The following is a 144179-nucleotide window of genomic DNA, read 5'->3' as shown; positions in this document are numbered from 1 at the left end:
ACAGATGCATTTTATATGTTCCAGTCACCATTAAGTCACTTTTAGGGGCTTATTTATTATGCTGTGTAAAATAAAATCTGCCTAAAACACAGTGTAAAAAACTGTAAAATAACTGGTAAAGTTATCAAGGTGTGTTTTATTTTTCAATGACCGAATTGCAGATTTGATGCCATAATTTCTGGTGGAAATCTATTTAACAAAAAAAAACTTAGGTAATGATGTTAATGATGATGGTAAGGAATACACAAAACGTTGTCTATCTCTGAAATAAAAAATGGATTGATGGATTGATATTGTATGCCTTTTGACCTTACCTACATATTAAATCTAAATTGTTTGTGAAGTGCACAGTAAATGCAGTAGTAGCACTGTAATCTAGTATAACTATAATGATATAACACAAACCATATCATACAGCAGTGTACATGCATTTCATCTTCACAATATGTCACATACCCTGTAAATAAAAAGAAAAAAAGGTTCACAAATCTACTGGCAAGAACCACATTTGAGGTTGCCCTAAATAGTAAAAAACTATTGAAAATGTGTTAGAACCTCCCAATTCAATTTTGTTTATATTTCTGTTTTACTGTATTATGTTCCAACTAAGGCGTTTATTGCTATTATTCTTTATTTATTTAGCTCCCACATATTCTGCAGTTCTTTACATATAGATGCCTCTGCATAAGCCTAATCAACCACAAAAAATATTATTTGCATTATTTAGAACCACGGTATGTAAAAGTTTATCCAGAACCATATTATAAAGTAAGTGCAGTGAAGCAACTGTAAATACAATGTTTTATGTGTAAGGATATTGTAAACTGAGCAGATTATTAAAAGTCAAATGCAAAACCCAAGACATCTTTCCAAACTGTCTGAGGTGGACCCTGGAAGGATCATTTCAGTCTCTTGAGAAAGACGGAGGAATAGCCTGCTCCACCAGAATGGTAATGTGTCCCACTAAGTGTTGCCACATGAATAGTCAAGAAATAGCAACATATCCCCAAGGTCCTTTCAATCCTATTGCTTCAATCACTTCAGCAGCTTTTTAGCTTCCATATAGAATGCTAAGGTTAATAAGGATTTAAAAGCCTTGGATACCAACATATTTGAACAAATAAGAATAATAGCTTTCAAACTATCATGTATTCGGAAAATCTCACTATAAGGATTTGTCCAGTAGGTTAAACACTTCACTGAAAAAAAGACTAAACAATGTGGCAGACATGTAGGTCTAACATTCATATTAAAGCACTTTTTGTAAAGCCGATGAATGATTTTCACAATTTCAGTCTACTTATCCCATCTGACACCAAGTATGAGACCAAAACAGTTGCTAAACCAGCACCTACCAGAATTCTTTGGGGGGGTATATTTTAGCAACATTTGGAGAGCTATACACTGGACTGGATTACATCTGATTGGTTGCTGTTGGTTACTAGGCCTAAGCAAACATGCCACCTGTTGATTGCATTTCCCCATAAATCATAAACCAGTAATATCCATGTTCTTCCAAGTAGAGGGGAAATAATCTGATGGATGACATGACATGGCAATAAGAATGCCTTTGTGGGACATCTAGTTTGCCTGTATCTTTCATAGATTCTTAGGATTTAAACAGGTATATATTACACCCTCCCCCCATCCCAAGTTAATCTGAACAGAAATAATTGGAAAATTAAAATTACAAAACCTTCTTGGGAGAAGAATTGCTTAAAGCCTCTGTTTGGCTACAACTTACCCAGCAATGGGATAAATCATTTCCCAGTTATCAAAGCATGATGTCTTCTATCAAAGCAGTGAAATGGTCACTGAAGACCAATGATGTGCTAAGCGGTGTAATTTGCTATGTTCTAGTAAAAGACAGCTTTGTATGGTTGCTGTTGGATCAATGTACTTTAAAGTGCTGTCCTGTTTGAGATGCACCCAAGCCTACAAATGTACCAGTGGTTCAGATTTCAGGAGGTGTAAAATATTCATTACATTATTGATTTTTCACCACAAAACCTAACTGGTGCTTTTGACAGCAAACACAGAATTTCTTTTCTATGCTAATCGGACAGCATTACTCAGGCGGTATTCACAGGCAAGAATCTGGTTTGCACCGTGTTCCAGATCGATACACAACCCCTGCACAGAAATAAAATCAAAACAAAGTAATCTATCCTCAGCCTATTTATCAGTTTGTTTGTTATGTTGTGTGTCTTTTGACCGTCCATGATCACAGAGCAAAGAAAAACAGAATGCAAAATTTGCCTCTCATTTACCTAAACAAATCTCAGCATCAGCCCAAAGCAAAATTATAAGAGAGTAAAATATTTAGACAAGTGCTGCCAGTGGTGTGATGTGGGCACAATCTGCCTCACATATTTCCTTTAATTTTAAAGCAGAAATATCCATTGACTGAAAGAAGTGCCAGTTCCTACTGTTAAACAAAGCAGCACAAGCACCATTAAGCATTGTGCTAAGAATGTAGCTGGAGAGCTGTTATTGATAGGTGCTTCCATTTATATCAACAAAAATCAATAAGGGCTTACTTTGTTTGTGCAAGTACTATTCACAGATTGGTAACCCCAATCCTCTATATTATGGATATGCACAAAATGTCACTGGACTCTAAAACTATTTATGGCTAGGTCAAGCAAACCACTCATAAAATTTAAAAGAAATACAAAGATTTACATACAGAAATGTTGTCCACAAAGAGAGATGTTCTATTGGATTCTATCAGGAAATAACTACAGGATGCACACCACAATCATTCATAGTCTAATTTCCCATTATAAGATCCACCATTAATATATTAGTGTTATGTCATACAGTATATACTGCACTGGTAGTAATGTTCGTTCAGTAAAGAGATTTAATTAACACGTGTGAAGTTATTAAGGAAGCTTATAAGACTTTTCTGTCACCTTTAAACGCTGTACACCTAACTTTAGGTCAATATTCCAAATTACATATGTGCAATAAGTGACACCTTTGATTATCTGTCGGTGTTTAATTAACAGTTTTCATCTCAGATATTTTCATATTGATTACAGAGTGTCTAATGATTTGTTTTGTGCAATATGACAGTTCAGATTTGTTTACACACAATATATATATATATATCTCAATTATGGACTGTTGCCATTAAAGCTAACATTCCACAAGGATTCATTTGTACTTTCAATTGGAGGTTGCATTACATATCTGGGCTCATATATATCGGTGTCCTAGGTTTCACTACTGATACGTGGCTGCTCTATTATTTATGAGTAGGTGGGATTCTGTAATTTGTGCAGTGCATTAGAGGAGTTTTCATGGTATAGGTATAAGATCTTTTATCCAGAATGTTTGGGACCTAGGTTTTTCCACCATACCCTAAGGCTAAATAAGACCAATTGAACATTAAATAAATCCATTAGGATTGCTTTGCTGCAAATATGGGCTTATTCTCACTTACTTACTATTGAGTACAAGGTAGAGGTATGGGACCTGTTATCCACAATGTTTAGGACCTGGGGTTTTCCTGATGTAAATGAATCATTTCATAAATACCTTAAAAATCATTTAAATATTAACTAAACCAGAAAGAATTGTTTTGCCCCTAAAAATGAATAGTTATACCTTAGTTAGGATAAAGTACAAGGTACTGTTTTATTATTACAGAGAAAGGGGAAATCATTTTTAAAAAAAATTAATTATTTGTAGTGATGGGCGAAATTTTTCACCAGGCATTGATTTCCGGGTTTCGCCATTGGCAGATTTTTTTGATGCATGCTACAATTTTTTTGACATTAAACATTTTTGCTGTTTTGCTAATTTTTTGCCGTTTTGTTAATCTTTTGAAAGATTAGCACATTTTTCTGCGAATCGAAATGCGGCAGATTCACTCATCACTAATTATTTGATTAAAATGGACTCTGTTAGAGATGGACTAATTTGGTACTTTCTGAAAATGAGTTTCTGGATAATTTATCCCATAACTGTTCAGGTATGTGACCAGAATGCTTTGGACCTGGGGTTTTCCGCATAAGGGATCTTTCCGTAATTTGGATCTCCATACCTTACGTCTGCTAAAAATAATTTAAATATTGAATAAATGCAATAGGATTGTTTTGCCTCCAATAAGGATTAATCATATTTTAGTTGAGATCAAGTACAAGGTACTGTTTTATAATATGGAGAAAAAGGAAATTATAATGGAGTCTATGGGAGACGACCTTTCCATAATTCAGAAGTTTCTGGATAACAGGTTTCCGGATAAGGGATCCCATACCTGTACTACTTTATTATATATTGTAAAAGGAGATTTTAAAAATTTAAATATTTTCCTATAATGGACTCTATGGGAATTGGAACTTTCTGAATATTGGTTTTCAGATAAGAAATCCAGTACCTGTAGGATATTGCTTTAATGTACAAACACTGTTTAAAAATAAAAAACATCACTTTTATTTGATAAAAATAAAAAACATCACTTTTATTTGATAAAAAATCACTTACATGCAAAAATTGTTTTGCTATATCGTATTATGCTTCCGATATCATTATTTCCATGGTAAGAACTTCATTCAACCTATCTATACATTATGACTTTTTCAGTTCAATATTTCATTATATAATAAATATAATATAAGCAGCCTTTCCTTGCAGGTGAATAAGTGTTTAACATTTTAGCATTTTTACAACCCATCTAACATAATCACTAATATTTACAAAGTGAAATTGTTCACTCTTTCTGCTAACAACATTTATTCTGTTTATAAGACGTAAAGATGATTGTGGCGCTCAAACAACTGTGCAAAGATATCAATTTAGAAAAATTGAGTACAGGAAAATATAAAATGCTTGCTATGTTATTGACACAAAATAACTTGGATGTTGTAGTGCTTCTAGAACAGAGAGAGTCCAGCACACTCTTGTTCTGCAATTTCTACTCAAGTTTCTTAAATTGCTTAACTCCTGGGACTGTAATTCAACTTCGATCAAACCAGAGGAAGGATGGAAAGTCATTTGTACATGAAAGTATAGACGGGAGAAATGAGTGTGTTTGACATCTTGGATGTGTCTCCCTGAATTAATTTCAGTATAAAATATCAAACTGTTCATCTAGGATATCAACATCAGTATTCCAAATAAACACAGAGCAATGTTTTATCATCCAATTGTGGCCAGTCTAGGGGAAAAAGCACAAATGCTGCCATTATCAGAATCTTGTCAAGCTTTGAAATATGTTCCCAGAAATCCCAGAACTGAATTAACCTCTGGATATTCAAGCTTGAGATTAAACATCATCAATTATCCATTACTTAATGACTTTTAAACATTGGTATGTTCAAATGGCATATTTAATGCTTTAGCAGCTGAGGAAGATTTGCAAGTGGGGATATGTTCTGTAAATCATTCATAGAGTGCAAAGAGTGCATTCATATTTGATGGTGGTAAATTATTTGTATTTCATAGATGTTGCTTTATTTGGTGCTTCTGCTTTGAGATATTGATGTTTCCAATATTGTTATGGTATAATCAAGTCAAACTGATCAATGCACCTAGTTTAGCATCGTCATTATTTTGTTTTCAGAGTCATTGCATAAAAGATTCTAATCTGAGAAATATATTTGCCATCACTGCATGGGAAACTTTATATTGGTAAAAAAAATGCTTTTGAACAATTAGTACTGTTTAGCTTAGTTTTTTCACTTAAAGTGGAATGAATGTAGGAGGGCATATACATTTTCCTTATCTGTATATTTGTATATGGTACACATGAATGAATGGGAGCTACCATTCTTTCCGAGAACACAAGCCACTCATCAATGGAGGAAAACATAAGCATCAACATGTTTTTGTAAGATTGTCAAACCAAATGAAGCAGACACTTCATCATCTATGGCACATGCAGGTGCAGCTTTAGCATTCTCTGTTTTTAAAGGCACAGTAGTAAGATAGGTTTCTATCTGTGTGGAACTTTTCCAGAGTTGTTAAAGAATGCTAGTATTTGTTATTTGGGACATCAAGCCTTGAGGTTACGTAAAAACTTTTAAGTATTTAAAAATAGAATTGTTCTAGGATTTATTCCAAATAAGTAACGTACAGGGTACAGACTTGTTATTAAAGAGAAAATTAATTAAGTTTAAATTCACTTTAATTAAGTAAGACACTATGGGAACCCTCACTTTAAACTATCAATTATTTGTATTTCATAGCAGTTGTTATATTTGGTGCTACTGCTTTGAGATATTGATGTTTCCAATATTATTATGGTATAATCATGTCAAGAAGATCAATGCATCTAGCTTAGTTTCGTCATTATTTTGTTTCAGAGTCACTGCATCAATGATTCTAATCTGAGAAATATATTTGCCATCATTTCATTTCAGAAGCTAAAAAACCTTCCTAAATGGCATGCTTTATATTGGTAAAAAAATGCTTTAAACAAGAGGGCAATCTTAGAACAAATTAAGAGGGCAATGCAGTATTTCAGAACTTTCCTGATATGGATTTCCAAATAATGGATTCCATACCTGTTTAAGATATACACTCTATTAAACTAAAATACATTTTCTTGTCCACCACAGTGTAGAGTATAGAGGGGCGAGTATTCTATGTGAAGAAATATATAAATACACACATGTTGGGGAAATTGTTACAGTTTAAGTGACACCTGTGAAACCTGATCAGGTGGAGACACATTTACACCAGTCCAAAAATTCAGAACTCATTTACACTTCATAAAAACAACAAACAAATTAGCAGGTGTGATGTTTCACTGCTCACATGGCAAACGTCCCATGTAACCTGGCTCTGAAATCCTTAACCCCTTCCCCAATAAAGCAATGCAATTCTACATTAAAATGTTGTAGGTATGTAATGGATAGATATTTGGTACATATGATACATTGATACATATGATATTGATATTATAACCCCCCAAAAAACAAAATGGTTTTTAGCTTTCCTGTGTCTCTTGCTGCTTCTTGTCAAAAGTGATAATTGATAGAATTATTTATTTTCTAGGATAAAACTGATGCTGATTAAGGTTGAAATACTTATTTTGGCACCTTATTTTGTTTTACAACTTTAGAAAAAGATGTGCCATCCTTTTAGCAAATATGTGTAGAAAATAGAAAATTTGAAAGTTTAGTCAAAACCCAAACACATAATTAATTACAAGTTAACAAAGTATGAATATCAAGAGACCTTTAGCAATTCCTCTGTTTAAAACACAGGTTTCCTATGACAATTTAACCTTTATGTCTTTATTATTATGCCATTTTAACAGGCTTTTTGGGAAGTATGAGGATCCCACTCAATTTAGACAGCCCATCTCATTTATCAACAGTGGATAAATTTGCTCCTGGGCAGCAACCCATACCAACTTAGATAGTTATAAGAAGGTAGAACAATAAAAACAGAAATTTGATAGGTTGCCATGGGTTACTGCCCAGATTAAAATGTGCCCAGCCCCATTTATTGTTAAAAAAGTAAGGTTATTATAGCATTCTATTTGCAGAAACTGTCGTGTTTAATACTAATTTCAAATCCTTTTCTATCATGTTAGTTAAGTAAATTAAAATGTAGTTAAACTATATAAATGATATAAAGTTTGTTGAATTTAGTCTTGAAAATTCACAATCACAGCAAGCATTTTGTGAACACTGTTATTAAGACAAGTTTGTATCACCCCAAAATCTTGTTTATGCACCAGAATGTGGGACCTGATGTCCAAGTCCATTAACTGGATACAAAATTATATTTAGTAAGGAGGGAGGGGAAATGAGAAGAGTGTAGTGACATTTAGCAAGTGTCCCACCTCTAAGCCTGATGCATAGATTCCTGTTAGCCCATGTGCAGTAAAATAAACCACCCAATGACAGTAAAATAAACCACCCAAGGACATGTTTACCTTTACCTAAAATTTCCTATGTAGTGATTGTCCCCAGGGACATTTAAGCAATTAATTTCATTGGAGGAACGCTAACAATTGGGCACCACCACACTTTACATTTCCTTAAATTTCTTTACATTTCCTTCATAATAATTAGACAGTATCTTGTATTTGATTTAAACTAAGCTAGAATAAGTTTATGTTGGTTGCAAAACAATTATATTGGTGTTTTAATGTATAAGTAAACCTTTGTATGGTGATGCACATTACAGAAAGCCTTTTCATCTGGAAAACCAGAGGTCCCATGCTTTATGAATACCAGATACCACACAAAGTGGTTAGTATGGAGGTTTTATAATATGGATTTTCATAATCCATATCGTTATAAATATTATATGGTTGTCAGAGTACCTATTCCTTAGGTCAGTCCTGCTATTAGAGGAAGTGAATACATGTTCATCATTCTACAGTTGGTTTATTATGTGAGCATTGTGGATAAATAGAAAGAGAATAGGCTTCCTTAAAGGAACAGTAACACCAAACAATGAACGTTTTATAAAGTAATTAAAACATAATGTACTGTTTCCCTGCACTGGTACAACTGGTGTGTTGGCTACAGAATGCTACTATAAATAAGCTGCTGTGTAGCCTTGGGGGCAGCCATTCAAGCTGGAAAAAAAGGAGAAAAGGCACAGGTTACATAGCAGATTACAGATGAGCCCTGTAGAATAAAATGGTGTTTTATCTGTTATCTGCTAAGTAACCTGTGCCTTTTCTCATTTGAATGGCTGCCCCCATGGCTACACAGCAGCTTTCTTTATATAAATTATAGTAGAATTTCTGTAGCAAACACACCAGTTGTACCAGTGCAGGGCCGCAGTGCATTATACTGTAATTATTTAATACACTTTCAATTTTTGGTGTCACTGTTCCTTTAAGTATGTTGCTTTATCTTAATGGAGATAACTCTGTTTTTTATCTACAGGCAGCTTGTGTTTCAGTCAAAGTTTTTTTTAAGACACTGTTGACCTTTAATATTTCATTTATTTTTAGATTGTTCCACCCTGCTGGGTACATCTGAATGTTTTGTTTCTTGTATACATATCAGAATGTATGCACAATGTAAATACAAACTTTGTTATGCATGGCAGGCAGGAACACTGTGCAAATTGGGTGAGGGGGGGGGGGCAGTGATAGATATGTCTGCTTAAGAATTCATCTGGAATCAATTAATTATTTATAAGTTTCAAATTGATGTATCAAGATCAACAACTAGCAAGACAGAAATACATCTTAATATCAGCACAGCAGGCAAGTGTAATTAACAGGTTCAGTGGAAAAGATTTCTATCAAATATTGCTATTGTCTTCTCATCAACTAGACAGGAAAGAACGGTATAATAATTGCTCAGTAATTGTAAGAAATAACCTTTTCCCTAGGGCATTTTGCTTCAGAATTACTGTAAGTTTTATTTTCTCTAGCACAGTGTAAATGACATTATTCTTTGTATAGTGATTCGAGAAAATATACCATTTTAATGGCTATTATGGTGATGGCATATTAAATCTTATAAAACACATCACATGTTTCTTACACATGTTAATTGAATGAAAATCTACAAATGGGAAACAAATAATTCAATATTGTTTTTTACATGACACACGGTTTCTAAGATGGCAGTGTTGCAGGCTACTTAGTGATCCCAAAGCAACAGGATAGTGCAGTAAACCAGCCCAAATTGCAATCATGGTTAAAAGTTGACCCTGCCATTGTCTGCTATAAGCTTGACAAAAGTCACACACAACTGCATTCTACTATAAAATGCAATAGAATAAAACCTGCATATTTTTATGCATCTCCTACGGTGCAACAACCATTATTACACACCTACTACTTATTTTAAACATACCACAGACCAGAGAGAATCTATAAGGGAGCTCAAATAATGGTTTAAGTCTTAAAGTTAGCACTACTTTTTCGGCCAGATTGATCAGACACCATATATTATTCATTACTGCTTACATGATGAGGTAAAAGTAAAGTATATAATTCATATTTAAAAAGTGATTATTCAAGAGGAAAAATGACAGGGTAATTTAACCTGGAAGCCTGTAAGCAGGGTAGTTGATTCATTGACCCCATGTTATGGCATTGCTTGTTCCTGCGAGCATAGTAGGAAAGTTGGGGTATGGTTCCTTCAGGCTAATGACCAATGGAGCAATTTAATCGTCTGCGATAGATCTCTGCTACTGTGGGTGACTAATTACTCTGAAATGCTTTTTCAACAGCAACAATAGGAATCACCGGTGGAAAGGCCTATGCATCGCTTCAGCTTTCCAAAGTCATGCTAAATTACCTGCAGGAGGAAACTTTGTGCCACTTCGGAAAGCCAAAGTGATGCAAAAGCCTTTTGCTCCATCGGACATTAGCCTTAGGCTTATGAGTACCACACAGGTACTATTGTATTCTTCACCTGCCAATAATCCAACCTAAGTGTTTTGTATGAAGAATCACCAATCATGGAATCAAAGACGTAGTGCATGTTTAATAAAAATGATGCCAACCTCGCAGTGAACTGCTTTTAGATGAAGTCTTTTTGAATAATTCCAATCTGTTCTGCTGGTTTGTGCAAAGCTGATACTTTGCTGAAATGCAAGACAATTGTGGGACAGATAAAAAGTATAGAACAAACGTTTATGATCTGATGGATTACATGGCCTTTCGCCAAATATAATTTCCTAGGAGCCTCCATATATCTGTCAAAAAGAAGAAAATAGATCTCTGACATAACTGTTAAATTGCACACAATTTCACTGGCATTCCCAAAGTCACAAAGGTTAGGATGATAGAATCCTCTTTTTAACTGAGACAAAATGTACTTGACTGTTAAATAAATAAAAAGTATATCAACTTAATATCTTATTAAAAGTATCAACATGAACTATATTTATATAGCTTGTGCTAACCATATCTTTAACAGTCTATATCAGATTGCTATCTATTGCTAATCTATATCTGTCAGGTGATCCCTGTGGTGTCCAATAAATAGGCAATTGTCCAAGTTGAAATCTTGGAAAAGCAAGTTGCAGCTTAAACATAGAACTAAACTATACAGCAGATTTTGTAGGATGGTAATGAATCGACAGATCGTGTCTTACAAGTCAGTAAGTAACATGGGTCAAAATATAATAAGACTGATAGAAAAATCAGATGTGTAAACTACATGAAAGATTTGCCATCAAAGCCAACATGCCTGTCAGAAAGGGTCTTTATCCAACAAGGTAAACATAGTAACATAGTAAGTTGGGTTGAAAAAAGACATATGTCCATCACGTTCAACCATACCAGTAAAATCTGATGGTGTCTGACAGACTTTTATTTTCTAACTGAAATACATTGATTATCGGATGTAAATGTCGGAACAAAGTACACCATCCAACTGTATCTGATCTGATTTACTTAACAGCTGTGGGAATTAGAATTTGTAGGGTCCTACAAAATCCTGTGTGGATGCATCAGATAAAGTTTGACCCACAAAATCTGATGGTTAGCTAAGTCCCTATAGAAATGGTTAAATAAATATTAGAATTCTAAATGAATCAGATGAAAGTGGTCATGACCTCATTGTACCCCCATTAATAATTTAAAATTGTTTAGCGGGGAACACAACTTTCAATATTTTATCCCTGATTCTATTTTTTGGGGTTTTTTTGCCTTTAAACTCACAAATTCGATTTAGAGTTTCTCTCAGTGTAGAGAAGATTCCCATAATGCATCGCTCCTTCAAGACTTGGCGACTTGTTACTGCAGGCGGCGCATGCGCACACAGCGTCAGAGAACTCTGTGACAAGCAGGTGGGGGGGAGTGGGGGGGCAGGTGCGGCGAGCGGGGAAGGTTTTGTGGCAGGAGCGGGGAGCTTGCGGGGGTTTGTAGAGCTTGGGGGGGTTTGTGGCAGGAGCGGGGAGCGGAGGAGGGGCTGGCTTGTGCTTTTCAGCCCATACAGACACGCTGGACAAGATGGCGGCGTCGTTCACTGAAACAAGTATGTAGGTTCTAGTATGTGTATCTCTGTAAATCTCTCATTAGGCAAGCCAGAAAAATAGCGTTTTTACACAGCAATAGTAGTACTATTTAATAATGTGCTTAATAGATTTTGACTTTCCTTCTCCTTTAAAGCAATTTTTGTCAAGATTCTCGAATTCTTTTGAACACCGGTGGACTCATTTGAAATGATAAGTAGAATGTGGTTTTGCTGTGTTCAAGGTTTTGTCAGGTTTTTTAGAAAAAAATAAGCAGTTTTCAAGTTTTTTCAAATTAAAAAAAGAAACTCAAAAATTAGAATAAAGTGATAAAATGATAAATATGCTTCCAAGAGGAGAGGTATCTTTTTAAAAATATATAACTCATATAATTGCCTGATCTTATGTTGTTCATAATGCTAGATATACACGGTGGAATTATTTTGGGGGACTAATCATTTCTCTGTAGTTACACAACAAAATAATATATGGGCTTGAGTGCCAGAAAACAACAGTAGTATAATAAAATAAGGTATGGGCTAATATTGGAATAATATTAATGGAATATTGAAAAAAAAAAATTTTAAAGGCATAATTTTATAGAGCTTCTCCAGCAGAATCATGCACTGAAATCTGTTTTTAAAAATTTTGAAATTTCACATGGGGCTGGCCATATTCTTCATTTCCCAGGGTGCTGCAGCCATGTGACCTGTGCTCTGATAAACTTCAGTCACACTTTACTGCTGAGCTGCAAGTTGGAGTTAAATCACCCCCCTCCCAGCAGCCGATCAACAGAACAATGGGACGGGAGCAAGATAGCAGCTCCCAGTAGATATCAGAATAGCACTCAATAGTAAGAAATCCAAGTCCGGCTTGGGACTCCTACAGTTACATGGGAGTAGGAGAAACAATAGGTTACCTGAAAACAGTTCTAATGTGTAGCGCTGGCTCCTTCTGAAAGCTCAGACTCAGGCACAATGCACTGAGATGGCTCCTACACACCAATATTACAGCTAAAAAAATACATTTGTTGGTTCAAGAATAAAATTTTAAATGATAGAGTGAATTATTTGCTATATAAACAGCGTAATTTAGAAATAAAAAGTATACCATAAAAATCATGACAGTATTCCTTTAAGCCTGGTAGATGAGGGTATTTACTGGCAGGTAGCAATATTCTCTATATATGAATGAATATTCTGCAAAGAAAGAGAGGAATATTGAGTAAATACATGACTAAAACATGCACAAGTGTTTTGTAATAACACAATCACTATGGTAGAGCAGAAGCTGATATACTGCAGAATACTGATTTTTTTTATTAGTAGCCACTTAGGTTTTGAGTTAGATGTGTTAAGCACTTTATAAAAAACAAACAGAGGTTAAGAAATATCATTACCATCCTCTGGCAAAGGCAGCTTCAAGTCCAAGGGAAAGCAATTTTCGCCATTATGGGCTAGCACAGGACAATAAACACCTGTGCTAGGTAAGCATGCTTCACAAAGTCTTATATGAAGTAAAAATCCAGAAACCTTCTTTGATACATTTTATATCATAGTTAGCTGGTCTGCAGCTGTCCAGGCTTATGGCCTTGCAGCATTTAACATATGGGCGCTGCATTATGGGATAAAAAATGTTGATAGGAAAGAATGTTGACAGAAGGGTCTTTTCATGCTAAGAGCCCACATATGGGATTTGTACCTAATACGTTTTATTTCCCTTTTTTCTTATAAGAATTCAAAAGTACTCATTCTTTTAAATTTTTAGACATATTAATGATATCATAAAAGAAAGTCAGTTCCCTCCAAAGCATAGAGTTTAGCAGTGATGGCTAACAGGTGGCTCAGGGACCACATGCAGCCCTATTACACTTAGCTGTGATTCTCATGCTAGTTGCACAAAAACAATTTACTTTCTTATGATGAAACGTATTGGTACTGCACCAACATCAATGTGAAATCTAAAAAAGGGCCACATGTGAGACTCTTTAAATCTTAAATGCTTATCTCTGGCTTAGAAGGGCATTAGGGCTCATTTACTAGCCATTCATTAAAAGCACTTATGAATGATAAATTATGCACATTGGACCTAGTGGTAGAGGGGAACCGTGACAAAATTGCATCAGTTACATCACCACATCAAGGCTGCTATTATGCTGGATTTGTGGTGCCTTAGCTGCCATTTTGGAGTGCAGAGACATGTGGCTTTCTCCTTGGATTGAGTACTACTTGCATTAGGGGGCACTCAATCCAAGAGGGGAGGATGGGGAGTTAGATAGCCCTAAGGCAGGTGGTAAGGACAGGGTTAGCTTGAACTTGCAGAGCACATTTATTCAGTTATCAAATTTATCAGTTTAGCTTTGTGTCACACTATATTTCTTTTGATATGTAGCATGCACCTGTGTTCTGAAAAAATGACTAACCAGACCCCTACAAACTGTAATTATCAGTGGCCATTTTAAAAGAAGGGATACAACAACCCAATTTGTCTGACGGATGAGCGTCTGATATCTTTACTCACACCCTGTGGAAACTATGGAAACAAGCACAAGAATATTCTGCCAAACTGTCAGAGAATAAAAGATGTTTCTTTATCTTTATGGGAGATAGTATATGATTTATTAAACAATAGATGAGGTATTATTACTAATTATTGTTTATCTAATTAAATAAAGCCTGGTTTATGCTTAACTAGCATTTAGGAAAAACAACAAAGCACATGAATGGTGTATTACAAGTGAAATATTTACCAATTAACTGTGCTAATAAGAGGTAGTTCTGCTTATATTTCAGACAAGCACTAGTTAATGTGTGAATTGTCAGGTAGTAATACCACAAAAGTGTAACTCAATTTTTCTTTTCTGCATAGGAAGAGAGATTGATCTACTCAATTTAAAAAATATTGATTGTTCTGCACTCATACAGTTTGGTGGCAGACGTTTCCTCTATTATGGAAGATATACGTCACAAGCTTTCGGAACCATTAATAAAATCATTGGATGATTTAACAGAACAAAACAATACCCCTACAGTTTGGGAAAAGCAAACATTTTACAGTTTAGGCTTTGTTTTCTCAGTTAAAGGAATACTGTCATGGGAAAAGTTTTTTTTTCAGTTAATTGAGCTTCTCCAACAGAACTGAAATACATTTTTCAAAAACACAAACAGATTTTTTTATATTTAATTTTGAAATTTTACATGGGGCTAGCCATATTCTTCATTTCACAGGGTGCAACAGCCATGTGACTTGTGCTCTGATAAACTTCAGTCACACTTTACTGCTAAGCTGCAAGTTGGAGTGATATCTACCCCCTCCCAGCAGCCGATCAGCAGAACAATGGGAAGGGGGTAAGATAGCAGTTTCCAGTAGATGCCAGAATAGCACTCAATAGTAATAGTAGCTTGCGAAAACAAGCTCTATTAAAGGGTTTCCCAACCTTTCTTACACTGAGCCACAGTAAAATGTAAAAAGACTTGGAGAGCAACACAAGCATCATAAAAGTTCATGGAGGTGCCAAATAAGGGCTAAGATTGGCTATTAGGTAGCCTCTATGCATACTATCATCTACTACACTTGGTAGTAAATCTTGTTTTTATCCAACCAAAACTTGGCACCGAGTCAAGAATTCAATTATAACTACCTGGTTTGGGGGCACTGAGAGCAACATCCGAGGGGTTGGTAAGCAACATGTTGCCCCTGGCCACTGGTTGGGGATCACTGCTCTAATGTGTAGCGCTGGCTCTTTCTGAAAGCTCAGACTCAGGCACAATGCACTGACATGGCACCTACACACCAATATTACAACTATAAAAATACATTTGTTGGTTCAAGAATAAAATTTTAAATGGTAGAGTTAATTATTTGCTATGTAAACAGTGTCATTTAGAAATCAAAGGTATCCCATAAAAATCAGGACAGTATCCATTTATCATAATAACAGTTTCAAGGGTGATACATTCGGACCAAATATAGCAGGAACAAAAGGTTGCATTAATTACTGTTTAAAGAAATATAAAGGGTAATTTACAACCACAAGTGCATTATGTTAAGGGCTATTTTGAAGGCAATGGCGTCTGTGTTATTTTTTAGGCGCAAGTACAAACCTCTGAGGTGGCTGTAGTTCAGAGTTGTCCAGAGGCAGATGCAGCAGCATCAAGCACAACTATGTGAAAGTTTATCGAGTGGCTTTGGACACAATTACCTTTAATTAATGCTATTGAGTTACACGACTGCAGCAATTTTTGCGCAATCACATTGCATTTGTGATTTGTGATTTGTGCATAAATTATCCCTATAGATTGATAGTCTATATGTCATTAGATTGACAGCCAATCCCATGATTTGTTTGCAGAGTAAAACCTGGTAAACAAGCTGTGCGGTGTGGCTACTTCTGCCCTGCTTTGATTTATGTAGAGCAGGGTGTGATTGAGGGTCTATTAACATTAATCTTGCACTGGTTAATGCCTCCAATGTCTTCTTTTGTTTTAACAATCTTGTCTTCACTCCATGTACACATACAGTATGTAGACATAGTTTATTCTTCTTCTTCTTCTTTTGTAAAATATTACAAATCACTTTGCTAACAGCCATATATAATAAAAGGCACTGTTTGCCCAGGTGCAGTAAGCCATAGCAGCCAATAAGTTGTTTGCTATTTATACAAATTTATAAATTTGTATGAATTGTGTGGTCACACTTATATTATACCCCGCCCAATTATTTTTAAATTTTTTAGCAGTGAACACAACTTTCCCTTTTTTGCTATAGTACAGAAGCGGTTGCCATCTCCATATTGTAGCTCCCATCATCTCTAGCTACAGTCAGGTGATTCCTGTGTTGGCCAATAAAAAGGCAATCTATTGGGAATTTTAACCATGGAGGGTAGGTTACAGACAAAACATAGTATGTATAATTAAATTGTGGAATTCTTAATGAGTCAGATAAAAGTGATTGGCCAGACCGGGGATTAATTTTATGAAGGTGGCCATAATATATTGAAAATATTGGAATATAAAGAATGTGTAAAGGAGACCTGTCACTTACACATAAAAAGCTGCATAATAAAAGTTTAATCCAAAATAAACATGAAACCAAAATTCTTTTTTTTTCATTAAAACATCCATGCCCATTATAAATGTATTAAAAAAATCTGGGCTGTCACTGATATATTGTCTGCCCCACCTCTATGCCTCAGGTATAGATGTGCAACAATCAATTACTTTCAATTTCCATTTATCAATTTTTAAATGTCACTCACATTCCCCTTCCAACCTCACGCTCTATAAATTTGTAGCCTATGCAACTGCATGGATATGGGCATTGGGTCCCCCATTCTGGCACAGTCACAAGATTTTAGGATGATACAAATCTTGTCTTTATAACAGTGTCCACAAAATGGCACCTACCTGCTTGCTGGGATTGTCAATTCCAAGACTTAAGGAAACAAAATGTATATACTGCAAGTTTATTTTGCTTAACTAACATAATAGAAAAGGTTTTGCAATTATTTTTTTAACTTCCATTTAAGGGGAAGGTATTCTTTAATCCACATTATATTTATATGGGTGGGTGCACAAGATTTCTGGTCTTTGTCAGTATGAATTTTGTGGCCATACGCAAACTGCTCCCCCATTTAATAACTTTAAATTTTTAAATGGTGAGCACAACCTTTGCCAGTAACTAATAGCAACTTATTTTATGTTTGCATTTAAATAAGTGACAAGTAAATCCTACATGCTGGTTGCTCGCAATAAGTTATAAGAGCTGTAGCAAATTTTGTACCTTATAATACATAGTATTATAGAAGTGTTCTATTTTCCCAGGGGTTTGATTTAATCATTTTTCTACTGATAGGTAGCCAGATAAAAAAAAAAACAGAGGTTGGACTCACCCTGTCTCACTGCAGTGACAGATCGTGGTTGTAGTAAGAGATATCATTATCAATACAAAACAGGGATAAAAATAAAAAAAACAGCAACCATGGTTAGAGTAAATGCAACATACCCGTAGCAGCTTTGGCACAATCTAGATTGTAAGCTCTACGGGGCACGGACCTCTATCCTCTTGTGTCTTTGACTCTTAACTTATTGCAACTGTATCTTTTATTTATTTGTATTTATTGTTATACTTTGTAATTATCTATTATTATCTTTAACCCCCTGTTTGTATTAATGTATTCTACTGTACAGCGCTGCGTACATAAGTAGCGCTTTATAAATAAAGATATACATACATACAGAAGAGCTCAGGAAGAGCCTGAGCTATAAGGTGTAAATCTGAGGAAGAAGTGCCATCATTCTTACAAAAAATATGTTGTCAACTTGTGCTGACTAGTTGATAATTTTCAGGATGTAATTGTGTAAAGCTTGATAATTCAGACCTTCTTACCTTATTCCCTCACTGCTTTTCATGTCATCTTATTACAGTTTCTAAAAACCCTTCTTCTGTCCTTTTCACAAGCACCAAACTCTGCAATGAAGCCCACTGCCAGTTAGAAAATCAGGAATTGGGTTGCTATTAAGATTCTGTGCACTTGAGAGTTAACTCTCTAACCATTTTATGGTTACAGTTAGTCTACAATATAATGGCAAACTTACAATAAAGTCAAAAATGCAATTTCTTATTGACACAGGCAGGTATGCCAATATAAACTGTGTACATTTTCTAACTCATTCTTAGAAAAAGTATTCCATTAGTTCATATTTTTTCTAAGCCATTCTTAGTAATGATGTATGCATCCCCCCCACAAGTTATAAACTGAAAACAGAAGTTTGTACCACATTTAAATGAAAATGGAATTAAGCAGGGAAATAAAGAAACCATCCCCTTATCATTTTAGATGTTTCACATTACTCTATTTTTTATTTCTAGCTAAAACAGGAAACCATGTTTGGGTATAAAATGCCTTTTTCTCCTTCATAATAATTAATCAGAGCAGTTGCAGAACACAGAGGAATCCAAGTTACGGTTTATTTTACAATGTTCGGCTCCATGCTGATTGGAGATGCCAGTTTGTCAGAACAAATACCAAAAACAACAAAGGTTCAAGTGAGAGACCCGGGTCTCTTGATGCAGTCACTTGAGGACAAGCAGAACTTTGCATGCGCAGATTGATTGACTTTTGTGCCAAAAAAGTCGGCAACATATTGCAAAGCAATGTGCCTGAGACAGCCTGCCAGTAAATGTTACAAAGTACATATTCACTTACAGACAAACGGCACCAATGAGCAAACTCATTCTACAGTACTGCAATTTGAACCTGGTACAACTGTTTTCAAACAAAGGAATAGTTTAGTGATTGTGACTGCTCATTGGTGTTGAAGAAACAAATTTCCACTCTTGGCTTTTCATGGGGTCAGCTGCTTCTCAATGTGCTCAGCACACATACCTCAGATGGATATTGCGTCTGGATTTTATAAGCATAAAATAAATAATGGGAAATAAAGGCCTGGCCTACTGGCTGGCATTTGGCTGAGAACCATGATGTCACCTAAATTCCTTCCACCTGAAAGTGACTTCCTCCATTGAAAAGCTCTGAACCATTTCCACAGTGTGTGTTATTCCTGGGGCCAGATCAATGGGAATCCTGAGCAGAGGGTTTAATAAGGAATTTAGACTTGTGTCCAGTTTTATGAGCTGTAGTCATATATATGTCCCTTGGGCCCCTGAGCTGTCGCACTGTGCCATAGTCTATTATTATTTGGTTAATGTTACTTCAGCTGAGCAGTCTCTGTGATCTTATGTTTCACGCTCACTCTGGGTTCAAACAGCTGAACCTATCAGCAGCTGCTTTGATATGCGTGCGCTCATATTCCCTGGCCCTTGTATTCTTTGGAGGTACTATGTTGGGCAGTCCACAGGGACACGGTCAGTCTGAATTGAGCAGCAACAATTCTGGTTCTCAGTGTCTCTCCTTACTGTAGAAAATTAGGATTGCAACCAAGTGCTTAAATCCCTGTTACAGGCAGTGCTGCTTTCTTTTCTCTGTCCTTGTGCTGAAGTCTGTGGCCCTAACTAAGCATCATTATGTTAAATTATACCTTTCAGCCGTGAAAGCCTGTAATATTAAATACTAAGATAACTACATTTTATACTGGTTGGTGGCCCTGTTAAAGTTTTTGTTGCACCTTGGAAACTTATCCAATTAATATCAAATAGTTCACTGTGCTTTCTCCTGGATATTTTTCATATTTAATAGGCATACCAGTTCCCCAGGAGGTGATCTTTCTTTGCCTTTTTAAGATTTGGAGGCTTTTTATCCATCCAGGCAATGAGTGGGTTGACTAAGTGGTCAGAGTTAGGTAGAAAGATGCCACTGAGGATAAATAGACTCATGAAAACATGTAGTGTCTTTTGGAAAACAATGAATGTGGCCACTGGTTTTTATGTGTATGAATATAATTCTGCTGGCATTAAAATTGATGACACAGTTTACTTTAGAGGTATTATCATCATATTTCATGTAGATAGACATTTGTGAGTATGGGAAATTTATCTTCCAGTCAGACAGGGTCAGCAAAGATTACTGAAAGTCTATGGGGGGCAAGCAATGCATAAATCGGGTTGTCTTTATAAAGAATTAGGGAGGAAGCGTTTGCTGTGAATATCTGATGACCCTTTAGCTTGGAGTGATCTATGTATCAATATTCAAAGTGCTTCCAAAAGAGACTATTAAAGATTTATTCTCTCAGTTATGCCATTTTTACAAAATATTTTATGTGGCTGTTGAGATTCCAGTCATGCTTCTGAGCATACGACAGTGTAACTTTGTTAAATTTGCAGTGCTTTTATGGATAATATTTAAAAAAGAAATTTTTATACAAGGGTTTTATTAATGACTTTTAAGTCTCTAAGCATCACTGTATATAACACAAGGTAAAGCACAAGAATAGATAAGTGTAAGCTTTTCAACGGCAATTTTCTTTTATTGACTTTGCAGCAATTATAAAGAGCTGATTGTCAGCTGCATCAGACTTCTACACCACAGGGCATTTCTCTATTAAAAGGAGGGGGTCCTGCAACATGTTACTGAATATTGCAGATTCACAATAAGTCATTTTTTATCAAGACTTTTTCTGTCTTTCCCAGAAGGTTGAACAAATTAATCAAAAGCCTATCAATATGTAAAGCATAGAAGCAAAAGAGACTAATGGTATAGGTGACCTGGCAGATGATCCCAGGGCACAGTAGATGTCCCAGTAGCTAGGGTGGGTGGACACCTTTTCAACCCCAGGGAATTTTCTTTGGATTGTGTACTAAAGTGTAACAGGTTAAAAAATCTATTGAAAGTAAGTAGCTTCGCAATAAAAAAGAAATCGATGATAAACTACAAATCAATCTTAATGACAGCCATACATTTGTATGTGCTTGTAAGAAAATATTAATATTGCTATGTGTATATATGTGCATTTATGTTTTTTCATAATGCTGTGGGAAGCAAATAATGTGCACTTGTTTGCTTCCAGTTTCCTTGGGTGCTACACTATATTACAAATGCCTAGAAGAAGTGTATGGAGCCCTTGGGCAGTTTGGGGCAATACAAATGCCTTGGAAGGACACACCTGACCTGGGGATCTTTTGTTTCACAGCCCTCTTACAGAACATTAAAAGGATGGGACAGAGTAAGTCTTCCCTCTGTAGTTCTGTTGTTCAGCTAATTCCCATCATATCAGCCTAAAGTCACTTCCACTGAGGCATCAAAGAACCACACAAATTACAGTTTTAAAATCCAATGAATTTCAGAGGTTCTCTGCACCACAAGTAGCCATTTAATACTGTAGCAATAAGAGAAAAGGCCATCCAATATTGCATACTATACATATAATATTTACTATATGCATATGGTATATAGTGCCTATCAGCTCCTGGCACCAATGTTCTTGGGCCAAGACAAATAAAATGGATTTTGCAGAGAATGTAGGAGAGATGCAATGATATGACCAGAAACAATGATCACTAAGTGCAGCATGGCTATGTTCAGGCGCTGTATTGTAAAGCCTGTTACTCTTTTGCACAGTAAATAGAGGTGTGTAGTGATGAGCGAATCTGTCCCGTTTTGCTTCGCTGAAAAATTTCAAAAGATTCATGAAATGGGGAAAATGATGCGCATAAAAAAAATTTGTCGCCCGCAACTATTCTTTTGACGCCTGCGACTAATTTTTTGACGCAAGACTATTATTTTGACACTGCGACTATTTATTTTGCCGATGCGACTATTTATTTTGACGCGCGACAATTCTTTTGACAATTCTTTTTCCACGGCTAATTTTTTCATCCGTTTCGCGAAACAATGCGCAAATGGCAAAGCGTGAAAATTCACCGCGAATCCATACCTTCGCCCATCACTAGAGGTGTGTTCACTGACCAGTGAAGACTGGTTGCCACAGAGTACTGGTTAAACACAGTAACAACAGTAACACAAATATTTCCACATAGGGTGCTATTTTTCTTCTGAAAAAAAGGAAACAATAAAAAAAAAATCTTTCTTCCCCACCCTGCTGAAAAATACGGCAAGCAATTATGTTGCAATAGTAAACACAAAATCATGTTTGTGAATGCTGTAAAGAAAATGTGACTTTAACATGAGTTCCTCAAAGTTAGCAGCGTTTGTGCTAGTTTGTGCTAGTTGAAGATCTGTCACCCATGCTGTTATATACTACAGGTCATTTGTCACCCAAACTATTTATGGTGGCAGGCTGCCTAAACAGAACCTGATACTCTGTCTGATCCTTCAGCCTGTCTGGGCACATTCCAGATTTTCCCTAGAGGCTATGCTGTCACAAGAGATTCCCCTCCTTCCAGACTGGCAAAGTCCAAGCACCTCTCTGCCTATTTTTTCAGCTGATCTTTTATATGGAACTCAAACACATTTCACAATTTTCTCCCCTGTTTTGTGCAGAACTATGCTAGTACCAAAAAATTCTCAAGTTCTCCCCGTGCTTGTGTGGGTCTCATCTGGGCATACCATTATCTTCCTATTTTACTACATCCTATCTTCCTACATTCCAAAAACATAAGCAGGTTAATTGGTTCCTAATAAAATCGACCACAGAGTGATAAGAACCTTAGATATAAAATTTGCACCATCTGCTTATCTGACAGGTAGGTGTTATTAGCACTGATTTGGAAACCCATGAAGGGTACAGATCATTCCTACTAGTATCAGGTTAGCTCAGGAGGAGTGCAGGTTTAACTCTGGTATACAAATTGCAGGATGAACCATTACACATGTAATTTTGATATACCTCCTAACAACTTTCCCCCATGCTGATACATTGGGTACCTGGTGTCTGTCTGCTGGCATGTGATCAGTCAAGCAATTTCAATAAGAAATTGAATAGCTGGCACTTTATACACTGTCTACAAGCACTGAGATATTATGGGCATGTATGGTTGGTAAACCTGCAAAAACATATGGAATGCAACAGAGAATACATAGAATTAAATAGAATCTACCAATAAGCAAAATAAATACAGTAAACACTGGGCAGTGCACTATTCAGAATTTGGCACAGGTGGATTCTGATGCTTCTTCTCTGGCTGCAATAGGCCCAAAATGCTCAGTTTGCCATAGGTCTCACTTCTACTGTGAAAAACGTCAGCATTTTGTAGGAATTTCCCAAAAGGACTTAAGGACAAAGCTAATAAACCATTTTATTATGTTGTGCTGTTGGATAGTTAGTAAAAATGTCACCAGACTGTGCCATAAAGAACCAGAATTCCCTATGGGATTTGCCTCTCTTCAAATCTGCAATAGCATTACGCATTTCCACACAATGCTGTTTATTTGTCACTTTTACACTTTCTAATGACCTTCCTTAAATTGTTCAGGGAAATTGGCAGGAAGTATAAAGGGAGATGGCAGGAGCCCTCAACTCACAGCAAACCCATTTCCCAACTATCTTATCTTCCTCTGACATATAACTACAGGAAACACTAGCATCATATGCATTAACCTGAATGTTTTTTGTATATTCAGCATTTATTTTCTTGTGTTTTTTTTAATAATTAAAAAACTGCATTTAGATATTACACAGATAACTTTAGCATTAAATAACACACAGATATAAGCAACAATGCTGGTAGCTTCCAACTTTAGGTTTATATGTATGTCCCACAGAAAGATTAGTCGGGCCACAATGAATCTCTGCTAACGCAGGCAACTAATCTTCTCAAATGCCGTTCCACAAGCAATAAAGTGAATCGCTGGTGGAAAGGCATACATGTTGCTTCATTTGCTAAAGTCATGTGCAGTTGGCCACAGGAGGAAACTTTTCAAGGGTGACTAAGCTCCCTGTGGGACATTAGTCTTTACACAAGTATTTACATAATAACTGCCAAATTTTATCACATTTATTATTTTTATAAAACACAAGTAACATATTGAGCACCTTACACTTGAGTCATAATGTATTAATAACATTATTATTAACATTTATATATAAAGCGCCAACATATTCCGCAGCGCTGTACAATAAGTGGGTTTCATACATTGGACATACAGAGTATCATATAAAGCAACCAATAACCGATACAAGAGGTAAAGAGAGCCCTGCCCAAAACAAGTTGTATTTTTTTGCCAAATCATGGCTTTAGAGGAGAGATGAGCAATTTTTTTCACCAGGCGTGGATTCGCTGCGAAATTCTGCATTTTGGATCTGGCGCAATTGCATGATTATGTCAAAAAATGCATGGTCACGTAGAAAAAAGGTTGCATAAAAAAGGGTGCGGTCGTCTCAAAAATTAAAAAAAAGTTGCTAGGTAGCTGCATTTTTTTAGCAGTTTTGCAAATTTTTCACCAAGATGGAACAGATTCGCTCATCACTACTTTAGAGCAAGGACAACATTATATCTGAAACAAGGTACAATATAAGAGCATGGTTTTGATCATTTCACTGGCCAGGCAGTTGGAAGCTCCATGGAGGAAAGACAAATTGTATATAGACTATATTTAATTTGCCCAAAAAGTATACGTTCAACACACAGGCAGAAACAGGCAGAGAGCTGTATAGCTCCATGTGTCATGCAAATGATTGCTACTTAGCACATGAGATTAGCCTCTAAGGCTCTCACACACAGGCATTCTTCCTGCATTCCCCTGCTGTGGAATTCTCATGCGTACCTACACAGAGTGGGCAAAGTGCTAAAAAATGCTTGGGGTAGTGTGAATGAGTCCTTTAATGCATTTTCTTTGCATTGCTATATGCAAGTTTCTTGTGGTGACTTTTGTACTGTACTGTACCAAGTATCCCAAAGTTGTCTTACCTATTTATCCAACTCCTGGGTTGAATCACACTTAAAGCTTATTGTTACTGCTTATTGCCATCATCAGTAAAAGAATTCCCTGTAGGTCAATTAAACAAAATACCTGCTCCTGATATGTAATGTCATCCTTGTACATTTTCAGAAGCCCAAATAGACTGGTTCAGTTGGGTCAAGTTAACCTTGTGTTTACAAGTGTTTTGTGCAATATAACAGGTGACTTAGCTAACAAAGACCCCCTGGTGATTACGTGGATTTATTTATATTTGTTTCCTAGTTGAGCAAAGTAATGGTATAACTCAACAAGACTTTAATAGTCGCTCCATTACTAAAATTCTCTCCAATCCTCCATACACCACATGGACAAACAGGAATCGTTTATTTGTTTCCGTCAAAACCCTCCAGCTGTTCCTACTCTTTTCTGGTCTTAGTGCTAATTACATAATGTCCCTAATTTCTACCTGCTGGCAAATTAGATCACAGCAGATTACCAACAGGGCAGGCTCTAATTAGAACACTTTTTGCACAAATTGTCTAAAGAGCTTGTTTTGTTGGATTGAATGTGCTGAGTCTTCTATTGCTAACAGACAAAGCAAGGAGAGCTTTACCTTTTGCGGTTAACTTCTAAACTGCCAGAGCACATTGCACAGTTTTGCCTTTGCTTATGATTGTAGAGAAGATAATGCTATTTCAGATTTAGAATCTGTGGTCTGTTCTTCTAGTTTTGTGATCTATTCCAGCAGATGAAGGCCTTACACCCACACACAACTCATGGAACTGCTAATGGCACAAAAATGAAAGGTTTGTAGATAGCGTAAATCATAATGCCTTCCATTGAAAAGGATAAAAGAATGCTGTACTTTTGTAATGCAATTCTGACTGCCTTGGGCTGTTATCAGTAATAAAATAACTTGTATTTTGTTTGTAATATAATGTTATCACCCTTTCCCGCTGTATAAGGTCTATGAGAAAATGATTATTCCAGGCTGCATAGGCCCTTACTGATATCCTACATACCATATATAATGTCACTCTTGGAGTCCCAAAACCCAGAATAAATGCAAAGATTCCAGTCACAGCTTCTGCTTCTGCCTGTAACAGCCGTCTTTCATTTCAGGAGGGAACCTCTACCACTCAGATGCTGCCAGGTCTTAAAGTGAGAAAATCAAGGCAGGAGTTCTGGACAAGCAAGGGCACTTTTAAATATTTGAATTTTATGATGTCACAAAATAAAATAAAAAATAAAAGGCTGTGTACGAGTGGCGCATGTGCCAGTAAAGAGAGCAGTGTTCATTCCTATATATCTAGGGGCTGATTTACTAAGACACGATTTCGAATCCGAATTGGAAAAATTCCGATTGGAAACGAACATTTTGCGACTTTTTCGTATTTTTTGCGATTTTTTCGGCGTCTTTACGATTTTTGCGTAAAAAACGCGAGTTTTTCGGTGTCTTTACGATTTTTGCGTAAAAACTCGAATTTTTCATAGCCATTGCAAAAGTTGCGCAAAGTCGCGATTTTTTCGTAGCGTTAACACTTGCGTGCAAAGTCGCGCCTTTTTCGTAGCATTAAAACTTAAAAGGCGCAACGTTTCGCGCAAGTTTTAACGCTACGAAAAAATCGCGACTTTGCGCAACTTTCGTAATGGCTACAAAAAACTTGCGTTTTTACGCAAAAATCGTAAAGACGCCGAAAAACACGCGTTTTTACGCAAAAATCGTAAAGACGCCAAAAAAAAATCGCAAAAAATACGAAAAAGTCGTAAAGACGCCGAAAAAAATCGCAAAATTACCGATCATTACGAAAAAAACGCAATCGGACACATTCGGCCCGTTCGTGGGTTAGTAAATGTGCCCCCTAGTGTTATTCACTCTGTAACTATAGTCATTGTCTTAACTATAGGCCTATAAACTATAGGCCTGTAAGCCTTATAGTGACACAAAATAAGAAAACCTGCTAACAGCAGAAATCTGACAGTTTGGTGTGCAAAGAGATGTACTCCTGCTATACTTTTGTGCAAATGATCCTAAGGAGCCTGAAAATTTATAATAAAGGGCAACAATACACAGGATCCAGCATTCCTAAGATGCAGATGATGGCAGTTTGACACAGAGAAGGTGCAGCAATGGACATTATGTGCTGGGTCCTTGATGAGAGACAACAATATGCAGCTGAAAAAAATTACAGCCGTTCATGCCATTATCAGCAGATAATTTATATTCTCTGTGTCAGTTGCCATTATGTACTAGTGCAGTGCTGTCCAACTGGCGGCCCGCGGGCCGCATGCGGCCCTCGACCCCCCTCTGTGTGGCCCCCCACCTGTCTGGCTGCTTTGATTAGAGATGTAGCGAACCTCACAAAAAAAGTTCGCGAACCCGTTCGCGAACTTCCGCCAAAAAGTGCGAACTTTTGCGAACTTTGCGAACCCCATAGACTTCAATGGGAAGGCGAACTTTAAAACCTAGAAAAGCCATTTCTGGCCAGAAAACTGATTTTAAAGTTGTTTAAAGGGTGCCACGACCTGGACAGTGACATGCAGGAGGGGGATCAAGGGCAAAAATGTATCTGAAAAATACGTTGTTGACACAGCATTGCGTTTTGTGCTGTAAAGGGCACAAATCACACTACATTTCTAAACTTGTGTAATAAACTGCTTTAAAACGTCCGGCGTCTACATGCCAATCAAGTCGTGTAAAGGTTACAGCCGGTTCACACGCAAAGACAAAACGCAGCAGTACTGGATACGGAATATATTATTGCTGGTGGAAAAACATTGCTCAGGTGATTTTATTGCAATGCAATGTCACTACTATGTGTAACGTGTTGGGTTACAGCAGATGAGATCAGCAGGAGAGCTGTCCCCAGCAGCTACATACAGAGCAGTAGAAAGTAGATTACTAGTCAGAAAAGCTACCTAAACTGTCCCTCAAACCCCTGCACAGCTCTCTCCCTATGCTAACTCATCAAGCACACACAGGCAGAATGTAAAATGGCTGCTGGGCTTCGGTTTATATATGGAAGGGAGTGGTCCGGGGGTGGTCCAGGAGGGAGAGCTGCCTGATTGGCTGCCATGTATCTGCTGGCTCTGGGGTGAGAGGTCAAAATTTGGCTCCAGCTAAGGCGAACCCAAAATTGCGAACTTTGCTAAAAGTTCGCGAACTTGCGAACTTGCGAACACCCGATTTTCGTGCGAATTAGTTCTCCGGCGAACAGTTCGCTACATCTCTAGCTTTGATGGCTTAATTTTTGTGTTAGCTTTAAATGGTATCAGTACTGAGATTAACTGGTCCCCTTCATGGTTCTCACCTCAGATTCAGGCTGTAATCCCTCTGTATTGTTTAAACCTCAGGTTAAGGCTGTAATCACCGACATTGTTCACCTCTTCACACCTCAGACATTGTATGTACTGCCTGGCCTATGCTGCCTGTGTATAGGCAGCATAGGGTAGGCAGAGTATGGCACATAGGCAGCATAGGGCAGGAAGGGTATGGCACCCACAGGCAGCATAGGACAGGCAGAGTATGGCACACACAGGCAGCATAGGGCAGGCAGAGTATGGCACCCACAGGCAGCATAGGACAGGCAGAGTATGGAACACACAGGCAGCATAGGACAGGCAGAGTATGTCACACACAGGCAGCATAGGACAGGCAGAGTGCTGCCTGTGTGTGCCATACTCTGCCTGCCCTATGCTGCCTGTGGGAGGTGAACCTGGCAGGGGTTTGTTCTGGGAGTTTGTTAGCAGTTGGAAATAGCCATTAAATGGTCCCTAAGGTGAGTAATTATATGCTGGGGGTTGCTGTGCTATCCACAGGGGAGGAGGAGGCATATGGATTTAAGGGTGTGTCTTAATATGACATAATATAATTCTTTAACATATGAATGATGGTTGATATACCTGCAGCGACAATTGTGATAAAATTGGTGTGGTTTGAAATGGGTGTGGTTTAAAATGGGGGAGTGGCCAAAACTGGCTTCCATAAGCAGCCCTCCACCATGTATGCGAGAGAAATTCCGGCCCTCAGCACCGCAGAAGTTGGCCAGCACTGTACTAGTGGGTAACACATGGAAATACTACCAGAAACACAATGGTCTATAATGGGGACAAGGGGCAGACACAACAGGAGAATGTTGCTTTGCTTTCTATACCTCAGATTAGAATGACTGCCAACATCAGTCAAATGAGTACTGTAATATTGTAGTAATATTGTATATTATTTTTACAAATAATGATGAAAACTAGGTTCTGGAAGATCATTATTCATTTCCCAGAAAAAAGGGAATCTGCTTCCACTGCTGCTTGATATACACCTCCAACTGCCCAATAGTGAAGCATCAGTAATATTATTACAATTTCACTCTCCAAATGCAAGTTTTAAACAGATGGCTCTGGCACCTGTAGAACCAGGTGGCGGCAGTGGTGGTGGTGATGGTGGGTTAGAGTACAGATGTCAGAGGTTATCCTTTGAAATGCTGCTGTGTATAGTATTTTCACTTTTACTTTTTTTTAAACTACAGTTAATTTTGAACCAAGTTAAAATAAGGTAAGTAATGATAATTCCCTTTTGAGCATTTCCTTAGATTCCTTAGTTATGTATATGCTTACCCTCCTTAGTAATTGTTTATTGTGTTTATTGTTTCATTCTTAGTTAGTCTGTTTGCCTTTTTATACATTTTTGTTACATGTCCCTACATGACATCTCAATCTACCTCCAACAATAGTAAGTTTTCTCTATTTTGTGTAAAAACACAAATATCATCTTGTTTAGCAATGGTTGCATTTTACTAGTATTTTTGTCACAAAGAGTTACTTCGTATTCCTTCAACTTGCAATGAGCAAAACTGCTTGAAAATTCTTGAAAAGTTAAAGTCAATGGGTGTTTTTTTCCCTCTGGCTTTATTCATGTCAATTTTTTTTTCCCTGAAACTTTTTTCACATGAAATACATTGGAGTCAGCACTATGTAACATCTATAACTCCCACACATTTGTGCTTACATTTCCCATATACTGCACCCAAATTTTTACTGTAAAAACTAAGACTAAAGTTTTGAAAACTCTAAAGCCCTGAATTGCAAGGGAATAAAGAGAATTAAACAGGTCAATGTTAGCTTATGTTTGTCATGTTTAACAAATTCATTATTTACAGTGTGCCAAGTGTGGAATTACCCGTTTCAACACAACACTAAGCAACTTAAAATACCTTATATCAAAGTCATGAAAGAGTTTCAGCTATTCGTCTCCAAGTACCATAAAGTTAGACAGTCAAATATAATGGAGTATTGTGTGCCTAAAGAATGACTGACAAACTTTATCTTAGGTGAGATGTCAAGTTAACATTGATTTGGTAGATGTTAAGCTACTAGTGTAAGGGTATGTAGACATGTTGTTTAAAGCACAACATCCAAAGCTCAGTCAAATCGGTGACTGGATTGTGGTTTAACTACAAATGGAAGACCAGGTTAGATATTCAGTCCAGTTAGATACCACCTATGGCATTATATCGTATAGTTGCTTCATCAACTCTGCATATTGCTGAGCTTGAGGTGCTTGGTCAAAAATCTTCCCTTTGAACAACTGTATTCTTCACTGGTTTGGCACTGGTGTCTCTCTTAAATCAATATAGGTTATTCAAGATTACCTTAAATATTCCTTTTATCTATTTACTTCTTGCAGAAATTTAGGAAACAAGGGTCATTCACGGCAAAATGCTTAATGCTTTTTGAGTAGATGGAAGGACTGCAGCATGCTAGGGCCCACTGAAATAAATAGACTATAACCGTGGGCAATCATAAGTCCCAAGCTGTGAATTAAAGGTAGTAGGAATTAGATAGAGGGTATGGAAGTAAGCTGCTGACTGATACAGTGAAACTCTTGCTCTTTAACAATAAATAGGTCCAATCACAATGTATTTAATCTGATTCATTAATGAAGTACTTGGGAATTCTGCTGAACATATTACAGCATATTAATGTTATAATCACTGTCAGAATTTCCACATAGGAATGATTTCATAAAGAAAATGATGCATCTAAAATGTACTTGGCATTCTCTGCCTCTGAATCCTAGGCTTACCTTCAGCCTTGTGAAAAAAATGTCAGTACTGTTAAAAAGGATAAAATGAAATGAGTAAGGAGGAAAGATTATCATTGTCCCAGCCCTAGTGGAGCTTACAATTTAATTTTCTCTACAGCAAGCATACGCTAGATTTAGTTTTATCAGAAGCAAATTAACCCGCCTGCTTGGTTTTGGATACTTGCTTAAAATCATTTCTGTTACATGGAACTATGAACACGGCACATACAAAAAATAAGAAAAACAAAATCTGAACTATTTAAAATAGAGCTGCATACACTAATGGAGGAATGTAATAAAAGCAGTAAATAGAAAAAAATGAGCACAAATAAGAATAAAAATTCACATTTCGCAATTTAATCTTGTACATTAGACTATTATTGCATTGCAAATTTTAATTTAATTTCAGTTTTTCAGGCACCATCAAATTTTATCTTGTTGGATGCAGACGCAGCATGCAATGTTCCCTTTCGACAGGCATGTCATAATGAATGGCATGTAGTTCACACATCACATTTTTCTATCGGTCCTATTATTTTTTTAACTCATGCACCTACATTTGAGTTGTAGGATGTGATCTGTTTATCCCACATGATCCTAAAAAATCTCCTGTGTAGTTACTCTAAGTCCGAATCCCTTTACACTGTAGTCCCTTCACTTTAGGCTAGTAATGCATAAAGAGAAGTGCTACCAATACTTGTGAGGAGCACAAGGCTGCACTTTTTAGCTATGTCTTACTATCTTACATTCCTAGAATGTATTATGGCAAAACTAGACCTTTAATCTGACTAAACCTTGTTCATGGGGTTCCTATTCCCCAACTTTCTCTAGATGGATTGTCTCTCTTGGGCAGAACTCTTTACTGGGCTTTGTTGACACCAGGCTCCCCAGGCACATCTTGGTCAGGAGATGGCCAAAGGCCAAAGGCCAAACAGAAACGACCATACCTTTCCAATCACTATATTAAAGTATGGCAGGAAGTGGTCTCTGCATCTACTAATTTCAGCCTAATGGATGGGTGATAATATGCTATCTATAAAAGATGAATCTCATTGCTTGGAAGAAGAAAGGTATAGCACTAGGGGAGAGATTTATCAAAGTTCAAATTTTGGACTTTTAAAAGTACGATTTGTAAAAATTCGGATTAAATCTGATAATTGCTAATGTGCGTTAATTGTAAAAAAAATTCGTATTGTGGTTGTACGGAAATATCGTGGTACGATCTGAAAGTTATGAAATTTTCATATCTGAACGATTGTAAATGGCAATGACTTGTGCATGATTTTGGAAGCCTCCCATAGGACTCAATGGCACTCTGCACCTCCAACCTGGCCCAAAGAAAGTCTCCCATAGGGCTCAATGGCACTCTGCAGCTCCAACCCGGCCCAAGGAAAGTCTCCCATAGGGCTCAATGGCACTCTGCACCTCCAACCTGGCCCAAGGAAAGTCTCCCATAGGGCTCAATGGCACTCTGCACCTCCAACCTGGCCCAAAGAAAGTCTCCCATAGGGCTCAATGGCACTCTGCACCTCCAACCTGGCCCAAGGAAAGTCTCCCATAGGGCTCAATGGCACTCTGCACCTCCAACCTGGCCCAAGGAAAGTCTCCCATAGGACTCAATGGCACTCTGCACCTCCAACCTGGCCCAAAGAAAGTCTCCCATAGGGCTCAATGGCACTCTGCACCTCCAACCTGGCCCAAGGAAAGTCTCCCATAGGGCTCAATGGCACTCTGCACCTCCAACCTGGCCCAAGGAAAGTCACGATACTGAAGCTTGAATGAATTCTGAAACTTTCGTACTCGATGCAAACAAATATGAAATTGTCGCACAAATTGTCACAAAGTACGAAAAAGTTGCGTAATTTAACTAGAATATTGTAGAAAATACGCAAAAGTTCTAAACTTAAAAAAAAAAAAATACGATTTTTTTGTTAACGGACCTGTCGTACTTTAATGAATGGGCCCCTTGATGTGATTTCTTGTTCTTTGATCACAGTCAAAATGAATCTCTAGTTTGAAGTCCGTGCATGAGAGGATGCAGGTGACTGGTAACCAATAATGGCCAAATTAATTTTGACTTCAAACTTGAAGCAATGATTACTGACAAATGACCATTACTCCATACAATACAGTTATTACACTGGAGATTCACTCTGGTAACTCGCATTATTCACATCTAGACCAAACCTATACACATACACTGCTATACGCATACACACTGACGTGACTGATTTGTTTACACAAAGGGACTGCAATTATTCTGGGTTTGCTTCTGAAAAGATTTTATGGATTTTTTTAATCCTTGTAATTTTCCTAAACTTAAACCGGTCCGGAGGGACTGAGGCAACAGCTTTTATTGCCCTGCATATGACCAGCTATTCTTGAAGGAATTGTTTACCTTCACAATAGTTATTGAGATGTACCACAAATCATGACTTTTAATTACTTCCTAACTTTTTATGTTTTTTTTTCTCTAAAATTATAATTTTAATAATCAATTAATTCATTTTGTCCCTACAGCAGAGAATATACTCAGCAAGGGCTGAAGATTCTACTGCTGGGTTGACATATTAAAATGATATGACACAGTGAGAGTTTAGAGAGTCAGGCCTAATGAGCTGCTATTAATTTCTAAAATATTGTTTCAAAAAAACCTTTAAAACAAAATTATACAAATGAATACAGTATAAAATTAATTCCCAATAGACTCCTCCTTTCATATCTTTGATCTTTTTCACAGGAAAGACATAAAGCTATATAATCACAGAGAGTTAAATGGATAATACTTTCACATAATTAACTGGCTTTCCTTAAGCCTAGCTTTACATAGACTATGCTATATAGTATTGAGTTACAGAAGGGCAATAGAAGACTTGGTATTTTGTTTTAATTATCAGAAAAATGTTTTTGCAAGATATTGTCTTAAATTAGCCACACTTTCTAGATACTATTCCACTGGCAGTAGATAATTAAAACAAGTAACGGGGGACTGATACAATAAATGCTAAATGAGATGCAGGACACTTTTTATGCACTCTAGATGGGGATTTCCTGGTAAAATACAATTTCATCACAGACCACCAATAGGCAACATGGTTTTAAGGGACAGCTTATGCAGTGGAATAGTTAAGGGCCTCAGGTGATTTTGGAGCTACTGGTAGTCGTAGCTTCAGGGTTCCTCTGTGTCCAGCTGCACCGGATTTAGAAGGGGAGGTAGGAGGGCTGGAGCAGCACAAAGCGCAACTATACAGAAGTACAAGAGTACATTTTCACACAAGTGCCTTTAATTTATTTTACGCATAACTGCCTGCAGGGAAATTGACTGTAAATGACCATAGGCTGATGAAATGAGTCTGCAGTCTGGCCTAGTGATCATGCCTGGTGCTCATGAGGCCTAGCATATGCAGGTAAGGCACTGTACATAGACAAATGATGAATATTCATTGTTGTGAAATTGACACCATGTCTGGACTAGGATTTAAAATAGACCCTGGCAATTCAAGTCCCCCTCCTGTTACCGCATAACTGAGCCACTTAGTATTATTTTTAGGATTGATGCAAAACAACCACTACTTGCAAAATGGTTTTAAATTAAGTCTTTTTCCCACCTTGCACTTGTTTGTTTATGGAATTTAGTTTTCTTAGAAGTGGGTGTGAATTGTTAGCAGGAGTTTGGGGCTGTGGAACACTTTGCTTGTCTTTATCCCTGATTAAGGTCACATTTGCTGATGAGTAAAAACAAGTATGTTGTGTATTCACACCCATGTCATCTTATCTCCTTTTAAATGCTAATAATGTCAAACTGATATTATCTGCAAATGTTCTTGCTTTACATAAGGTTGTATAACGCGTTCCATACCATTTTCTTAACAGATCATCCAGATAACTTTAATTCAATAGCCAAATACACACCCAAACCCTCTAATCTTCTGTGAAAAGAGGGCCAATCCACAATGAAGACCAACATTTTAGAGTTTCTAATTACTATATTTAATCACACAGTTCAATTTAAATTTTGCCAAGATGATTATTAGATTACATGACACAAAAGAATAGCCTCTCATTTGGCACTTACAGAAAATCTACCCATTTTAGGATAAAATTAGTCACATAAAGAATATAGACGCAGATGCTCTCCCCTTATGTAATTTGATTAAATGAGACACCCAGCTAACTCTTCAGCCGAGATTAACTAAATGGACATTAGAAAAAAAAGCCGAAGCAAAGCACACAAGCAGAAAGGAAAATCAATCTTTTCATGCATTCAGTATTTGAATGTAGGACAGCAAAACACAGGCATGTGCTGCTTGTTAGTAACAGACAGAGGATAAAATAAATGCCATGCAAAATAATGTTTTAATTAGACTTAAGTTGTCTCAGGTTAACACATGTTGAAATAAACATATATTTTTATAAAATTACATTAAAATGAGTAAGTTCACATTAACTTATTTTTTTTGGAATTAAGGAGGATGCCATACTAACTATTGATAAGCCAGGCATGGATTTGCAGCAAATTCTGCACTTCGCCATTGGCAAATAGTTTCAGGAAACTTTGACAACATTTTGTCATGTCAAAAAGGCGCGGTTGTGTCAAAATAAGCGCAGACAAAATTTTTGACCTTTTCCGGCGAAGTGGAATGGGGCAGATGTGCTCACCACTAAGTGGCACCAGATTTGTACCCAGTGAATCAAATGCAACTGCCTTTTTGAACTTGCACTCCATGTGTGACTCAACCCCTACTCTGAAAATCTTAAATGCAATTTGCATCTGATTTGAATCAAAATACAAAAACAATTTAACCAATTTGACACATCAATGGAACTGTGGCAGGTGCAATTCAAACCCTGAAATTATAGATAAGAAACAAGGTGATTAGCATCAGGAAGAGGCCATGTTGCAGTGTATCCAAAATGCAGTTTTTTCCACACAGTTGCCACACAAAGGGGGTTGCATTTAATGCTATTGCATGTGAAAAGCCATGCATGTGGTGCAACATGTTTGACTGCTTCATTTCCAGTGATCAATGTCAAAACAATGTCTGTATGTGATTTTTAAGATGCACAATGCAGTGACAGTGAGAACCCTGGAATAACTGACACCTTTAGGGCCGTGACAGATGGGGAGATTAGTTGCCCACGACAAATCTCTCTTGTGGTGGGCGACTAATCTCACCGATATGCCATCCCACCGGCTAGAATGTAAATCACCAGTGGGATGGCATATGTGGCACTGCGACTTGCCGAAATCCCCGAAGTTGCCTTGATAGGAAACTTCAACGATTTCGGCGCCGCGATTTACATTCTAGCCGGTGGGATGGCATATCAGGGAGATCTCCAGAACAGGGACCACAAGCTAGGGGCAAGCCACAGTGCTTAATGTTAGACCAATTTTCAGGCAAGGAGTGTGAGACTGTGGAGACTTATTCCCTCCCTTCCCAACCTTACCCCGATGTACTCAGCTGACAAAAGAGGACACACTGACACAGTTATGTGGGCATGTGGAAGCTATGTGACAAACTAAATATATATCTTTTTTTATATAACAATCAGAATAAAAAGTGCTTAAACAGTGCTTGAAATGAAACATACTTCATGTAGCTGACAGAACTTAAGTACTTACAGGTCATAAGATAAATGTGCTAAAACAGGGAGGGGGGGAGGGAGATGTAGCTCCGTAGGAAAGGCAGAAGGCGGGGTTGAGACGCTGCGTCGGAGATGACAGGCAAAAGGGGAGGGGTGAGCAAGGAGGCTGCTCTTTACCTGCTGGAACGGATTGGGTGAGTTAACTCTTTATGTGCATACAGAGAATTGAGCCCCAGCTGGCTCCACAGTCCCTCCTCTGCGTTTTCATTAGATATTTCTGCGCCCTCTAGGAGGGCTGGGCTTAAATAGGGCAGAGTCAGCCCTGATTGGGTGACCCCATGTAACTACTAGGGCTGCTGGGGTGATGTCACAAAGTCCAGAATACAGGTGAGTGGAATAATAAATGAGCAAAATACTGTTGCTGGCTGCTCTCCTGGATTAATAGTAAAGGAGAGCAGCCAACAATCAGGAGGTCCTGAGATTGAACCCCAGTAGAGCCTAACACTATGGGGCTGATTTACTAAGACACCAATTTGAATCCGAATTGGAAAAATTCCGATTGGAAAACAAACATTTTGCGACTTTTTCGTATTTTTTGCGATTTTTTCGGCACCTTTACGACTTTTCGGAAATTGTCGCGACTTTTTCGTTACCAATACGATTTGCGCGAAAAAACACGAGTTTTTCGTAGCCATTACGGCTTGCGCGAAAAAACTTGTCGTGACTTTTTCGTATTGAGCGCTCGTAAGCGGCAGGCGAAACTTTCAGACTTAGCATGATTTTGGAAGCCTCCCATAGGACTCAATGGCACCCTGCAGCTCCTACCTGGCCCAAGAAAAGTCACCATACTGAAGCTTGAATGAATCCGAATGTTTCGTACTCGGCGCGAAAGCTGCGAAAAAGGCGCGACTTTTCGCGCAAGTTTTAACGCTACAAAAAAATCGGCAGATTTTGCGCAACATTCGGAATGGCAACGAAAAAGTTGCGACAATTTTCCAAAAAATCGCAAAATACCGATCATTACGAAAAAAACGCAACCGGACGCATTCGGCCCGTTCGTGGGTAAGTAAATGTGCCCCTATGTCTTTTAATTAGATTTTCAGCTAAAAAGTTTCTGTATAAATAAGCCATTTAAAGTAATTCCCTGCTAATTAAAACTTCATTATAAAAGGAGGTGTGATTCATTCTCACCAATTAATATTTAAAAGCATATTTAGCTTTTTCTTTTTATTGGTCCTATAAAACAAGACTGAATGTTGGCAAAAACATATAGAATTTATCAACAGATATAATTATTTTTAGCATCAACTATACTGTGGGCTATATGGTTATTAAAGTGAATTGAAAAGGTTTCATTTCAAAACAAATTTTTCTCCACAGTCCAACAAAAAATCGTGTTGTGAAAGGCATCAACGTTTTTATAGATTTGTCAAAAGCAAATGGAAAAAAGGTGCCTTAATTTGCAATAATTTGGCCCTAATTGCTGCCGCGGGGAAGAATTCCTGCAAAACTGCCCTTTGACTTCACCTCCCTATTGCTCATTTATGGGCAATTAAAAAGTTCCTGCTCTGCGTGAGATAAAATAATTTTTAACGCCATGAAAGCAGCAACCTTTCCTAAACTCAAAAATAGGGCTTTGGGCACATATTGTACTGTATAGGTGCATTCTCTGTGCTACTGTAAGGTGCATTTCTGTATGGAGTATTCTGCATTGATCCAGCTAGATATTTGTGTCCAGGTGCTGGAACACAGTAATGGATATTTTAATACCGGGTCTGAGTTATATTATGCAAAGTTTAGCACTAAACATAAACTGAAATGAAGAAGGTCCAGAATAGGCTTAGTGCTGTCCAGGGGAAGAAATAAATAAGAACTGGTTTAAGCAGATATCTGACTGGGTAGAATAGATTAACCCAAGAGGCTCATGAGTACTGTGAAAAGCCATGTTTCAACCTAAATCTGTTTATCATTTACTGTTTTTTACTTCCAGATAAAAGCTTTAAAAGCTTTATAAAGTACACAGTAAAGTAGCTCTTTCTGTATGTGTGGCAGCTTAAGAACTTGGTTTTACTGGAACCATTGCCACTGATTGCCATGTATATGCTTGGAGCACAAATATCTAAATAATACATTTTCTCCAGATTTTAATGGTTTTTCAGCAGAAGGTGACAATTATCTGATCTTTTAAATGTGCATTGTGCAATGTTTATATGAATCATTGTTAATTCAGGGCAACACAATGGTTAACACTGCATGCCTTGCAGAGCTGGGGTCCTACGTTTGATTCCACCTGGGGCACTAAGGCTATGTATGGGGCCACTAAGGCTTTGTATGGGGCACTAAGGCTTTGTATGGGGCACTAAGGCTTTGTTTCTCTCTGTGTCTGGGTGGACTTCCCTCCCACACATTCTATAAACATGCAGGCAAGTTTAAGCTTCTGATAAAACTAATCATAGTATATGAGATATGGACTGTAAGCTCCACTGAGGCAGGAACTGATGTATAATCTATTTAAAGCACTGCAGAATATGGCACTATATAGACAAATATTCTAAAACACAAAATTAAATACAACATTTTTTTTTTCAAACACAATGGGATCCATAAAGGTGTTAAAATAATTGTGTCATTTGGCAATAAAGGGTGTGTATACACAACAAATTAATTAAACAGCTGGAGTTGTTTTTGTTCCTTTTGACTTGGTTTTAATTTGATACCTCTTTTTCCCCTGGTGCCATTAGTCTTAGGGGACTGCTTGCTTGACCTGTCCTTAGAGATTACGAGCTGGAACTTTTTTTAAAATACATGTAACCCTATCATGGCTAAATCAGGCCGATTCAGGCTAGCAAAACAGAACATGTTACACTGGACACTTTGTCCACTAGGATGGGCCTTTTTGGATAGAAGAATATATTGAGGTGGTGTAGCGCAACTGCACCTCCACAGCCACCGGATGAAGAAATAAAAGAAATAGTACACCAGGAGTTATTTTGCAACACAACTGACCAAGACTTTAATTTGTCCAAGACAAATCCTCAGAGAAATACTCACAGTACTTGAGGTTGTGAAGCAAAATGTCTGGTACAGCCATACACAGAGCAGAGCATTGTGGCACACTGTGGACACTAGCTTGGAGAGTTGAGGGATATCCCCAGGTGTTTTACCTGAAATGGCCTGGATCCCATACAGTAGAACTGGAGCAGGGTTTCAGGGAATCAGGCTATATTGAATCCCTGATCCAAATCTGTGGTCCCTTCACTAAGGCAGCAGAACTTCTTCCCACTATCTCTCCTGGTTGGAGCACACAAGCTGCACTTAGTAACTATTTCTGAGCTGTCTCAGCTGTTCCTAGAATGTGCTGTTTAAGATCTATCCTGTACACTTACTACAGCTAATTCATGAGGTCCCTGCTCCCCAACTTCACTAGACAGAACACTTCTTGGCCTTTGTTGATCCCAGGCTTTCTGGGACATATCCACCAGCAACAAATGAAGAAGGCCAAAGAGAAAGATCCACCCCCTGCTAAACACGATATTACAGTAGGCAGGAAGTGGTCACTCAACCTATGGGCCAATAATACAAAATATGTATATTAGTTACATATGCATCTACTAAGCAACCAGGAAATGCGTAAGTGACCCAGTCACCTCTGTTTATAGTAGTTCCCTTAAGTTTAAAGTTCTGTGCACCCTTCAGCACAACCTCATGTTTTTATTCTGCTTGTGGCCTCTTCAGCTGTGCAGTCCTTGTTTTACCTTAATCTCCTGCAAATCCCCTTCCCTACTAATTTCAGTCTAATCAGCCTTTGGAGGGCATCCTTTCAGGGCTCAAGCCTTTAGATCTTTATAATTGATGTACCATATTCCATGCCTTTTGTATACATTTGTATAAAAAAAAATGAATACATTTTACCAAGCACAGAATTTTGTCAGAATGGCAGTTCCCACCCATATAAACAGATATATAACACAGATAGAGTGTTGTTGATTATTTAAGGGGAAAAGTAAAGTAAACCCTGTTGAAAATACCGTACATTTTTTTCTGTAATGCTTGAGAATGAACAAAGAAAAGAAAGTGTTAAAACCATGTTAACTGTAGTTTCTATCTATTAGTATCTGTCTGTCTTTTCATTTTGTCTTTGCATACTTATTCTTATAAATGCCAAATGCCTGAATCTTAACTAAGCTAAATGTAGCTCTGAAGTATACAGTACACAATTTATTGATGATGTTTATGACTTCATCAGCCTCAAGTGATCGGTGTCATCCCTTTTTACGGTAAAAGAGAGAAGAAACTAAACACCCTGTGGAATAGAAAACAAAATTTTGGACAAGTGGGGAGGGAGAACTGGAGCTGCATTTCTCCACAGAAAAAACCATGTCACTACCGGCACCTCTCAGTACTGGCAATAACATAAAATGAAATTGTTGCTTTGTGACTTTTCACTGAGCCCTGAAAGCAGAATTTTTCATGCTAAATAATAGTGGCATGTCGGCAATTACATTTTATTGTATCATGTTCCTGTAATATAATGTTACTCCTACACTAAAGTCTTTTTAAAGAGAAAGAAAATACACTTTGGAGGTGTAATGAAGACTGTAGATATTCTCAGATGATACAAAATCCCACACAAAAACAGATACTCTAAAGGACCTAACCATGGAACATTCTTAGTGCTGTTTTAAGAATAGGTAACAGACCTATTATCCAGAATGCTTGGGACCTGGGGTTTTCCTTACCCCTTTCTTTCCATAATTTGGATCGCTATACTTTAAGCTTACTTAAAAATTATTTAAACATTAAATAAACCCAATAGGTTTGTTTTGCCCCCAGTAAGAATGAATTATATCTTAATTTAAAATTTTTAATTAGTTGATGAAAATGGAATCTATGGGAGATAGTCTTTCTGTAATGTGAAGCTTTCTGGATAACAGGTTTCTGGATAACAGATTCCATAACTTTTGAAATAATTAATATTATATTATATTATTATACAAAATATTCATTTTTTATATTGATTTCCCTTTTTGCTAAATAATCATATTCATATGTGTTTGTAGTCTAGTGAACACATCAACATAACCTTTTTTTAAATATTTAATATATATAATAAAAATATACACATACACACAGAAACACATTATCAGATATCTCTTGCAAATGGCAGAAGCTCTTCTGCAAGGTGCCATAGTCCTGTGCCTTATTTTGGTCTTGGGTTGTGCTGTTTGGGCCTTTGTGTACTTGAAATGCCAGGGCCTACTTTGAATCTAAGTCTAGACATGGGACACACACATGCTCCCACAGATTGATACCTTTGCAATGATACTGAAAAAAAGTAGAAACCAGGTATAATAAAATGTAAATCTCGCTAAGTCTGCTAATTTACAGACTTTAGGGTATACATGGAGAAGAACACAACATTATAGGGCAATGTAAGCACCATGTCCTGAAGTGACTTTTCAAGAGCTCAGTCTAATCAATGAAATAATCTTGTGGATACTTGGGTTGGCCTATTTTAAGTGGTGAGTATGAATCTGACTTACATAGAGTTTCTATGAGTTTCCTCCCACACTCCAAAAATATATAGGCAGATTAAGTGGTTCCTGATGACTTGAGATTGTAAGCTCTTGTGAGCAAGGCCCTCTCATGCTATTTTTTTTAATCTTTAACCCTTGTTTCTCAAATGAGTGTAAGAACTTTCTGGCTCAATATAAATAAATGATGGTGATGACTTTGACCATCACCATATTGTATGGATGTGCCCAGGTCTTTAGGCTCCTTTGGTGCAGAGATGGATAAAAAATAGGAAAATAGGAGAAATAAATTTCTTTCAACAGTCCTTCATCATTCCAGGGATGTTGTGGATACCCTCAAACAAACAACAGGATCCCTTAAATGTATATTCTCCTTGGTAAATCTGACAGTAGGAATGGAAGAGATTTTTAAGTTAAATCTTAGACACGGTTTTCCATAGTATTTAAATGAAAATAAATGGATTTCTAGGCTGCCATGTGATATAGAGCATAAATAAAAAAAATACAATTATCCAGTCTGTCAGATAGATGTTAGATATGAATTTGCCTTTACAATGAATTATTTACACGGTGTATCTGAATGCGCTTTTTCTGTTATCCCATCTGTACATAATATTGGCACCAACCCATTCTGCTGTTTACAGGGATTTCATGCAAAGGTACTGTTTGTGCTCTTGTATTTTTTACCTGTCTCAAAAACAGTAACTGGTACATTTTCTAAGTAAGTGGGAAATATGTCTTGTTCATGAAATCATTTTAAGAGAAACTGTTCTATATACAAGTACAATTTAATCCCACTTTATGTTTCTATAAATGTTCAATAAATAACAACTTCACATGTCATGCTGCCCATGGAACATTATTTATCTGCATTCCTGTATGTATTAATAGGAGCTGAATTTAAAAGGTATATGATTCATAAAATAAAAAAAAAATAATTGCAAATAAAAATAACTAATAATAGAATAAATGCATTACTTTTTGCATTTAGCATTTATATACACTTTTGTTTCTAAGAGGCTAGAAGAGGCTATGGGTTCGGGGCATCAGGACCACCATAAGGATCTAGTGAGTTACTGCCTATGTAAAGCTGTATTTGTGGATTGGAAATTTCTGTGTGCTCCCTTGTTTGTAAAGGACTTGGGGCTTTTTTGCATCCGGGTCATGGAATATACGTGGTGAGCTCTACCAAGTTTAATTATTCATTAACTAGTATTCCAGTTTTAAATATTAGCACCTGGGTTACAAGTCTTCTGGAGTATATTTTTCAGCTGAGATGTTTGGTTTTGTTAAAGAAATTGTAGCATCCACTTATAGGGACTGATTTACTAAGACACGATTTCGAATCCGAATTCGAAAAATTCCGATTGGAAAACGAACATTTTGCGACTTTTTCGTATTCTTTGCGAATTTTTCGGCGCCTTTACGACTTTTCGGAAATTATCGCGACTTTTTCGTTACCAATACGATTTGCGCGAAAAAACGCGAGTTTTTCTTAGCCATTACGACTTGTGTGAAAAAACCCGAGTTTTTCGTAGCCATTCCGAAAGTTGCGCAAAATCTGGCGATTTTTTCATAGCGTTAAAACTTGCGCGAAAAGTCGCGTCTTTTTCGTAGCGTTAAAAGGCGCGACGTTTCGCGCAAGTTTTAACTCTACGAAAAAATCTCCAGATTTTGCGCAACTTTCGGAATGGCTACGAAAAACTCGCGTTTTTTCGCAAAAATCGTATTGGTAACGAAAAAGTCTCGATAATTTCCGAAAAAATCGCAAAATACCGATCATTACGAAAAAAACGCAATCGGACGCATTCGGCCCGTTCGTGGGTTAGTAAATGTGCCCCATAGTCTTTCTGGATTTATAAAATTCATATGATCTACCATATTTTTTAATGTGGATGGGGCAAAAAACCCTATAGAATTCAATGGTTTAACAATAAAGGCTAGTAGACCCTTTGGGGATTGCGGGGGAAGGGGGTGTAGAAAGTAGGCACGGGTGCTGTTTTTGCCTGGCAAGCTCTCATTATATCTCATATAGCAACCCCCCTACTGGCAATATCTCAGTGGTTGTGGTTTTATTATATGCGGAATACTTTGGTAGATGCAGAATATGACTACTAGTTATTCTTGTCTGTAAATATAAATATGCAGAAGTCCTTAAAATGTGTTTTATGACATGCTTTGGCATAAGAAAGTTTTTCTAGATAAATGAGAGAATATTGAACAACTGATAGTAATGAGCGAAATGTTTCGGCAGGCATGGATTTGTGAGGAAAATCTGCATTTTGCCATTGGTGGAAGTCACAGTCGCATAAAAAAAATTGCATGGTAGCCACATTTTACAAATTTTTCACCCTTTCGCTTCGCATAAAAATTTGCGAAACAGCAAAAAATTTGGTGAAATGCAGCTTCCATGCGACTGATTTGCTCATCAATAATAACCGACTGAAGGGATAAAAACGTTTTTCATCAGATTTTATGAGACAGATTTAATCTGATCCTCTATACAACAGCATGCAACAGAACACAACACCAAAAGATTTTTGTAGGATCCTACAAAATCGGAGCTCCATAGACTGTAATGTAAAGTTGTATCAGATAAAGTCAGATGGCATGTTCTGATCCTGTGTCTACACGTGTCAATGTGTTTCAATGCAAAAAAAAGTCACTCCAGCTGAATGCAACAATATTGTGTCAGACCCTGACGCAGCATGTTGCATTCACATCTGACAGTCGCGTTGGATAGAAAAAATTACATTATCTCCCAATATATTTTGATATATGCATTCAATTGGTCGCACCTGCTTTGTCGATCTGTTGGCATCCGAGATTGTGGAGTTTAGCCTAATGTCTGTGTCCATCAAAAAGGCACATGCAAAATAAGGTTCTGCTTGTTGGGTAAAGGGGTCAGCCTTGGGGTGCAGCCCTGCCATTAACTAGTTGTATTACCAATAAAAAGGACATCTTACTTCTCACTATATCACATACAACATTCTTTTTACAGAACACTCCTATGGAGTAGAAGTTTTTACTTTTAGCTTTTACACTAAATACTTGTTACTAGTTCCTTCAGCGTGAAAATAGCCCAATAGGTATCTAATTTAGTACATATTTGTTGTAGTTGTATACTGTTGTCAGTGAGAGAATATACTATATAAAATACATGTCCCTAGTAAAGTACTATTCTATTTACCCCAGTAATAGATAATGCTTCTTCTATTACCTACGTTTGTTTCTGTACTGCTTGTGTAGAGACATTTTAACTTTAGAGACACCTGTAAACACATAATTATTATAATCAAACCAATTGTTCAATTTATCAAGATAGCTGGTTCAAACACTACCAAAACACATCTAGAAACTAGACCACCCCTTGTGTTAGTATATATAATATATAAAAGCAGCTAAGTTGGTGTAGCTGTAATAATCTAACTATACTTCCTCCTTTACAGCTCTCTTAGCTGTTAGCAGTCATTAACCAATCAGTGATTTGACGGGGAGGCATATGGGACATAACTGTTCAGTTAGTTTGCATTTGAATCTAACCTGCGTGCTCATAAACTAACTGAACAGTTATATCCCATGTGGTCCCAACTAAAGTCACTGACTAACTAAGAGGTTAGAAAGCTGAAAGCAGGCAGTAGAGTTCTGGCTATTATGTTAGACATGTGCTCACTACAGCCTTTATAGATTACATTTTTGCCTAACTATATTGCATGTATTTTTTTTTTTTTTTGCGCAGTCTATCTATTTTAGCCAGTTTCACTTTTTTCACTGAACAGTTCCTTCAAAGGGCAGTTCACCTTTTAATATGTAATATGTAATAGAATGGCCAGTTCTAAGCAACTTTTCAATTATTATTTTTTTTTTTTTTTATAATTTTTGAATTATTTGCCTTCTTCTGTCTGATGGCCAAGACCCAATTGCTGTCGGTGCTCCCCCGGCCGCCGGTGTCCCTCCCCTGACGCATTTCACTTATGCATGCTCAGGGGAAGATGTCTGGGGGCCCCTGCGGGGGGTTGGGGGGGAGCGATGGGTGGACATGGCCAGAGGGGGCACTTTGGGAGGTGCAGGGCCCCTGGGGTGGCAGCCCTGGTGGGCCCTGCAACCCCTGGTCCGACCTTGGCAGTCATTACTAAATCATGAAAATACTCTTTCATGGGACTCCCAAAACTGGAGGCAAGCATAGCTTAAGAGTATTAGGAAAATATTTGGGAAGAATGCTTATTTACTGCCCTAGATTGGTGGTAGATTGGGTGGACACCAGTATTTGTGTTAGTATTTTTATCAATATGCCTGTTTATCAGAAGAGCTTCAGAAAATGTTAAATTGCAGCAAGGACTTACAGTATATTGCAACAGTCAGCTTGGAAGGTGACTCAGAGAAGCTATAAGTTCCAAAGATTTTTATAAGCTGGTTGGAAATTTGCCTTGAGGAGGTGTTACTTCTCCTGTTCAATACAGATGAAACAGACTTCCCCTATAGTGATGAGAGAAATTTTTCACCTGGCATAGATTCACAGTGAATTTTCGCATTTCGCCATTGGCAAACAGTTTCGCAAAACTTCCAAGAAAATGTGCCACCCAAAAATTTGTTGCGCGTCAATAAAAGTCACGGTCACGTCAAAACAGGTGATGGCGACAAAAAAAAATGACTGAAATAAATGTTGTTGCAACTTGTGTACAATTTACAAAAGTAGAAGCTAACTGGCATTTGTTTTGGAAAAATGATTGGCACTCACTACTGTGCGTTTGCTGCACTGTGGGAAGAAATAGTGATTTATACCAATATTATGTGCTTTGCACATTGTAATACTTTATTAAATTAGTGATTATATGTACACAGTGTAGCATGAATGAATGCAATCATAACACAAATAGCACTTGTCTGAAGAACAGCATGCACATGCCTTTTTTTAAAAGAAGATATAAACTGATAATTGAGAGATAGTCACGATTTTTGTTGGATCACCAACCTTTGTCAAGAAAAATATTTGCATTCATTTATAAATGAATTTCTGCTGACCCTCATAATTACAGCTGTTAACCCCACACAAGAATCTCTGCTCATCAGAAACAGCCTGAATAATAGTCTCCAGTTGCTAATGTTACCTTTATTTTTGTTGAAAGCTGAGAAAGGAATCTGGCCCATTTCTTTCTTTTGTATGTTATGTTCTAACTCTACTGCACAGCAATATAAGATGTAGTTATTATCTGCTTGTATGAAACAATTGGTTATTTTTAGTTAATGATGGTAAAATGATGTATCTATTTTCCCCCCAGTAAAGATAAATAGACATAATAAACAGATTTACAAAAGTCAAAAAGATCTATAAAAAATTTTGGTAATCAGGCTGAAAAAATTACATGTATTTTAAATCTCTGGTATCCTACCTACTGAAATTTGTATTCAGTTTATCACCAATTTCTTAATCTTAGCTGCTACTGACTATACTCCTGTTTCTGATCTTTACTTTGTGTCAGGCCTGGAGGCAACAATTGCTCGTATTACATCTGCTAAAGGTCAGCGGAAGGCACCGAAACTGAAGCTCTGCTCTTGCTTCTGGAATTGGGTTGGCAGAACACTTGACATTTGCAATATGTTTGGTACTGCTTGTACATCTGGGTAACAGAAGCTCCATTGGCAGGCAATTGCGTTAAAATATTGCATTAAATAAGTCAGATTTGAGCTATAGCTTTATTAAGAAAAATCCTTACTCAATGCTACTCATTGTGTGACCAATAGAAAAGCTTTTTATGTTAAGCCAGGTCTCAACCAACACGACCGGTATTTATTAAAGAATGGACCATTAAAATGAATGAATAAATAGCAAATTATTGACCTGTTATGACCAGTGACATCTTACTGGGTGCCTTACTTGGGAGGTAATCTAACTGGGCTGAAAAAGTCATGAAACTTTAAAAAAAAAAAAAAAAAGTCCCTGTTGAGGTCAAGAACATTAGTTCATACTGAGTACAACCTTCCATACACAATCATCAAGTATCATCAGTTTGTGTCTCTGGCTATGTTACAGAAATGCAGGCTCCCTGACAAATCTTTTGATGGTCAAAACTCAAATATTCATTCTAGAGAACCAAATCAATTATTTAATTTTATTGTGTGGTGCACGACATGTTTAGGATGAACTGATTCTTCATCAGGTAATTAGATGATTGAATGACTGACAAATATTTGACTGCTTATAACTCTTTCTTTCTTCTCAAGTCTTTAAGCCAATAAGTTGCAGCAAGCTTTCCATCAGAAACTCAAATTATCTGCAGCCCTCTACCATCCAATAACCATACTCCTACACCTGAAAACTGAAAGCATATAGCTAACAAGAAACCTTCTGCAAGCCAGCTGACAGTAGATTGATATCTGAGACAACTCTATGACTTTCCATTAGGGACAGAATGTCAAGGAAAGTCTTCCAAGTGTGACCAGCTCTGTCAGCACTTGTAAAATGAGTGAGCCATGCTTTTTTGTTTTGAAATGGGAAGTGATGGATTAGTTGGTGGAATCACTAGGTCTGGCAGGTTAACATGTGCCAGAGATAAGCCAATAGTCTTGCTTATCATTATAAATACAATGACTTTTTGAGGTTCTAAGTGTTTTCTAAAAGCCCATCATTTTGAAAGAAAGGGTCTCTGTTGCTAATTGCTCTCTTAGGACCTACTATTAATATTTCAAGTGAAATAAGCTGGAATAGTAAAAGATAAAATCATCAATAAGGCAAGAAGCAATCAATCACTGCCCTGGGTAAGCATGGAGTCACTAAATAGCCTGTATGCACTGGATTAGTATATGAAGTCACATTCCTGTTTTCTTAAAAGGTCCAGAAATTTCAATCTCTGAAGATTTTAATATTTAAGGTTTGGATCAGAAGGGTGACCTTCACAGTGTCTATGGGGAATACTGTCATTTCGATCTGCTTCAGTGCACAAAAAGGCTGATGTAGAGCTGTGGGGGTTGCTTTTCAATCATCCAGTCTGAGTAAGCTGAGGTCATAGCACTGATGTTACACACTTTTTATATTTTTACATAGTAAGCTAGGTGGAAAAACAGAACAGCATAAGTCAATCAAGTTCAACATCTCGGCTACAAGTTATCAGAGGTTCCAAATAATGTCCTGAAAACACATCTGCCCACCGGACCCAGCCTAGTCCCACCCCATGGTGAGGAATAGTAAAGGCAAATATCAGTAAGATGTACGAGAAGTACCAGTATTAAAGTAAATACAAACCTGACTTGCCATTGTATTGGGACCTTTTCCAAAGGTCTTTGGAGGGAATGTAAATCCATAAGAAGAAAAAAATGGCATATGTTAAAAAAAAAAAAAAAATTAGGTGTAATCATAGTTACTACAGTTATGAGACCCAAAATGCTCAGGACCTGGGGTTTTCTGGATAAAGGTTCTTTCTGTAATTTGGCTCATCATATTTTAAGTCTACTTAAAATAATGTAAACATTCAATAAACCCAATAGGCTTGTTTTGCCTCCAATAAGGATGAATTATATCTTAGTTGGGATCAAGTACAAGATACTGTTTTATTATTACAGAGAAAAAGGAAATCATTTTTTAAAATGTGAATTATTGTATTAAGTGAGTCTGTGGGAGACGGCCTTCCGGCAATTCGAAGCTTTCTGGATAACTGGTTTCCAGATAACAGATTCTGCTCAAAGCAATTTTTTCATTGAATTTAGCATGTTTAGTACGACTTGCTTGTAGGTGGGTATTTGTTTGGTACAAAGATAACGACTCTGTAACAAGATGTTTTATTGCCTCCATATTATATATCTTCTCTTACATTTATGTATGTGAATAATCATTTTTTGCATAAGGAAAGAAAATACATTTCTAATCAACTTTCCAATACACACTCAATATGCAGTATAGTTTATCCCTTTCTGTTCTCTGGACCTGACTCTTAAACAATCTAACAGGTATTTTTGGGGTCTTTTAATTAGCTTTTTTTAATGTATACTGGAAAGTTGCTTAGAATGACATTTTCCTTCATAAGACAAAGAAAAACCTTTTATCTCTTTTTCATTTGATAGATATGTCATGTATGTAATAGAAACCAAGATGGATTTAAATAATGCAGATACTATTGCCAAATAAATGAGACATTTCTTTATTAGTCTAATCCTGTACATAAATATTATTGGTGCCTAATTACCCCCCATCTTTTAATCGCTAGGATATTGATAGGATAATCAGATTGTTTGTTTTTCAGGGTGGCTGACTCATTTATATTGTTTGCACATGTGCTGTGAATTCTGTTTTTTCCTGAGCCCACCTGCAGCACTGTTTGCGTAACCCACAGAGACCTGATTTATCCTCATTAAAGTGACCTGAACAGATCACACAAGTCCTGCACACTGCCCCCACAACAGAATGTAGACTGCCTGGTCACGTAGCTTTGCATTGCTCCTGTTTATTGGTGTTTGGCTGTTGTTTTTGTCTCCGATGTTTTGTGGTTGTTTATTTCCCTTTCTGTAGCTTGCCACTGCTGCTTCATAATTATGACTGTATAAGAAGGCAATGCTTACTTCAAGTTAAGCTCTGGCAAGAAACACAAAATTACAGCTAGAAATAGGGCTGCTTTTTAGTGTGTTCTTTTTGGGGGTCTTAAAGATGTTACTGTGAATTTATGCACCTTTAATGTTAAGGTTTTCACTGTTATTTTTTTATTTTTACATCATACCAGCGAGTCATGTTGTGCAATCACTGAATGATTCTGTACTACTTTGTGAATGCAATATCTTCTAATTACTTTATCCTTCAAGGGACCCTTACTCCTGAGAAAGCCTAAATAATTCACTAGGGCCTCATCAAGGTGATTACAATCTGACAGTTGCCTACTTGCTTTTATTGATTACATAATTTAGCCATTGTTATTGCATAATAAAGAATTGGATGGCTTAGTTCTACAGGCCTCATCAGAGATCATCTAATTAAAAAGTGATACAGGCCCCCCCACCCTGCAGCAGGTAAGAGGTTAACACCCATGTGTTTTCTCGCTACTCTTTGCAAATTGACTGCAGTAGTGATGTCATAAATTGTACTTGTTTTTATGACTATAAAGTATCGCTCACCATTAAGCCTTTAGTGTATTGGGACTTGCAATAAAGGTCAGTATTTATTAACTTTATAAGTTCAGTGTGCATTACAGTGCCTTCATTTATTATGGTTTGTCTGGATGACGAACTGGACTGGTACGCACCTGTCCTCTGTAAAGAAAGTTACTGTTAGTAACCAGATCAGTTCTACTGTCTCTGATCAAATGATTGTAGTCACTGCAGAATTATTGTTAATAAAGAGCCACTTACTTTTTGAATCCAAAATAACAACTATTATAGATATAAGATACTTTAAAACAGAGATAGTAAATTCCATGGTAAGTACAGAGACAGGTGTAGTCCAATAGACTATTCCTTCACAAAATGATACAAAGATACACAAATTTACATGGTCTAATTAGAATGGCCTTGGCAAACTTTAACATTTAACCCCCCCAACAAACATTGCGATTTGAGTGTACTGAACATGACTGTGAAAGCTTAGTGTTACTAAAACTTTAGAATCCTAAAATATAAATAATAAATTGAAAGCTTCAGAGATTCTTTCTGTAGATTTAAGTGCCTTTGCTGGGTAATCTTATGTAATAGCTCTGCAAATATGCTGTAAGAGAGGAAATTAAATGAAAGGGTTAATGGTTCATATATCGCATCAATAGGATCAGCTGTTGACATTCTAGGACATTTAATGTCATCCAGCAGAACATCCCAATCTGGAGGACACTTGTGTCAATATTGCATCTGTCACAATCCATGGGAAAAAAACAAAGAATCCGTCTAGAATGAGCATTCTGTGCAGGAGACATTGCACCCTGCCAGGTCGCTGAGATGTGAAATAAAGGCACAAACCCACATGTCACTCACTGGAACTGGCTAGAGGTAGATTGGTATTCTTTGTAGCTAGAGCTCGTGATAAACACCCTACTGTTCTGAAAACAATAATTCCCCTTTTTGAGTAAGGCAATGTATTAGGTGTCACAGGATCATTGTTTCTATGAGGGATTTTAGTTTATATCCTATTAAATATAATGATTTCACAGTCATTAACATCTCAAAGAGAATCTCTAATAAAGCAAAAACATAAAAATCATTAGAGATGGTTATTAAAGCATAGAGCGAATCAATTTATTAAGTACTGGAAATAATTGTGTGACTAAGATTTGTATCGTAAATATTGTGTTGGTTCACAGATTAAAGAACATCATTGTGGCCTTTATTTAAATTCGAATACAAATTCTATTATTCTATCCTTTTGAGTGCAGAGAGGCCTTAGGTACGTATAAAGCTCCATTACTAATTATACAGCCTTCTACCATGTTCTTGAATAGTTTAGAATTAAGAATTGCTCTTAGACTTTAACTCCAATTTTTACCAATTTTCGTAGGATTATGAAAAACAAAAGGGACTGTTTACAATCAAAGGGACTGATTCATTAAAGTCCGAATTACGAGTATGATTTGCGACAATTCGCATTAAATAGGAAAATTTCTGATGTGTGTTAATTTTGCAAAAAGTTGCGTTGTGCTTGTACAAAAATATTGTGGTACGATCCAAAAGTTAAAAAATTTTCATATCCGAACGATCGTAAACGGCGCAAAATAATTTCTGACTTTGAACCTTTCGATGCATGTTTTTGGAAGCCTCCCATAGGACTCAATGGCACTCTGCAGCTCCCACCTGGCCCAAGGAAAGTCACAATAACGAAGCTTGAATGAATTCCGAAACTTTCGTACTTGTTGCAACAAATACGATTTTGTTGCACAAATTTTTGCAAAGTTCGAAAAAGTTGTGAAGATTAACAAAAAATTGCGGAAAATACACACAGTTCTAAAAGTTAGAAAAAAATATGAATTTTTTCTATTCGTAACCAATCGTACATTGATACATGGGCCCCTATGTGTAGTAAAAATGTCTCCATCCCAATAAAAGTTTGAGAGCAATTTAATTGAAAGTAAATCTGCACACCTTATCAATTAAGCTGGAATTGTAGGAAAATATACTTGTATTGTAAGTTGTAAGTATAAAGAAACATGATGAGAAACATTCACAATTGCACTTTTAAAACTGCACGTGTTTGTAAATGAGTCCTATAGTTCAGGCCTGCACTTGGGTTTTTCCATAAGAATTCTAATTTAATGTATTGCTTGTCACAGATTTAGGGAGTGTGTTTAAAATAACAGTATTCTTATATTGTCCTACTAAATAATCAGTCACCACCTGTCACAACAAATATATAACAATTAAAAAGCATCTGCTCCAGGCCACCATAGAATAATGGTGCACAGAAAAAAGACATCCCTAACACCATAAGTAACCTAAAGATCAACAGCAGGAAGGGTTGAGTGGAAGTATGTTTGGTGGGTAGAAGTGAGAGCAGTTCATGCTAAGGGGAGAGAAAACAGTGTGCCAAGAGGAAGCGAGAGGAAAATAATGTTATTTCCTGACTGTCAGGAAAGTATTGAAAAATGTGGAAAATATCAAACTGCTGGAAATCCCTCAGGATAGTTTGAAAGTTCTGCCTCTTTTTTGGAAGGATTCATTTAGAATGATGCACAGAGGCAGATACTCTCCTTGGAATGTCTGTTGTCTCATTTAGGTAGCTCAATGCCCATTTACTAAAAAAAAAGTTTCAGTATTTTTTATATAGGAAAGTTTTCCAGGACCATATCTTACACTCAATGATTAGAGGTTCATTGCAATCCCAGTTACAGCTTTACAGATGCAGCCAACCCACTATTTCTTACTCATATTACACATATCCTGACTTGAGAAGAACCTCACAAACACTGGAACGTATATTGTGAATACAATCCACACTGTTCATCATTGGCTTTCATTTCGGCAAATTTAACTAAGTCCAGCAGCTACAAGATCACAACATCTTACTGCATACCTACTTTACCAGAAGTTCATCTTTGGTTTAAAGCTTTTCAGGCTAAAAACCTCAACTTCCTGATGGACTATAAGAGGGTCCAAATAGCAGATTTGTCTTTTGCAACTAACAGCTGAATAGGAACAATTTATTAGTTTAGCTGTCCACATTGGTAGGCAGAATTCATCTAATCATTCAGCAGATGCCCAAATGATCAGATCAGAGAGAAGGCTTATTCCCTCCTATGTAATAAAATGCACTCTGTTTGCTCAGGGACAGTAACCCAAAACAACCAATCAGCAAATAGTATTTACTGTCACCTGTTGAATAGTTAATACTTTGTTGGTTGCTATGGGTTCCTGCTCCTGGACAAATAGAGTGCCTTTTATTACATATGGGTTCAGTAATATTGTGTATAGGGGGACAGATTTATAAATGCCCTAGCCACCAGTCTCATGCAATTGGTTACTGAAACCTTGCATGAGTTCCTGAGTGGGGTTTTCAAAAAAATGTAAAGGCTTTGGAAAAAAAACCATTGGCAACAAGTTGAGGTGAAAGTGGGAAATCATTGTTGCCTTGTGTGACAAAACACCCATACATACCCTCTCATAGACCAATATTTGAAATTATTGTACAGCACTGCAGAATATGTTGGCGCTTTATAAATACATGTTATTAATAATAATTCACCCCTTGTGCCATTGCCCTAAAAGAAAGCTAGATTGCAGTTGATTCTCACAAATACAATCTAGCTTTCTACTTTTTTGACAAATTAAAACAATTAAAAGGACTATCATAGCATTTTTTAATTTTTTTTTTTCAAATTAAATTTCAATTTCAGTACAGAAATGGTCAGTTTAATGTTTTAATTGTAGTAATAAAATAATTATTAAAACATTCAAAAATAAAAAAAAAATAAAAAATTATTGGTGAACTTTGTATAAAGTACTTACGAAAAAAGCTTTAGCTCCTAGTTGTTGCTCTGTGCTGCAACCAAATACAACTGCAAAAATCCAAAAAGTAGGAAAAAAGCTTCAGCAGATTTACTGCAAACCATTTATTGTGGGTAGTGGTAACACAGTTGTAGGGACCCCAAAGAATTGGGCCCCTCCAGGATTAGTTCCCCTTTAGACAGGCACCATGAGGGTGGCCTTATGAGATTTGGACACCTAAAGGTGGTCCTGGGTGTTTATGTGTGAAAAGGGAGTTTCCCTGCAAGTTAACAGCCACCACTAGATGTCGCTGTGCTAAAAGTATAAAAGGGAATGACTCCCAGTTTCAGCAGGTCTTCGTCCTGGGACTGCTTCTTGTAAAGAAGCGTATAACAGGCTTGTGTTCTAGTACAGGAGGTACTGTAACAGGTCACTCTAGGAGTGACAGGCAGGCTAGAGAGAACGGGCAGTGATAGCCCCGACAGGAGAGAGAGGGGTTAAGACCCCCCAGCACTCATGGCTGGAGTTAAGGGCCTGTAGTGTGTAGTAAGAGGAGCCAAGTCAGCACCTGGGAGTGTTCCCAGTGAAGGGGCCCTACGCGTGGACCGGGGTGAGTTCCTAGGTGGAAGCATCCGGCGGGAGTACCGGGGGTAGCCCAAAGAGAGTGTGTGACTTGAGCCGTCTGTGTGACATCCTCTGAAGTGTTCTGCCTGCATCAATAAACAAGTTCATCTGGTTCACCATTTTAACCAGTGTCTTGGTGGTTCATATACTGAGGATCCTCAACTGCCTGGTAAGCAGCTACCCCAAGGGAGGGGCAAGGTACCGGGAGTTGCTGGGAGTCCGGGTCCAAGGAGGACCTCATAGAGTTTTCCCAGGGAGGATACATATAGTTCTACCTATACCTACCCTGGGTGGAGGCACGCCATTCATTTATATTACACCTGTCCCCCATAATAAGCGGGGGCTCAGGGCTCCTGTAGCGCCACACGCAGGTGATTGTGTGTTAAAAGTACAACCGTAGCCAAAATAGGGTTACATTTGGAGGCACTGCTGAGAGGAGAGCAGAAATCATTAAGCAGAAAGGGCCCTAAGGGAACTGAGGCCTTGTGTGAGTGCTACACCCTCCCTTCCGTCCGTGCTAAAGTTTGGGCCACCCTGATCCACATCCAAGAGGGATTTTGGCATGAGAGGAGTGAGGAAAGGCTCCTAGTCAATCGGGTTGCAGGGCTGTTGGCGCCAAAGGGACCGGGAAGGCACGCGAGAGGAAGCGTGAGAGAGAGGGGTGTAACCAGCTTTGTTTCGGTGCCGCCAATTGCGTGGGGCGACCGACTGGATCAGTGAGAAAGTGCGCCAAGAGACCTGGGCGTGACTTAAGGAGTGACGTCGCAGCGGCCATTTTGGAGCAGAGTGAGTCAGCGCGAGAGAAAGCGTGTGCACAGTTACTGGTAGCTTGTGCCAGCAAAGATGATGGCTGTATCAGACAGCAGGGAGATCCTGTGTTGGCCAGAGGAGGATGCCCGGCCGCAAGGAGACCCAGGAGGGTTCGTCAGTCGGAGTGTGGACTGACCAGAGTGCCCAACCCGTTGGTTGGAGGTATCCCAGGGTACCGATTACCTTGGGACATGGACTCCCTTAAGGAGAGGTGGAGACTTTGATTTTCCAGTTCAATAAGTTTTAAATTTGGTTAAGGGCAACAAGTGTCCTTTCAAATTTTTCTTGTGTGGGACTTACACAAAGATTGAAGGGGTTGAAGGGAAATGTTTATTGTGTTTAACATTTTTTCCAGGTAACCCATTGTATCCTTGACAGACCTCAGGAGAGGCTGTTGAAGCGTGATGTAAAAGTACTGTGTAAAGTATTTGAGTGTGTATGAGATGTCAGCCAGGAGGTGACAGTTTCAGCCGGGGGAGAATGTAGGGACCCCAAAGAATTGGGCCCCTCCAGGATTAGTTCCCCTTTAGACAGGCACCATGAGGGTGGCCTTATGAGATTTGGACACCTAAAGGTGGTCCTGGGTGTTTATGTGTGAAAAGGGAGTTTCCCTGCAAGTTAACAGCCACCACTAGATGTCGCTGTGCTAAAAGTATAAAAGGGAATGACTCCCAGTTTCAGCAGGTCTTCGTCCTGGGACTGCTTCTTGTAAAGAAGCGTATAACAGGCTTGTGTTCTAGTACAGGAGGTACTGTAACAGGTCACTCTAGGAGTGACAGGCAGGCTAGAGAGAACGGGCAGTGATAGCCCCGACAGGAGAGAGAGGGGTTAAGACCCCCCAGCACTCATGGCTGGAGTTAAGGGCCTGTAGTGTGTAGTAAGAGGAGCCAAGTCAGCACCTGGGAGTGTTCCCAGTGAAGGGGCCCTACGCGTGGACCGGGGTGAGTTCCTAGGTGGAAGCATCCGGCGGGAGTACCGGGGGTAGCCCAAAGAGAGTGTGTGACTTGAGCCGTCTGTGTGACATCCTCTGAAGTGTTCTGCCTGCATCAATAAACAAGTTCATCTGGTTCACCATTTTAACCAGTGTCTTGGTGGTTCATATACTGAGGATCCTCAACTGCCTGGTAAGCAGCTACCCCAAGGGAGGGGCAAGGTACCGGGAGTTGATGGGAGTCCGGGTCCAAGGAGGACCTCATAGAGTTTTCCCAGGGAGGATACATATAGTTCTACCTATACCTACCCTGGGTGGAGGCACGCCATTCATTTATATTACACCTGTCCCCCATAATAAGCGGGGGCTCAGGGCTCCTGTAGCGCCACACGCAGGTGATTGTGTGTTAAAAGTACAACCGTAGCCAAAATAGGGTTACACAGTGTTACCACTACCCACAATAAATGGTTTGCAGTAAATCTGCTGAAGCATTTTTCCTACTTTTTGGATTTTTGCAATTATTAAAACATGAAGTCATTTACAGTTTTTAAGAAATTCCCACTTAAGCAACATCACAAAGCTTATTGATAATACCGAAATGTACATGATGGATAGAGTTTTGTTGGCATTTCACAGCTTTCCTGAACCCAAATTGACCTAAATACCCGATCTAAGAGTCACAATTAGTTGAATAATAGTGATCAATTGGCACATTTAGTAGCAGAGAAATTCCAGTTAACCCATTTTCAGCTACAGGATCTCATGGCTCTGAGAACACACGCGTGCAAAATTAGCAGAGGTTTTCTGCAAAGTGGATCCAGATGAGTCTTCCTTCATGATGAAGGTTTATGATACCAGAGGTCACCTTCAGCATCTATACCATAGGAAGCTGAGGCTGTGAAAGGAATGTGAGCAGTATTGTATCACGCAAAGTTCTTAGAACATGTGGAAGAAGTTACTGTAGAATATCTGTACAACACCGCAACTGTGAATGTTCAGTGAAAAAAATGTTGCAGGTTTCTAAGAATATTATTTTATATATTCAAATGTGCTAACTTGCATTTGTTTGGCCTTATATTGCATTCATTTTATTTATTTATTTTTTAAATGCATACATGCAGATTAAACTATTTAACTAGATGTTATTCTTAACATTAAAAAATGAAACATAAAAGTTTAGCAGAACAGAAAGAAAAAGGTGGATATATGTGTTAATGTGGCCATACAGGGGCAGATCGAAGATGACGATTTGACCCATTTAGACTGAATTGGCAGTTTATGAGTATATATGTCTGTGTATTGGGCCCTTCAACAGGCCTGCCTAATATCTGCCCAAACATTGTTCTGAAGTCAACTGGACAGGTTTAAAAAAATCCCTTCAGGGTCATTGATGCAGTCCTTGCTCTGACAGCCTGCATACCTTCATTGTGGATCCTGATATCACCCACCTCATAATGGGTATATTGGGGAAAGATCTAGTTGTTTGGAGACCAAAACAAAAAAAAATGTCAAGTTTAAAGTGAAAAACAACTTTTGAAATCATTCTGTAACAGGCAGTATAGTTCATAGAGTTTGTTATATTAAATAAAAAGTCAATTTTAACTAAACACCAAAAAATAGCCTTCTGTGTAAACCTTAATGAGGCTGTTGCTGTCTTCCCCATCTACATTTTTGCTCAGTTGGCATTTGAAGCAGCTGGCTATTTGTAACAGGTAGTAAAGGTAAATATGACTGGTGTGAGTTGAGCTGCCCATGTATAGGCTGATATAAGCCGGTGAGTTGGTGCCCCCTGACTGAGTGATAAGTTATTCACTTATTTATGGAGACTTTCTGGCCATCTGCTGATACCTGACTCGTTGATCCTAGGTCAACAATAGGGATGTAGCGAACCTAAAAAAAACTTACGCCAAAAAGCGCGAATATTCGCGAACTTTGCGAACCCCATAGACTTCAATGGGAAGGCGAACTTTAAAACCTAGAAAAGCTATTTCTGGCCAGAAAACTGATTTTAAATTTGTTTAAAGGGTGCCACGACCTGGACAGGGGCATGCAGGAGGTGGATCAAGGGCAAAAATTTCTCTAAAAAATACTTTGTTGAAAAAGCGTTGCGTAAAAACGGGCAGACCTAGCGGAAATACGCGGCGGTTTTTGCTATTTTGCGCTATTGGCACCATGGAAACGGGATTTGCTTACACCAGTACTAGGCTGAAAAACGCCATGTGTAGTTGTGCAGCGTTTTTTTAGGCTGAGAAAAAACGCAGAGAAAAACGCAGCAAAAAAAAATGCAGCGAACCCAAATTGCGAACATAAGCAGAAAGTTTGCGAACTTGCGCGTTCGCGAACACCCGATGTTCGTGCGAATTAGTTCGCCGGCGAACAGTTCGCTACATCTCTAGTCAACAAAGGTTTAGTCCAATTTGGCCCAGCGCGTATGTGGCAAAATATGCTTAAGATACGCTCATTTGGTGAGCTCTTCAATGTGTATGGCCAGCTTTATTATTATTATTAATAACATTTATTTATAAAGTGCCAACATATTCCGCAGCGCTGTACAATAAGTGGGTTTCATACATTGGACATACAGAGTAACATATAAAGCAATCAATAACCGATACAAGAGGTGAAGAGAGCCCTGCCCAAAAGAGCTTACAATCTACAAACATTTTGTAGTTACAGATACAAACTTCTTATTTATTTCAGGCAAAGTCAGTTACAAAATCTTTGAAAACAATAATTATGTATTTAATTTGCAAAAAGCAAAAGTTCATTCTAGTTAGCATGGCAGTTTGTACCTGATTTGTACCTAACTTGCCTATTTATACTTTATACGAAGGATTAGACATTAAGGTTGAAAAATGTCTGATGTTGGCAGATTTCAGAGTCAACAAAATTAAGAAAAAAACTATATAAAAAATATTTATTTACACATCAATTAAACCTAATAGGACATCAAAACCCTAGTTATACCAAACAGAATGGAACACTTTTATTGCAAAGCCTTAATTTCGCTATAGAAGCTACCTTTATTTGAACACCAGCCATATCTAATAAATGATTAGCATTTTCATGCATTTAATTTGCTTAAAACAATTAAAAGTTTGTACTTTGTGCTTTCCTTTCAATATTACCCTCAAGGCAGAGATTTAACAATTGGAAATTAAGACTAAAAGCTAAACATTATATTGTTAAAAGATAACAGACGTGGAAAATAATTAGGCAGAAATGTATCCATTGTTCTCTACTGATGATGTTAATTTGTGTTAAATTAGAATGATTTTACAAATTTACAAGCCGTTTCTGAACTCAACACTTGACAGCTTTATTTGCCCCTACCTCTTTTAAATGACAAGAATGTGAAATCATTTGTTAGATGTGTATTTAAGGACCAACAACACCAAAATAAAAAAATATTAATATTATCCTGTATTTCTATTTGCCAACATATATTACAGGTATGGGATCCCTTATCCAGAAACCCATTATCCAGAAAGTTCAGAATTACGAAAAGGCCATCTCCCATAGACTCCATTATAAGCAAATAATTTAAATTTTAAAAAATAATATCCTTTTTCTCTGTAATAATAAAACAGTACCTTGTACTTGATCCCAACTAAGATATAATTAATCCTTATTGGAGGAAAAACAATCCTATTGGTTTTGTTCAATATTGAAATGATTTTTAGGTTTTTTCTAAGTTATGGAGATCCAAATTACTGAAAGATCCCTTATCCGGGAAAACCCCAGGACCCGAGCATTCTGGATAACAGGTCCCATACCTGTATAAAGCACACTTTTTTAAAATAAAAAAGTGTTTTTAATTTACCCTGCCTTAATGCCTGTGGAGTTTAACTCTAATGCCCCTACCCTGTTCCCCAAATATTCGTGTCAGTTTTTCATCTCAAAAGCTATTTAAAAATGAAACCTATATGTACAAAAAATATTAATTATCCTATATGGTTTTCTTCTAAGAATCCAGTGATTGTTTTTTCTGACCCCGAGGGCATAAGAATAAAGTGACAAGTTAATATACAGAAGCCCTGATGCTTATACTGTTTCACAGGGCAAGGAGGGGAGGTGGGGTAGGTTTAGATACCTTTGAGGACTCAGCAGATGTACTTATTATCAAGTTTTAACAAACAATGTTTTAATCCACATTCAAGAGTCTGTGTCTGGCATCATTTGGGCCTGGTATATCAATGCTGGTCTTAAATTAAAGTGTAGGTGCTTCAGAAATATTGTAGGAATTCCATGCATATGGCAGTAGAACAACTGTTTGAGTGTGTTCCAAAGGGTGCAGCTTAGCTTCTGTCTCAGAGCACCCTCCACCCTTGGACAGATATAGAGGGGTGCATATGGACACAAACACCTTAGTTTAGTGCATTCTGCACTTTGCCTGGTAATTAGCCCTTTGGGGTTTTGGTATATATGTGTTAGGGAATCACATAAAGGGTGTTATAGACCACAGTGGCTGAGTTACCCAAGAACAGGCTGCAGGGTGCTTACACTGAATACACCCCTGTAAAGAGTCCTACAGGCTAGAGAACTGTGCAGGCAGAGATAAGAGCAGTAACTCAGAAAGGCGGCGCCTGTTCAGGTTTGAGAGCAGTCTGTGGGGGAAAGCCTCAGTCTAGAGAGCGCTGAAATAACTAATGAAAGTGTGGAGGGACTGTGGAGCCACCTGGGGCTCAATTCCCTCCGTGCCATAAGGGGTTAACTAACTTATCCTGTCGGGAAAGAACAGCCTCCTCTCTCACCCCTCCCCTTCGTTGTCTGTCAGCTCCCGCATGTCTCATCCCCACTTCCTGCATTCTTACAGAGCGGCATCTCCCCCCCCCCCTCCCTGTTTAAGCACTTTTATCTTGTGACCTGTAATTCTGTATTTTCTTTCAGCTATATGATATATGTTTCTTTTCAGGCACTGTTTATTCTAAAAAAAAAAAAATAATATACATACTGTATATGTTTATATTTAGTTTGTCACAGCTAATGGCAGGTGACAGTCCTTGGCCATTTAATCTCTGATGTTGTTTGATGGTTTCCACATGCCCACTGCGTTTGCAGTGGCCGGCATTCATTTTAAAACACCTAAAAAGTTCATTAAGATGTTTGGTAAAGTTTGAAGTACATGGCAAGGACTATTGTGATGTTTGGATTCGTTAATAAAGCTGTGGCCGAACTCCACCCACATAACGGTGTCAGGGTGTTTTATTGTGTCAGCTGGGTACATCAGGGTAAGGTTGGAAGGGAGGGAATAAGTTTCCACAGTCAGGTCACAAAACAGAGCAGTTTGGGAAGCCTAACTGGTTCAAACACAGAAATCAAATACAAGCAGCACCAAGGGATGAGACTAAGCGGATGGTAGGAAACAAGCCAAAATCATACACAGGAATCAACAACGCAGTACCAGAGGATTAGGAATTAGCAGGGTCAGACAGGCAGATTTCACAACAGTATTTTCTAGCTAAAGCACAAATGCTAAACTTTCTCCCAACAGAACCTGTTTGCTCAGACAAGGAGCAAAGCAAGGCAGGGTCTATAAAAAGGTTTCTCCTGTTGCTGATTGGGGGAGAGGTGCAGGTAAGATTAACCCCTACCATTGCTGGAACTACACCTAACAATATGGGGCATTGGATAGAAACCAAGTAAGTATGTCAGCAGCATATATAATAATACAGTTGCAGATAACATGGTGTGTTGTATTAGCAAAACAATATTTTTTTTCTGTATAACAATTAGCATCAACATTTTCTTGTGTCAGTCCTAAAATATCCTGGTAAATCTCAACCTTTTTATTACTGGAATACAAAAGTGATGCTGATTATAGGGAAACAGAATCATTAACGGGTCTTTACTCATTTTTGTCATATTAAAGGTTATGATTTAATGTATTTTTTATTCTAAAAAAGTGCTGTAGCAGATGTTGGTGCAACAAGTGGGAATGTTTGCTTTGTGCTTCTTGAGTGATTATTGCCTGACAGTGTCAGCTTTTGCCATAGCTAGCATGTTTCCCATTGATGAATTGGGAAGGAGTTTAAAATTGATAAAGACGTATTGGCAGCTGCAATTCTGCCAGAGACAGACACAAGAGTGGTCAAAATATTCCCTTGTGCCATTAAACTAAATGTGTCTCTCAAGCCCTACTATTGTTACTGGACTTAAAAAAAATAAAAATACATAATAATTAAAAAAAAAAAAAAATATATATATATATATAATTATTTTTTTTGGGGGGGGGGGGGGCACAGCCACATAAACCTTTCCCACTGACTTTTGAATCAAGTCTTGGTTTATTCTAGGTTGATTCCTTCCTTTGTTAGCCAAGGCCCCCACACTTTCTAATATTAACCTATACTCCACCTACTTTCATAGTTCAGTTTGTAGGGGTAATACTGTATTTACCAGACCCTTCCTTTTTTTAACTGAGGGTCTTTTTTGCCCCATCCAATACATAAGTTTTTTTTTGCATAGAAAAGCAGTATTTTACTGAGAGTAGGAATTGCTGTGTTTACATTAGCCAGTTCTTCTATGGCATCTAACAATATCTGCTTAACTTATGAGAAGTGGTAGGCGTAGTTCATCAGTGAGATATTGTGTAACCATTTCCCAGTATTTGACAATATGAGGACAGTTCTACCACATATTTATCCAGTGTGCTGCGGGATTGCATCTATTACATCCCAATGACATATACAGGATGCAGAGTAAACCCTATGTAGAATTTTACACTGGAGTTTGTCTCTAGCAGATACTAGGCCACAGAGGGGAAATAAATCTATAAAATACCTGCAAGCAGAGGAAAAATTCCCTTTGCCAATTACAAGAAACTATGGCACTATAGTGATACTTAAAGTTAAGACATGCTTTCAGGGAGCAATTTAGCACAATTTGACACAGCTTTCAAACACGGTGGAGGAACAGGTGTGGAATTCACCTCTTTCAAAGACTGTATCTAGAATATACAATTCACCTATACATGCCCAAGACTCTAAGTTTCCAGCTTTATATGAGCACTGGCATGAAGATGTTCTCAGCTTAATTGCAGAAGACTGGGAGGAAACTATTAAAGACGCATACACACAACAGAAAATAAGATATCTCTCCAAGTATGGCAGTACAGCAGGACATCATCAGTGTATAATGATATTTTACTATTGCTGGACTTTACTTTCATCACTATCCTGGGTTTCAATTAGTTCATTCATGTGTGTGTTTGAAGATGGGGGAGGGCACGTAGTTTGGGAGTCTACTAAACAAAATATTCCCTACCGTCTAAGGGTAAATATAAGAAATATAAAATGAACGATTATAACATATTTTCCATTTGGTGCTGTTATCATTCTTATTTTGATACCAATACAATATTGGTTAGGAGCCCATTTCAAATGTGCTTGCTTAATGGTAAAAAGACAAAACCAATTGCTTTTACAAGGATATAGTAAGGCTTCTCTAACATCATTTTCTGCACAGTGTTATCTGTACATGTGCACATTCAGACTCCTTAGAAACATTTTCTAGCCTGTTGCATTGTTTCTCCTGCTGTGAGCTATATAAGTCCTCTGTGGGTTTTTAGCTGTAATTCAAAGGATCTAACCTCATAAAATCCCCCTTTTTACAATTGTCTCTGCTAATAGATGACAGCTTGAATATGTTTGCATTTATTAAGAGAAGAGGCACATTCTGGGCTACACACCAGGGAGAAACCACTAAGATTTGAGGTTAAGCCCAAATGGTTTAATAAAAAAAACATTCTCATTTTGTCTATGCAATTGACTGTGTAACTGTAAAGGCAGAAGAGGGACGGAAACTTTGCAGAATTTAATGATTTGCTTCCAGGATTTGCACTTGCTAAAAAATAAATGGTAACGGAACTACCAAGAAGGATAATGGAGACGTGTGAAGAATATTCATTTGCAAAATGTTTCAGAAAAAAAAAATTGTTGCTGCACTTTTTGGAATACTGCTGCCAAAGTCAAATTTGATCTTTTTAATTTTATTTTAATTTTTAACCTTTGTAATTCACAAAGAGCCTGTGATGTTAATAAGTAGGTTTAAGGAATGTATCTATGGATTGCATCAGGGATGAATATAAGTCAGGCTTGCTTCCTCATAGAAGGCCAATGGAGAAGAAGGATACAGGAAGCTAATGGAAGGAGAGATTGAAGCATTTGCATTTGGTAAGGTAGGTTGGGGTCCACAGAGAAGTACAAAGGCTGATTGTCTATCCCAAACAATACCAAGAGTACTGATGCTAGTAAAAATGTCAATATGAGGGGAAAAAGACATCATGCAAAACTTACTCTAATCAGAAAGAGTCCCTAGCCCAAGGATGAGTTCCTAACCCACACACGATAAAATGATAAAATGTTAAAAACAAATAGTGAAGAGCCTCCAAATTCCCGCTAAATGTCTTGCTTTCCCATCAGCAGGGTGATTACTTTCATATGACACATGAAAAGCACAAGGCTTTGAATAACGTCTTGCAACAGAGGGAGGCAGAAGTGGGAGACAGGCTCTTGGAGGAAATATAATTTACTGTCTATTACAAAACGTCCAGCAGAGAAAAGAGGGATGTTCTGTTATTCTTGGAAGCTCAGGGTTAAATAACACAAGTTAAAGTGTTTACATTTGTTATACAAACCCTGCCTGGTCTAAAATAAAAGGAATGATTTATGGGTCCTGTGTGTCTCTGTGGGTGAGCCGGACAGATGTTAAATCCTGCAGGTCATAATATCTGCAGTACATTCTCAGTCAGCTTGAGGGATTTGTGGAAGTGAAGGGTTAGTAAAATGGAAAAATAAATAAGTAAAGTTTATCTTCCATTGATTCTTCCTTACACAGTATATTACTAAGGAGGTGGTTTAGTGTGGGCTGAATGCTTCTTCCCTGCATATTTTTGTCTAGATGAGATGTAGCTGCATACTTGTGTCATACATCTTGTACTAAGAAGTCTTTATAGGCAGCCATGAAACCATCCATTCAGGAGCACCAATACTCTGTGCTTGTGGAGAAAGCCTGAGTAAAGATTAGTACACAGATAGTAAGTTATGCTAATAAAATAATAAAATAGTATGGGGGTTTTTGTTCTGAAAACCAGTTCACCTTCTTATTCTACTCACTCTTTAGCTTTGGGCAGGAATAATTATAATAATATAAAAGCATACTGTAGGTCTGGCATTGTAGCAAATAGTGTGGATGCTGGGAACCCAACACAGGCAACTCACATCAATAAACAAAAAACAGAGAATGGTAGTTGAAAAACCACAAGCTAATGAACTTAAATGATTTTATTGTATACATTCATATTTTTGGCCTACTACAGAATGAACAACAACTGGCTGCTGTCACCTCCTTTCTTAATCAGACAGATCACATAGGCCAGGTACAGGCCTAGTCAGGTATAGCAAAACTACAATTTTTACATCCCTCTTATTTTTAACTATGTTTTGCTTTAAGTTGCATTTCATTGTGGTGAAAATATACATTGTACACGTATAGGATCCCTTATGCGAAAACCCATTATCCAGAAAGCTCCGAATTACGGAAAGCCTGTCTCCCATAGACTCCATTTTAATCAAATTATACAGAATGTTAAAACTAATTTCCTTTTTCTCTGTAATAATAAACAGTACCTTGTACTTGATCCCAACTAAGGTATAAATAATTGTTATCCTATTGGGTAAATGAATTAATTTTATTGATTTTTTAGTAGACTTAAGGTATGGAGATCCAAATTACAGAAAGATCCCTTATCCGGAATACCCTTGGTCCCAAGCATTCTGGATATCGGGTCCTATACCTGTATTTTATTTGGGTCCAGTTTCCTTTCATTACAATAGACTGGCTGTATTTGGGAGATGTGTCATGCTATTTAATATTCTTTATTACTCAATATTATGCATTTTTTAATAAAACAGTGGTATCAAACCATGACTGCAAAACATTATTGCATTAGCCATAGAGATCTGGGTTGATACACCGTGCTATTCTAATCTGTGCTACCCAGATTTTATGTCAGACCTCACAACAAGCTAATGCCTCTGCTACAGAGACAATATTCTTCAATCCTCTCTGGTAAAAAAGCTGCTGACTTTTCCATACATTTGGATAATGTGTTATTATACAAACACAGCATACCTCAGCCCTCTGGACAAATGTTTACCATCTCAAAGTAAAAAAGATTAACTGTGTCTCCAGGAGATATTACTGACATCTCTAAAAACGTCTCCAAAAAAACTTGAATATGACAATGTGATTGCTGCAGGAGTTGCCCTTTAGGTTATCTGTCTGCACACAGTTGGAGACAAGATTGATTTCACACTCTTTGCTAGATGATACCATCCAAATTTCTTTTAAAGCTCAAGGTCAATGAGAAGAGGTAATACTGGACTGCTTTCTTCAAGGATGTAAAAACAAACAGTAAAACAAAAAGAAAAAATATGTAAATAATGCTACCTTGTTAAAAACTAGGTTACCTGGGAATTCTGAACAGAAATATGAAGGATGATAGGTATTAACATACATTGGCTAAAAAGATTAACATTAACATTAAAACAGGCTACAGGAGGAGGTTAAAGTTTCATAAAGTTCCATTTCACTATTTCATTTGGTCTTGCTATACATATAGGATGGTATATAGTAATACGAAATCCTGCAAAAACCTACTTTATGTTACCACAAAAGAGTCTATGTTTTCTGGCATGTAAAGTGTTAATGGCATCAATGAACAATTTGTTGAGGTATTTATTCTTACAGGTCTGCTTCAAGCTTATAAGGGTTAGCTATTAGGGGTTTAGGGAGAGTTGTGCAAAGTTTGTACAAAGGCATTGATTTCTGCTCTGCACTCTCTGGACTATTTCCTTGTAAGGTAAATTCAGGCGACTTCAGAAAGCTAAAACAACATATATGCTTTCCTACTGGCGAATTATATTCTTGCTGGTAGTTAAGCATTCAAGGAGATTAGTTGCCACTGCTAGTGGAAATTAAATGCTGGGCAACAAATCTCCTTGTGTGTCATCATAAGTCTAATGGTGGCCATACATGCCATACACAATTTTAGTCTTCTTCCTACAAATGTTCGGATATTGATCGTATGTTTAAATCCAACAATCTAAAGCCCTTAAAATACAAATCAGAGGACTTTCTGAACATGAGATAGTTGCAGACAAAAATCATATGAAAGTGACTTCTATTGTAGGTCCCCCAAGGATATTGATCCAATTCATGCACAGATTTTATCATTATCCAATCAATATTTTCTAACCTGGCCAATTGACTAAACAACTGAGCCCATACACAGTCCGAAAATCATATGGAACTAGGTTTTGTACGATATTATCAGTGTATGGGCAGCTTAAAGTCATACTGACTCTAAAAAACTACTTTTCAAAATATTAATATACATAAAAAGTTGGTCATGTTGATTGTTTTACACTGAATGGGCTGCTTTTGTAAGTAATTGTTACTTATAGTTCTTAAACCTGACTGTTTTGCCAACCTGACTGTCTCTTTTCAACCTGTCAGTTACAGCTTCTAATGCTAATGGGACTACTGAAGCACAAATATGGCCGCCCCCTCATAGAACAACACGGAGAATCAGATAAGTTATGTAAAAGCACTGGGCAAATAATTGTAAGGCAAAATTAAAAATAGCATGGAAATGCAATGTTATGACAGATATAAAAAAAGGTTTACTTTTTGGTGTCAATATCTCTTTAAAGGAAAACGAAAGGTAAAGTCACTTGGGGGTGCCAAAATGTTAGGCATCCCCAAGTGACTTTAACTGCTTACCTCCTACCCCGGGCTGGTGCCCCTGTTGGGAGAAAACAGCACCAGCCCGGGGCACCTGGAGCGCAGCGCTTCCGTGTTCTGGCTTCCTCTTCCTGAATGCCAGCGGTGGGCGCATGCGCAGTAGAGTGAAAAGCCGACTTTAATGTTTTAGTTTGGCTTTTCACTCTACTGCGCATGCGCGCGCAGCGAAACAAGAGGAAGGAAGCGCCGGCAGCTACCCCGGGCTGGTGCTGTTCCCTCCTCACAGGGGCACCAGCCCGGGGTAAAAGGTAGGTGGTCAAAGTCACTTGGGGGTGCCTAACATTTTGGCACCCCCAAGTGACTTTGACTTTCTTTTCCCTTTAAGGGTCATTACTGAGTTGCTTCAATTTCTCCTCCTACACTGTAGGCAATAGATAAGGAGGTGCATAGGCATACTGTGTGTGTGATCCATGTTTGGATCCCAATGTATAGGTAAAGAATCTATGTAAATTGTGCAACATGTTAGTGGCTTTATACACAAATATGCAATATAGCAAAAAAAATAAATAAATAAAAAAAATGTTAATTTGTATTAGGGATGCACCGAATCCCGGATTTGGTTCGGGATTTGGTCCGAATCCAGGCTTTTTTTTAAAGGATTCTGTTTCGCCGAATCCACGGTCCCAGCCCAACCGAATCCAAATCCTAATTAGCATATGTTAATTAGGATTCCGATTCGGTTTGGGATTTGGCATAATCCATCAGGGTGGGTTTGGGGGTTCGGCTGATCCCAAAAAAGTGGGTTCGGTGCATCCCTAATTTGTATTCTTACTGTTTGTGACAGTAATTTGGGTCACAGTACTGGTGGGCCCTGGCCACTAAGGTGACCACCAAATGATTTTCCTCATTTGTGCCACTCCTGATGCGCTTCCAGGCTCTTTCCACTTTACTGGCTTTTAGTCACTTTTTAGTTACGGCAAGCACTGGCCACTACCAAGTAAACAGAATTCAACTTGTGTGCACCTCTCCCACTGCTGCTGTATAAGTTCTAGAGGCCATGCAGCCTCTCACAGCAGCCAAAGTCATCCCTTATGGTCAAGGTCTCTGGTGGGCCCGACACTGTTTGCATCCCAAGGTTTAGAATTAACAATTCACCTCATTTTAATTAATATTATGTACAGAGGTGGGCTAAGTAGGATGGGCGCCCTAGGCCCCTCCCCTCCCGTGGTCATGCATGGATGCATGCACATGTGGGGACACCGTAGAGGGGGGAGCATGGCGTGCAGATACCGTGCAAGGGGAAGCGCCGGATTGGGGGTTGGCAACAGAGGTACCTGCCTAGCGCCCCCTCACTGTTGTGCCCTAGGCAGGTGCCTATTCTGCCTACCCCTAGTTCTGGCCCTGATTGCGTATTCTATTAAAACGTTTGCACTATTAATGTATGTAACTAGATCATTTAAAAAAAAAAAAAAGGCCATTTATAATAAATGCAAGTTACTGGGCTGAACTGATAATATTTAAATATAGAGATGTAGCGAACCTCACAAAAAAAGTTTGCGAACCCGTTCGTGAACTTCAGCCAAAAAGTGCGAACTTTTGCGAACTTTGCGAACCCCATAGACTTCAATGGGAAGGCGAACTTTAAAAACTAGAAAAGCCATTTCTGGCCAGAAAACTGATTTTAAAGTTTTTTAAGGGGTGCCACGACCTGGACAGTGGCATGCCGGAGGGGGATCAAGGGCAAAAATTTCTCTGAAAAATACGTTGTTGACACAGCGTTGCGTTTTGTGCTGTAAAGGGCAGAAATCACACTACATTTCTAAACTTGTGTAATAAACTGCTTTAAAACGTCCAGCGTCTACATGCCAATCAAGTTGTGTAAAGGTTACTAGCTGGTTCACACGCAAAGACAAAACGCCGCAGTAGTGGATACGGAATATATTATTGCTGGTGGAAAAACATCGCTCAGGTGATTTTATTGCAATGCAATGTCACTACTATGTGTAACGTGTTTGGTGCACTACTATGAATAACAGCAAACAGCACTGGACACATTAAAGAACAGTAAGTTAAATAAAAAAAAAAAAAATTAATAATAAAAAAAAAAGTGATCTCTGGTTGGTGCTGGGGGTGAACTACTAGGAGCAGCACACCAGTCCCCCACAGCTAGACTAATAGCGCTCGGCTCTATAAATTACAGTAGCAAAGTAAAAAAACACAGATAAAAAAAAATGATGTGAATGTGTGGTTGGTGCTTAGTGCACTACTATGAGCAGCACACCTGTCTCCAACACACACAGACGGAGCTGCAGTACACAATGAAAAGAAGAGTAACAGTAATCAGAAAATAAAAGCAGTCCTTACAAGGACTATTGGGTTACAGCAGATGATCAGCAGGACAGCTGCCCACAGCAGCTACATACAGAGCAGTAGAAAGTAGATTACTAGTCAGCAAAGCTACCTAAACTGTCCCTCAAACCCCTGCACAGCTCTCTCCCTATGCTAACTCATCAAGCACACACAGGCAGAATGTAAAATGGCTGCTGGGCTTTGGTTTATATATGGAAGGGAGTGGTCCGGGGGTGGTCCAGGAGGGAGAGCTGCCTGATTGGCTGCCATGTATCTGCTGGCTCTGGGGTGAGAGGCTCCAGCTAAGGCGAACCCAAAATTGCGAACATCGCTAAAAACACCCGATTTTCGTGTGAATTAGTTCGCCGGCGAACAGTTCGCTACATCTCTATTTAAATATTATTCAATCAGTGATGCCCTTCTAACTGGATTTTTCACATATTTTCCATGTTTGGATCCCAATGTATAGGTAAAGAATCTATGTAAATTGTCATGTGTTTATACACAAATCTGCAATACAGCAAATACAAATGTTTATCTGCATTCTTACTGTTTGTGACAGTGATTAACTTGGTGAGATAAAAATTGGTTCTAACCATGCAGAAAAAGAAATTAGATGAAAATAAGGATGCACAAAATCAATCTAGTATATGCATACTGGAGTGCAATTATCAAAATTCCAAGAATATGGTCAAATCTTATATTATTTGCTAGCCTTGGCTATTTTATTGCACAGATATATTTGATTGCTTGATTTAGCCTTCTTAGTACATGTATGGGCAACATGGCAGACAATTTGGAAAGATTGTGCTGTGACCCCATTAGATAGCTGTCTGCCTGTGCGGACTATGAATATGACCTGCTGAAGTCCCTGTGTGTATGTATAGGCTTTTCTGTCATATAAGTGTTAAAGAATGCAAATGCCTATTACTTACATTCTAAACTGCTCATAATGTCCATTGGCTAACTAATATGGCCATTCTGGCACATCTTAGCAGCTGGATAACCCTGGCCTGTATATGGTCTCCTTAATACCTGGTTTTGCACCCCACTAATATTTATTTGAATTCAAATACAGTTCTCAAGTTGTAGCCTAATTCTCTTTGGCAAGAAGAAAAAAATATTAATTCCTTTCTTCTGAGTTTGTACTGGGGGGCTCCCCTAAGATTTAATCTGAAGGGCGGCCACACAGAGAGCCTGACATCATATACACTTTAGGGAATCAATCTGAGCCCTGAATCAATAAGAGAAACCTCAAAACAGCTGGTTTTTAGAAAGAACACATAAACTCCCGGTATATTGGGACTTGTTTGAAGAGAATTGCAGTCACTCTCCTAATGAATCAGATTATGTCTCTCAAATTATCCCTTTGGGACCAATTAACAAAATTTCCCTTCATACACCTCTGTGTTTCTGGTGAAATTAACTTAAACTTTGGACTAGGTAGTCTCTCAAGGCTTAAGATACTTAATTTCCTTCTACTATAATAAATCCTGTTCTGAGATTCAAAATGCAGCACAGAACTGTTTGTAAATGGAGAAAGTTCACTTAATTTTGCAAAATGTTTAAGGGTAAAAAAATGTAGAACAGGCACTACAGATACAACTATGTATATTTCATGTGGGTGCTGTCCTATTTGCTGGAATTAGAAGGACAATTCATTGTCGGGTACCCTAGGGTCAGTACTTCTGTGTATAAAGCATCCAGATTGATGGCCTTTCAAAAGTTTATGACACTAGTGCATACAAAATTTGCTGTGCTCATGTTCTCTCCCACTCTATTCACACGGTTTTGATAAATGCGATCAAAAGATAATGTGCACATGACCTACAAGAAGTGAATGGAAGCATGATAACATTTCCTCATACCCTCCTGTAAATAAAATTCATATTAAATGTCTCTGTTTGTACGAACTTCTAACCTCAAGGGAGATTTTTCATAAAAATGTTAAAAGAAATCTGCTGAATGTCAGAGAAATGATAATCTAATAATAAAACCTCATGCTTGGACAGAAGTAGACTGGCAGACTGGAACTGCTAGAGCAGAGGAGGAAGACAGACAGCTCAGCAGTAAAAGGCAGACAGACAGGGGCAGATAGACAGACAGACAGACAGGTGAAAACAAATGGAGTCAAAACAATAGAATTTTTTAAAAGTGTTTCTCAAAAATCAAAGAATTACAAAAAGATCAAAGCGTGAGACAAATTTAAATGGATAATTCTTAAGGGAAAACTTTACTCCCAGAATGAATACTTAGCCAACAGATAGTTTATAATTAATTAAATGACCTATTAAAGTATCTTTCCAAACTGCAATATATACAGGTATGGATCCATTATCTGGAAACCCTTTTTCCAGAAAGTTCCAAATTCCATCTCCCATAGACTCCATTATAAGCAAATAACTCTATTTTGTAACAATGATTTCCTTTTTCTCTGTAATAATAAAACAGCACCTTTTATTTGATCCTAACTAAGATAGAATTATTCAAGGCAAAACAATCCTATTGGGTTTATTTCATGTTTAAATTATTTTTTTTTAGCAGATTTATGGTATGGAGATCCAAATTATGCCAAGATCCCTTATCCGGAAAGCCCCAGGTCCCGAGCATTATGGATAACAGGTCCCGTACCTGTGTGTATATATGTTTTCCTTTCAGAAATGGCCAAAAAATTCATGAAACATGGCTACCTAACAACTTTTTTGACACATGCAACATTTTTGATGTGATTGCAACTTTTCGAGATGGACGCAACATTTTTGATGCAACCACGATTTATTTGACATGACCGCAGCATTTTTTACATGTCCACAAACTTTTTGATGGAACTGCAATTTATTTGAGGATACCACAGCTTTTTTGATGCAACCACGATTTATATGACACAACCGCTGTTTTTTTACAGGTCTGCAACTTTTTTGACACAACTGCAGCCTGAAAATGCGGAATTTTGCAGCGAATCCATACCTGGCAAAAAATGATATGTGCATATTTCGATATGAATCGTTCACTGAATCGTTAGATATGGAGGTAGAAACGATAGTGATTCTATCCCTATGTTAAGATTCAGCCCTAAACGTATGCTTTTGCTTTGGTGCTTCAACAGTGCCCGATCAAAACCTTTTGTACCGTCAGATCAATATACAAGGCTTTTGCGAAATTGGTTGTCTCTCCATACACGAGGAAAGAAAAGACCTGACTGTACATTTTGGGATTTGTAGTCCATTACTACCCCTGCTGCCCCCAGTTACAAATTGCATGATGGGAAATGCAGTTCTTACAAAACCCAGCACTCTATTCATGTTTTATTAAAGCATTTATCTAGAGATGAATACATTTAATCTGTTCATACAATGGTAATTTCAGCATGCAAATATGTGTGAAACAACTGAATATATTTATCATTAAAAACAATGAGAAACTCATTATACTTAGGCAACAAGGTTGCTATATGTTGATAGTCTGAGCTATCCTATTTTCTGTCAGCATAAAACCCTTGAACATGTTGTCCAAATGCTATTGCCTTTGATTAATGAAATAATTATTCGTACTTGGTTTGTTTGTTTAATTAGGTTGCTATTTCAAGTGAATTATTTGTGATAAGCTACCTTTCAATTAAAATGAGATGAACATGCATACCAGGAAGAAAGAGTCTTGAATCAAATTAATTAAGCTATGATAAGCTCAGAGGAACCTGATGAATATTTTTAGGGGAAATTATCATGTTGGCATCTGAGACCAATAACCATTTCACTGCCAACATGACTGATGGTCAGGAGAGTTCATATGGCATTATAGGTAGTTAAATAGTTTTCTAAATGTGAATCTCAGCAGTAAGCATGATAAATAGTAGATCCTCTTTGTTTGTGTACAAGCTCTGATTGCCATTTGTCCTCATTTATGCGTTATTCCCATAATTCATTATATGGGAGCTGATTAATAGCATCATAGTGCAAAGTATGCAGACATGCTTTAATAAGAGTGTTAGCAATTTCCTCTATTAATTTGGTCTGCGATGACACACACAAGCACATAGCCACTAGTGTTTAAATAAAGAAGAAAATGGAAATACTGATGGGACTTATCAGGATTCCGGTGAAATTCTATTTTTTACCATCTGCAATTTTTTTCACAAAACAGCAGAAATGTGGTCCAAAAATTTGCAGACAAAAACTGCAAGAAATAATGCTATTAAAATAAAACACGCCCATTGACACCAATGCATTTTGCATAAAAAACGCCATAAAAAACACCCACTGACTTTGAGGTATTTTGTGAGGGAAAAAAAAAGGCAGCAAAAGCGAGCCCATTGATTTCAATGCATTTTTCACACACACAAAAAAGCTCAGCCACTGACTTAAAGGAATTTTACAAATTTTTCCAAAGTTTCTCAGATCTTTCAGCAAAGCGAAAAGCTCATCATTCAGATAAAAATTGCCTTTGAATCGGGTATAATTTCCTCTTTAATGGCTAAACTCCACAGGAGATTTTCTAGTATGGGTCAAAATATAATGGAACTGATACAAAAATCTGATGTGTAAACTAAATGAAAGGATCACCATACGACACCATACGACACCACACACCTGTTGAAAAGGGAACACTGCATTTCTGACGAGACAAAATCTGATGGTGTCTGACAGACTTTTTTTTTCTCATTGAAATACATTAACTGCCGCATGTAAATGCAGGAACAAAACACTCCATCCATCTGATTCGACATTACATTACAGCTATATAGATCAGATTTTGTAGGATCCTACACAAAATGTGATCAAAATCTCCCATGTAGTTTAGCCCTAAAGCTACTAGAACTGAATTAACAATAACGTAATGTAAATCACTCTACTGAGGCAGCATAAGAGGTGCAATGACATTCATTTGTACCCTGTTATCCAGAATGCTCAACCTGGGGTTTAACAGATAATGGATCTTTCTGTAATTTAGATTTCTATAGTTTAAGTCTACTTAAATTATTTAAACATTATATAAACCCAGTAGGATTATTTTGCACCGATTAGGATTAATTATATCTTTGTTTGGAAAAAGTACAAGGCACTGTTTTATTTTTACAGAGAAAAAGGAAATAATTCTAAAAAATCTAAATTATTTGATTAAAATGGAGTCTATGAGAGATCATCATCCCATAATTCAGAGTTTTATGGATAATGGGTTTCCAGATAATGGATCCAATACCTGTATTGTGCCAGGATTTTTAGCATATGAAAAGAAAATATTTAAGTTACTGAGTATGATACAGAAACTACATTCTCTTCACAGGTTCTCCATCACTATATGTAGAGCGTGAAAATAGTGATGAGCGAATTTTTTTTCGCCAGGCATGGATTTGTCGCATCCCAAAAACAGTTGTGTCAAATTGGGTGTCCAACACCCGCATTTCGCGTTTTTTTTGGCTGTTTCGCGTATTTTTGCGATACATTCTCAGTGACGGATTCACTCATCACTACTTAAAAAGGAGACCACACTGGTGATACTTGCAAAGATATTTTTTTATTTATTTGATAAGGGGTTTTCAATATTCTAGTGCAGCGGTTCTCAACCTGTGGGTCGGGACCCCTTTGGGGGTCGAACAACCCTTTCACAGGGGTCACCTAACACCATCGGAAAACACATATTTACGATGGTCTTAGGAATAATTTATTGGTTGGGGGTCGCCACAACATGAGGAACTGTGTTAAAAGGTTGCAGCATTAGGAAGGTTGAGAACCACTAGTGTGTATAGTACAAGTGAACATTTTCCCCCCAGGGCTATAAAATAACGAGAATGCTTAGTTTTCTTGAATGCATTTCTGAAATTTTATAATTTCATTGGGCAGTTTAATGAATATAAATTATATTTATTTTACACCTATTGGTATAACCATTCAATTCCAGATTTAGGTATGGGATTTCTTATCCAAAAAAATTAAATATCCAGTAACCTCTGTACTCAATTGAACAAATAATTTTAAAAAATCTCATCTCGTACTAGAATGTGACAGAACAATCACAGAACAATCTAGTAACATAAAAAAACCTGGCTTGACAATTCCTTCATCTATCATCAGCAGCTCTCCCATTTGCCAGATGATTTTATTGATAGGGTTTGCATATTAAAGGCTATGTTTCTAGGGCTAAGGGCACAGAGAACTAAGAATGAGCAGCAGAGGACACGCTGGAGAATATATCCAACCTGTGCTAGTTTATGCTGCTGAGAATAAGATACAAGATCCTAGGCATACCTTGTTTAATTTTATAAAAATAGATCCTAAATTATGTTTAATGAACGTAATAATGACATAATTAAAAAGCAATGTATAGATAGGAGCTAAAACAAGTTTCCAAATCAATTTACAAAATCTGGAAAATGATCTGGTTCTATATTTGGTAAAGGAGGCAGATCTGGAATCATCAGTGACACAGACCTTCAAAACCGGCAGATGTTCTGCCGAACAGCAGCATACGATGACCTATTTTGAATGTATAAATGCAGTGGCAACATGCTTTTAATCATGGTTATCACATACATAGGTATAATGTAACTATCGGGTTTCTGCATTTACATCTTAGTGGGACTCTTCTATTAAGGCAACATACAAAGGCGAATAGACCCAAGATGCAAAAACTGGCACCTACAGAATTTGAGTAATGTTTCACCTTACTATATCGCCCTGATATTCATAACTTTAATCCTGTATTCATCTATGTCAATGGCAGATCAACTCATTTTTACATTAGTCTGGCAGCTTTTTTTAGTTATCAAGGTACTTTTTAAGTTAAGAAATGTGGAGTAAATGAAGACTTATTTATTGCATTATCCCTTAGTTCCCTGTGGAGTGATCCCTTAGTTCCCTGTGGAGTGATCCCTTAGTTCCCTGTGGAGTGATCCCTTAGTTCCATGTGGAGTGATCCCTTAGTTCCCTGTGGAGTGATGCATGGATTTTGTATAAAAAATTTACATTACATGGATGCGACATACAGCATGAACTTCCTTGCATGCTGTAGGTTGCATTCATGTAATGAATATTTTTTTACTGTAACACAACACAGTGACCTGGGAGCTGAAACAATCAAACCTTCTTACTTCATACATTATCAATGCCTTATCTTTTTGAGTTATAATTATTTATAGTACAGTCATTTTATGTTTTTAATATTCTACAAATGCTGCATTTTAAAGGGCCAGTATAGCTTCAAGTGTTATTCTCACTATATGTTTGTCTGATGAAAGTTAAAAGATATGAATGTATAAATAATTTCCTTTTTTTCAAAAGCTTCAGTCAATGTATCCATCATTGTACTTTCAGTCTGGCCTAAGCTGTCATTATCTCTACACCTATTGTATCACTTCCCATAACTCTCCTTTTGTATTATAATCTTCCAAGAATATGCAAAAATTAAACATAGTCTAATTTGTACCTCAATACTAAGCACAACTCTGCACAATATCCACTCCCCAATAAAAATATCTTGGGTTAGTCTTTGCTCAGCGAATATACACATTTGCGTTGCACCATTTAGTGGCAGAAATTCTAGCTGGTTATTTTATCCATTACCTATTAAAAGTAAGGTTATTTTAACATGGATAGCACCTCAGTACTGCCTCTAGCAGAATGAATTAATTAAATAAATATTCTGCATTGTGCAATCTGATAGGGAACACTAAATACATTTCAAAAGTGTATCAAATATTCTGGGTTGCAGATAATGTTTCTTTAGCACACAGTGACATCAAAGAAAATGATCAGTCCAAGGGAATCAAGCTCTTTTCAGGGTTCATATAGCTATGTTTATGGTTACATTTGGAAAAAAATATTTAAAAGTACTTAAATAATTACAGATCACACAGATGTGACCTCCTAAATATGTCATCGGCATTAGCCCAGCTTAGTTCTCAAAAGGGTTGCAATTTACAGATCAAAACAGCTCTTAACCCTGCTTGAACTTGGAAAGTCCTAATGTATCTGGTTTATCTCTGAACACTCCTTCGTCTGATAACATGCTGCTTGCTGCTTCGTTTTTCTGTATGTATCTCGCCACTTAAAATAAGTGTCTGGAATCTAAAAATATATATATTTATTGTCCATTCTTATTTTCCATTTTGGCATCTGTAATCCGAAGCAAAGCATAGAGGGAAAACAGTGCAAGCACATTCTTGCTCTTTATCTTTAACATTTGCAAATACTTTGGTGACCTCCAACCTATAGCATTAAACTGAATTGCTCTTAGTCTTTGTACAGATAATCATAACCTAACAAAATCCATGCATCACTCACCCACATCTCCCACAATAAGGCTTAATCAGGAAATGTTTAAAAGCTTTGCCCTGTCAAATGAGAATGAAATGCACAATTAAATGATCCAAAAAATACCAAACAGTTGTACTTTCAAAGAACTCTACACAGCATTCCTTTGTAATTAAACTTTTTTTTAACAACATGTAAACTTTCTTTTTGTTTTCATTTGCTAAAAGAATATATTTTCTTTCACACCAGACAGATTGGTCATGAGGCTTTTCCATTCTAGCATTTTTTAAATGTTTCATACAGGCCCAGGTATGGCAGAAGGACAATCAAGAGCAAGAGCAGCCATGGGGTTTATAGGAAATGGACAAATTCAAGACCCCCCCCTAAAAATTAGATTTGCCTTCCTACCCTTGATGCTGAGCAAGTTACATGATCAGAACCGATGAACATAAGATTTCATATGTTGCCAACATCATCCAGATATGTTTTACTGCATCAATACACAGAGCAAGAGACATGGGCTACTTATTGTGTAAGGGTAGTAGAATAGATTATACAATTATATCCATATATTTGTTCACAACTTAAGTTAACAAACTTTTGAGGGTGCACAGTAGAATGCCATGTTCTGTAAGGAGCACAAGTTAAGTCAGTTAAAAGATTCCATATGAAGATCAAGGCTAGCTGCTTATGTTTTTTTCCAGCCTGAAAACTATAGGCCTGTTAGTCTGACATCAGTGGTAGGAAAGCTTTTGGAAGGGGTAATAAAGGATAGGGTACTTGATTACATTGCAGATCACAAGACTATAAGTTTGTACCAGCATGGTTTTATGCGTAACAGATCTTGCCAGACTAGATTAGTTGCCTTGTATGATGAGGTGAGCAGGAACCTCGATGCTGGAATGGCAGTGGATGTCTTCTACTTTGACTTTGCTAAAGCATTTGATACAGTACCTCACAGAAAGTTAATGATAAAATTGAGGAAAATTGGCCTGAACTGGCTGGAGGATAGATTACAAAGAGTGGTGGTAAATGGAACATTTTCTAATTGGCCAGTGTTGTAAGAGGAGTATTGCATTCTAAACCTAAAAAATGTTCTAATGTTATATACCTTGTCTTGGGTGGCCAGGCATAGAAGGTTTATGCATGGCCACCATCTGATTTCTTGGATGATGCTGGTTTGTCTGATCCTGTCTTCCCCATAGGGCTCCTACACACGGGTATTTTTTTAAAAAACACATGCAGAGCATGTAAAAAGGAATATATTGCCCCATATGCATCTTTTTAAATGCGACTAAGCACATTTTTGTAAGATCCTAATACAGTTCTCTATTTTATTGTCATTTAAATGTGCGTTGTGTGCAAGGAAATCAATGAAAGACAATTGAGTACATCTAAACAGAATGGAATTAATTAGATACGTTTTTGTTCACTTGAACTTGTCTATCAAACTGCCCATGTGTAAGAGGCCTTAAACAGGCTGTGATTTTTCATACAATTCACTCAAGTTGCTGCTAATATTTACTTCCATCTGTGTAGGTATAGAAGTCCCAAAGTGATCGCCTGGTGTGATCAACCTTAGCAAAGCCAATTTATTAACCAGATTCAGCAGTGTGTCTGATTTAGGCTGGCGCAGATTCATGGTCCCTCAGTTTCTGCACATCCGCCAAGTGAAAAAACAATTATCGTGCAGATTGATCTGTGGAACTGGTACCACCCAGGTCTGTGACCAAATTACACTTAAAATCCTTGCAATCTGCCACCTATGTCTCTAGTATTAGTCTTCCCCTTTGCTTTCTGCTCAGTTTCAATATCCTTTCCCTTTAACCTACAACCCCTGCTGCAGTATAATGGTCAGGTCAACTTTTTATATACCGTATATACTCGAGTATAAGCCGATCCGAATATAAGCCGAGGTACCTAATTTTACCTAAGAAAACTGGAAAAACTTATTGACTCGAGTATAAGCCGAGGGGAAATGCAGCAGCTACTGCTAAGTTTCAATAATCAAATAATTAATAAAGGACACTCAGCGTTACCCCCTGTGAACTCTTCATAAATATATTATGTTGGCAGCTGCAGATTAGGGAAAGGTGATTAGGGAAAGGTGGATGGAGCCTAAAATAATTTTACTCACTCCCATCTGACCAAAGGCAGGGTGCTATACAGGGGCAGATAAATCTTTCTGCAATAAGAAAGATTAGCTTTTGTGCAATGCTGGGCAGATCACTCATTCACACATCACTGTGTGTATTTATGTTATACAGGTTCATATTATATTGGTACCTGGATGTACCTCTGATTGATGGCAGCTAAACGCCACAGTAACTTAACACACCAGTCTAATCTATAGGCTACCCGGCACAGGCCCACCCCTGCGTGAACAATAAGAAAGATTAGCTTTTGTGCAATCACTCATTCGCACATTGTATTTAATGTTATACTGGTTCCTATTATATTGGTACCTGGATGTACCTATGATCGATGGCAGCTGAGCGCCACAGTAGCGAACAGTCTAATCGGCAGGTAGACTAACCGGAACACGCTGGCCACCGCCCCCTGAATGTACGCACACACAGTAGCGAACAGTCTAATCAGCAGGTAGACTAACTGGAACACGCTGGCCCCCGACCCCCGCATGTAAGCGGCCTTCCGCCTGGATGTACCTATGAGCGATGGCAGCTGATCGCACACAGTAGCGAAGAGTCTAATCGGCAGGTAGACTAACCGGAACACGCTGGCCACCGCCCCCCGAATGTACGCACACACAGTAGTGACCAGTCTAATCGGCAGGTAGACTAACTGGAACACGCTGGCCCCAGCCCCCCGCATGTACACAGCCGAGCGAACGGCCGAGCACACGGGGGTGCGGCGAGCGCGACAAATGATATATATTATATATGTATATTCACTCGAGTATAAGCCGAGCCTGAGTTTTTAAGCACATTTTTCGTGCTGAAAAACTCGGCTTATACTCGAGTATATACGGTATTCTCTATACTGCTTTACCTAAATAGTTGAGGCTATAAACTAAGGCCAAAGGTGGCTGTCACAGACACTCGTAGAGACTCTTTTGTTAGTCTACAGGCACACCACCTTATTATTACTATTACTCCTAGAAGGTCTGTGGATTAATAATGGAAGGTGTGGTTTATTTAACATCTTTTTATTACTTACATAACACCAGAAAAATGTTCAGCTACAAGGTGTTGATGCAGCATGCATCCTATCAATTGCAGCATGCATCCTATCAATTCCCACTGAAAAAGATACAATCACCACTTAGAATTGGGAAGAAAATGACCATAGCTTTAAGTATACAAATAATTTATTTCATAAAACATTAGATTGATTTTTCACATTAACTTACAAAATTGGACAACACACTCAGGGTATTCTACGTGGACCTACTCCTGCCCTTGTCAAGCACATGCAATGAAGCTATCACCTATATATATATATATATATATTTTTTTTTTTTATTGGAAGCTACTGCCTTTGTGTACCTCCCTGATGTGACATTGCCTCCAGCTCCTGTATGTCCCATTACTTCCTGGCAGAACTTTGCTTCCCATCCACCAACATAACCTGCCTTCTTCCTTATGCCACCAAGGCTTCTCCCCCTGCACTCATTCCATCATGGGTCCTCCCTATGCCCTCATGCAGACTATAGGTATGTAGTTTGTGTAGTGTAGGACTTCAGGTTATACAGGATCAGGATTCTGATGCAGCTGAGGCTTAGTAAAAAAGAGGCAAGAGACTAGAATACCAAAAGATGATTGTACCGCTCTGCAAAAGCCTAAGTTGTGTATGAAAGCACCTGTGGTAATAAATAAAAACTGTGATGAGTCCTTCATGGATCAATACATTTAGGGAATAGTGATGAGTGAATTTTGTCGCCAGAGGTACGACAAAAAATAGACGTGGGCAACAAAAAAGATGCGGGCGACAAAAAAATCGTGCGACTAATGCGGATTTTCCGCTGTTTCGCAAATTTTCAGATTTGGTCATCACTATTAGGGAAAGATAAGTTATTGCGATCTGTACAAGAACATATTAAAGGCACAATTGACCTGTGGATGAAATAACAATATTGTTGATGATTAATAAACAATATTGCAAAACCACCTTTCTTCATCTTTACTTTTTAATATGTACCAATGTATTATTGTGTGTGGAACGTAGTTTAATTTCATGTCTAAATTTGAGACATATTAAGAAATGTTTCCTTGTGATATATCAATGTTTTAATATTTAGTACTGTAGTTTCTGAATGACACCTCATTTTTTCATTTGGAAAAAGGCAAAACTTTGGCAAAATTTTACCATTGGATTCAATGCCCATTTTTGGCTGCATTTTTTCTCACACTAAATGCGTTTAAATCATTCCAAATGCATTGGAGTCAATGGGCATTTTTTCTTGCAATCCCCCTGTAAAACAAGACCCATTACAAAATATCGCAGATTTGTGAAAAAATGTTGCCACTATAGAAAACAAAAATGTTGCTATTAATCGATCAGGCAAAAAATTTTGCTCATCCCCAGCTAATGTGTCAATTTTCAGTTACCCTTTGAAGAAGAAGAAGGCTGCCCAAAAAACATGATAAATCTATCAGAAAGGTAGATTAATTTCTATTGTTGCCTATAGGGCATAATATAACAAAACATCATAAATTCAGATTTTCATGCTCCGTCATATTAAAAAAAAAACAACCTATGTTAATAGTTGGATGATGTTAGAAATAACATATTCATAGTTTGGCAATAATTTTGTGACCATATACTCTGTGGTAGAGAATTGCAATTTACATTTTAGTTCAGTTATCACCCATTTGACCTGTGCTCGTTCATAGTAACAAATAAAAGTGATTGAAGTATTCCATTACCGGGCAGCCTTTTAAAAGCAGATATCACAGGTACTACATCGCATTCAAGGCAACAAGTTGACATAATTAGTAATCTGGAAAAATATAAGAAACTAGCTGCTTCCTGCAACTTATTCAGTCTGAATTTTTCAATCAAAGTTTGAAACAGAATGATACCAAACTCAATCTGTGGAATGGTATCCTTGGCGCTTGCATGGGCGACAATCCAAAAACATACAGGCAGATTTATTGTCTCCTGAAAAAATGAACCATAGTGTGTGTATGTGATAGGGATTATAAAATCCAAGGTTGGCAGGGAATGATGTGCATGATGTATAATTTCTATTAAGTACTGTGGAATATGTCAGCATTAAATAAATACAAATTAAGAAAAATAATAATAAAACCCAGATGATCAATGTTTTGTTTAAATTTATTGTTAATTGAGAATGATTATGGGAAGCGACAGCAATATTAGACATTGGGATAATCTCCGTTTCAAGTAAGATGTGGATCATTCATATGAGAATTCATTTCTGGTAGTGATGAGCGAATCTGTCCCGTTTTGCCATAAAATTCGCGAAGCGGCAAGAAAATTCGTGAAATGGTGAAAAATTCGCGAAGCGCATTTGTTGCATGATTTTTTTGTCGTCCACGTCTTTTTTGTTGCCTGCACTTTTTTGACGCGACCATGCCAAAAGACAAATCAGATACTATTATGCTGGAGAAAATTCTGTAATTTCCTCTGATGTAATGAAGAGGCTGGAAATGCTAGAGCGAAATGTCAGCATGGCTCCAAAAAGGATTCAAGGCTTATTGTTGACAAAATCCTAATTGGTAAGCGTATGGCATTCCAACCTTGTGCCTACTACTTGATATATACTGTAAATCAAACTGTCTCCAAAAAAACAACAACACTTAAGGGTATTCATATGCCGTGTAACTATGTACAGTATCCAACATGTTGTTCTGAGCATTCTGCTCTCCTTCATTTATTAATCTACCATTGCACCATACACTGGCAGATATTGTACACTGGCCGAGGGGAATTGTTAACATGTCCGATCCCTGACATAGAACAAGGATATCGGTCTGGATAATTTCATATGATTTTATTGGTACTTTAGACATTAACAGATTTTTCCAGAATTAACTCTGCATACAATTCTATAGTATTTTTATGAATATACACCACTTTGCACTCTAGATGATTTTCTGTGGCCATGTAACTTGTGATTTCACATTGAATAAGTAGGAATCTGAAAACATAGAATGCACGACACCGGCACTTGTAGTTTTCACAAACTATTGAACTTCAAATGTTTGAGTTGGATACTGACAAATTACACAGCACTGCACAGGAGAACAAAGCCGCATTACCTTGTTAAAAAATGTAATTCATAAAATTGTGTTACTGTGAGAAGCTTAGAAATATAAACGCTTCCAAGTTCTTAGATGTGGGCAAGTTGCCAGTAAATAACAACAAATCTTTGTGGCTGTTTTGGATTATGTTATGTGCTGCTCATAGTTTAAGACTGGGCTCCATTTAATCATTGCATCCTCCTCTGCTTTATCGTTTGACAAATAAGTATTATTTTTATAGATGTCAAATAAGTAAAAAAATGGACTGAAACACGATTTATAATTAATTTTTTTTAATTTTTATTAACACTACTTTACAAGAATATTTGTTATTGAAATAAATGTACTCTAATATCTCTTATCATGAGCATGTCCCAACTCTACGGAAATACGTAAATTAAGGGTGGCAATCAATGACAAACTTACAACAACACAATATTTTAAAGCTTATTTGAAGTTTTTTATATTGTATTAATAAATGGTAGAACTTTGCACTAGTGCAAAATAACCCACTGCAACAAATTTTTGCTGTCATCAGCTCTAGACCTGGTCAAGGCTATGACTTACTACCCAGTGTACCTGCTTTAGTACATTATTTTGTATTTTGTTTCTTCATTATGCCAATACACAGTTCTTACAGTCATGCACTGTGTTCCATTCTATCCCAGCTTTAACGGCAGCCTGATGATTTAGATATGTTCATTACTGAAGGCAACTTAACTCTCCTATGGAACACTGAAGAATGACCCACACCACATCATACTTTTTTCAAATCAAATTCTTTTGGCTTTTGTGGCTTTACATGAATTACAGGCAGCCTTCAGCTGGCCTGTCAAGGCTGAAACACGGTAATAAGAAACTATTTTAAACAGCTTATACTTGTTGTATACTGTTTTTAAGTCTGATTTTGCCTACTTTTCTGTGTCTGTGACAGACATCTGTATACATTAGCTGAGAGTTCCATGTGTGAGCTAAAGTTACCAAGGGCATTATGTTTAAAAAAATTTTAACTCTGGTTTTTGGTGTTACAATAAAGCTCTGAACTTCTCATTTCCTCCATTTGCCTGAGAGTTTCGCAGCCTGCAGAGAGCACACATCTCATATGTTTTTATTTCCATGACAAACGATGGATTCATAGGGAACCCCAAAAAACTAAATATTTTCTAAAAACAGTTCACGCAGCACTGGCCTTCAACTGTGGTTCAAATGATACATGTTTTGTTGATGTAACCTTTCAAATAAACCAGTTAATGTTTTGAGTTGTAATGAAATAATCATTGGCAGCAGCCGAAGCTTTTTCCATGGAAGGGAGAAGCAGCTCATGCAAGCTTCATGTTAATCTTTACACCAAACCATGTCCTTTGAGGGTAGACTAGTATAAAATGCCTAATGCAGAGTACAGAATAAACATATATACTTTAAATCAGTAGTCCCATTGCCACTAGCAGAATCAAATCTTAAAGGGGACGTACAAAGCTGTATTAAATAAAAATCCTTTACAAATCAAACATGAAACACCAATTATTTTGTTTAATAAAATATCCATATCTACAAATCACAGCTGTCAGTCACATATTGCCAGTTACTTTCACTTTCCATTCAGCACTTTCTAGATGTTATTGTACTTCCTCTCAACCGTCATAGTCTATAGTTGTATAGCCTGTGCATTAGCAGGGGCATCAGATCCCCCATTCTGGCACATAAGATTTGGTTTGATGCAAAGCTTTTATTAATTACAGTGTTCACAAAATGCAATATTTTGATTATATAAATGTTTTAATAATACTTCTCCCAAAATGTATTAAACACAAAATAATGTATCTGCGAAACCTACATCTGCATGTAAGAGAACATTGACTGTACAAAACAATGCAATTAATTTGCTAATTCTATGAGGGATATTTTCAAATTCCTACTGCTATGTTATGGCATATTTCTTTTCAAGACTACTATGGCGCACATATAACATATAATCGTCTAATTCCTGAGAATTAGAAAATTATATTTTGTATGTGCACCACCAGTATACCAGTGAGTTGATTCTTTGTGTACACTACCAGGCTCAATTTGTCTCAATGTTATTCACTGCTCCCTTTTAAGTTTTTATAGGTATGTATATGCCCATGTTTCTAGGAAGAATGTGAAATGTTTGCTTCATTAAAAATTGTTATCATCCCTTTGTTTGTTTCTGGTAAAAATCCATTCGTTTCTAAAGACATGCATTTTACAGAATTTAAAAATGGAGGACTTTAATATTTCAACCTCAATATGTCAATATCGATTTAATAAAATAGCATTTTAAAGGAAGTGGTTTCCTCAGTGTAAGCACCCTGAAGGACACTGGTGGGTAGTGTACTCGCGGATATTATTTTTAATATCACATATAGTAGTAATTATGCAGTTTTAGAAGTAGCTGAATGTCATACACTAAAATAAACATGCAAGTCATACATGGTGCAGGAATATTCCATTGATTACTCTCCACTTACTGCTGAAAGATAATGCTTTCTATTCAGAGAAATAATGCAGTGATGAGCAAGATTTTTCAGCAGGCATGGATTTGTGGCAAAATTTCATTATCAATGAATTTTTACTTGAAACCGCATAAAACATAAATAAGAAAAATGCTGTGGGAAAAACATAGTGAAAAAATGCCATAGGGACCATGCCATGTTTAACAGCTGTCCAGTCCTTCCTTATGTGCCCCCAAAAAACCCTTTCTGTGCTTCTGAATAATTTTTATATTTACATTCTGTTCTCACAGATGACTCATAAAGTAAAAAGACATTTCAAAATTTCAAACTTTGACTTCAATAATAAAGAATACTACATAGTTATCAATACAACAATAAAAATGACATAGCTGAGAAATGATTTTTATACTTATCTAAGGCATCTGCCTACTTGTTGTCCTTTGATGAAATGAAAGCCATGAAAGTCATGTAGAGAATGCTAGAGCATTCCTGAGCTATGATCAATATACAAGTTATATTTGACATCATTAGAGGGGGTAGCATAGGTAGGAGGGCACTCACTGAAACAAAAGTTTTAAGCCTGGGTGCCAAATTGAAGTCTTGATAAAGGCTTAACCACAGACCAAAATGTTGATATAGTAATAAATCTTTGACTTTCTGCACAAGTCCCCTAAGGGCTCTGGCACATGGGGAGATTAGTCGCCCGCGCCGCGTTTGCCATCCCACCGGCGATTTACATTTTCGCCAGTGAGATGTCATATCGGGGAGATTAGTCGCGCGCAACAAGAGAGATTTGTCGCGGGCAACTAATCTCCCCGTGTGCCAGAGCCCTAAAGGTCCCCATACACGGGCCGATAATAGCTACTGATATCGGTCCCTTGGACCGATTCGGCAGCTAATCGGCCCGTGTATGGGCACTTCCGATGGGCCTGCCTGACCAATATCTGGCCTAAAATCAGCCAGATGTTGATCGGGAAGGTTAGAAAATTCAGTCAGTAGGTGAGGATATCGGGTGAAGATCCGCTCACTTGGCGATCTCGCCAAGCGAGTGAATCTCAACATGTATGGGTACCTTAAGTGTGTTGTATATCTATCTATCATCTATCTATGTTTATTTACATGATGCTGTTTTAAGTAACTATTTATATTACATATGACTTTCTATACTGACTGCTTTATACCAAAAAAAAAAATGCAAAATACAGTTTAGCAGCAAATCTGGATGTAATTCTCAAACAATAATAGTACTGGTCATTAAACACAGAAATACAGTACAGTACAGGACATCAGAAATAGGCCATAAAGCGTATCCTCTGTAATTATTGTATGTGCGCATATGTATCTATATAAAAGTATATTGTTTTTGTGAAAATGTTTTAGCTAAGAGATAATGGAATAGATACTACTGGTAATTTCCCTTCTCTATATATGTAAGTACATGTTCATGTTAAGTTTCCCCCTATACAAACCTTCCCAAAATATAAAGGATTCATGGGTTTCAATACTCTTCAGCGCAGGTGTACAGATCTGTCACCACAGTTAATAACACAACGTGAATGTTCCTTCAACAAATGACCCTCTCTGTGTGTCCATTAATTCTCAGGCTTCAGTCTGGAACACCAGATCCTACAAGTCTGTGTCCTCCCTAATATTGCCACTGCTTATTGAAAAGCACAAATCATTTCTACTGAAATCATATTTCTTTTGAAACAAGTTCCTTCTTCTTCTACATGGCTGGGGAAAACATCATATTGTCTTCATACCGAAAGTCATAAGTGTGAATCATGGTGATTGGATGCTATCATCTGGCATGGGGCATTTGTCTTCCTTGAGATGCTATAAAGTAGTTTCTTAACTTTTTATTAACTTGGTAGTAGCCATGTTTTCACTGTCTGTCCCCAAATACACCCATGCTAATTTTACCTTTAATATTTGTTTTGTCTTAATTTTATACTAGTTAACATATGGTATTACGTACTCTTGAGAATCTTTCCTAAATATAATGAGGGCTTATTCCTATTCCCTATTATTCATTATTCTATATTAGGCATGCTGTTCACATGCTGCCCTGTGATGTACTGCTGACAATTAGAGGGGTATAACATAACCCACAAACTCACTTGGGTTCCAGATGTTGCCCCCAGAGCATAACTATATAAAATTAAGTAAATTCTTTCAACATTCACACATTCCAAAGGTCACAATCACGTTCTTTTCACTTTCATATGCCACATGGGGCATTTGCTAAAGCCAGGGATTAAAGCAAAGCATTTTTCACAATTTTTTTTATAATAATTGCACCAGACGGTGGTGTTTGTAGAAAGCTGAAAAAAGCTAAAGACAGTAAAAATTATATATTTTTATTGCCTGACTGTTCAAGAAAGGTGCACCTTATACCTTTGTTTTTCGGAACCCTGCATGCTGCTTTTATTGGCACCAACTCAGTATAAAACTGACTAAATATTAGGATCTTAATTTAAGTATATTTATAATTCAGTCCAGAATAAATTACATACTAATGATGGCAATGTGGAAAGATTTTGTGTAACCTTTGGGGGTCATTTGTCAAGTTATACAAGTAACCATGTTTTCATTTACATTTTTTACAGCATTTAAGCTGCTGGTCTAAACAAAAATGTTAATGTTTCTTCTTTGATCTCTCTATGGTTAAGTATCTTATTAAAAAGTATGTATGTCTCATTTAGTATGGTACTGACCTAAAACACTCCAGCAGTAAATTAGAAGGCTTTACCTCCAGTTTTTTCTTTGGCTTACAAAAACCCCATAGGATATCTGCTTTGCATTTTTCATGTTCCAAGGTTGTAATGTACAGTGGCTCTGCTGGTTTTGTATTAGTTAAGCTGAGCTTATTTCTGATGACCTGAGATAAAGTTTGTTGGTTAAACATTCTTTCGAAAAAACTTGCTCCTTCACATACGTGCTTGTACACAACCAAAGCATCCTATACAATATTTAAATAAGGTCTGTTAATTAGCTGGTCATGGACTTGTTTAAGGTCTTTGATTGACTGGTCATTTTTGATGTGTACAAGCTTGCTAAGCAAACAGATAATTTTTGGAACAATATATCCAGTGGCTACATAGGATCTACAGTGGTGTGAAAAACTATTTGCCCCCTTCCTGATTTCTTATTCTTTTGCATGTTTGTCACACAAAATGTTTCTGATCATCAAACACATTTAACTATTAGTCAAAGATAACACAAGTAAACACAAAATGCAGTTTTTAAATGAGGGTTTTTATTATTTAGGGAGAAAAAAAATCCAAACCTACATGGCCCTGTGTGAAAAAGTAATTGCCCCCTGAACCTAATAACTGGTTGGGCCACCCTTAGCAGCAATAAAAGCAATCAAGCGTTTGCGATAACTTGCAACGAGTCTTTTACAGCGCTCTGGAGGAATTTTGGCCCACTCATCTTTGCAGAATTGTTGTAATTCAGCTTTATTTGAGGGTTTTCTAGCATGAACCGCCTTTTTAAGGTCATGCCACAACATCTCAATAGGATTCAGGTCAGGACTTTGACTAGGCCACTCCAAAGTCTTCATTTTGTTTTTCTTCAGCCATTCAGAGGTGGATTTGCTGGTGTGTTTTGGGTCATTGTCCTGCTGCAGCACCCAAGATCGCTTCAGCTTGAGTTGACGAACAGATGGCCGGACATTCTACTGCCACCATATTTTACTGTTGGTATGATGTTCTTTTTCTGAAATGCTGTGTTACTTTTACGCCAGATGTAACAGGACACGCACCTTCCAAAAAGTTCAACTTTTGTCTCGTCGGTCCACAAGGTATTTTCCCATAAGTCTTGGCAATCATTGAGATGTTTTTTAGCTAAATTGAGACGAGCCTTAATGTTCTTTTTGCTTAAAAGTGGTTTGCGCCTTGGAAATCTGCCATGCAGGCCGTTTTTGCCCAGTCTCTTTCTTATGGTGGAGTCATGAACACTGACCTTAATTGAGGCAAGTGAGGCCTGCAGTTCTTTAGATGTTGTCCTGGGGTCTTTTGTGGCCTCTCGGATGAGTTGTCTCTGCGCTCTTGGGGTAATTTTGGTTGGCCGGCCACTCCTGGGAAGGTTCACCACTGTTCCATGTTTTTGCCATTTGTGGATAATGGCTCTCACTGTGGTTCGCTGGAGTCCCAAAGCTTTAGAAATTGCTTTATAACCTTTACCAGACTGATAGATCTCAATTACTTTTGTTCTCATTTGTTCCTGAATTTCTTTGGATCTTGGCATGATGTCTAGCTTTTGAGGGGCTTTTGGTCTACTTCTCTGTGTCAGGTAGCTCCTGTTTAAGTGATTTCTTGATTGAAACAGGTGTGGCAGTAATCAGGCCTGGGGGTGACTACAGAAATTGATATTGAAATTGAAAATTGAAATTGATAAACCACAGTTAAGTTATTTTCTAACAAGGGGGGCAATCACTTTTTCACACAGGGCCATGTAGATTTGGAGTTCTTTTTCTCCCTTAATAACGTAAACCTTCATTTAAAAACTGCATTTTGTGTTCAGTTATGTTATCTTTGACTAATAGTTAACGGTTTTTGATGAGCAGAAACATTTAAGTGTGACAAACATGCAAAAGAATAAGAAATCAGGAAGGGGGCAAATAGTTTTTCACACCACTGTATATAGCATCTGTATAGGACCTGTATATGCTCTATAGGTAGGGTAAGAGAATGCCCATTTGTTCCACCAGAAACATCTGGTAGCCCAGTCTGAAGCTTCATTAAGCTTCTTCTTATTTGTTGTTTTAGATATTCTTATTTTCTGTTCTCTTAAAACTATGATTAAATTATTGGTACAGATCAACACATTATCTGTTTTTACCAGTCAGAAATGTTATTTTTATGATCGATAAATATTTTAGGGTTCCTTAAGCTATTGGTCAGCTATTGCTGTAGTTTCAGTTGGGGCTTAAGAAACCATGTAATAATGTATTTTTTGTCAAATAATCAAACATAGCGATTCAAACTCAACAACACAACTGCAGCATATTCTATATTAACCCACATTATTTAATATATAATCCTTCCATCATCCTCAATCTACTGCCTTTCTCTACTTTCCTTTTTTTTCTCCATTTTCTTCTTCTCTCCTGTTCTCTATAACACTCTCTGATGCCTTCACCTTCTTCATCTGTATAACACTTCTCCACTTTTTCTCTACTTCTCTCCCAGCAATCTTTTCCCTCATTTTGTTTTCTACAGATGAATCTCAACATGTATGGGTACCTTAAGTGTGTTGTATATCTATCTATCTATCTATCTATCTATCTATCTATCTATCTATCTATCTATCTATCTATCTAACTATGTTTATTTACATGATGCTGTTTTAATAACTATTTATATTACATATGACTTTCTATACTGACTGCTTTATACCAAAAAAAAAAAAAAAATGCAAAATACAGTTTAGCAGCAAATCTGGATGTAATTCTCAAACAATAATAGTACTGGTCATTAAACACAGAAATACAGTACAGGACATCAGAAATAGGCCATAAAGCGTATCCTCTGTAATTATTGTATGTGCGCATATGTATCTATATAAAAGTATATTGTTTTTTTGTTGTAAATATATTTTGTTTTCTATATGCTGTTTTCTGAGATTTAGGAGGAGCAACATTATGCTCCGGTATTACAATAAGTTCCAGGATTCAAAACTCTTGCATGCCCCCTGAGGGATAGAAATAAAGAAGTGGAGGTATGGCATCCTTGTGCATCCCTTCCCAATTCCAGCACTGTTAGCATTGCTTCAATGTTCAGCACATTAAGAAATACAAGGGGTTGGAACACATAAGATCCCACAATTTGTTCCCAAACTACCTTACTTTCTCCAAGGAAAGGAGGGGGGTGTTGGAAAGACATAGAAATACTCAAAGTGTTTTATGGGGGGGAGAAAACGAAGACAAAAATTTCTGTGCAGCAAAGTATTTATTGTATGTTAGCCTTTAACTAGCACAAGTGGTGAGTTTATTTTCCAAAGTGTATCGTTTTTATCTTCGGTTATTGAGGCTTTAAAACCATCCTCATTTGTTTCTTTGCTAGAAAGGTCAGATAAAACCATATTTTTGTGATCTTAATCTCCGTGGGAACGGAGAAAGTAAGAAAAATTTGGTGACATTAGTATGGTGAATCTATGAGTCTGAAATAAAAATAAAGGTCACACGCAATATTATTCTCAAACTGTTTGCATGAACAAGGAAGTAAAATGGTTATCATTTATTCTTTTTATAGTCTTTAATTTCAAAGAGAATTACTGCAGAAGATAAGTATCTTTATTTATAAAAGAAAACGAAAAATAAATTTGTGTTACCTTTTAAGATGGTATAAAAAATGAATAAATGCTCAGAACATCTTAACATTAGAAGAGGCCAGTGAAGAACTGTGTTAAAGTAGGAACTTCTTGTTTCTACACTCCAGATGTTATCAAATAAACATAGCTGAAAATAATGTAACCCTTTCCTGTCTCTAGGCATTATTTATAACTCTAGGGGGCACAAGTGCAAGAGCACTAAGGGGTGCAAAAGCAAGTGCTAGCTGTTTTTGTTTTGGCACCGATGGACTGATAGACTCACTAATAATAATGGGGAGACTTGCTGAGGGTTTCTGTCCAGCTTGAATGTGATTCTTAGGGTTTATACTCACATTTTATTTTTTTGATTATGATTTTCATGTTTTGTTCCAATTCTATGTTAGGGAAATCAACTGTTGGAGCAATTGTTAGAAAATGGAAGAGGCTAAAGACGACTCAGTCTCCCTAGGACTGGGGGTCCATGCAAGATCTCATCTCGTGATGATAAGAAAGGTGAGGAATCAGCCCAGAACTACAAGGGAGGAGCTGGTCAATGACATGAAGAGAGCTGGGACCACAGTTTCAAAGGTCACTGTAGAACACTACGTCGTCATGGTTTCAAATCATGCATTGCACGGAAGGTTCCCCTGCTCAATTTATCACATGTCCAGACCCCTCTGAAGTTTGCCAGTGACCATCTGGATGATCCAGAGGAGGCATGGGAGAAAGTCATGTGGTCAGATGGAACCAAAGTAGAACTTTTTGATCTAAACTTCACTCGCCGTGTTTGGAGTTGAATCCCAAGAACACCATCCCTACTGCGAAGCATGGAGGTGGTAACATCATGCTTTGGGGGTGCTTTTCTGAGAATGGGGCAGGATGACTGCACTGTATTAAGGAGAGGATGAATGGGGCCATGTATTGTGAGATTTTGAGCAACAACCTCCTTCACTCAGTCAGAGCATTGAAGATGGGTCGTGGCTGGGTCTTCCAACATGACAATGACCCGAAGCACACAGCCAGGATAACCAAGGACTGGCTCCGTAAGAGGAATATCAAGGTTGTGGAGTGGCCTAGCCAGTCTCCAGACCTAAATCCAATAGAAAATCTTTGGAGGAAGCTGAAACTCCATGTTGCTCAGTGACAGCCCAGAAACCTGACAGATCTAGAAGAGATCTGTGTGGGCCAAAATCCCTGTTGCAGTGTGTGCAAACCTGGTCAAGAACTACAGGAAACATTTGACCTCTGTAATTGCAAACAAAGGCTTCTGTACCAAATATTAACACTGATTTTTTCACGTGTTGAAATACTTATGTGCAGCAGTGCAATATAAATAAATGATTTAAAAATCATACAATGTGATTTCCTGAATTCCTGAATCTCTCACAGTGGGAATGCACCTACAATGTGAATTTCAGACCCCTCCATGATTTCTAAGTGGGAGAACTTGCAAAATCACAGGGTGTTCAAATACCTATGTTCCTCACTGTATGTTTATTTATCTGACAATATATCGGTGTGAATGGACAAGGAGAAATAAAGAAATGTTACCTGATCATTCATATCGAAAACAAACACCAGAGATAAGTCGGGATGTAAACGCACTTCATATTGTGCAGAGGGCACTGTGTAAAGAATTGTCTGCCTAATGCTGGCTTACTTACTGGGGTTTGCCCTGTAATGCTGGCACTCTCAGAAACATTGTTAGACAGCTCCTGGGCATTTTGCAGCTTGACACACAGCTTACCTTACTGTTTTGGTATCATTTACAGTTCCTCTAGATATGCTTTTCAGATCTAGGTGACAGTAAATGCAACACAAATTCATTACCAGTTTTCTGAAAAAAAATAAAAACAATAAAATGACTCACACAGGTTGTATGATTAACTTGTGCCTCTTGTGAGGAAACAAAGCTGTTTTTCATGCCTGACCCTGATACAAATGAGCAGGTGTCGCTGAATGAATCAATAAACTCAAAATGATTTTTGCTTTTCTTAAATCTTTCTTCTCTTAAATATTTCTTTCCAGAGTATCTTTGAAAAATGTGCACTTTTTGGCAGGAAAATGCTTTGCCTTTCATTATAATACTTCATCATTGTTTTTTTTTTCAATATGCCTCTAATATGATATACAGAACTTTAGAGACAGAGTTTTATGATTTATATAAGTTTCTGCCCTAGTGGAGCTTAAAGAGTTCGATGGCTCAGGTACACACACTAAGGTCAATCTCATCAGGAACCAATTAATATACAAGAATGCTTTTTCTCTTGGAACTGTGGGAGGAAATGTGGAGGTTGCCTGGACTAAATCCATGCAGACATGGGGGGGGGGGGGGGCATATTAACTGAACACAGCTAGTGCCACAGTCAGAATTAGCCATTGGAAATAGGAGACGGCAGTGCCATCCTCATAAACAGAATTACAATAGTATATCATTGCCAGGGATTTAGAAGTATCATTCTTTTGTAAGTGATTATGTATTTATACAAAATGCGATGAGCTCTTTATCTTATGATTGTATTGTAACTGATAAATAAAATGGCTATGGCAAATTAATATACCTTTTCTGGAAATGGTGTGGTTTGTCTCATTTTAGGAACAAGTTGTTCTTTCTTTAGTCAAGTAGCTTAGATCTCCTAGTGCTTTATGTTCACACTATTATTATTGTGCTCCACCCCTTTTCTGCAAGCAAGAGGGGCTGTGCTGAGAGGTTTACATTTATTTATGGAAATGCATCAGTTTGTAAGATATGATGATACTCATCTAAAACTGCAACCTCTCCAGCTATTGACCAAGTGCTTGTTCATGGATAAAGGCAATGCATACTCAAGAAGAACAGTATAAGATACTCATTGATCTTTTGTAATATCTGGTGATCCACAGGCTAAACATAAAGCTCCTGAAATGATTTACTGGAGATGTAAAGTATTGCTGCAGCTATTTTTGCAATTAAAATATGAATTAATTTGAATACACTTCATAAAGTTATGCTTTTTTACTGCCTCACTTAGTATCATTACATTATATCACTACATACCTCTCAGCTGTCCCTAGTTTGGACAGCCCTGAATGTGGATCTGTAAAGGGGTGGAATTACCTGAAAGTATTTGGAAATTGGGAGAATGATAGATGCACTAGGCTGGTAATGGTATTGGTGGAAAACAGGAATGGCGTAAAAACTGCTGCTTGTTTATCAGGAGTGTTAAAATGTTTGTATTTATTCCATCAATATAATTTAAACATAAAATTAAAAGAAAAGAGATGATGCAAGATAGAAAAATATAATGTCTTACTTACAAGCTCTAAGCGCTGATGAGATCATGAAGAGTTTTCTGCAGTCATTGCATGAATATATGTCATTTTTTGAAGGTACTTGTGTCTAAAGCCACTCCTTTTGCTTCTGCATATTTGCATGATTTATTGCTCTTTCCATCCCACCTCCCCTTGTGAATCAAGCTCAGTGTGCCTATTGGCATAAGGGAACTCAGAAGCTAGTGTTACGCGCTGTCACCAGGGTTCCAACAGTGGCCTGCATCAACTGACCCAGAAAACTTGCACCTAAATAATTGGCCACTGGAGGCAAGTGCCAGTATTGATAATATCTGACCCCTGTATCTTGATTCAACTAAATTCAGACTATACTTGATGTGTTTCTGATTTGTGTATTGGTTTACTACATATAAACGTTAACCCCAGACATCAGATATCTAGTATATCCACTAAATACTTTCAATTTGGCAAGTCATTATCAGAGCATCTTCCCCATTAAACACTGTGTTGAATTAATTTTTAAACAATGACAAAAATTATGTGGTTGAAAAACAATTACACACAGAGACCTTTTAGAAGCAAAATGCATATGATCTGTTTTCTTATTAATGAAATGTTATGCTTGTGTGCTACTCTATATCATTTCAGCTGAGCTCCAACATGGGACTTAATAGCATTTTTAGATCATGTTAGTTCATGGCACAAGGTCACATTAGAAGGCTGTACAGGTTTTGTTCTCATCCAGGAGAGGAGAGGCAGAAGACTAATATGCATGTTCTCAGGTCTTGAATTTCAATCTAGTTGACTTGTGAGCAGGAAGCAAATTTATCTCTGCCACCAAAGATAACCTATATTATTCCTTCTCCCTAACTATGACATATTATTAACATACCACTTTGTGCTAAGATATGAAAGGCTATCCCTTTCCCAACATTTGTCCATTGTGGCTCAATGTGAAGCATCTTAGCCGTCAGACTAATTTACATTGGCATTTAAAGTGTTTTCTGAGAGCAAAATATTATATGAATACGTGCATGTATCAAATACAAGAAAATATAAAGGGCACTCTGATTAACACAGCAGGAATAGTAACAGCATAAAATAATTGTTTATCATTTCCCAAATGCTGCCTTTTTCCCCACTAAAAGTTGTGTGTTTCATTTATGTCTCTCCAAAATTAAAACCTGCTGGAACATTTCACAATGTTGTACTGTATGTGACCAGAAGGATGCCGAGAAGGAAAAGCAATTTATACAAAATGATTATTTTTCTTGGCTCTGCTTGGTGGGGATAAGATCTTAAAAGTGCAAAGAGACAGGAGGTAATCCTGCAGAAAGATTGTGATTTAGATTCAAGGAGAGGAAATTCACCCACCTTCCCCAGAGCACCTTAATGAGTGCTCAGCAAATAGGTTATGAAACACATCATCTCATAGCTCACATTGCCTGTGATTCTTTCATATAAAGGCAGATTGGCAGAAAAGGAGACAATTCCTCAATCTCATAATTCATGTGCAGAATTGATAGGCTGTATCACATGATAGGTCACAAAGAATGAGACTCATAGACTGAGATTTCCCTTCTTATTCTGTTTAATAATATTATCCTATTGCAGATTTTAGGTTACATATAGACTTTCATAAATAACCAGAACGCAAGAGGGAACATTCATTTTGTTCTATTTATAAACATATAAATAGAACAAAATTGTACCCGGTAAAACACTTGCATTAACAGAACCACTTTGTTGGTTAAACTTACTTGAGTATATATGGTGCATGGAACTGCATGTTCTGGAGCAAGGGAGCCCTGTATTGATTGCCTGATAGACAAGGTGTTGGGCTGAAACATCAATGCAAAAGCAATTGCACAAGTTCCTTGTCTGTGTATATGGCTAAAATTTTGTAGCAGGAAATGAGGGAATGTAATAATTGTCAGAAAATGAAAAAAAAAAAGTGCACAAATAAAAATTTGCATTTCATAATAACACAAATACACCTGATACAAAAAAACTAACACAATTGCATCAGTGTTTGTTGGTTAATCTGGCACATTAGGCTAACATTTTGCCACTAACGTTAGCCAAAAAAAAATGTCACTTCCATTGTTCTGTGTTGAAATGCCATTATTATCTGATTATTTGGGCATAAGGGCAGAGTCACAAACAAGGAAACGCAGGCTGAGAAAAGAGGATAATCCGCACTGTTTCAAATCACAGAGGCCTGCGGCTTCCCCCCAAATAAAACCTGCATTCGACAGGGCTGTATGTGGGTCGCAAGTAGGTGACCCTCTCCCATCCCTTATGCTGCTTGTTATTCAGAAATGCAAGTTTTAAAGCAGCAGATGACACTTTGCCGTGCACCTCTCACCAGATGTGTGGATGAGCAATAAGGGGCACAATCTTGTGCCCCTTGATGCTCTTGCACTTTCACCGATGTGAATAGTAAATGACCCCTAATTTTAGAGATGTAACAATTAATGGAGAATGAAATGCTTATGCTCCAGTTATTTGTTTTGTATCCCACATAGACAAACACACACACACAGACACTCTCTTTGTGATTATCTAGCAGTGATACCTTCAATAAATACACATTTAATCAACACTGTAAATTTTTGACTGCCATAGAGCTCCCAACTATCTGCTGATCCATATGAAAGGAGGCTTCATGTCACTTCTTTACAAGTAAAATCAGTTTTGACTTGGATAATCGCTATGTTGGTGATGTTTTAACTATAGAATAGCCCTGGGGATGGAATGAGGAAAGGGTCCTGAATGCCTTCTTTAATGGATATATTATGCGATAGTGTCTTTTTTTAATATGAATATGCATAATAACGTAGCTTGATTTGAACTTTATCCCTCTCACATTTGTATACTATCACATAATGCAGGTATTGGGATTAACCTCCCAATATTTTTATATAATTATAATATGTGTTTATTCACAGAACATGTAACAAGTAATACTCAATGCCCAATGCTCAATGCCCCTTTCAAGTCAGGCAGGTGTATTGCTGTGTAATTTAGGTCTACTTGTAATAATGTAATTGGCAAAGAGCTTACAACAAGACATCAGCACTGAATGCCTAAACACTGATAAACAAAAAGTGTCACTATACTCATAGATCTTAGGCTTTAAAATGAAATAACCAATACAGAAGGAATTTTATCATTCTATAGACTAATATCAGTCAATCTGCCCATTTCTGGCGTAGAGTTGATCACTATTTATGACATTTTATGACAGTCAGAATGCTGCAATTTCTGTAATCACAGCCAAAAAACAGAGGTTTGATGATTTAAAAAGAGAGGTCATGCATAGTATTAGCAGATGTTTACACACCGTATACTAATGCAGAACACTGAGGATGCAGCCAATTAAATGCTGTATGAGTCACATAGCATGGGTAAATGTGAAGAAATCAACATGCACTGCTAAATAAATAATGCATAGTTCATTTTTTTTTCATTCACTGCACTGAATGGATATGGAATATGGGATATGGACAGCTTAGTCTTTACACATTAAAATATATAAGGTTCTAGGTTTTACTTCTCTGTGCCATATGATTTCTGTTCAACTAAAAAACAGTTCCCCCTATGCTGATACATAATATTTTCTATTGTTTTCCTTATAGTTTTCCTGTATTATTAATGTAGTATTAATGGTTAACATTTACGTACTAAACTGCATTTAGTACTTACTGCCTTATGCTCCTCTCCCTGATTTACCCTTTTTTCAAGTCCATCTATGTATGTCACGGTCGGCACCCAATGCCAGAACAAATGCTAAGCACCCTGGTCTAGGCTCGTGCTTCGCCAGTAGTGTGACCGCCTTTGGCTTCGGGAGGAGCCCTCAGCTACTCAGATGCCACCTGGACTTAAACGAGAGGTGCAGGGCAGGAGGTCTGACCAGCAATGGGGCACGACAGTATAAAAAGTCTTAAGGCCAACGGTCACGGTACAGACAGGAATTAGAAGATACAAAGTCAGACAGACCGGGTCGAGGCAGGCGGAAATCGAGGAACGTCAGGCAGGCAAGGGTCACACCGGGTAATCAGTCAGAAGGATTAAGCAGAATCAGTAGTCAAAAACAGGCACGGGTCAGGATACAGGTATTCAGAATAGTCAAAGCCAGGCAGGGTCAAAACAGGAATCAGGAATAAGTACACACTTAAAGCACAGATATAGGCACCAGAAATAAACCTATCACGGGCAAAGAAGCATTCCAGAAAACCCCTTTAAATACCCCTTTAATTTTTCAAATTTGGCGCCATTGCGCGCTGACGTCACGCGCCAGCGTGCCTGCGCCTTTAAATAGCCGATGTGCGCGGCGCGCGCGCATTAGGAAGGAGCCGGCTAGAGGAGCGGCTCGGCAGGCGTCCCTGCCGATGGTGCGGCGGGCGTCCCCGCCGCACCAAAGGTAATTTTATTACATTACCCCCCTTTCTAGGGGGGGCCACCGGACCCCCAGGTTTCCCAGGAAACTTTAAATGGAACCGCCTTCTGAGGCGATCAGCCTTAATGTCCTTAACTGAGACCCAGGAGTTCTCCTCAGGGCCAAAGCCCCTCCACCTGGTTAAATACTGCAGCTTACCCCGCACAATGAGGGAGTCGAGGAACTCCTGGATCTCATATTCTGGCTGCCCCTCTACCAGAGGAGAGGAACAGACAAATGTCGAACACCAGCAGCAGGCTTTAACAGGGAAACATGAAAAGAGTTGGAAATTTTGAAATTAGCAGGTAACCTTAAACGAACTGATGAAGGATTAATTATGGAAATGATGGGATACGGACCAATGAGCCTGGGACCAAGTTTGGGAGAGGGAACTTTCAGCTTGATATTCTTGGTAGACAACCATACTAAGTCCCCCACCTTGTACTGAGGTGCCTCCCTACGGGATCTATCAGCAGCCTTTTTCTGAGCAGAGGAAGCTGCTGATAGAGAGTCGTGAACCCGGGACCAAATATCAGAAAACTGTTTCACAGAAGAATTAGCAGAGGGTACTGAAGAAGCAGAACCTGAAAAGGAAAAGGCTTTGGGATGCAATCCATAAACTATGAAAAAAGGAGATTCCCCAGAGGAAGAATGAGTAGCATAATTGTATGCGAACTCTGCCCAAGGCAAGAGTTCGGACCACGAGGACTGGTTATCTGAGACATAACACCTCAGATATTGCTCAAGGGATTGGTTCACCCTCTCGGTTTGACCATTAGTCTGGGGATGGTAGGCAGAAGAAAAGGACAATTCAGTACCAACTAAGGAACAGAAAGCACGCCAGAATTTAGAAACAAATTGAACCCCCCTATCAGAAACAATATTTACTGGAAAGCCATGTAACTTAAAAATGTGCGAAATCAACAGATCAGCCAAGGTTTTAGCGGAAGGGAGGTGTGGGAGGGAAATGAAATGGCCCATCTTACTAAACCTGTCTACCACCACCCAAATCACAGTTTTCCCTTGAGATGGGGGCAAATCAACAATAAAATCCATGGAAATGTGGGTCCACGGTTCTACAGGAATGGGTAATGGATTTAGCAGACCCTGGGATAAACTATGAGAGGATTTAGACCTTTGACAAATCGGACAAGAATTAACAAAGTCTTTAGCATCTAATTTGAATGAAGGCCACCAAACATGACGAGACAGCAGAGCAATGGTCTTAGCAATACCTGGATGACCTGCCATTTTGGAATCGTGTACCTCCCTCAATACTTGCTCCCTAAACACTTCAGGTACAAACCATCTATTAGAAGGAGTATCAACAGGAGCTGCAGATTGTAAAGGGGTCAGTAAGGAAGAGAGATCAGACTCTAAAGTTGCCACAATTAGGTCTTTAGGAATAATGGGAGAACACTCTCTGGAGTCCGAAGGGATAGATTCAAAACTCCTAGAAAGAGCATCCGCTTTAATATTTTTGGATCCTGGTCTAAATGTAAGGGAAAAATTAAATCTAGAAAAGAATAGAGCCCATCTGGCTTGCCTAGGATTAAGGCGTTTAGCGGACTCTATGTAAAGCAAATTTTTATGGTCTGTAAAGACCATCACGGGATACTTTGCACCTTCAAGAAGGTGCCACCATTCCTCAAAGGCCCATTTGACGGCCAACAACTCCCTGTTCCCAATGTCATAATTCACCTCTGCGGGTGAAAATTTCTTGGAAAAGAAGGCACAGGGGTGCATCTTGTTGGTCGTCGGATGCCTTTGAGAAAGGACTGCCCCTGCTCCCACCTCCGAGGCATCTACTTCAACAATGAAAGGTAAGGAAGTATCAGGATGGCGAAGGATAGGGGCAGATACGAATTCCTTCTTAAGAAATTCGAATGCATGAACTGCCTTGGAGGACCATAAACTTGGATCTGCACCCTTCTTGGTTAAATCAGTGAGGGGGGCCACAATTAAAGAGAAGTTCTTAATAAATTGACGATAATAATTTGCAAACCCCAAAAACCTCTGCAGTGCACGCAAGGACAAAGGCTGAGCCCATTCAAGAATGGCCTTAACCTTCACAGAATCCATTGCCAACCCCTCATCGGATATGACAAAACCTAGGAATTGGACAGAAGGAACCTCAAAAATACATTTTTCAAGTTTAGCATAGAGATTATTCCTTCTTAGCCTCAACAAAACTTCCCGGACATGATTACGATGATCAGACTGGTTAGAAGAAAAAATTAGAATGTCATCTAGGTAGACCACTACAAATAATCCTAATAGGTCCCGGAAAATATCATTTACAAACTCCTGAAAAACTGCAGGTGCGTTACAAAGGCCAAATGGCATAACAAGGTACTCATAGTGGCCGTCCCTGGTGTTAAAGGCAGTCTTCCATTCATCCCCCTCTCTGATACGGATGAGATTATAAGCTCCTCTAAGATCAAGTTTGGTAAAAAATTTTGCATTCCTAACCTGGTCAAATAATTCAGAGATCAGAGGAAGGGGGTAACGATTCTTTACGGTGATCTTGTTCAGACCTCTATAATCAATACAAGGGCGTAGACTACCGTCTTTCTTACCTACAAAAAAAAACCCTGCCCCGGCAGGAGAACTAGAGGGTCTAATAAAACCTCTTTGTAAATTTTCATTAATGTATTCTTTCATTGCCTGGGCCTCCGGCAAGGAAAGAGGATAAGTTCGACCACGAGGAGGGGTAGAGCCAGGGATAAGGTCAATTGGGCAGTCATACTGCCTATGTGGGGGTAATGTTTCTGCAGCTTTTTTGGAAAACACATCGGAATATTCAGAATAAGCTGCAGGTAAACCCTCTAGTGAGGTAGTTGCTACTACCGAAGGAGTACAGACCCCCCCACAATTAGAACCCCACTGAACAATCTCCCCAGAAACCCAATCAATAAGGGGATTATGGGCCCGGAGCCATGGCAACCCCAAAATGAGAGGCGAAGAAGCACCTTCAATGAGGTAAAAAGCTATCTCTTCACAATGATGATTGTTAACACACATAGATAACAACATAGACTTCTTGGAGACTATACCTGACCCTAGGGGTCTCTTATCCACTGCTAAAACTCTCAGGGGGGTACTTAGAGGTATTAGAGGAATATGAAGTTTAGCTGCAAAAGCAGTATCCAGGAAATTACCCTCCGCCCCTGAATCCACGAAAGCAGATAATTTAATCGAGCCCTTAGGCCAGGTCAGTTCGACCGGAATCGAGATCCTAGAGGCAGATAGGGGAGAGGAAACTCCTGCACCCAAATGGAGCTCCCCTTCTCCATTTAGGCTTGGGAGTTTCCCGGCCTCTTAGGACATTGATTTAAGAAATGACCTCTCTCCCCACAGTATAAACACAACCCTTGGGAACGCCTGCGAACCTTTTCCTCAGAAGATAAGCGGGAAACGCCCAATTGCATGGGTTCCTCTTGAGGTAAAGGTACGGAGGGACCAGGACATGTTAGACACAGCTTTAGAAGAGCTGGAAAAATTAGAACGAAAAGAGGTATTCCTCTCACCCCTTCTTTCCCTCTGTCTCCTATCTACCTGGATGGCTAAAGTCATGAGGTCATCCAGGTTGGAAGATAGGGGATAGTTGACTAGACTATCCTTGATAGAATCAGACAAGCCTATACGAAACTGACTGCGCAAGGCCATGTCATTCCAGCCAGTCTCCACTGCCCACGGAATTCGGTGCAATACACCTCTACATCCCGTTTCCCCTGACGAAGCCTACGAATCGCGGCGTCGGCAGTGGATGCACGATCCGGGTCATCGTAGAGAATCGCCATGGAGTCAAAGAATTTGTCTAAGGAGGAACGAGCAGGGTCAGCGGTGGGCAATCTGAGGGCCCAAATTTGAGGGTCACCTTGAAGGAGGGTCATTACAAACCTTACTCTTTCCTCATCAGTAGAGAAGGAATGAGGGAAGAAACTAAGGTATAGCTTACAAGCCTCTTTAAATATAAAAAATTTAGATCGGTCCCCACAGAATTTATCGGGGAAGGCAATCTTAGGTTCTTGGGGCCTAAAGGTGTTACCCCACATGGAAGTAGAACCTACCGGAGGAGAAGATACAGGACTGGACTGCTGAGGAGACTCCAGTTTACGGGTCAGATTGTGGAAACCCTGCAGAAGATAGTTTTGTTTCTGCTCTTGTTCCTCTAGGCGTTGAAGTAAGGTGGTCAGCAACACTTCAGTGGTAGATGGAGCAGCAGCAGCTTCGTGACCATTGTCTTCCATTTTAAGGCCCGTGATAATGTCACGGTCGGCACCCAATGCCAGAACAAATGCTAAGCACCCTGGTCTAGGCTCGTGCTTCGCCAGTAGTGTGACCGCCTTTGGCTTCGGGAGGAGCCCTCAGCTACTCAGATGCCACCTGGACTTAAACGAGAGGTGCAGGGCAGGAGTTCTGACCAGCAATGGGGCACGACAGTATAAAAAGTCTTAAGGCCAACGGTCACGGTACAGACAGGAATTAGAAGATACAAAGTCAGACAGACCGGGTCGAGGCAGGTGGAAATCGAGGAACGTCAGGCAGGCAAGGGTCACACCGGGTAATCAGTCAGAAGGATTAAGCAGAATCAGTAGTCAAAAACAGGCACGGGTCAGGATACAGGTATTCAGAATAGTCAAAGCCAGGCAGGGTCAAAACAGGAATCAGGAATAAGTACACACTTAAAGCACAGATATAGGCACCAGAAATAAACCTATCACGGGCAAAGAAGCATTCCAGAAAACCCCTTTAAATACCCCTTTAATTTTTCAAATTTGGCGCCATTGCGCGCTGACGTCACGCGCCAGCGTGCCTGCTCCTTTAAATAGCCGATGTGCGCGGCGCGCGCGCATTAGGAAGGAGCCGGCTAGAGGAGCTGCTCGGCAGGCGTCCCTGCCGATGGTGCGGCGGGCGTCCCCGCCGCACCAAAGGTAATTTTATTACAATGTATCAGTGTTGCATACCTTAGTACATTTTGTTTTCTTAGTAGGTTTCCATTGGCCCCTAGAATACTCGTATAGGATCTGTTATACAGAATGCTTGGGACCTGTGGTTTTCTGGGTAAGAGAGCTTTCCATAATTTGGTTAACCATATTACAGAAACAATTTTAAGCAAATAATTCTAATTTTTAATATTGGGTTTATTTAAAGGAGAAGGAAAGGTAAAAACTAAGTAAGCTTTATCAGAAAGGTCTATGTAAATACAGCCATAAGCACTTACAGAAACGCTGCACTGACTTCTCTGAAAAAAGATTAGTTGTGTCTATAATTCCTGTGCTACAGACACGCAGCTTTCTGTTCTCTGCTCTTTCCTGCTCCCCCCTCCCTCAAGAATGCTAAGAACTTGTTCAACTTGGTCTGGGTGTCTGTGCAGGAGTGAGGCATTATGGGAACTTTCTATACACAGCTCAGCATTTTTTCTTCCTGTTTGGCTTCTGATCATCTGAACTACTGAAATCTGGGGAGACTTAAGGGCACTATTGCGACAACTGAAGGGTATGCCTACAGCTTGAGATTAACTCTTTTTAGCCTTTTTTTCTCCTTTAATGCGTAAATGATTTTTATCAGACTTAAGTTTAAAATCATTTAAACATTAAATAAACCCAATAGGATTGTTTTGCCACTAATACTAAAAATTAGAAGTATTTGCTGAAAATGGCCTCTATGGGAGATGACAAGCCCATAATTCAGGAATTTCTGGATAGCAGGGATCTCATACCTGTACCAGGCTCAATACAAAGATTTCCTTGGTTCTGTTCCGGCCAAGAATGCAGTCTCAAACTAGTAATCATGTTTCCCCCGATGCATTCCGTGTTTGGCAGGCTGTATAATGTATTCCAGTTCACATAAAAGCACCACGGCTAGAATTATTTATCTCCCTGTATGTCTTAACAAACATACTGTGCTGAGATATCATTTTATAAGCTTTAAAGTTCACCGCGCTTAGAATTTATTGTCTCCAGCAGAGTCTCCTCCATCTTTTTAGTATGTAAATACTTCACACTCATCTTTTCATAAAATGTTTAAGTATATTCCCTCTAAACTCCATATATTGCATTTATTAGCATTATACCCTGAATGTAACTCTGTCTTTTGTCTGCCTCATGTATGCCCGGCTTGTGTTTTTCTTGTGTAATAACTGCAGGTAGTTTGTGGAATCCCATCACTTTTTGTGTTAGTTTATGTTGGAAGGTCGATGTATTTGTAATTACTGTAAATGAATAGTTCTGTGAAATATTTCATCACTTAAAATATACTAGATAAAAACATCTAACCGTCCTAAATAGAACAATCACGCTTTACTCTTGTTCCACTAAAATGTGACATGGTCCAGATCCAAAATGTTGTCAACCTTTTTTTAAGAGACGTGTTAACAAAATATTTGTTTGGTAAAACTCCACTTTCATACTGGAAGCTCAAACCTCTTAATGACTCCAGGGATCCACTTATGTGATGATAATAGCCACCTTGGTGTGTAATAACGTAATGAGGTAATAGGATAATTACAGCTAAGTGATCTTTTGTGAGACAGAATGTGAAAATTGAACTAAATTGAAGGAGTCTCATGTTTTACTTTGTGTTTATGGAAGATCACATTTCTGATCTTTAACCCTTGCTCTTCTAGCTATAAAAGGACTACATTTGATGGGACACAGGATTGGAGAGACAAATAATTAGTAACTGAGGCTTAAGGTGGGAAAGAGCTCATTAAAACTGGGCAATGCTTAGTTATTTTGCTTCTGTCTTTATACTGAAATGTTGGTCTACCTTTGCCACCAAATAAATAAAATTTACAGCACCAATCTGTGGTATAGTAGAATGGGTAAATGCTTTGGTTCCCCGGATACAGAGGGGCAGTTAAAGAAAAGATGCAATTACAGCCTGACCACCCAGCCAAGTCTTAAAACTCAGTGGAATTTTATGTTATTTATTTATGATGATAGTCAGGTTCTGGGAGAGAAATCAGCGTTCATGCTCCATCAATTTGTTTATCTGCACTGTGAATTTTAAAAGCAAAATTTTGTACTATAATATAAATTCTCCTGACTCACCTTGCAGCTCGTCTTTCCATTTCTACAGGAAAGCAAACTGAAATAAAATATTGAACAGATACTGTATTTATGTCACCACAAATCTAATGGTAACCAAGCTGTATTAAGGCTCATAATTCTGGTCTTTTACATTAGAACTACAGAATTAGATATATTGTTTCTCTACAACCCACACATCCCCATCACAACCCATCTGGATATTAGTGCAGTAAGGTCTCCATTCTGGGTGCTCAACCTGCACTTATCTGGTGGATTCATTTGCAGCCATAAAATGGCTTGACAGAAAAGTAGGACGTTCATACACGTCTTTGTGAGATGGCAATATTGCATATTAAGGTCATTAGACCAGTTTTTATTTTCGGCCATATAGACACATTATGCAGCTTGGTCGTAAACTGGTGATGGCACCGTAGAAGAAACCAAATGTATGACCAAAAGGCTCAAATTCAGGTAGGAAGAGTATCGCTTGCGACACCATTTAATTATCGATATATCTAAAAGGTACAGCTCTTAAAAGCTAAGCAGCAAAAATAATTAATAGTGATGGGCAAATTGGTCCCGTTTCCTTTGTTAAAAATTTCATGAAATAACAAAAAATCACGAAATTAAAGTCTTTGTCTTTTTTTTATTTTGGAAACCTAACTTATTTACCGTGCAACTTTGTTCAGCCATTGGAGTCTAGGGGGCACATTCATGAAAACGCGAGTTCGAATCCCGAATGGGATAAATTCGGGTTGGATATGAAAATTTCTGAAGATCGCAAATATCACGAATATGCTTACGAAAAATCGTATTAGTCACGAAAATATCATATTGGCGATCCGAAAATCACGAAATTTTCGTATTGAACGATCATAAAATGCAAGAAAACCTTTCCGACTTTGATCCTTCTGTGCAGGATTTTTGGAAGCCTCCCATAGGACTCAATGGCACTCTGCAGCTCCAACCTGGGCCAAGGAAAGTCACGATACCGAAGCTTGAATGAATCTGAAACTTTCATACTCAGCGCGATTTTGTTGCGCAAATTTTGTCGCAAACTACGAAAAAGTCGAGAAAAATATGAAAAAGTCCGCAAGGTGCGAACTTGTCGCAAAAAATATGATCATTATGAAAAAAAACGCATTCGGGCGAATTCAGAGTGTTTGTGGATTAGTAAATGTGCCCCTAGGGGTGTTTTTTCACTGAGAAAGTTTTTTGCTCATTACTACCAATTAACCATAGAAAGCTGCATGCTTTTGTTTTTGGGTTTAATGCCTGTGGCTAAACTGCACCAAATAAGCTGAACCTGTGAGCGCTTTTTTGTATCCTGTTCTAATTGCTCACCCAGCTATAGATTCACCTAGCTACAGTTCTATTTTAGAAAGTTTTCCTAATTTCTATAGCCCCAACCTGTTAGCTACTATTGACTCTTTGCAGATTATGCTTCATAATTAATTTATTTATATAGCGCAAGCTGTAGACACTTTACTAATGCCCTGAAGTCAGAGGCTTATTTTTGGCACATGTGCATATGCTGTGCTGAGTGAGTGCGGGAGGGGGGGTAAAGCTCAAACAGAGCCTGCTATTCTCTGTGTATTCTTTTGTATCTCTGTTCTGAACTCAAGCCGGATAAGTCTACTATAGTACATAAATACTACTAATCAATGCCATCTGTTTCTGTAGTCAACACACTGTTTTATCTCAATTTAACAATACAACTCACCTCCATATGCTTTCCTTGTGGATTTTCAGACATTTTCAAATGCAAGGTAGATTCCAACCACAGGTTCAAACATATTCAGAACACAAGTAACAAAAATTGCATTTACTGCAAGTACCCATTATTATTGGAACCTTTTGCTTCTTTGTTCACATTCCATTTGTGTATCGATAATTAATTAATAGCAATAACTTAAAATCTATATTTCATTGGTCTAGTTCTATTATAATAATAAAAACAAACATCTGGTTGTTTTCTGTTGTGTCTATGTTAGAAATGAAGTTGACATTCATTAATGAGCTAATGCCTCCAAAATATGTCTATTTTGTGGTTTCCTTATCATCAGTAAATAACTTCTGTATCCAGTGCCATTCAATGCCACATACTTTCTTGTATCTTAAGACCACTCTTTTCCACATCATTACATGGTTACATATGGTTGAAAAATGACCAGAGTCCATCATAGTTACATAGGGTTGAAAAAAGACCAAAGTCCATCAAGTTCAACCCTTCCAAGTAAACCCAGCACACACAAACCTAAACTGACCTATCTATGCACTCACATACATAAACCATTTTTATACCAACATCTGTAGATTTTAGTATCACAATAGCCTTGGATACTATGCTTGTTCCAATCTTACCACCTATACTCCTGCAAATGTTCCTCTAATCTAAAACGGCGGTTTCTGGTGTGCTGATCACTTTTGTGGGAAAAAAGAACATCCCCTATCTGCCCATAATCCCCTCTAATGTACAGAGTAATCGTGTCCCCTTGCAAGCGCCTTTTTTTCCAAAGAATACATCCCCAACCTTGACAGTCTAACCTCATAGTTTAAATCTTCCATCCCCTTTACCAGTATAGCGGCACGTCTCTGTGCTCTCTCCAGCTCATTAATATCCTTTACTGAGCCCAAAACTTTAGTAGCCACAGAACGGCACTGCCTGGAATTGGACAACTTGTTACCTACAAAAATCCCCAAATCCTTCTCAATTAAAGATACCCCCAACAAACTTTGATCCCCAACCAGTGGTTCCTGAGCAACATGTTGCTCCCATTTGTAGATTGTAAGCTCTTTTGGGCAGGGCTCTCTGCACCTCTTGTATCGGTTATTGATTGCTTTATATGTTACTCTGTATGCCCAATGTATGAAACCCACTTATTGTACAGCGCTGCTGAATATGCTGGCGCTTTTTAAGTAAATGTTAATAATAATAATCCCCTTTTGAATTCCTGGAACCTCATTTTAAGCCTCATTTAGGCTGCCAGTCCACATAGAGGCTACCAAATAGCCAATCACAGCCCTTTTTGGCACCCTCATGAACATTTTTCATGCTTGTGTTGCTCCCCAACTCTTTTTACATTTGAGTGTGGCTCACATTTAAAGCAGTCCATAACTCTGCCCCACCCTACATCTCTGAACTCATCTCTAGATACCATCCAACCCGCTTGTTACGCTCCTCTACTGACCTGCTCCTCAACTCCTCTCTCATTTCCTCCTCACACGCTCGCATTCAAGACTTTGCAAGGGCTGCCCCCCTTCTCTGGAATTCGCTCCCACAAACTGTCAGACTTTCTCCCAATCTCTCTGCCTTCAAGAAATCTCTAAAAACACATTTATTTAGAGAGGCTTACCCTAATCTAGTTTAGCAATACCCTGTGCCCCACCTCTCACAACTCTGGTCATGCCCATTCCCACACCTTGCGTCTCAACCCTTTCTCCTTGTAGATTGTAAGCTCTTTTGGGCAGGGCCCTCTTCACCTCTTGTATCGGTTATTGATTGCTTTATATGTTACTCTGTATGCCCAATGTATGAAACCCACTTATTGTACAGCGCTGCTGAATATGCTGGCGCTTTTTAAGTAAATGTTAATAATAATAATCCCCTTTTGAATTCCTGGAACCTCATTTTAAGCCTCATTTAGGCTGCCAGTCCACATAGAGGCTACCAAATAGCCAATCACAGCCCTTTTTGGCACCCTCATGAACATTTTTCATGCTTGTGTTGCTCCCCAACTCTTTTTACATTTGAGTGTGGCTCATGCGTAAAATTAGTTGGGGATCCCCGATTTAGTATATAACTCGTGTTTAAATTATATCTACCAGACACATATTTTCTGTTTTACTAGTGATGAGTGCATTTGTCCCGTTTCAATTTGTCAAAAAACTTGAAATACTTGCGAAAGGGTGAAAAAATTGTGAATGTGAAATGTGCGGAATTTTGCTATGTGTCATGCCTGGCAAAATTTTTTCACATCACTGTTTTACCCTTTTAATATTTTGCTTTCTAATAAAAAAAGGTTAACATTGCTATAACTGAGCCTCAAAGAATTCCTGTCATAAATAGCATCATAATAATAATAAAAAAAATAATAATAATTAATTTGGTCTAAAGGTACTTAGATAGGTTCTTTGCATCCTATACTTTCTAATGTGCTCACCCTCACACAGGCGCATGTAAGTGCCAAACACAGAAGTACACAATGCAGGGAAGCACAAAAGCAAATGCTCATGAGTAGGAACTCTTAAACTAACCATATGTGTACTTACTTGTGAATTCACCATTTGCAGTATACCTGCCACACTATACTGTAAATGAAGCCTGATGGATAGGACCGGGTAGTAACCAAAAGGTCATGTGATAAAAACACATTAAAAATTCCTGTTACTTTCTTAAAAAGCTTTACATATTGCTATAGAATGTAAACTTGACCTTTTACAAGCTTATCAGTTTAAAAACACATTATAGTGCTCAACTTGCAATGAAAAGAAACAGTTATTTAAATAATGTGAAGTCAGCAAATAATAGTCACTCCTCCAAAACTACAATTTCAGGGAGAATAGCTTTACATTTTCATTGAATAAAACCATTATATATATATACAGTATATATATATATATATATATATATATACATATATATATATATACATATATATATATATACATATATATATATATATATATATACACACACACATCTAGGAGGGAATGTAATAAAAGTCGTTAATGGAAAAGTTATTCGCAATGCGAAAATGTATGCCTTTGCACGAACAAACTTGCTTTTGCACAAATGTAATATGTGCTTTTTTGCGAACACAGAAATTGTTTAGTGTCCACTTCCAACAGTGGAAGAAAGTTTGCTGTTTTATTGTTTGCGACAGTACGCAGTATATGTAATAAAACTCCTTAATGGAAAAATTAACTTTTCTCCAAAAGATGACGCCACCTTCAAACATGCCTTAAAAAGTTTGCAATGCGCAATTATAATTTGCAATGCAATAACAGTCTAATGAACAGTATTACATTACCAAATACAAATTTTACTCTTATTTGTGCACAATTTGTTTCCGTTCAATGACTTTTATTGCATTCTCCAACTAGAATATTAATTGTGAGGGTTTCACATTTAGAAGGTCACTATCTAGTTATTCTATATCATCACTGATACCCAGCAACTAGTGAAAAGTGAATCTGTCCCATTCCACTTCAGTGAAGATTTTGCTAAACTGCAGAAAATTTTGCGACATGGTCAAAAAATTTGTGAAATGCGGCTTCTGTGCAACGTTTTTGACATGTACGACTTTTTTTGCCATGACTGCAACTTTTTTGACGTGACTGTGACTTTTTCCTCACTCTGCGATTTTGTTGTCTTGATGAGTTTTTGCGCAAGTTTTGCGAAAAACTTTGCAAATAGTGAAATGTGGAATTTCATAGCAAATCCATACCTGGCGAAAAATTTCGCTCATCACTACCAGCAACATATGGTAATAAACTTTGGTTAGCCACAAGTGTATTTATAGAATCTCACAACCAATGCAATATTGGCTTCAGAAACAGTCTACTATATTTACTATACTATATTTACTATATGTATACTATACTATATTTAGTCTACTGAAACTTAGGATCCCTGCATCTGGCAAACTGCTATCTGTATATGCCAAAGCAAGGGAAGCTTTTGGATAAAGACCCAAAGAAGTCCAGAAGTGCCATTCTTGCCAACCCACTCTAAAATTCATGAAAATTACAATGAAAATTCATTTATGTGCAGATTTTTAAAATGCTTCAGTTGAGATCTTAATAAGCCATGTCCACCAAGTAGAAGTATAACTTGGAAATAATACTATTACTGTTACTGTATACTTAAACAGTGCAGGCAGTGTGTGATCTTACAGGTATAAATAATGATCTTAATAAAAGACACCAGTCTTTCTCGAATGGAAGAGTGGAAGCCAGAATCTGCAAACCTCTTAATAAACCCTGCAGTCTTCTGTCTGCAAAATCACTTTGTGATTAAAAAAATGACATTTGCCAAAGTGGAGTCTGAAGTTTAACCAAACAATGTGCCATTAGTGGTGGTCCATAATGAAGTTTTTGTTTAATTATCTTTCAGGAGTTCTATGATGACAATCTGACAAATGACCATTTCTTAGAACATTTGTTTTAATGGACAAAGTGGTGGGAAAAAACTTAAAATGATTTTATAGAGGTTTGTTTAAATCTCACTTCATTTTTTAACCTGTCTAATGGCAGGATTTAAATAAGAATAGGCCTTCTAGAAGCTTGACATCGTAATATATTATTTTCCATCCCTTCTGAGTGAAGCAGATTGGAGATAAGGCTTGTATGCTCACATTGTCAGCCATTAAGGCTTAAGACCTTGGTTCTTATTAAACCTTTTTAAATGGTACTGTATATATTCCCACCATCAGCCAAGCATATATTGAATAAAACAATTCTACAGTAAGAATGATTATGCAGAAGGCAATAAGGACAAATAATGCAATAATAACAATAATACAAGAAACAAAAATAACAAGACCAAAAAAGAAGATTTTTGACATTATCTATTTTAGATGAATGTGTATGTGTGTCTATTCAAAAAGTCAAATAGAAACTATAGTTTTTAATTTAAACATGAAGCTTCAAATCAAAAAACAGCTGAAGAATAAAGGACTTTCTAACTAATTTAACTTTTTCTAAATTATGTTCCCACCTAGAAATTTGGGATAGTTGTTTGCAGAGGAGATACCAGTCTTCTGGGAAGCTACCTTAAAACAAGGCATGTGATCAGTTTCATCTATTGAAATATATATACATTTTCTTTAGGTCAACTAAACAGAACACCAGTAACTCTTCTGTAGTTTTCTAAAAAAAAAAAAAACTATATACATCGTATATATACATTTGACATCGTGAACAAGGTCCTAGACCCGGACCGAAACATTGATGTTTGAGTTATGATGTAAGTTATTAATAAAGCTAATTGATCTACGCTGGAGTGCACATAACTTTTGGAGAAATATATATATATATATATATATATATATATGTACACAAGGAAGAGTGGAGCACACCCTATAAAAGTTCAAATGCCCTGGGTGCTGGCTTAAATGAGGCAATATATGGACAGAGAGCCGCACACACAAGGACTTAACGATAAAGTTAAAAAATTTTATTCAAAAAAATCCAACGTTTCGAGTACTAACTGTACTCTTCCTCAGGGACAGGTTTGTTGCGATCTAGAATACTTCTAGGAGATAAGATGTCAAAAATTTGTCAGTATGTTCAGTGTTAAGGGGTGCATAATTTTTTTTAAAATATTAATATTGTACTGGTTTGCTTAATAACTTCAATTTGTTTAAGCAATATATAAAATACACTTTAATAATGACAATATTATTGAGCATGATACAGGTATCAGACCCCGTATCCAGAAACCCATTATCCAGAAAGTTCCGAATTACGGAAAGGCCATCTCCCATAGACTCCATTTTAATCAAATAATTTACATTTTTATAAATGATTTCCTTTTTCTCTGTATTAATAAAACAGTACCTTGTACTGGATCTCAACTAAGATATAATTCATCTTTATTGAATCCAAAACAATCCTATTGGGTTTAATTACTGTTTAAATAATTTTTTTAATAGACTTAAGGTAGGAGATATGAATTACTTGAAGGACCCCCTATCTGGAAAACCCCAGGTCCCGAGCATTCTGGATAATGGGTCCCATACCTGTTCAAGAAAGTATAGCAAGATAATAATATAGAATTAGGTCAAATACCCTTCCCTGCCCGCAGTTGCTTCCCACTTAATCGGACCCTATCTGGGTATGGCTAATGTTGGGCCTGTCATCCATGGTTTATTGTAATGGTTTTAGGGTAAAATTTTCCTGTGGCTGCCAAAGTAGCTACGGTCAAGTTGCTTGAATGGTAAATTTTTATGTGTGCACCAAAGTGACCACAGACAATTCCTGTGAGAAATATCATAAATGTAATAAATGAATTCACAAATTTAAAGCAATTATTGAATAATTATATATAATGTTACGAACAGAAAGCAGAGTTACTTTGAGCACTTAGTTCAAAAACACAGCCAGTCTAGAACACAGCTGGATATGCAATTCTGAGTCTCTCTTAACCCCAGCCAGTTCAGCAGACAGCAGGATATACTATTTTCAGCCTTTTTTAGCCAGTTCACTGCACAGCACACTATAATCTTCAGATTCTCTCCTTTCTATATTTCTTCACATCTTTTTTTCTGTTTTGCTTTTAGCTAAGATTTAATTTCTTTGCCACCTTCCTGTCATTCTCTTTTATTTTCCCTCTCTCAAATGTGACCCTATTTCTCTCTTTACATTTTCCCTTTTTTCCTGATTACTCTTTTTCATATAGGTGCCAATTACTACCACAAGTGCAGTTGTGGGTTGCAAATTTCCCCTCAGTCAGTTTGATGAAAAATTCCATTCATTAAAACTACTTGCCTTACCATGCACTCCTTTCACTTCCATATAGTTGCACTCTACACCACTCAATCCTTCCTGCCTCCTATTCTGACCTTCTTGCAGTTGTGCCTATTGACACAGGGGACCAATAGATCTACGACCACCTCTGAGTCAGAAGATAGCTGCAGGGTTCCCTCAGCAGCCTGCATGAATCACTGCAACACAGCTGTCCCTCGTGCCAAATGCCAGGAATAAAGCCAACTGGACTTTTTCTGACATTTTCAGTGCAATTGTATTCAATTCATGTTGAAGTGCAAGCACAACTGCATCATTTTTTGACTCATTGGCCGCAACCAATGATAATGATATTCCCTTGATAAACTGCAATTATACTTGACTAGTGGAAACATTCTACGTTGTGAGTAAAACACATGGCAATAGTGCCTGAAATAGCATAAATGACCCCTACAAATTAAAGGGAAGGATTTTTCTCCCAATCTGTTATACATTTCATCATTATGGGACAGATTCATCAAAATGTGAGATTAGAGCTCACCACAGAAAATGGTACCCATTTTCCTATGGGATTTTTAGAAATGTATTTATCAAATGGTGAATTCTAAATTTCACTTGATAAAAAAAAAAGAATCTGCCCCAAATCTGCCTTACTTGTAGCTGCCCAAATACATTTTCTGCCTGTATCATTATCATCATGGTCTTCAAGCAATCACTTTTGCCTGTCAGTTTGCCAGTAGCTGATGTTTCTGTATAAGTAGCACTTTGGTGTAACGCCTTGTTTTGTATACATTTGCATTAGTACAAGTTATATATTATTTCATACATATTTTTATATGCTGTTTTCCTCCAAAACTGAAACCTGACAGTTGCCTACCACTGCTTGGGTTCATTGGGCAAAGAAGCAGGTAAATCAGGCATGGAAACAGTTTTATATGTTTTCAATAACTTAGTAAGTCTGTCACTTATGGAAAGCCCTGGCACATGTTTCCATGGAGATACAATTCAGCTGGTTATGTAGAAAGGCTACATGAAGCGTTAATAACTGCAATCCCTTTTATTGGGAAAAAAAGTACTCATTATTATTTACATTTAAACTGAGAGATTTAACTTTTTCTAAACCCCCCAAAAAAGAGAGGTTTAAATCCTTATGAGATATCTGGAAAAAAAGCAGAATGGCTACTCATAATATAGCACAGGGTTTTCCTCCACTCTTACTACTACTATTTACTAGATCTATCCCTGTCCTCTGGACAATGTCACACCATTAACTTTGCAAACTTGCTGCCTGATCCAACAGAATGCCTTTTCTTTGGTTTGTCTGCCTTTTTTTCTTTAACTTTGTTCTTACTAGTAAATATATATTGATTTTTAATATGTTTTCCCTTGGCATAAAACACAGATACCAGATTTTTATCCTGCAATCAAAAGCCATTAGTAACAAAGGGAATCTCTTTAATCTTTACCTACAGTATTTGTCTATCTTACAAAATGATCCATTATGAGTGATGTCTACATAAATGGGCTGTATACATATTTGGCACTACAGGGGTTCAAACATAAATATCATCCGAAAGAATACCTTTTAAAAAAACAGCAAACCTTTTTAGGATAAGCAATGCACGTAACATTTTTAAATGGTCTGCTTGAAATAGAATTCTTACAGAAGTACAGAAGTGAATTGGGAGACAGAAGCCCAGTTTCCTGCCTTTGTTCTTACTACCTCCTGTCCTGAGATATTCTGATTTCATTCATTTAAAAAAATGACCTACTATGACAGTCAGCAGTTTAAAATTAACTCTGACAAGTTCCTATATATAGCGTGGTTATCCCTCTTTTACTGATTTATTTCATCCAGATTTACAATAGCCAGAACTATGTAGTTCAAATACTTCATAGCTTTCTTTTTTTAAATCAATGTAAAGGACACTTAGCTTGGTGCTATAAGTTTCAGTTGCATATGACAAGATAGATGTTGCACATAAACTGCCCAGTAGGCATGAAAGGATAAATGAATTCTTTTATTAGGTATAATGTTTCATTGCCATGTATGCACCTTCTTCAGGCATTGACATATTATTGTTCTTATGTAGTCCTACTGCCTGAGATAAGTGTAACCAAATTAGCAATATATGAAGTTGAATGGTATGGTTTTCTAAGAACAATCTGTTTTTACATTTTCCTTATCTACTTGTAGTGAAATGTGCAATGAAAACTGGTTCCTTCATCCAGCTAAAAGTGTCAAAATTCCAAATATTGTTTCCCTATGTTTATCAATGAATTTAAGTGATACTTTTAGATTGTAAGCCCTTTTGGACAGGACCCTCTTATTTAAGTTATTGGTTGTTTAGTATGTTCAATGTGTACACCCATTTATTGTATAGCCGAATATGTTGGCTTTCTATAAATAATCAATCTATAGTCAATAATAACAATATTTTCAATTAATTGATAGGGTTTATATCATCACTGAATTCTGAATAATTGCACTAATGAATACGTAGAAATTGTGTTTCATTGCTTGTTGTTGGGGCATAATAGGGTACTTAATAAAACTTTTCTAGCCAGCTACTAGATCCAGAAATAATTGTGAATTTTTTTTTTCCATAGACATACCTGATTCCACAGATTGAAAGGAAACATGATAATCAAAGGAACAATTTCCCAACCTGCTTGGGCTCAAATTGTAATGCCACTACTCCCCTGCCTTGTTCATTGTGAAGTGATGGAATCTGGAACTTGAAACCCCTTTGCTTTCCATAGTGGGTTGAGCTAAGATTCTCTGAAAAACTGAAGAACTTCAGCTACCAAAAGTACATTTATATTGATTTTTGGAAAGTTTAGATAATAGAAATAAAAAACGGAATGAGCTCATGCCATAAAAGGGGTATATTTTCTCCTTTAAGATAAGCTGACAAGGCCATGCCCCTAAAGATTAATGTTTATAAACAATGTTTTGTTCTTTATTTGATTTGTTATTCCTCTTGAATAAGATAAGATTTTTTGCCATAGCAACCAATGGAATGCAATTGATTTTCTTGGACTTTCTGAGGAAAAGGCACTTTGGGGGAATGCTTTGATAAATGAGTCAATTTGTTAATTAGTTAATATAAATCAATAGAGGGCTATTAAAAACATTTACCTCCTAAAGAACGTCTTTTCTGCTACAGCATACCCAACATTTTGTTTACTAAGCAGTGGCAGAAATAGATTCAAAGTTCTCTTTAGCTGGTATTGAATATTTAATAAACTTCCCATTGAAATATATCCCATTAGGAACATAGAAAACCTTGAGAAAACAGCTTTTCAATCTCAAAACCCAGTGAAGTAGGCAGCACGGTGGTGCCAAGATCATCATTACTGGATTGCAAAGCTAGTGTTCTGGGCAGTTTCTGTGGAGTTTGTTTGTTTTTCCCAAGGTTATGGGTTTCCATCTACAGCCCCCAAAAAAATGGAAACAACTTAATGGCCAGAACTAACTGTATGTGTCTACGTGCATGGTAGAGAACTTGGATTGTAAGATCCAATGGGGCAGGGGCTGGTGTGATTAATGAACAATCTCTATAAAGCAAATAACATGTTGGTGCTATATAAATAAAGCATAATACTGGTGGAATTAAGTTGCCTGTAGAAACATGATATTTATGGCTAAATTTCTGGCCTGTTTGTACTCTCTACAGCTGAACATTTTACAGACATCTTACTTTAGTCTGTTTGCTTTTGACATTTTCCCTCTGAGCTCTGTGAAGCTTTTGTTTTTCTGTAGATTTATAGCATGAAATTGGCTTCAAGAAGTCGATCCATCTGGTAACTTTAATATGTTTTCTTCAGCTCTGGCTGAAGACAGATATGAAATAAACATTTTTTCTTCAGTAGGCTTTGCCCTACTTCTATCAAATTAGTTGAAATGAGAGCACTAAGTATAAGCCTTTTATTGATTTCTCCCTTCTTTTTTCCAGGGTAGAGTTTGGTTCCTTTCTGCCTCTGCAGTTTTGTCTTTTTTTCAACTATGGAATTGTGTTCTGTCCCATCTTATGATGTCCTTGTCCATGCTCTAAGCTGCTGCCTCTGATCTTCGGCCTGACTTGCACTTGACTGGCTGGTACTTCATGGGCTTTTTTCTCCTTCCATTTCATATGTTTCTGTACTTCATTCCCAAAACATTTCATTCTTGTATTGACATTTCCCTTCTTGTAGCTCTTCAAAGTTTTTTCATTTTACTTCTCTCTTGTCCTTACAAAGCAGATCTGACAGTCACTGCAATCTTCTTGGGGATATCGACAGCAGCAGGTCATCACATGGTTCTACTACAAAATAACATGTTAACAGTACATACATATAACAGGAACCTGTTGACCACAGATACAGGTACAAAAAAGGAAAGATTTTACCCGAATTAATGAAGGAAAAAAAGCTCAACAGTTTTGGAACATATCCCTTTAGTCATTTAAAAAATAAACAGCACTGCATACACATTAGTGCAATATAAAGATATATAGACATGCATACATATATAACAGCCATACTCACCTTTTTACTACAATAGAAGGTAAATTGCACCAGTGCATTTAACATTAACAACCACTCAGTAATTAAATTGAATTAGTCTATTATAAAGTAGGAAATATAAGCAGGGTTCTGATCTCTGATGGATGGCTATGCATAGCTATGTAGAACTGCATTGGTGTACTTTGCTTTAGACTCTTAAGCCTATCTACATGTAAGAGAAGCTGTATATATTCATGTTTTATTTAAAGGAGAAGGAAAGGCAAAGTCACTTGGGGGGTGCCAAAATGTGACTTTAATTGCTTACCTTCTACCCCGGGCTGGTGCCCCTGTAAAGAGAGAACAGCACCAGCCCGGGGTAGCAGCGATCGCTTCCTCCTTCCTGTATCACCGCGTGCGCATGCGCAGTAGAGTGAAAAGCCGAACTTTAACATAGAAGTCAGCTTTTCACTCTACTGCGCATGCGTTTGTCCGGGACAATTGGCAGCAGCGTGAATAGGAAGAAGGAAGCGCTCTCGACAGGTACCCCGGGCTGGTGCTGTTTTCTCCTAACAGGGGCACCAGCCTGGGGTACAAGGTAAGTGATTTAAGTCACTTGGGGGTGCCTAACATTTTGGCACCCCCAAGTGACTTAGCCTTTCCTTGTCCTTTAAGGAATTCTAGATTGAAATATAACATGTTGCCACTTTTATATTAATTGGGGTGTGTTGGAATATTATACAGGTGCTTTTTTTTAAAAGGGTCAACAGGGACAACTTTGTTGATTCATAGATGATCCAGATGGTTTGATTAGAAAGGTTATTATTAATAATTGTGAAAAGTAAATATTCACATAAATGTAATGCAGCTTTATCTATTATTGATAACAAGTTATGTCGTACTGATGTGGTTTTATTTGGTCTATCTCAGCATTCCAAGACTGACTACCTGACAACATCCCTGTATGATTTCTGCTAGGAAACTAGGAGAACTTGTGGATAATAAACCTAGCTGTAGAAACAATCCCAGCTAGCAGCAGAGAGCCCCAGCAAGAAATTAGCACATATTAAACCGGGTGTAGATTCACAAGTTTAAAGAATAATTTTTCTACCTTTAAAAACATAGGCCCTATGTGAAATATGCAATGCAAATTTGAGTTGTCATTTCAGCAGGCCCCTTGTATTTCAAAAAGCCCTTGAGCTGCACTTTAAGATGCACTCTAATAGCTGAATAACAGGATGATAGTAGTTAGGGTCATGTTGAAAATACAGGAAGAAATTATTATTGTTGATGCTTAGGATAAACAAAAAGTTAGGTACATTGAGTCGAAGGTAGAGGGCAGAGAGTAAACTTAAACTTAAAAAACTGGCATATTCAATTAAATAGGCACAAAAATGCAGCTATGCAGCTATACAGTACATATGACTACTGTAGTGTGAAAATTATTTTAGGAGTACCTGCTCTACATCAATTCCCTTTAGACAAAAGCACATGTAAAATTTAGTCTATAAAAGTGTTAGTGTATAAGATGGGTTTTTTTTGTGGATTTTCTAAAAGAAATATCACAAAGGTGCAAAATGAAGTAGCGTGCTTGAGGCTCACATGGGTAGGTCAGTACTGTTATGCCTTGTCTTTCTAGACGTACCATCATCTCTTGGCAGTGCTTTTTGTAAGTTTGACATGGCAGCAGTCCTTTCAATATCTATCACAGCATATAGCTCCGTACGCCTCGTAGGAGTTTGTGGAAGTGGAGTGGTCGGCGTTTTTGGAGTCTGGGGGTTATCAGAGTCACTGCCACCTTCCAAATCAACCTGTATGTAATTAAGCTGCCTTTGTTCCAGACTTGGACCCCTTATATCAAAATTGAAGACTGTTGGTGTGCAGTCCCGACGTCTAGAAAACTCTACTTTGTGAGCACTTAATGGAACAGTTACATTTTCAGTAACTGAGAGACGTGGAAAAAGTTTGCAGGGTTAGTGGTATAGCTGGCCGTACACCATGAGAGATGCTCATTTGGCAAGGTCACACAAACTTTTCCCCGATATGCAAAAGCCAAGGTGGCCAATATTAGGCAGATTGAAACTAAATTTGCATTTGGCCAATTTTCAGTCAGATATCTGTTGGGTAAGTAGGCCCATCTGGCATATATTGGCATATAAGCTACCAAATTGATTCAAATGGGCTAATTTGGCATCTTAAATCTGCCTATGTATGGCTACCTTTATTATTTATTCTAATAGCAGATCAGATGGTTTATTTTGTATAAATACAAAAAAAAAAAATAGTGGGAGAGTTCTATGGAAGGTTAATGCCGCCTTGAAGAAGTATCTTGAGCCCTCTTCTATTCTCGCAAAGCAATTATAATTTCATTGTTTTGCTTTCAAAATCCCAGATACTGATTATGACAGGTGCACTTAAAATCTGTTTCACTGCTTTGGCCTTCATTTGAACCATGAACAGGTAATTAGCAACAATTATTGATAGGAGAGAAAATGGACATCCAGGAAGGTCATTATTCATATGGAACAATATATTAATGGAAAGTAAAGTTTGATTTCACAGAAGACCAAGTATAAAGAACCACTTCATTTCACCGAGAATAATGAACCTCTCAGTTTGAAATGATCCATTTCTGCCAAGACATGGGGCCGTCATTAAGCTCTTGAGAATACTGAAAGTGAAGGAAGCTTAATCAGATTAAGTAATATCTGAGGTGAAACTGTCCCTGTTTATTATAGAACAGATGATTAAAAGATTTTTTTCAGCTTTACATGAAGACATTTCTGCTTTGCATCAAGCCATGGCATTTTTAATAAATGCTTGCAGAGAAAATATTCCCCCAAAATAAGTTTGTCCTAATTAACTTGCAAAAATGTATAGTATCTCCTGACACTGGTCTCTTTGATGTGCACATTTGCAATCTTTTTATCAACAAAATCACTAAAATAAGGCTCAGAGGGAAAAGTATCTTTACAAACTTTATTTACTGCTCACCCCTGTTTACTGAATAAAATACATTAATTGGCGCTAATGCAACAATGTAATATATCATGTTGATTTATTTCTCACAGCAACAATTTTGGACATCCAGGGTTCCCTAAATAAAAAAATGCACTACGGTTCATTTACTAACAGTGAACTCAATTGCACTAATGCAGTAACCATGGCAGCAAATCACATTTTTGTTTTCATTAGTCATCCTGCAGCTGGATGAAAATAGCTAATCGCTGGTTGCTATGGGTTACTGCCCAGATGCAAATTTTCCCACTTCCAAGCCACTCATAGCTGGACAGCCTGTATAATACATTCCTACCCTTCTGAGTTTGCTAACCATATAAGTGCATAAGCACATTGTTTAGGTTTGTACAGTGGTTAAAAAATAGCCAAAGGTGTTACCACAGCAGTACATGTATACATTAGAGACCAAGAAACCACTGAGGGGTGCATATAGCATATGTCTGCCTTCCTAGCAGGAGCTAAGGGAGAAACACACTTCCTAGCAGGAGCAATGGAAACACACTTGAGACCTCACCCAGAATATTCTATAATAGCCCTACTACCAGGCAGCATGCTAAGAGAAGTACCAATCACTTGCATTAATTGCATTAGAATTTATAATTGTCCAGTTTAATGTCCTTTTATTTTTTTAGACACTCTATTTCTTACACTGCCAGGAATTTATCCAGCATGCCTTAGTGATGTAGCCTTGTGCCATGCACAGATTGTTTGGAGATGGGTATTTAAAGCACATATTGCAGTCCAGGAAATACTTATAGTATGGTCCTAGCCTAATTGTCATTTCACAACAGCAAGTTTGAAGCAGCACAGGAGTACACCATACTAGCAGGACTGTTGGATATATAGTAAATAATGTACCCCATTATTGTGAAATATAAGGATATTATTAGTCACCTCGGATTTGTGATTTTATACAGATTATGGAACTCTGAGGGCACTACTAATATCCTCATATTTTACTGCAGTGGGTACATTATTTATTAAGTGTCAGTGAGTCTCAGTGAGAAATTATATTACTAAGCAGATTATAACTGATGTTATCACTAAGCACCATTAATAAGGATATAATTTACAGTATATTAATGGATCTTGTGTATTATTATTTAGTAACTGCTGGTAAAGTGCTAAGTGCAAAACAATTGCACAATTGACTATATTTTTAAACCACAATGAAATATGTTACCCTAGGTACAAATCACATGTCAATACTGCATAAATGATATGTGAAAATAAATAGCATAAACAACAATAACACAGCCCTTACATTCTACACATTATGGTAGGAGAGTAACCATGCTACATCTGACTAACAAGAGCATGAAAAGGCGATTTACTATACAGTAGTTTTGCAGTTAGTGTCAGCTTATGCCAGAGTACAATATAAGTCCAGGCTAACTGTCGCTCTGTGCACTGTGGTTGAATTAGTGTTTTATAGAAACGCTTAGGGTATCCAGAGACTAGTGAAAAGTAATTGTTTATACAATGTCTCTCTTATAAACCATTTTAATATATTTGTCCATGTACAATCACAGCAACAGTACTCCATGCAAAGAAAAATTCTATAGAGCGAAAACGGAAAATCTGCAAATCCCATTAGTTGCTCCCCAGGGTGCCATCTAATAAAATCAGTGGAATGTCCAGACTAACGGACATGCAGGTTTATGAAAGTCCAGGTCACCTTTTTTTTATTGAGGGGGGGGGCGGCGGGAAGCAACTGTGTTGGTTTTATGTTTCCAATCATTTCTTGTTTTTATGATCATGTGGTTTCAAGTTAATGAGTAGGCCACAGGTGAAAAAGAAATATTGGGATAGTATCACAGAGGGCAGGTCGAGCAAACAAAACTGGGAAAGCAGATACTGAACATCTGGTGAAACACTGGGCCGTGTTTACTAAATGGTGCTGTAACACCTGCCAGCTGCAGCCAACATTTTATGTTTCTTTCTCTTCCTCCTAATGATTTATGAAAGTGAGAGAAATAATTTTCTTCTAGGATCCATCCTTCTCTATATTATAGTCAGTTAATGACAGACAGATATACATGGCTCAGACTAAACTGTCATATACTATATTCTACTTCTTTAGATGGGATACCATAGTGATTAAAGAATGGTGGTAAAATAAGGGGAGATATTTCCACGTTTGCACAAAGATCTAAGCAGAATCCCCCATTGTAGCTGTCCGAATTAATGCAAAAGTTAGCTAGAGAATGGCTAGGGAAACAATAATATTTTTTGAATACCAGTTGTACTATTGTAGGGACCCATAGGGTTAAATGGTCCCTATGGCTTTAAATCCCTACAGGTTCAGTTCCCTTAGTTGCTGGGCAGAAGGGAATGTATCTAAGTGAGTTCATTAACATGTGTGCTATTGGTTAGAAGGTATAGTGACCACATCCTGCCTGACTTTGGTATAGTGTTGGGAGAGGAGTGGCACCTTCCTGTTGTTTGCTTCCACCTTAGGGACAAGGTGGATGTGTGCTGAGAGCCCAGGGCATGGGCCCAGGCCCAGTGAAGTCGGGGAACAGGGCCCCGTGAATGAGGCATTAGATAGTGGCAGGTGTAGCTCCCTTTATAGTACACTCTAGGAGTGTAAGGCAGTTAGGGTTGAGATAGAATGAGCAGCATGAGCTCCTGCATAGGATTTGCAGTTTTTCTGGAGATAGTTCTCCCAGGCCACATTGCCTGTAGTGCAGGGATCCAAGTGAATAGGGAATCAGGATAGAGAATTCCCTGAGGGATCCACTACAGGGTGTGTCACAGAGGTGAAGGGAGATTCCTGCCAGTCTGCCCGCAGGAGAGTGTGAGTCTGAATATACACTCGGTATATGTTGCATGTACCAATGGCCTCTGAAGCTGTATTGTGAGTAACCCTGTGGATGTTCAATAAACACTTATCAATTTGTTATTTGCAAGAACCTCTGGCGCCCTCTGGTTTCATTTTTCTGCATAGCAGCAAGAGAGGTGTAGTTGCACAACACCCTCACCTTCCTCTTCCACTTAGCGAAGGCCCATTCTGGGTAAGAGAGTACAGTGTAACCCATGTTCTACTGGTACTAGTCCGGGAAGGCAGCTATTGAGCTGAAATAGGTGTTACACTATGATAGGTTATTTGTGCTTACAGAAGGGACAAGTTTCTGTTTCTGATGCTTCTTGAGGTTTATGTCAAAAGGGAAACAGTGTTTGGTGTCAATCAAACACCCACTACCTGCTAGGAATCTCTTGCCTTTCTTCAAATATGTCAATAAAACTAAGTTTAAAAATGACTTGGCTAAAATGGAGTAGCAGGGTGGCTTTTCTGATTAAATAAATAAGAGTCTGCTTACTGGAAAAATGCATTCAGGAGCAAACGTTTATAAAGTTGTAAAAGTATACATTTCTGACACTGTTTTATTCTTTTACAATGCCATTGACATTCGATGGATGCATATTTTCGATGCATATTTATAACGGCCTGAATAATTTAGTCTCAATAAAACCTGGCAGAAAATGCGTAGTTTCCCATTGTTTTCAGCAGTAAAGTTCTGAGATTTCAATGGAAAACTCAACAGTTTTGCTGACTTTGACCAAGCATGCAGAGGTAAATTTAGGTTCATAAAAAGATTTTTAGAAATAGTTGTATTATACAGTATATATACTTTTTACATTATAAATTATACATACTTTTACATGCCAGATATATAAGTGGATCCTAATGTGTAACAAACTAAGCTTTTTGTGCAGTGTAAAAGTAAATGTACATGGTGTATTGTTGTTTTGTCAGTATATTTACTCCATAATGACAGATGCCTTTTTGCCCCAAGAAGCCTCTAAAAATCTTTCACACAAATAGCAGTCATATTATTTACAGAATCCCATCTGTAACAATAGCCATTCTGCCCAATTAACTTAACACTCCAATAAGTCATATGACTAAACTTGAACTTGAGTATTTTGGCATTTTGGCTGTTTTTGCCCAAATTTGCCAAGCCTGTATTTGTTTAGTTTTTTTGCCAAGTTATTCTGCTATCCCATCACATTGTAATTAGGCAAAAATCTCACCTGACACTACCTCCCATCAAAAATGTTGAAAGAAAAAACAGAAATAGTGATGAGCAAATGTTTTCGCCAGGCATGGCTTGGTCCCCAAAGGCATATATCTTCCCAGTTGTCTAGGCCAGTGATCCCCAACCAGTGGCTTGTGAGCAACATGTTGCTCGCCAGCCCTTTGGATGTTGCTCCCAGTGGCCTCAAAGCAGGTATTATTTTTAAATTTCTGGTTAGGAGGCAAGCGTGAATTGCATAAAAACACAGTGTTATTGCCAAACAAAGCCTTATGTAGGCTTCTAGTCAACATGGGGCTATTATAGCTCTCATTGGCACCTCCAGGAACTTTTTTTCATGCTTGTGTTGCTCCCCAAAGCTTTTTGAATTTGAATGTGGCTCACAGGTATAAAAGGTTGGGGATCCCTGGTCTAGGCCATTGATATACAGGCTACAATGTAGGTCACGCCCCCATCCAATGAGAAAGGTGAGGGCGGGTCACCATTTGGTAACTGGCTGTTCTGGTGACATTTTTATTTTCCACCTAGCCTCAAATACTTATGGGTATACAACAAAATTATGGAACCATGAGTATTATGTGGGAAATGGAATTTTCTTTTCATGGACACCAAACACACTAGGCCTAAAACATATTATTCTGGTTTTATCAGAATATTGGATAATCCCGAGATGGCTCATCATAACACGGGAGTGTTTGGAGTCTGTGGGGAGCTCTAGCTACAAGCTAATGACTGGGCGCCATGATTTTTATCTTTAGTAAAAGATATTTATTTTATGGGCCTAAAGAAATATTAGCTAAGAATCTTCCCTGAGATAGACCACCCCACTGTAGCACAGGTATGATAATTTAGTTACCTTGTTGATTCATTTGGCCCTGTCTGGCTCTTCACACCTCATAGACCCCTAGCTAGACAGTCTGTCTTCAGTGTCTTTTAGGGGGTAATTGTGAATTTCTAAATTGAAAACTCAACCCTTTCTATGCTCCAACATGACAGGACTCTTTAAACAATGTTATTTATGGTACATGCAAAGAGCCTGTCCATTTTTTGTTCATGTTGTTTTGCCCATATATCCTTTACACATGCACTGTTGAAAAACATATTCTAATTCAGCCAGACAGTAATTTATGTGGTACTGAGCTTACAACTAAGGATTCGCTGAGATACAGCTATTTCTAGCCAATGCCACAGTTGCTCAGACGCATTTACCCTTATCAGTTCTCAGCTGCTTTACAATATGTTCTGGTCAAAAACAGCTCATGTAAAAGTGTACATAAGCATAATGTTCTAAATAATAAATTGTAAACATTTTTTTTAATTTAAGCATAGAGAGTTGAATTGTTATTTACTGCCCCTAAAAGAATTTGCAACAACAAGATTACATAATATTCCTAAAAAATGTATTATTGAGTAACCTGCAATTATCACACTGACCCATTTTCACTGAAACAGACATAATGTCCTCTGTATAATCAACTACGTCAAAGTCATCTGCGGTCTGGCCAGTCCTTTACTTATTTATCTGATTCATTAAGAATTCTACTGCTTCATTACACATTCTATATGGGAACTAAGTTTTACCTGCAACTTACTTGCTTTTAATGTTAAAACTCCCAAGTGGTTGCCCTTTTATTGGCTCGTCTGGGATCACATGACTGTAGTCAGTGTACTGCACAAACATAGTTCTTCATGAGGAAGTACATTTACCACTGCATTTATACTGGACATGTACAGATTATAAATGATTTTAGCATCAGTGGGCACATTTGTATCTGAGCAGTAACCTATAGCAACCAATTACTGATTAACTTATTTCATCCAGCTACAGGTAGAACAATGAAACCAAACATCTAATTGGTTACCATGAGTAATTGTCCTTTGTTCTTAAATGATTATTCTACTTCTTCTATATTCTATCTTCTATCAGTTTCAGGAATGCCATAAATATATATTTGTGTTTGTTCTGTATAGTCTGTTCCAGTGATAGTATTACTTTGTATATGCAATTAGCTGGTGTGTTACATATGTTGGTTACTAGTAGCCTGAAATTCAAAACTGTAATATATCATAAATCTCTCCAATTCCCTTGGCACCACAATCTCACATTGTATAACCCAACAAACATTCACTTTCAATAAATAGCAGGGGAATCAGGATCATATAACCAGCTTCATAAATTCCTTCCCATCTGTCCATTCTAATATTATTCCAGAAAGCCCAATCAGATTACACTTTTAATGAGATCGCTAATTAATAGCATTCCCATGGAGACATTTTAAGCAGCTTTAAATGAACTGCAGTTCCAGCTGACTGCCCCCTTTTTACTTGCTGACATGGGGCAGGTGTTTCTGCCGGCACCAGATCTATCATCAGACAGTCATATGGATTTAGCACATCCTGCTGCACTCTACCAACGACCAGCGGCTTCCTCTTCTTACAAAGTTGGGATCAATCAATCAGATGAGCAATTTGCAGCTAACACACAGGGGACACAGACAGCCTGTGTCACAGGACATGGTTACTGTGCTGTGTGATTAACCTTTTCAGTACCAGGGTTTCCTGAAATAAGTATTAGACTAATAATACCCAGAACAGATTACTTAAGGTATGTAGGAGCCCAACTTTACTTTACTTTGAAAACAGGAGAAAACAAATATGAACAACATATTACATTGTTGTCTTGATTTGAGATATGTATATATAAATGTTTTGCAATATATTGTCCTACATTACATATCCTTTGAGTATACATGTCAACTGTCTCACAGGGAGCAATAAGTCATTCCTTAATGATCTATGCTAAGCTTTTTCTAACGAGAATGAGATGTTGCTTGGAAGTCTTTGCTAATCTCTTAGCTTCACAAATTTCTATTTCTTTTGTTACCACTGATCCATAAATAAAAAAGTCAAATACAACAAAAAAAAAGAATGAGGTGCCCATCAAGCCCCAAGAACATCTTGCTCCTACGCTCCTGTGTGACCACTTTGCATACTGAAAAACAGGGATACACACATTGATAGGCTGATCACTTTCTAACAGCTGTAAAAATGAAAAAAGATTGTCTACCAAAGACTGGCCCAATATTAAAGATAAAACTCCTGTTAAAGATTAAGTTTGAGTAATCAAAAACACATTTTATTCAAAAGTGCAGAAAGTAAAAAGCAATAATTGAATGAAACATGGTTCCATTTTTATTTACCTTGCTGACATGGTTGACCAGAGCATATGATGTGGAAGAGACAACACAAGCAGTACTAAAGGGAAGCTTGATAAAAGGTCTTATGTGACCTGAAACGTTGCTGCTGTTGTTGTTTGCCCCAAAAAACTTTGCAATAAAGGCAATTTAATCTACAAAGACAAGAGGTGCTGTTCCTGCTCTTCTGTACCAGTACTAAAGGGAAAACAGCAGCTCATAGTAATTACTCCTATCACAATGTCACTTGCCCAGGGCTTCCTTCCCAAATTTCCTTTTGATTTGCATATTAATGAGGTCAACTCAACCACAATGCTTTTCTAGTGGATTCATTTCCCTAGTTCTACATATTGTAAATGAAAATTCTGCTTTGCATTGATGAGCTCCAATAAGGGTAAAACTGGTATGCATTTGGGAACCTGTTAAGCATGCTGTCCTGCTTTAAAGCTCAGTGGGTGAGGCTAAAGGTGGCCATACACGCACCGATATTATCGTACGAAACCTCGTTTCGTACGATAATCGGTGCATGTATGGCATGTCGGCGAGTCGACCGATATCGCAGGAAGCTGCTGATATCGGACGACTCGCCGATCGGACCAGTTTGAAAATTTTGATCGGGCGCCATAGAAGGCGCCTGACCAAAATTCTCCTTTCAGAGCTGAATCGGCAGAAGGAGGTAGAAATCCTATTGTTTCTACCTCCTTACCTGCCGATTCAGCCCTGAATGGTGTGTGGCGGATCTTGCGATGTTTCGTGCGACCGATGGTCGTACGAAACATCGTCAGATTGCCACGTGTATGGCCACCTTTAGTCTCTAGGGCAGCGATCCCCAACCAGTGGCTTTTAAACAACATGTTGCTCTCCAACCCCTTGGATGTTGCTGCCAGTGGCCACAAAGCAGGTGCTTATTTTTGAATTCTTGGCTTTGAGGCAGGTTTTGGTTGCATTAAAACCATGAGTATTGCCAGTAGGCTGCCAGTTAACATAGGGGCTATCTATAGCCTATCATAGCCCATATATGCCCCCCCCCCAGGTTCTTTTTGAATGATTGTGTTGCTATTTTACTCATTATCTTTTTGGCTCAATGGTAAAAAAAATAAAGTTGGAGACCTCTAGGGTATTCCATTTAAATGGAAACTTTAGAAATGAGCATGGGCTTTCTTCCTAGAATTTGTTCTGTGCATCAGCCAATGGGTTAACATACCTGAAGGAGAACTGATTTCTGCTTCATTGTTTTAAATGTCAGAATGAAAGAACAGAAAGGGATAAACAAACACTGCTTTAAACTGCAATTACATTTAAAATTAACTTTAAAACCACTGAACATTTTTAAATATTTTTTTTGTGGATTTAACATGGGTGCTAGTGAATGGTAGCCTACAAATACCACTGCAGCACTATCACTTTAGCACCACATATTATGGCAGCTCTGGGTGCCACATTTGTGTCCCACTGCACTGTACAATCAGCAGGGGATTTCAGATACTGCTGGAGGGTTCAGGAGGGCTACAAATGGCTTGGGCCGTTACGAGCCAATTTGTACCTTGCGGCTTTAAAACACCCTACATGTTAGCATGTTTGTATTCATCTTTCCAAGTTGGCACATCTGCATCTGAAGCATGTAAATATTTCCTAATTCCTACTCATAGATCATTCACAATCCCTTTCTGCAGCCAATATTTACACAAAAACTAACTGTAAGATGAAAAACATTTATACCTTATTTTTTATTCATTGATTAATATTACTTGGAGCTTCTTTTCCTAACAGCACGTTCAGTTCCCATGGGTTGAAAAAGCACAGAGGTGTGTTCTAATGATTTTTCAGCTCTTTGCAGGCTTTAGCTTTCTAATAAGTTAGTTTATATGAACAAATATATTGTTGTAATATGTGCAGACTATATTACAGGTATTAACGTTGTACATTTACCCATTATGTAAAAAAAAGAATATATATATATATATATATATATATATATATATATATATATATATATATATATATATATATACAGTATATGTATGTGATGTACTGCAAATGCTAAGCATGCTAGGAGTTTAAAAAATTAAGAACTAGTTTGCTTAACAGGGGATTTCATTTTTTTTTATACAAGATTTCTGGAAGTAACTGTAGCCATACATGGGCTGATAAAAGTTTCCAGACCTAGTTGGCAGCTTATTAACCTTTGTTTAGGGCCCACTGGCAGGCCTGCATGATTTTAACATCATGGGGGTTTGAAAATCCCATCAGACAAGAACCACATTGCCACATTGATGCATTAGTGGCCCCACTCCATGATTAGATAGTTAACCTTATGGCCAAGGATGAGATCAACCTGAACTGGGCTATTACAGACTGGGCCAAAATTTTGTGAAAAGTACTGGAACTTTGACTCTCCTTTTCAGCCCAGGTTACTGGGGGTGGAGTAAGTAAAAATATATCCGGGCATGTTTTTAAAGCGAGAATATCAGAAGTCCATAGTTTCCAACACTTTCAATATATTTCTCCACCACACACAGCCCAGACTTCCCTGTATTTCATTCATTATCACACCTGAGTGCAGCTGAATCAGCAGCTTTTACATGAGCTAAAACCTTCAGAGATTTTATCTCAATAACTCTTCTTGAATGCTTATTTTATTATGCTTTTAGTGTAATTGCCAATTTAGAAAAAGAAAAAAATCTGCATAGACACACCTATTCTTTGTTCTGCGCAAAGATTATGGAACTTTTTTTACAGAAGAATGAGTTAGCTAATGGCAATGGACAAACATAGTGAAGAACTTTGGAAAAGAAGTCAGACTAAGTTCTTCAAATCCCACTGTTCTCAAGGTACAGTGTTTTCTACATATGACTCCCTCTCTCTGGTGGGCCCTTACAGGACTAGTGGGGAAAAAGATAGATAAGAAATAACTCTCATATACACATGTTGAAGACATTCTGGGGTCCAGTGGTTCTTAAATAAGAACAACAGATTTATTAAAGAACAGAAATAGGGAGAAAGTCACTTAACTGAATATTCTACACAGATACAAAAAAAAAATTGAAGCCCCATTGTACCAGTCGCCTAAAAGGGGATCTGCCACCCATAAAAAATAAGCTGTAAAAATAGTTTTTTTCAAATGAATTTTAACCTGGGTACATAATATCAAATACTGTATCATAGACTTCCGGGGGGCGGACCCAGTAGATGGCTGCGTTTTAACAGAGCTCCTAAGCCAGGATCTGTAACGCTCGCTACATCTCCTATCCGAGCGCAACAAAACCCCAAAAAAAGCAGCCTGGTGAGAGGATAAAGAGGGGAAAGGGCAAAATCACCGCCCGGCTCTTCCCTACCTTGCTTCCCCGGGGAATAGCGCACCCACCTCGCGGACCCGGGCCGGACACAGCCGCACCGAAACTTCACCCTGCCTCACCGAATAAAGTGAGACAGAGCAGCGACAGATCACCACGCACTGTTAAAACTCCATCCTCAAAAGCAGTAAGTCCGGTCACGGGAGGGCGAAACGATTGGGACAGCGTTGCAAGCCGCACAACAGGAAGTGCAGGCCGAACGCTCTAACAACTAACTGCGCAATAAACCATAAGATCCTACAGCGTTAAGCGCTTAACAGAACCCTCCAACACTGTCCGCGCTAAGGACACAATAAACCAGCAATCCTATTCACACCTAGTGTGCAGCAAGATTACTAACCTCTATACACCAAGCACGCAACAAACCATAAATAAATCCAGTGCTAAGTGTGATCCACGCAGCTAATCCAGCGCAAGGACACCACAAAAAACGCTGGCCATAACAATATAAGCTCAGGCAGCAATATATCTTGCTGGAAACAGGCATAAAAACCACACCTGCCTGAAACAACATAAACAGGGCAAACACAAACTGAAACCCTGCACCCTGAACAAAACCTGATATAAGGCCCGACACTGTGCCACAGTAGAACTGTAACAATACCTTAACCATTCACAGGTAGGCAACCTACACCTACCTATTCTGTGGCAAGGAAATCTATCACTACAGTCAAATGTGCTAAAATACTACCCACCACCAAAATAGAAACTCTACCTTCCCAAATGGGAACAGCCACACCAGCAAGATAAATGTAAAAACATAGCAAAATCTAATTGCCTAACTAGAGGGGACACACCGCCCGACAAGAATAAATTCCATTCTGCTTAAACTCAATACAGAATAACCCTACCCGCCTAACCAAAGGAAACACACGCTCCAGACCAAACCGGCCACGACAAATAACATCAGCTAGACCCAAAACGACAAAACTGCTTAACTACTTTTCACCAGAACATTCCAACCCACTTGGGATGGAAAAATATTTGGGTCCCACCACCACAATGCCACAAAGACAAACAAAGCAAAAACCAAAAGAAAAAAGAACAGCACAAGATCCAGAACAAATGGACACAGATACAAATGCAACTAACCAACAACCACAAGCCACCCAGGCTCAGGATATAGCGCAACTACTTGGCCCACTCCTAGACCAAAAACTTGCAAGCATAAAAGAGTCGATGACAGAAATTTTACAACAAGTTACCAATCAAACACAAAGAATGACAGAGGCTGAAGAACGAATCTCTACACTGGAAGATGAGCTCGACAAAGCCCAAAAATCAATAGATCTGCAGCACCGTGAAATCACCATAATGGCAGACAAAATAGATGATCTGGAAAATAGGAGCAGGCGAAACAATTTACGGCTGGTAGGGATTCCAGAATCCATAAAAGGACCAGACCTCGAACAACTCCTAACTACAGAACTCCCAAAAATGCTCAAAATGGCAGAGACACATCTCCACTACATAATTGAGAGGTACCACAGAATTGGACCCCCACCCCCTAAAGACTCCAACAGACCACGACAAGTGATCTTCAAATTACTTAACTACGCTGACAAAACGAACATCCTAGCAGCATATAGGAAAGTCAAAGAACTCAACTACCAAGGACAGCGAATCCTACTCTTTCAAGACTTTTCAGCCGCAGTAGCAGCAAAACGCAAAGACTTCGCACCAGTATGCAGACTCCTATATGCCTCAGGACACCGATTCTCCCTACTATTTCCTGCAAAACTCAAGATAGTGGATAAAACCAACGGAAGAAACATCCTTTTTGAAAATCCCAAACAAGCCATGGAATATTACAAAACAACAACCCTAAGAGAAGACGAACAGAGCCAGACAACCTGAAACAACAAACGATAAACTTATCACAAAACAGCATGACTAACAACAAGCCCAGCGAGAACTTAGAAAACCAAAATCCTCCTCAATACAAAACCTAGCACATAACAACATAACCAACGACAACTCTTTCAAGGACTGGTCGGAACCCTAATCGACAATTCTGACCCAGACACCCTTTCTCCACCCTTACCCATCCCTTCCTACCCCCCCCCCCTTTTTTTTTTTTTTTTTTTTTTCATCCCCTCCCCCCCCCTTTTTTTCATCCCCTCCCCTTCCACCCCCTCCTCTTCCCATTTCAAGCTTTGCTAACTTTAATGTCCCCTCCTCTTAAAACAACTGTTCATAATGTTTATATAGAAGGAATAGGCAATTAGAAATGCTTTTTCTTATTTTACTTTACCTTTTTCTACTACTTGTGTAATACTATGATTCTGTTTATGACTATTAAGTTACAAATACAACCCCAGTTAATTATGTTTGCTCATACCTCTAGTAAACTAACCCATTATAAACAAACTATCCCTCGGCCTTGTGGGAACGAATATCGGAGCGGTAAGCCTGCTCGCTGGGACAGGCTAACCTCCCAAACAACTCATATGACCGCAATGAAACGCCCAAAAAAGGGCATAGGGTAAAGCCTTGTCCCCTTCCATCACTTAGATGGCAACCACTACTGAAATACCCAACATGCCAGGCCAAAATATCACTGAATTTAAGGTACTTTCCTGGAACGTAGGTGGTCTGAATACCCCAATAAAAAGGAAAAAAGTACTAGACCGATTACGCAGGGAAAAGGCCCAAGTTATCCTCTTACAGGAAACCCATTGGCGCCGAAAGGATAAACAAACACTTAAAGATAAATGGTTACAAATTGTGCAAGAAGCATCTTATAAAACCAAAACCAGAGGGGTAGCAATATTAATAAGTAAGGACCTACCATGCACCCTCTCAAAAACTTACAAAGATAAAAATGGTCGTTACATACTAGCAGATTTAGAAATATATGGTGTCAAATATACAATTGTCAACATATACGCGCCAAATAATGAAAACAAATGTTTCTTCACAGGTGTACTACAAAAGGTTGACTCCTGGGGGACCACCAATATTATATTAGGAGGCGACATGAACGTGACTTGGGATGACTTCATGGACAAATCAGGTAAAACCACCGCACACTCCAAAAACAGAGCAAGACCCTTACATAATCTATGTGATATCTTACAACTACATGACACATACCGATACCTTCATCCTATAGCCAAAGACTACACATTCTACTCAGGAGTACATAAATCCCACTCGAGGCTAGACTACATCTTTGTCTCCCAGGCACTGTTGCTGGCGGTCTCAACAGCCACCATAGGAAACATAGACATATCAGACCACGCCCAAATTTCTATCAAATTAAAACTGCAGACACCCCAACCACGCTCATATAACTGGAGATTCCCGACACACCTGTGTTCCAATGGAGACTTCCAAACTTATCTAAAAACTAGCTGGGCAAATTATATCGATGACAACATTAACCACTGGGACAACCCACAGCTACTTTGGGCAGCGGCAAAACCGGTTCTAAGAGGCCACATAACTTCATATATAATCAGACAAAAAAAACAGTATAATGAAAAATATAATCTCCTACATAAGCAACTAACAACGCACTACACAGCCTTCAAACTTACTAACTCGCAAGAAGACAAAAACAAATACTGTATACGGACACAAAACAGCTTTTTGACACTTTATTGACAGAGAAAGCATATCAAACACTGAATTACACAACACACAAATATTATAGACACGGAAACAAATCAGGAAAACTCCTAGCACTTTTAATGAAAAGACAGACAAGGAACACATTCATTCAAAAACTTAAAACATCGGATGGGTGGACACGAGATCCAAATCAAATCACAAATATTATAACTGAACATTTCAAAAAGCTATATCAAACAGTAGAAGACAATCCCCAGGACGGCTTGCAATTCTTGCGAGAAGCCGGGCTCCACAAACTTTCAGTACAAGACCGTGACATCCTTGACGCACCTGTAACAAAATCAGAAATATTAGAAACAATCAAAAAATTGAAAAATGGTAAAACACCAGGACCTGATGGTCTCCCAGCTGAATTCTATAAACAACTAGCGCCAGACATAACCCCAACACTAGAAACACTCTATAATGAAACCCTACAGGGACATCCATTATGGCACGAAGCTAATGTTGCTAGAATAATACTAATCCCCAAAGAAGGAAGGGACGCAACAGAACCAAGCTCATACAGACCTATTTCGCTATTAAACCAAGACATAAAAATAATATCTAAAATAATGGCTGACAGACTACAACAGATCCTACCAAAAATACTCACCGAGCAGCAAACTGGATTCCTCAAACAACGACACCCCGTCCAAGCCCTCAGGAAAATACTAGCAGTAATTTACCAAAGCAACCTAGAGAACAGAAAACAAGAAATGTTAATAAATTTAGATGCAGATAAAGCGTTTGATAGGATATCACATGCACACCTACGTCGCTTACTAAAATTCCAACATTTCGGTATACAAGTACTCAATCTATACAAAAACCTATACAACTCACCCTCCACATACATAACAGTTAATAACTGTAACTCAAGCAGATTCACCATTGGCAGAGGAACACGTCAAGGCTGTCCCCTATCTCCTCTTCTATTCAACCTAGCTATTGACCCCTTACTAAGACACATATTAAACTCACCCGATCTGAAAGGAATCCAAATAGGTCAAACAACTCTTAGAGTAACAGCATTCGCAGACGATATCTTACTGTTCCTCAGCCAACCCCAAATAGAAACACCCATAATTCTGACGATAATACAAAGATTCGGAAAAGTGGCGGGATTCCAAATAAATTTAGACAAATCAGAAGCCCTACAACTTACGCAACCGACACCCGCAGCATGGCCCACGCACTTTCCCTTTAAGAAAGCCAAACAAAACATAAAATACCTAGGTATAACCATACCTTCAAACCACAGAAGAACATATGCACTAAACATAAGGAAAACAATAGACACCTTACAACAAGAAACACAGGAATGGAAACACACCAACCTAACCTTTTCGGGCAAAGTACATTTCATAAAAATGTTCCTTTTCCCAAAACTGCTATACCCCATGCAAATGTTACCATACCACATAAAAACAACAGACCTAAAACGGCTAAACAACATCTTTAGAACCTTTATCTGGAACAAAAACCGCCCCAGAATAAGCTTAGCCAAACTGGAACAACCCAAACACCTGGGAGGACTCAACCTCCCAAACATCAAAGAATATAATGAAGCAACCCTCCTCAGATATGTAGGAGACTGGCTATTAAATAGGGACCTCTATACAACAACAGCACTAGACCAACACTTAACCGGGGACCACTCCATAAACTACCTCCTACATACACCCCTAATACAACTCCCACACACCGCACGAAACAACCCCCTATTCATAGATACCCACAAAGCATGGCATTCTGTGAAACGGAGACACGGCATGTCACCCAACATCTCTCCATATCTATCATGGATAGGAAACAAAAACTTTCCCACAGGTATCCATAACACCACACTACTCCAATGGAGCAGAAACGGACTACACAACATCCATGACCTACAGGGAAAAGATCTTAGAATCATATCTCAGACCGAAATTACTAAAAGATACCCATTCACAACCCCACACATATACCTACGCATGCAAATAGCCCACTACTCAACCCACATAACAAAACAACTAACAGACAGGGACAAAAAAAAACCCAATCAATCAAATCTGGAAAGACAGGAAAACAATACAAAACACATCGGCTATATACAAAACCATCAGAACCTTAATTAATCCAGACGACGAAAAACTACATACCTTTAAGTGGACAAACGACATCCCCAATACGAATACATCTGACATTCTAAAACTACATGTGGAGGCCATGAAGCTGATCCCTGTCAGCAAATACCAAAACATGTCAATACAAATACTCCACAACTCCTATCTCACTCCAGAAAGAAGACATAAAATAGGCAATCTACCCTCAGACAAATGCCTTAGATGCCGCTCTCCAAAAGCTAACTTAATACACAACTTATGGTCATGTCCCAAAACACAAATTTTTTGGAACGACATAGCCTCACATTGGACACAGATGACCGGAAAATCCTTTCAAATAAAACTAGAATGGGCACTGTTCAGCACGACTAAGAGCTATACAAATCTAACAACATCAGAAAAACAGTTGGCGGGGAGACTGTCGGCAGCAGCCCGGAAGACAATACTACATCAATGGTTAACAACCGACATCCCATCCATAACACTAGCAAAACAAAAATTACACCAAATCTTTTATATGGACTGGTTGGAGGCAAACCAGAAAAGAACAAAACGCCGCAAAATTCTTTAACACATGGCTTACTTACATATCCTCCCTACCCCAAACAATCAGACACCTTATAGTTAACACATTCAGACAAACCTCATGGTATGATATGGAAACACTCAGAGAACACCCACTTGTTGTCGAAGCATCCCAATATTTCCAAAGCATACAAAATCAGGAACCTGATCAACAAAACTACGGATCCCCCAGGAGTCAACAAATAAATAGAATGTTGGCAACACATCACCAGTGAGAACCTACTCCCACAAGGCCCGGGAAAAACAAGGTATGAGCTGAAAGTTAAAGTTTTAATTTATGAAAAATGTTAAACCAGATAACGATCTACTAACACTTATTGTTTACAAATGAAACATTGTAAATGATATGTATGATAAACCAAAATAAAAAACAAAGTTAAAAAAAAAAATACTGTATCATAATATATTGTAGACAATATAATGCAAGGGTTGACAAGTGTTTGTTCAGCTGTATTCTGATTTACTGTTTTCTCTGTATGGAAGGGAAAAGGAAAACGTTGCCTGTAAAAGATACCTAGCACATATTCCTCTTGATATCCAACACTCATGAGCAAATGCGGCGACTTTCCCTTGCCAAACTTTTAAAAGCCCATTTGGTGTCATAGGTAGCTCATAAAAGATATTGGATGGTACCAGACTGGTGATATGGTATAACCCTACTCTCAGCATTTAGATCAGTGATCCCCAACCAGTTGCTCGCCAATCCCTTGGGTGTTGCTCTCAGTGCCTCCAAACCTCGGAGTTATTTTTGAAGATTTACTACCAAATAAAGCCTCCTGTAAGCTGATAGTGTGTATAGATGCTACCTAATAGCCAATCTTAGCCCTTATTTGGCACCTCCATTAACTTTTATGATGCTTGTGTTGCCCTCCAAGTCTTTTTACTTTTGACTGAGGCTCAGTCAAAGAAAGGTTGGGGATCCCTGATTTAAATAGATGCTGGATGAATCAATAGTGGCTAAGTTTGGTGTTAAATACTTTAAAACATATACTAAAATGATAAAGAAACCCCCTTATTTATATGAACAACAAAGACTTTTGAGTGTTGCATGCTGTTTCACTACAGTGATTGTTACACAACATAAGCATTGTGTTTAGGTCCTGTTTTACTTTTTATTTATAAACCTTCATATAAGGTTGTATTACTGTCAGCTGAGGCAGGCAACTCGATTGCAGTTTGTGACACTTATAAGCAATTTTAAGCTAATTTCACATGGCAAAGAAGGATAAGGATAAAGAAGACCTTTTTCAAACAAGTTGACCAAATAGATTTCCAATTAACATATTTACTCCAAAAATGTAAGGGAATCAGAGTAATGCAATGGCTAGTCAAACACTGGTTAAACAGAATTTAGGCACTGTGCAGTGCTGGAATTTCATTGTGTGGTCTGTTTTGCTAGAAACAAAAAAGGAGGAGAAGAAAAGCAGACTTCATTATTATCTGTCACTGTCCCCCCATGTCAACCAATGGGATTGGCGCCTGATTTGGAAGCTTTTTGTCCTGAGCAAGAGAAAATATACAGTTTTCTTTTATGAAGAACAGTTGCAGCATAGTGTAAAATAGGGACACATACTGTATATGCTAAAAACATCTTAACCGCAATGTG

The sequence above is a fragment of the Xenopus tropicalis genome, chromosome 8, assembly GCF_000004195.4.
Source record: "Xenopus tropicalis strain Nigerian chromosome 8, UCB_Xtro_10.0, whole genome shotgun sequence".
In the NCBI taxonomy this organism is placed as follows: Eukaryota; Metazoa; Chordata; class Amphibia; order Anura; family Pipidae; genus Xenopus; species Xenopus tropicalis.
This window is presented reverse-complemented; position numbering follows the sequence as displayed.